Source organism: Muntiacus reevesi, chromosome 12 (genome assembly GCF_963930625.1).
Source record: "Muntiacus reevesi chromosome 12, mMunRee1.1, whole genome shotgun sequence".
NCBI classification, from domain to species: domain Eukaryota; kingdom Metazoa; phylum Chordata; class Mammalia; order Artiodactyla; family Cervidae; genus Muntiacus; species Muntiacus reevesi.
This window is the reverse complement of record NC_089260.1, coordinates 70,044,256-70,187,294: the sequence shown is the minus strand read 5'-3', so window position 1 is coordinate 70,187,294 and position 143,039 is coordinate 70,044,256. Positions and strand designations below refer to the sequence as shown.

Below are 143,039 nucleotides of genomic sequence, written 5' to 3'. Positions count from 1 at the left end.
TCAGTCCTTTCCCCCACCTCCAGCTGCCTGTCCCTGGATTAAACTGCTTCTGCTTATCAACAGTTCTTTTACCTTATTTTAAAATGTATTTATGTTTAATTGAAGGATAATTGATTTACAATATTTTATTGGTTCTGCCATATATCAACATGAATCATCCATAGAATACATATAACTGTTATTTTAAATCAGCATTTTGAATGTCTTATCACCCTGTTGCCTCTTGTGAACACATCTCCATTGGCCTTTTTACTGAAGTAAGCTTTCAAATGAGACCTGAAGCTTCCAGAAGGAAGGGGAGGCAGGTGCAAAGGCCTATGAGTTCACAGGTCACTGCAGGAGCAGGAACCAAGCAGAGTGTAGTCAGAACTGCGGCAGGAGGTGTCCCTGAAAGCTGAGTTCGCCAGTGGCTCCCATCAGTTGGATAATACACTTGCAAAGGCTTAGTTGTCTTGTTCCCGTGCTAGTGTGCCAGTTTGTCCATTATTCAGATCGTGGGCTTCTCCTGGTGGCTCAGCTGTAAAGAATCTGCCTGTAATGCAGGAGCCATTCCTGGGTTGGGAAGATCCCCTGGAGGAGGGCATAGCAACCCACTCCAGTATTCTTGCCTGGAGAACCCATGGGCAGAGGAGCCTGGCGGGCTACAGTCCATAGGGTCAAAAAGAGTTGGACACGACTGAAGTGACTTAGCACACACTCACTAATTATGCAATTTCCTTTACATGATATTAGCCAATTAAAAATCTGAGAGAACAAACTTGTTTCTATAAGCTAAAATGAATATTTTTTACAGACTTGATAAAAGCGAATTGTTAAAATAATAACAATAATAAAGTCAAATTAGGTGTTGGAGGTGTCACTAGTAGTAAAGAACCTGCCTGCCAATGTAGGAGACATAAGAGACATGAGTTCGATCTCTGGGTGGGCAAGATCCTCTGCAGCAGGGCACGCCAGCCCTCTCCAGTATCCTTCCCTGGAGAACCCATGGACAGAGGAGCCTGGCGGGCTACAGTCCATAGGGTCGAAAAGAGTTGGACACGACTGAAGCAACTTAGCACTAGCACTCAAGAGCTTTTTAAAAGACTGGAGAAAATAATTAACTAGGAAGATTTCAAATTCAGATTTCTCTTTAATTGCTTACATTCTCATTTTCTTTTTAGCAAAATTATACCTGGGAATTTTGGGTGATGTAATACATGTGATTTTATATGAGAAAGGTAAGCTACATTTTAATCATTGGAAACTGTCTCAAAGAAAAGATCTTGACCTTTAACAAAAGATAGCTGAATGAATGTTTATTTATGTGTTTAAGGTAAAATAAAATGCTCAATCTTATTTCCAAAAAAAAAAAAAAAAAGAAAGAGAGAGAAGAAATGAGGTGGGAGAGGTAGTGAGAGCTTAGTCTAAGTAAATCTTATTGGTAGATAAGAACCTGGGATAAAATTATAAGTAATAGGAGTGACACTACAGATTTATTTTTAAAGACACCACAATGGCTGAAGGATGAGAACAGATTTGAGAAGAAGGGGAGATGAACAGGAGACCCTGAGCAGGTGACCACCTGGGAGGTGGTGCCCTGGTGGATAGCTGTAGGTACAGACCCTGTCAGAAGCTCAATAAGAGGTGAAAACACGGACAGAATTGGGGAACTCTTACCACCAAGGGCTAGCATTTCCTTTCATGCTTACTCTGTGTCAGGTACGCTTCTGAGCACTTGATAGGTTTTGACTCACCACCACCCTATGAGATAAGGTTGTTGTGGGGATTAATCTTCCGTTTTACAGCTAAGGAAACTGAGCTCCAGAGAAGAAATGGCCAGCTCCAGGGGGACAAACTGGGGTGTTGCTGGGAGGAGATGTTTGGTTTCCCATCTGCCAGCCCCACACCCTTGTGAAGACCTCCATCTCTGGGCATGAAGCTTCCAGAATGCACTTCCCCATCTGAGGTTAGTGTAGTAGGACTGGAGATCAATGACACATCGTGGACTGTGACAGTGTCCACTGCATGTAGGGCCTCAGTGATCCCAGCACTAACCCCTCATGTCAGAGTTGATTGTGTGGGGAACCCCTCTGGGCAGAACCTCTTTGTGAAGGGTTTGAACTTGCCCTGCCGGGCCATGCGGAGCCACTGACAATTCTACAGCCCCCTCTAGACACTGGTGGGACCCTAATAATGGAGACAAAGAGATGTGTATCCTTGATCTCTGAGGCTGGGGAGAGATAGAGTTCATTACCATGTTCAAAATGAACATGCAAGCCCCGTGGACAACTTGTGGGGCTAATTAGTATTAGGAATGAGTTTGGAGGACAAGCTTACATGCGTGTGTTCTTGAAACAATCCCATTGGACACATCCTTGCTTCTGAGTGTTAATTAGAGCTTCTGAACGGCAGCTTGGAATTTAGTGGGAAATAAGTTGACCGAGGTTAATTCAGTGAACAAGAGAGACTATCCCCACCTGAAGACTCATTTGCTTCCAGGATGGGGCAGCTGGACAAGTTCCAAGGGCAGCTCCTGGAGATCTCAGAGTGCATTCTCCAGATTGAGTAATATCCTCACGGTCTCTTTCCAATTAGCAATATGAAAGTTTCCCTCCCATCTCCCAGATCTCTTAGGTTAACTGAAGGACGAAGTGATGAAGTGAAGTTTCAAGATCAATTCTGGAATTTCAGTTCTGGCTTTGAGTAGCTCTAAGACCTCAGGGAAGCTGTACAGTCTCTCTGAGCCTCGGGTTCTCTGGGTGAAAAGGGGAATGGGAGGTGTACGGTGTCATAGAGTTGGAGTGAGGATCAAAGGACCAAGGACTCAGTAGTGGACCTAAAGAAAGTCTCGTCTCAATGGGCCAACTCTTGAGTGTGGCTCCATTACTGTCTTCTGGACCTACCTGCTTTGGAAACTTGCTCCCTCCTAATTCTAATCTACAGCAGAATGAGTAGGCGTGTCTCCAGCGTCCTGGGGCTGGGTCTCTGTGCTGCAGGAATTGGAAGTCTTCCATCTCTCTGCCAGAGGAGGCTCTCCAAGAAGGAAGTACCAGACATCAACAGGAGAGCCAGTGGGATGGTGGTTGGACTTTGCTCTTTGATTTGGTCCAGAAAACTCATAGATGATGAATAAAACCCACCTCTGAACTGTGCCAGGATCTTCTGCAGATCATCACATTTTGCACTTCTGTAGCAGCCAGAGCTCTGCCCACATTTCCCAGGGAAATACTACCATTTCAAGTCACCTGGCTCTGAGCAACTTTCTACTCCCAACAGCACCTGTGCCACTCTACCACCTTCTTGGATGGCTGTCCTGAGACAGCTGGAACCCACTTGGTTGGTCTGCATGAAGAGCAGAGCGCCCTGGAAGAGTTGGAAGTTGATGGGTGCTGGAGTCGGGACTGAGTATGCAGGCACTGAAAACCACTGCCTTACATCTTCTCTGTGGGATCCTTATAACGATGAAATGAAATAATGTATATTAAGGGCTTAGCACAGAGCTTGGCACACAGCATAGAGCTGATAAATGTCAGAAGACAGGATTATGTATTTATAGCATGCACTCTCAGTTTATGTGTACTTGTTATAAATACACTATGTATAATTTAGGTAAACAAATAATTTACATATTTTCAGTGGCTGCAAATAGGACTCTCAATGTCTAGTTAGTAGAAATAAATTATAGAAACATACATATATGCATTATTTCTATGTATAGGTTTAGAGTGCCTGGTTACAAATGATTTAATACTAAGTTGTATGCATGTGATTTCTGGGATACATCTCCTCAAGGGAAGTGTGAAAAAGAATGGAGAGATATATATAACTGAATCTCTTTGCTCTACAGCTGAAACCAACAGAACGTTGTGAATCAACTATGTGCTTAGTCACTCAATCGTGTCCGACTCTTTGCGACCCCATGGACTGCAGCATGCCAGGCTTCCCTGTCCATCACTGTCTCCCAGAGTTTACTCAAACTCATGTCCATTGAATCGGTGATGCCATCCAACCATCTCATCCTCTGTCATCCCCTTCTCCTCCTGCCTCAGCCTTTCCCAGCATCAGGGATCTTTTCCAGTGAGTTGGCTCTTGGCATCAGGTGGGCAAAGTATTAGAGCTTCAGTTTTGGCATCAGTCCTTCTAATGAATATTTAGGGTTGAATTCCTTTAGGATTGACTGGTTTGATTTCTTAGCTGTGCAAGAGACTCTCAAGAGTCTTCTCCAGCACCGCAGCTTGAAGGCATCAATTCTTCGGCACTCAGCCTTCTTTTTGATCCAATGCTGACATCCATACATGACTACTAGAAAAACCATAGCTTAGACTATAAGGACCTTTGTAGGCAAAGCAATGTCTCTGTTTTTTAAAACACTGTCTAGGTTGATCATAACTTTCCTTCCAAGGAGCAAGTGTCTTTTAATTTCATGGCTGCACTCACCATCTGCAGTGATTTTGGAGCCCAAGAAAATAAAGTCTGTTACTGTTTACATTGTTTCCCCATCTATTTGCAATGAAGTGATGGGACTGGATGCCAAGATCCTCATTTTTTGAATGTTGAGTTTTAAGCCCTTCTCTTTCACCTTCATCAAGAGGCTCTTTAGTTCTTCTTTGCTTTCTGCCATAAGGGTGGTGTCATCTGCATATCTGCAATTATTAATTTTATTTTTATTAATTTAAAAATAAAAAATCTTAGCACAGCAAAAAAATAAACCAACTTGACACACCTACCCCATCTCTACCTCAATCCTATCCCCACTTTGACTCCCATTGTCTGCTGTCTATGTATTTGTCAGGAAATGAAGGAAATTCAGCACCCCATCATCAGCTCATCCTAGCCCTTGGCCTCTGTGCATCAGCAAAAAGGACCACGAACAACTATCATTGTCCACACAGAAGCCAGGTGCAGGCAACCCCCGCCCCGGTCCCAGAGCCCCCCTTCCCATTTATTCAGTGCAGAGTAAATACTTGGGAAAACTCACTATGCACATCAGCTTCTATGATAAGCTCTGGACAAACATAGCATAGAAACAACAATGGCAGGAGTTAAACAGATGTGACCCCTGCACCAATCGTGAAGAAGAGTGATGTTATTCAATCAACTCTACAAATAAGTGTATGTGGCCCACTGTGATAGCTCTGCCAGTGCTCTACAGGAAATTGCATCAGGAGTCTGAAAGACAGAGGAGTTTCAAGTTCCTCTGGAGGCGCTTGACATTCCTGTGCCCCTGCTGGCCCAGGCTGGGAGCCAGGATGCCAGAAACTGAAAATGGGGCCACCTGCTCATGAAGCCATGGGAAGACATGGAAGTTTCCAAACCAGGAGTTGCCCATCGTTTTGTTGTTCAAAACAAGACAGCCTTCCTTATCACTTTCTCACTGATCTAAGATTTAGGAGACTGAAGCACCCCCCTGAATCATTAAACAATACCCATGCTCACACCAACTTCCCCCCATCCAAATACAATTCACTCATGGACACTCTGGCCATGTGAACAAATATTAATAAATTATTCCCCCACTCCCAGTTTTCCTTTCATTATGCTTTGAAAAGTGAAATCAAATCCAGAATATGAAACAGCTTATTTAAAGCATAAACTCACCCTTTGACTCTGCATGTTTGAAATAAAAGGAATTTTTTTTTAATCAAAAGGAATTTCTAATTCACTGCGGGGTTCAGTTTGCTGAACTTAATCTGCTTGAAACTCCACTTCTCTAAATGATGTGGGCTGGTGTCTGGTAGAGAATAAAGCAGCCATCTCAGCTTGTCCTGCATCGGTCTTTTGAGAAGTTGCAGGCACTTGGAAAGACATCAGGACTGGAGAAGTCTGCTGAGGCCAGAAAAGGTGTTCGGGTTATGTTTGAAAATACAAGATTATCTAAAGGAAATCTACCCAGGTGAATGGAATGAACTGGTTTCATTCATTCAACTATTCATGCAGTAAATATTTATTGGGCATCAGTTAGGTACCTGACTTTGTTTTGGGTATGGGATGCCTAAGTGTGCTTTTCTTCTAGCTATAGAATACCTAAAAATGACTCATATGTGGCCCTGCCCTCAAGGAAGACTGGGACTGGTGAAAAGCAGATGGGCTGGTAATACAAGACAACACAATGATGAGAGCTACCAAGGAGAAATCTGCCATGTGCAGAGCAAGAGAGGAGAGTAAACAAACCCCTGGTCATCCAGGAGGAACAGGACAGCATTTTAACTGAAACTAGTCTCAACTCTTTCTGTTGCAAGGGGCTTAATCCCAAGTCAACTTGGCTCAAACCAAAGAGAGATTCCATTGACTCAAGTAAACAAGTTGAAATACAAATGATGGCAGAGAATCAGGTATGGATGAATCCAGGAGAGCTAACAGAAGGAAGAGTTACTTCAAAGGCCCTGAGGCAGGTTCTTCTCCATCTCTCAGCTTTGTGTTGCTCACCAGGCTTCCTCCTTGGCTCATTGCCCTGAGTAACAGTAAAATGGCCTTCTGTAGCTGGGAGCCCACATACTATTCATTCAGCAGCTCCAGGGAAGAGAAGAGAAGAGCCTCTTTCCAGCTAGCCAGCGGGCTGACTCTTACTGGCGTGGCCTGAGCCTTCTGCCTGCTTAGGCTTATCCTTTCTTCCAGCAGGTACAGGCAGCCTTGGGCTACCTGCCCATCCCTAGAGTCAGGGAGATGCATCCATCAAACCTTTACAGATTATATTCATTCCAGAACCTTCATTAAGGAACACTGGCAGATGAAGATCCATCAGGACCAAAACAAACAAACAAAAAAACAGAACTCCCTGGCCTCCATGAACTTACAAATGAGAAGAACATATCCAGGCAGATGCAAAAGTGTAAATGCTGGGGAGCAAAATGAGCAAAGAAAGGGGGTGTGGGGCGTGGGGAGGGGGCAGCAGCTGCTACATTAAAAAGGTTGTCTGGGAACTCCCTCCACCCAGAAAGAGACAACGTTGTGCAGAAGCTGGTTATTAAAGACTGAGCTGAGTGAATCTCTGGGGTCAGAGGGGATACAGCAGTGCCAAGAGCCATGCCAAGGCCCTGGGAAGGGATGGACTTGACAGCCTTGAGAGGCAGCACAGACCCCCTAGCTTGCTTGCCCCAGATGAGTGATGGGGAAGAGAGCCCGTCAGAGGAGGGCGGGACGTGAGAGCTCCAAGAACTGAGAAAGCTGTTAGGCCCTCGGCTTCTGTGTCTCGGGCAGTAGGGGCTGCGTGGACTGAACGTGCATGCCAGGAGGTGTCCCCACGAAGGACGGTCGGGCTTCCCTGATCAGAGGACCGAGGAGGCGTCCTGGGCAGAGAGGACAGGAGATGCCCTCCTCAGAGTCCAGGATGAAGTGTGAGTGGACGTGGGGGAGAGACTCCCTCCTGAGCACTCGGAACAAGGACAGACATAAAAGACACCGGCCATCGTGCAGGCAAGAAAAATCAGAGAAAGATCATGCCTGGGTCAGAGCACAGGAGAGAGACTTATTGTGGTTGAGGCTGTCCTCCAGGCCCATCACTGGGCGATGTAGACATTCAAGAGTGCTTCTGCGGAGACGGTGGAATCAATCACTCCCCCTAATCTTCTTCCCGGGAAACTTGCAGATATTAAAATGACCACTCAAGGGGAACGTGATTTGATTTCAGGTTTAATTGAAGGGCATTGTGCAAATGCAGAGATTTAGAGAGAGGGAGGCGGGAAATGCTTCCTGGCGATGGTTTAATTTCCATATCTTTTTCAAAATACAGCAAGCTGCCCGTTAAAAATGTTAGATAAAGGATATTACCATCAATCGTTTCTTTTCCTTCCCAGGAAAGGGCAGATGACATTTGGGATCCCCTCGGCAGATGATAATATTAGTGAACACGGGTGAGGCTGGAAAGTTGTCAAAGCACTATCCACCGGTGATATCATTAGCACAGCAGCCGAAATGTAATGGAAAATGTAATGGACTTGGACTCCACATCCAGTGCAGGGGCTCAGAGTGGTAGGAAATTAGTCCCACCTGGAAGACACTTATGCATTTCAGCAAACACAAAGGGAGCCTCATCAACATGACACATACTGGCCCAGCTTCTCTCATGTGCCAGGATGGTCTTAGAAGCCAGAGGAGACGGACCCAGACAACCATGACAATGATGACCATCACAAGCTCACAAGCTCTGTACTCGTAGAGCATTCCACAGTGTAGCAAAGTGCTTTCTCCTGTGTTAATTCTCTCACTCACAGCAACCCTGTGCAGCGAGGATTAAGCCAGAACTACATGACGCTGGTGTTCTGGTGACTACGACTTGTCTTAAAATTCTGGCCACTCCTTAGTGCCACCTCCTTCTACTGGCTTTCTCAGCTTCTATTCTTGGACTAAGAGCTGGACTATGTACATCTAATTTTCGAAATAGCCTGCAAAGTGCTGTTACTATGCCTGTCTTCAGCTTAGGACACAGAGACTTAGATAAATAAACAGTTTCAAGGTAGCTGCCCAGGTTTGACCCCAGGCAGCATAGTTCAGGAAGCCACACCTAACCACCAGCTCTGTGCCTTGCATCTGAGGTCAAGAGTTGAGTGTGAATATGGTTTTTCATTAGATTATTTTTAATCCTTGCTGAAGTCCTTGAAAATTTTTGTCAGAGCCCCATTCGCGAATGTGTAGACGGAGACTTGGACACAGTAAGCCAACCTTGACATCAGGGCTTCCTCACTTAGGAAGGTGTTAGAAACGGGGTCTGAACCCAGCTCAGCTCCAGTTCACTGAACCTGTACACCCCCATAAGACTTGTCTCCTGCTAAAGGTTCGTCATGGGCTTCCCTGGTGGCTCAGTGGTAAAGACCCCGCCTGCCAACACAGGAGGCATAAGAGACATGGGTTTGATCCCTCAGTGGAGAAGGTCCCCTGTAGGAGGGCATGGCAACCCCCTCCAGTATTCTTGCCTGGAGAATCCCATGGACAGAGGAGTCTGGTGGGCTACAGTCCCACAGAGTCACAGAGTTGGACACGACTGAAGTGACTTAGCACACAAGCGTATGTTCAGCCTGATTCAGCCTGACTCTTCTTCCCCTCTGGGAGAAACTAGCAGGTACATCCCCAAAGGACCCAGTGTGGGGGTCGGGGGAAATTCCGGCCCCTGATTCCCACTGTGGCTCCTTGACTCTCACCAGGACCCCCAGAACCTGAAAGATCCTAGGAGGACTGAGATCATCAGGAGGTTTCCACCTGCCCATGCACAACCAGTCTGACCACAGGACAGCTAAATGGGTCTAGTGTCAGCCGAGGAAAAGACAGCTGACGGGCAGTGTGGAGGGAAGGAACAGCAAGTTAGGGTAAAGTCAACACGGCTTGAACAACCAGTCAGTTCTGTCAGGACGGGGGAATTTATTGGGGTGAAAAGGACACCAGACCGCAGACAGAGCTGGGGCCCCTGACTCCCACCCTGGTCACGCTACTTGTTTGGGCAAGTAACTGAAACTGCTCCCTCGACCATGCACCCCCCCAGGACGAAGGTCAAGAGGCCTCTGAGAGGACAGACACAGGAAAGCCCCTAGCTCTCCATGTTCAGCAAATACTAAATACATGGGCTGTGTCTGAACGCAACCACTGAAGTTCGTTACTTCCTGGGGGAACAAGTATGCAACCAAGTGGCCATTAAGACTCCTCAGTAAAAAAAGAAGGCAAACATATACATGTATTTTTTTTTCTATCCTTGACTGTCCATGTTTGCAGAAGGGCCCTGTAAAAGCCAACTTTGCAGCGGCTTCAGCTGTCTCTGGGTCAGGCGGGTGATGTATGCTCTTGGCTTGTATCTCCTGCTTTGAATCCACAAAGAAGTTCCATGGCCGGAATCCCAGAAGCCACCTGAGAATTCTCCGGGTCCCAGTGGATGAGCTACTGCTAAGAAGGAAATCCCAAAGGGCCCCAAGCTGAGTGCTGGGAGATCGGGACCAAGGGCAGGGTGACTGAGACAGAAAAGTCCCTCTTCCAATAAGTGGCTGTTTGGCTTTGAAAAACCATTTTCCTTTCCCTCTGGGTTTCCCCAGTAAGCGGAAGCCATGGGTGAGAAAATCTGTCCACCAGAGTGATTTATTAGAAGGAGAAATACTGTCTGAGCTCAGAGGAGCCAATCGTGGTCTTAAACATGTTGCATTCAGCATCTCGTCTGATATTTATGACCACCCCGCAGATTGAGGGAGTATCTGCATTTTAGCAACGAACAAACCAGCAAGGAGGTGACACAGCAAGTCTGCTGTCACAGAGAGTGAAGCAGCGGAGACTACCTGGGGGCTGATCCAAAAAGGTCTGGGGTCTGAATGCTCGACCACCTCCTCTTGTTTCTTTAATCAGGACTGTCTCTGAGGGTCAAATCCAGGCTTCCCTGGTGGCTCAGCTGGTAAAGAATCTGCCTGAAATGCAGGAGACCTGGGTTCAATCCCTGGGTTGGGAAGATCCCCTGCAGAAGGGAATGGCTACCCATTCCAATATTCTGTCCTGGAGAATTCTATGGACTGTATAGTCCATGGGGTCGCAAAGAGTCGGTTACGAATAAGCGACTTTCACATGCACATACATACTGAGTGTTAACTTAGATGTATTAGGAGTTGATGTTTCTCAGCAAAACTTGAAGCATAGTCTCTTCAATACTAAATGCAAATTCTTCTACCTTCCAACGATGACAAGTGTCAAACTAACCTTCTGGGAACTGAATTTCTGTGTTTTCATCCAAACCAAGAGGAGTTTGGGAGGCCTGGGAGGACGTGGCACCAGGACCCGGCTCCTGTCTTCTCTCCCTCTCAGAGAATGGCCCCCTAATTCTGGCAAATACCCAGACACCCAAGGTCTGCCCCATGCCTCCTTCATTCCCCCCAAATCCAACAAACCCACCCCCAGAGCTTTCCCACTGGCCTGGGAAGACCCAGCTCCCCACTTCCGCGCTCGTGGGATTTTAGTGATGCTCCCTCAGCAACCGCCCTACCCCTGGTTTGGCCCTAAAAACACAAGCTCCCCTGTCTCCAAGATATTCAGGATGGGGAACACATGTAAATCCATGGCTGATTCATGTCAATGTATGGCAAAAACCACTACAATACTATAAAGTAATTAGCCTCGAACTAATAAAAACAATTGGGGGAAAAAAATAACAAAAACAGAAATATACCTCGGATACTACCGTGCCCTTGCTAAAGCCTGCCAACAGCTCCCTAGAGTTGCAAAGAAAGCAGCCAGCTCCCCGCAGAGCTTCCAGGACTCGCCATAATGAGCCGTCCCCTCTGTCTCCAGCCCTGTCTCACCACGCACGCACCCCTCGGGGCAATGTTGACCGCCCATCTTCCCTCCAAGCCCTGGGCCTTCACCTCCACCCTGGTTCTTTTCCCAAAACAGTCCATCCGCCCTGGTCACATACTTACATTCTTCACCCGCCAGTTCCTGCTTGAACTTCAGGACTCAGCTTGGAACTTCCGTGATGGTCAGAGGGTTAAGAAGCTGCCTGCCAATGCAGGAGACACAGATTCGATCCTACATGCCATGGAGCAACTAATCATGCACCCCAGCTTTTGTGCCTGGCGCTGCAACTACGGAAGCCTGTGCTCTGCAACCAGAGAAGCCACTGCAGTGAGAAGCCCAACTTCTGCAACTAGAGAAAGCCTGCACACAGCAATGAAGATCCAACAGAGCCAAAAATAAATAAGTGGATATAAAAATACACAAAAGACTGTGATCATTCCTTGGGCCCAGTTTTCTCCTTCCAGCACACAGTCCCCATGAAAGGGCAGAGGGTATGTTGGGAGACTTTCTACAGTTTGTTCCTGGTCTTTCTTGCTATTCTTGTTGTTCCAGGAGGTTCAAGTACCCACAAACCATCCCCTCATGGAATCCAGAGGCCAGCGGAAGGACAACAGGCGCCAAGCCATTGGGTAACTTTAAGAAGGCTGACTCTTTTTATGGAGGTAATGATTTGAGAAAGGAGAATGCTGCTCCTTGGCCATAGAGACGCCTGTGACTAATTCTTTCATGACAAGTCTGAAACTGCAAGGTCAGATGGAAAATATCTCTGGCAAACCTTCTGATGCCATGAGGAAGAAGAAACAAGCATTTATCAAAGACCCACTGGGCTTGACCCATGCTGTTTCACTGAAGCCTCTCAAATGCTCCCATTTCATGGATGAAGAAACTGAGGCTCAGGAGGCAAATTCATTGCCCAAGGTGGGTTTAGAGGCTGGTTGCTTAAAGCATCATACCTGTTGGCTTTTCACCAGTGGTACCTCAGCTAGCCTGGGGGTTGGGGAACAAGTGTCCGGAGCAGAGGCCCCCATCCTGACTGTGAGGGGTGGGACCCTGCCTGATTTCTCAGGTCTGGTTTCTTGCCATGCCAGTTGTGAGACTGGTTTTCCTGGGTGCTTTCAGGAAAAAGGTCTTGTTCCCTAAAACAGGAGGTTGGGGTTTTCCGCTCTGTTTATGTGCAAGTCGCTTGCTCTCTTTGGATCCTACTTTCCACATTGCAGTTGAAGGTTTTTGACAATGTTTACGGGAAGCCTCGAATCACCGTGGAGACTGTACAGGGGCTGGAGGTAGTTGAAGGGAGTGGGGTCCTGGCCCGGGGTTGAGGTCCTAACTCCACATTGGCTGGGTTACACGTGGCGATTACATGTGAGAATCCTTATGAAGAAAGATCCACAGACACACATGAATGAGTGCATAAGAGAGGAAAAGAAAAGAAAACCACAAAGCCCGGCGATTATGAAGTATCTGTGGCTCCATCTCTCTCAAGTTCAACACCCTGGGGTTCTGCTGACCGACGGCACGCTCTGCATGTGACTCCAATGTCAAGAGCAGTGACACCACCATCGGCGCTTCCCACGGACTTGTCGAGCCAAAATGTACCAGCATGCAGGGCAGTATTATGGGCTTCCCTGGTGGCTCAGGGGTAAAGAATCCGCCTGCCAATGCAGGAGGCGCAGGTTTGATCCCTGGGTTGAGAAGAAGCCCTGGAGGAAGAGATGGCAACCTGCTCCAGTGTCCTTGCCTGGAGAATTCCTTGGACAGTGGAGCCTAGCGGGCTACCAGTCCGTGGGGTCGCAAAGACTCAACGGCTGAACAACACGCACTTTCTTCTGTTTTGGTTAGTCTTCTCTTTGGCCCTTCCCAGGGTGTGTCACAGTTTGTAAAGCACATTCATGCACAAGGTCATATTGTGGCGTTTGTCAGTTTTACCAAGAATGTGGTTTCAGCGTTTGGGAAGCTCCATTTTAATTGCCCCATGTTCTCACTGACAGCCTCACACCAGCCCCTTTGAGACTCTGAAAATTTCCATTTTCCCTTAAAAAGCCAGCTTGAGCGCCACTAGCTCTGGGAAGCCTCACAGCCTCCCTGTACAGTTTGACCTTTCTTCCTCTGGGGCCCATTGGACTCTGGCCCTGTTGCAACATGTTCCAAGTTTTGTGGCTGTTTAGCTGTTACTCATCTCCCCTCCCATCACAAAAGCAAATGGTTCGGTTAACACCTGAAGGGATACAGAATGAAGGATGGATGAATGCAGGAATGCATGAATGAACGGACCAATAATTAAATGCGTGAGAACCCAGTTTCTTATATTAACCAACTTCCTCGTCCTCCCTGACTCCCTAAGTAGTCAGTGGCACCTTCATGCTCACCATCCAGCAGGTTCATGAGGGCCTGCTCTGTGCCTGGGACCATATCAGGTACGAGGATGCAGTGCTGAGCAGGAAAGACAAGGGCCTCTGCCCTCGTACAGTTTCTACTTTTTATGCACACAGAGCACTTCTCCCAGGGAATGGTCTGTCCCTGCGTTGCTGTGCATCTTTCCAAACCTCCATGGAGACCAGGACTGTGTCTTGTTCACCTTCATACTCTTCAGCACCCAGCTCAACACCTAGTCAAGGTTAATACCTATATATAATATATATAAAATAAGGTTTCTCTGGTGGCTCAGATGGTAAAGAACCTACCTGCAGTGCAGGGACCCGAGTTCAACCCCTGGGTCAGTAAGATCCCCTGGAGAAGGGAATGGTAACCCACTCCAATATTCTCACCTGGAGAATTCAGTGAAGGTTAGGTGCTCAGTAAATGTTTGACAGATGCATGTTGACACCCATCACAAACCAGGTTCTCTGCTTGACCCTATTTCTGGGTCACATCCAGAACTGAGGACTAAACTGTAAACACATTTTCTAACATTCCAGGAATCTCAAGCAGCACTCAAAGCAATGGATCCTTTCATTTTTTAATACTTACATTGTTCACCCTCAAAGACACGGGCTTCAAGAATTCCATTCAATGTGGCTGCATGCGTGTCTGTGTGTGCATGAGGCTGTGGTTTCTGACCATTTCTGACCCTTGTGTCGTGACACGTGTGATGTATGCGGTCTGTGGCAGGGACTCTGTGCTGCCTGGTTCTGGAGGATGAGCTGAGCTGGGGGGCAGAAGCCTGACTTTGCAGCTCACTCCCCCAACAGGCTAGTTGTTTGGCTCAGGCAGCCTTCAGATGGGGGTGTGATGTTGGGGGAGGCAGGTTCCCCTGTCCAAGGGTAATTCCGGGGAAGGGATTCAGCTATGAGCTGAGTGACAGGTCGCACTGAAGGGGTCCTAGACAGCTGGCAATGGAGCCCTCCACCAGCTCAGGAGTGCTGGCTGGAGCACAGAGGTGGATGTACTGTGATGGGCCCACCACTTGGAGTTGAGGGAATCTTGTCATACTTCTTGCCTGACAATTAGGTGACTCCAGGGGTTAGTGGGGCCCTTTCTCAGATGGTGAAATGACTCTCTAAGTCTTGAAAACTCTTGAAACAAAATGAAAACAAAATGAGGATCTCCAAGGAAAACCAGGGAAACTTGAAGCTTTCAGTCTTCAATAATGAGGGTCTCACAGGCATTCACAGCATAACAGAAGTCCAGCCCTCCCATCGAACAGATGGAAAAGTTGAAGCCGGGGAAGAAATACGGCAGAGCTTGGTCAAGGGTACAAGTCTCTCAACTGTCAACTGGGTGCCTTTTCATGTCGGCCTGCTATCTTCTTTTTCTGCCGAGAGTCACTCAAAGCTAAGATCTAGTCCTGGAAACAAGTCAAGCTCAGGCCAGCGAGGCATTTAAAAACCTTCAGGATGTGGTCCTGAAGGACTGAGCCCTCTGATTTGGACAGGATTTCAGCTCTGTCACTCACATTGTGTAACCTAGGAGAGGCCACTCACCTTCTGCATCCTTCTTCTCATCCGTAAAATGGGCTTGGTGATACCTAGCTACATTAAAGAAATGTTGCAAGAATTCCATAAAACACTCTGTGAATAATGTGCTTGGCCTAGAACCCCGCTCACTGGAAGCAACCCCAAAATGACAGCTATCGTCATTATTCTATGTTCTGGTTTGGGCCAGGCACTGAGAAGTTTGGGGCAGGTGAAGAATCTCTCCATTCATGGGACTTATGATAAAGAGCTAAGATTTAGAGTTGGGGATGGATACTTAGAGGTGGATGTCAGGGAGGATATAATTAAGTGACTATATATGAGACAGTAACACAGAGCTTATCTGCGAGAAGAAGGAACTGCGTAGCATTGACTTCAGACTGACATAAAATATACATTTAACATCATTTTATTTCTTATTGGAAATAACTCTTGCTTCACCTGATAGTAGATGAATTGTCATGGATTTGTCAAAGCAGTTCAGCAAGGCAGGCAAACATCCCCATTTTATAGAACAGAGGACATGGTCTCAGAGAAACCAAGGGACTTGCCCAAAGGCCCACAGTTAGACACACTCAGCTTTGTTTCCAATGAATAAAGAACATTTATTGGTATCCTTTAGTTCTTCAAATACTTTTTTTCCACTGAGATGAAATTAACCATTTTATCTAAAGTGTACAAATCAGTGACATTTACTTCGTTCACTGTGTTCTACATTTTTACATTAGTTAGTTTCAAATCATCTTCATCATCTCAAAATAAAACCTCTTTTCTATGAGGCGTTTATCCTCTGTTGCCTTCTCCCCAAGCTCCTGGCAACCAAGAGTCTGCGTTCTATCAGTATGATTTACCTGTTCTAGATATTTCATATAAATGTAATCATAGAATATTTGTTCTTTTGTGATTGGTTAACTTCAGTTAGCTAATGTTGCCCAGTTTCATCCAACTTGTACCATGTATCAGAACTTCATTCCCCTTTATCACTGAATAATATATCTCATTGCATATATAGACCACAGTTTGTTTACCCATTCATCCATTGATGGCATTTGTGTTGTTTCCACCTTTGGGCTATTGTGAATTATACTGCTGTAAACATTAATGTACAAGAATTTGTCCAGTTCTTTTGGCTGTCTATCTAAGTAGTGTTTCAGAGTCACATGCTAACTCCATGCTTATTTTTTTGAGGAACCCCCAAAGCCATTCCACAGTGGCAGAATCATTTTATAGTCCCATCAGCAGTGAGGATTCCGATGTTTCCACATTCATGACAATTCTGGCTCTTTTCCTTTTTTTGCAATTTTAACAGTCATCCTAGCAGATGTAAGTGATATCATGGGTTTTCATTTGCATTTCCCTAATGCCTAACGACGTGGAGTACTTTTTCCTGTGCTTGTTCACCATGTGCTTACCTTCTTGATGCACAAAAGTGTTTTACTGTGATGAAGTCCAATTTCCCTGTTTTCTTCTTTTTTATCTTCAAGCAGAATTTATTTTATATCTTGTTTAAAGTTAATTTTTATTGGAATATGGTTGCTTTGCAACGCTGCATTAGTTTCTGATGTACAGCAAAGTGAATCAGTTACACATACACATACACTCCCCTCTTTTAAAGATACTTTTTTGGCCAAACGGCAAGGCATGGAGGATCTTAGTTCCCTTATGCAGGACTGAACCCAGTGCCCCTTGTATTGGAAGTGCTGAGTGTTAACCACTGGACTGCCAGTGAATTCCCTATAGACACTCTTTCTTGGATTTTCTTCCCTCTGTTTTCTTTTATAACTCATGCCTGTGGTATCATCAGGCTGATATTTAAATCTGGATCCTCTTGCAGAAGACAGAGGTCCCTTGGATCCAATACAGTCCCTCCGGAGGGGTCTTGAGAAGGACTTAGTTTGCACCCAACATGAGCCTGGTCCTGGGGGAGCAGGGGGCTGCTGGTGAGAAAAGCTGTGTGGACAGACGGACGGAGGTGAGGCGGCGCTCTCTGCAGAGTATCCTTCCCTCTCTGCTGGGCTCGGGAGGGGTCCCGGCTCCAGATACTGGAGGGGACCGGTGCAGCACGAAAGCTTTGGAAGGTCCTTGCCCGGACTGGATGGCAAACCTCCAAGAGGAACCTGGCGGGGCGGGAAACTAGGAGCAGTCACTCCGTCACGTGGGGGAGGCCGTGATGCCAGAGGAGAGGGGACAGAGGACACCGGAGGAAGAAGAGGGGGCGCGTCCGGCTGGGGAAGGACGGGGAAAGAAACTGCTTTGCCAAACCCTCAGGCACCAAGTCAGCACTGGCCCTGGGAGAATCAACAAAACAGGACACCGTGGGCTCCAGCCTGTGGCCACCAGGGGCCCCCCAAAAGCGCTTGGAGTGAGGGCTTGCCTTTGATGCCCCTTCGGTCCAATGCAGTGCCTCTGGAGGGGCCATGAGGACTTAATTCGGACCCAACATGAGCCTGGTCCTGAGAGAGCAGGGGGCTGCCCTTTATTCAGACCCAGGCTTGTGTACAAATGTGCCATCTGTCTCTACAGTCAGCTCACTGAAGCCGCCCACTAGCCCTGCTTTACAAGTAAGGAAACTGAGACTCTGAGAGCCAGAATAATTTGCCAAAGGTCACATTACACGAGACCAAGATTTGGATTCTGACATCCTGATCCCGTTTTGGGCTCTTTCTGCCATAACTCAGCTACAGACACGTTCACGAAGTGACTCTAAGTAAATCCGAGAAGTTATTTGGGTGCAGGTGTGGTGTAGAGATGTTTGCTACTCCAAGTGTGGTCTGTGGACTAGCAGTGTCTGCATCCCCTGGGAGCAAGTTAGGAATGCAGAGTCTCAGGCCCTGCTGCAGACTTGCTGACTCAGATTTCTGCATTTTAACAAGAGCCCTCAAGATACCTATGTATCTTAGGCACTTCAGTTTGAGAAACATTTGCAGATGATGTATCATTTCAGATTTTCAAGAAGAATTTTTGCCATTAGAAATAAAAATAATAGTAAAAACCACCATCATACTTCAGTTCTGCATCCTGAACCAACCGCAGAGCTTCCCAAACTTTTAAACTGTCATTTAACCAGAAAAGATTATGATATGCTTTGCTTTTCAGGCAACGAACGGCTGAACTCAAAGCCTTTGGCAAGACAAGATGTTTTGCTGTCCCTATGAGATTAATAGTGTGTTTCTGGTGGTGTATTTATCTAGTTACCATTTCTGCCCTAAGTCATTTCTGCCCCTCTTCTTTCAGTTCTCTCTGGTTTATCTGCATTTCTGACTTAGCTTGACCATAGAGCCACGTTGAATCTTACGCAACATCCCAGTGTTTCTCTTTGGAAATCCCCTATACCCCCACGGCAACCTTGGCTCCTGCCCTTGCCCTGCAGATAAGACTGCTGGGTCCCTCCTGCAATTCTCTGGGCCAACTTATGGTTGCTGGGGAGTGAGCGGGAAGAGATAGTCAGGGAGTTTGGAATCGACATGTACACACCGCTATATTTTAAAAGGATAACAAACAAGGATCTATGGTATAGCACAGGCAGCTCTGCTCAATGTCATGTGGCAACCTAGATGGGAGGGGAGTTTGGGGGAGAATGGATACATATATATGTGTGGGTGAGTCCCTTAGCTGTTCTGAAACTATCACAACATTGTCAATCAGTCAAGACCCTATACAAAATTAAACGTTTAAAATAAATAAAATGAAATGAAAAAAAGAGAAAGAAGCAGATCCAGTATGGAGTCAGATTTGTTCTTCCCTATTACACTACTTCTCCTTGTGGGGCTGCCTTAGGCAGAAACTGATTTGAGCACTTAGAAGGGGGCATGGGTCACGTCCCTCCTGACTGTGTGAAGTGTTCCATGGCAAACCTCGATTAAGCAGCCATAAAACTATTTTTAAAAAACCCAGCTGGAAGGACCGGGCAAACTCACTATTTCCATGCTACTCAAAAATGAGATTGCTTCCTCTTAATCCTAGAGAATATAGCATCTATCTACGAGAGTATGTGTGAGAGAGAGGACAAGAACATGGTAGGCAAGCACCCCAAATTCTCTTTGGTCTTGGAGCCTGTGCGCTTCCTTTTTCTGTTGAGTCATGAGTCTGGGCAAAGGACATGGGCAAATGCATGATCATTCAAAATGTTTCTCAAGTGGCTAATCTGGGCAGGGGTTTGAAAGAGCTGACATGATGCTCCCAGAAATGAGGACAAGGCTGGGTGTCTTCTGAGCACTTCAGGTTCTGCCTCTTAATGACAAGTTCCTTGAATTGAACTGAGTGCAGAGAAGCTGAGAAACAATCCTTCCCAGCTAGGTCCCCTTGGAGATCAGTCCAGGCATGCACAGGTAAGCCAAGTCAAGTCTCAAGTCACTGAGTCACTATCATGCTCCAGTGATGGGCCAGAAAGGGTTGTGTTTGGTTATGCACTTGTGGATTCAATAAATGTTTTATCTAATAAGCTCCTGCACCTGTCAGAAGCTGCTGGGCACAGGGGTAGTTACAAAGAAGTAAACTCAGAAGCTTCACCCTCAAATAACTCAGAAAGAGGACACATTCCAATGATAAATGTAACAGAGTGGGTTCACTCCCAGGTCTCCTGCAGACAGGGCCTTTTGGCTGGAGGCGTTGGAGGTATTCAGGTAAGTTGCAAACTAATCTCTGCTGAAGTTCAGAAGTTCAGGAAAGGAACAGAAAGAAAACAGGCACTGGCTGAATTCCGTTGTGTTCTTGGCATGGGACAAAGGATTTTCACATAGTCTGGTTGGGCTTCACAAGACCCTTGCAAAGGAAGAGGTTTCCCCCCTCGTTCTGCAGATAAGGACACAGAGAAATGTCCTTAGAGAGGTGAAGATGACCAAGCAAGGTCAGAGAACTAGAATGTAGCCAATCAGGGTTTAAAATGTAATTTTCCCAGCACTATCAAAGAACACAAAATGGAAAGGGTTATTGGGTTTGGGGAGGAGGGCTGGGTAACCCATCCTTCAGAAAGTTTGCACTTTATCCTATAGACAAGGTTGCTGCTTGGCAGCTCAGGGTCGCGGTGAGTCTGAAATAGCAGCAAGCAGAAGTGTAGAGCATGAAGTCTAGAGCCAGATGCCTGATAGGCAATGTCATTTCCACCGCACACCAGCTGCATATTGTGGATCCAGAGACTCAACTTCTCTGAGCCTGATTTTCCTCATCTGTAAATGAGAAATATTCACACTAGTTCCCCTCTCCCAGGGCTGCTGGGAGGAATGAGTGGGTGGCATGTTATCCTGTGAGAAGTGGTGCCCAGAAGCACGTAACGTATGTTCACAATTCTAAAGAGAATAGAGCACCTAGCACAGTCTCTGGTGCTTAAAAGGTGCTTCATAAACGATCATTTTTCTAACCTCACGTTTTATATGAAACATCTACGCTACTTGACTGAGCTTTGTCACATTAAGTTAAAGAAGGGAGTATTGGTGAACTACTGATGCTCTCTGGAGGCAGGGGCATAGTTTATGAATTGAGAGGAAAGCCTTTTGGACGATTCAGAAGTTAAGGACCTGGAGAACTCACTTTCTTGACTCAAGATGAGTCTGTGTCTGGCTGTGTGGCCGTGATGCGAGGCCCTGCACGGCCTTTAATAGACTGCCCAAGTTTGTTCTGGGGGCTCCGTTGGTGGCCGGTGTGAAGCTAGTGAAAAGCTTCTTGTTCTAGAATGCTGCTTGAAAAGTATCCCAGTTTTCATGGCAGTCTGAATGTGGATTGGGAAAGAATTCTCCAGACACAGAGTACTGCAGAAAGGTTTATTAAGAACAAAGAGAAGAGATAATGGAGGCACTGAGAGTTCAGTGGGCCGATACCTCCTGACAGACGGGAAAGGACGCTGTTAGATAGCAGGCTTACTCAGGGAGAGCCGAGGCTCTTCATAAGAAAAGGAACTATATACCCGTTTGAATGCAGAGTTCCAAAGAATAGCAAGGAGAGATAAGAAAGCCTTCCTCAGTAATTACTACAAAGAAACAGAGGAAAACAATAGAATGTGAAAGTCTAGAGATCTCCTCAAGAAAATTAGAGATCCCAAGGGAACATTTCATGCAAAGATGGCCTTGATAAAGGACAGAAATGGTATGGACCTAACAGAAGCAGAAGATATTAAGAAGAGGTGGCAAGAATACACAGAACAACTGTACAAAAAAGATCTTCATGACCCAGATAATCACAACGGTGTGATCACCAACCTAGAGTCAGACATCCTGGAATGTGAAGTCAAGTGGGCATTAGGAAGCATCGCTAGGAACAAAGCTAGTGGAGGTGATGGAATTCCAGTTGAGCTATTTCAAATCCTGAAAGATGATGCTGTGGAAGTGCTCCACTCAATATGCCAGCAAATTTGGAAAACATAGCAGTGGCCACAGAACTAGAAAATGTCAGTTTTCATTCCAATCCCAAAGAAAGGTAATCCCAAAGAATGTACAAACTACTGCACAATTTTACTCATCTCACATGCTAGTAAAGTAATGCTCAAAATTCTCCAAGCCTGGCTTCAACAATACATGAACCATGAACTTCCAGATGTTCAAGCTGGATTTAGAAAGCACAGAGGAACCAGAGATCAAATTGCCTGTTGGATCATCGGAAAAGCAAGAAAGTCCCAGAAAAATATCTACTTCTGCTTTATTGACTATGCCAAAGCCTTTGACTGTGTGGACCACAGCAAACTGTGGAAAATTCAAGAGATGGGAATACCAGACCACCTGATCTGCCTCTTGAGAAGTCTGTATGCAGGTCAGGAAGCAACATATAGAATTGGACATGGAATAACAGACTGGTTCCAAATAGGAAAAGAAGTATGTGAAGGCTGTATACTGTGACCCTGCTTATTTAAATTTTATGCAGAGTACATCATGAGAAACACTGGGCTGGAGGAAGCACAAGCTGGAATCAAGATTGCCGGGAGAAATACCAATAACCTCAGATATGTAGATGACACCACCCTTATGGCAGAAAGAACTAAAGAGCCTCTTGATGAAAATGAAAGAAGAGAGTGAAAAATTTGGCTTAAAGCTCAACATTCAGAAAACTAAGATCATGGTATCTGGTCCCATTACTTCATGGCAAATGGATGGGGAAACAATGGAAACAGTGACAGACTTTATTTTGGGGCGCTCCAAAATCACTGCAGCAGGTGACTGCAGCCATGAAATTAAAAGACGCTTGCTCCTTGGAAGAAAAGTTATGACCCATCTAGACAGCATTTTAATCATCATGGACATTATTTTACCAACAAAGGTCCATCTAGTCAAGGTTATGGTTTTTCCAGTAGTCACTTATGGATGTGAGAGTCGGAGTATAAAGAAAGCTGAGCACAGAAGAATTGATTTTTTTGAACCGTGGTGTTGGAGAAGACTCTTATAAGTCCCTTGGACTGCAAACAGATCCAACCAGTCCATCCTAAAGGAAATCAGTCCTGAATATTCATTGGAAGGACTGATGCTGAAGCTGAAACTCCAATACTTTTGCCACCTGATGCAAAGAACTGACTCATTTGAAAAGACCTGATGCTGGAAAAGATTGAAGGCAGGAGGAGAAGGGGACAACAGAGGACAAGATGGCTGGATGGCATCACTGAGTCAATGAACATGAGTTTGAGTAAACCCTGGGAGTTGGTGATAGATAGAGAGGCCTGGCATGCTGCAGTCCATGGGGTCACAAAGAGTTGGACACGACTGAGTGATTGAACAGAACTGAGCCAATTTTTATAACCTCAGGGCTAAGAAAATTCCTGCTAGAGTGTTAACATTAGGTGATGGTTTAGGGTGCTATAGCGTGAATACCGAGGTGGGCATTCTTACCTAATACGGGGTCAGGAAGCTGGCTGGTGATGATCAGGGGGGCTTTTGGCAATGGTTACAAAGCAGCTCTGACAGTTCTGGAGGTGACCTTGGTGCAAGGCCCTGTGCCTGTGACCTTGGGATAGGACTCCACACCAAAGTCACCGCCAAAGCTAGATGTTTCGTTTGGCTTTACCACCAATTCACTGTGTCATCCTGGAGGTGTCCTTTTCCTGTTCATTCTCTTATTTGATCTTCATTTAATAAATGGGAAAGTGATAGAAATTAAGAGACCCATCCCAACTTATTCAGACAACTAAGGATGAAATGGGGATGGGGACCATAAACTGAGGACTCCTGGCTAGATCTGGAGGTCAAGAGAATTCAGCAGTTCCTCGGGCCAGGGGTATTGTACACCCTCCCCTCCCAGGACCAAGACCAGGGCCTTGGGCACCCCCTCCGTTCACCGTGGGTCACCTCTCTGCTCCAACTCTGCAGGGCTGCATCCCCTCCTACCAGGACAAAGTCTCCAGGGGTCTCTGCTGCTGCTGAGGTGAGAGACATCTGGAGCCTGGCCCCAATCCACATCAGTAGCCTGGGAAATTCTGAAGCGTGAATACCCCAGGGAGCAAAGCTTTGACCTCCTGGAAGTGGGAGTCAATGGACACCTTCTTCCTCCTCCCACCTCTCCCCTCCGCAGCAGTCTGTTTCCAGGTGCCTCTTAAGACAGTTCCTGGTGATTAAACAATATGGACTGCAGGCCAGCTCAGGGAGGCGCCCTCCCATGGATCTCCCCTCCTCTGACCCTCCTGCCATTCCTTTCTCCCTCTAGCTTCTCTGGAATTTTCTCAAGCCAAGTAGTCACGCACAGGCTTTTGCTCAGCCCCTGCTCAGCCAGCGGGAATACTCAGAGAAAGTAATTTCACTCTCTTTATTATTAATTAGGAAAGATAAAAGTCTGAAGGGGAGGGAGCGAGAGAGAAAGAAGAAGGGGAGGGGATGGCAAGAAGAGATGGACATTAAAGACGCCTGTGAAGCCTCTTTAGAATGTGAACCACCAGGAACGTGGTTCCAGGTCAGTGCACAGCCTCTGCCTCCAGCTGCCTGGGTCACACCCCTCTTTCATCAATTACAGGCCAGTAGTTGGGCAAGTTGCTGACCCTTCTCTTTCTTTCGTCTGTAAAGCCTCAGTTCTGCTCAGTTCACTCACTCAGTCGTGTCGACTCTTTGTGACCCCATGAACCGCAGCATGCCAGGCCTCCCTGTAAATTACCAACTCCCAGAGTCCACCCAAACTCATGTCCATCGAGTCGGTGATGCCATCCAGCCATCTCATCCTCTGTCGTCCCCTTCTCCTCCTGCCCCTGATACCTTCCAACATCAGGGTCTTTTCCAATGAGTCAACTCTTCGCATGAGGTGGCCAAAGTACTGGAGTTTCAGCTTCAGCGTCAGTCCTTCCAATGAACACCCAGGACTAATCTCTTTTAGGATGAACTGGTTGGATCTCCTTGCAGTCCAAGGGACTCTCAAGAGTCTTCTCCAACACCACAGTTCAAAAGCATCAATTCTTTGGTGCTCAGCTTTCTTCACAGTCCAACTCTCACATCCATACATGACTACTGGAAAAACCATAGCCTTGACTAGACAGACTTTTGTTGGCAAAGTAATGTCTCTGCTTTTTAATATGCTGTCTAGGTTGGTCATAACTTTCCTTAGAAGGAGTAAGTATCTTTTAATTTTATGGCTGCAGTCACCTACTGCAGTGATTCTGGAGCCCAAAAAAATAAAGTCAGTCACTGTTTCCACTGTTTCCCCATCTATTTGCCGTTAAGTGATGGGACCAGATACCATGATCTTAGTTTTCTGAATGTTGAGCTTTAAGTCAACTTTTTCACTCTCCTCTTTCACTTTCATCAAGAGGCTGTTTAGTTCCTCTTCACTTTCTATCATAAGGGTGTCGTTGTCTGCATATCTGAGGTTATTGATATTTCTCCCGGCAATCTTGATTCCAGCTTGTGCTTCTTCCAGCCCAGTGTTTCTCATGATGTACTCTGCATATAAGTTAAATAAGCAGGGTCACAATATACAGCCTTGACATACTCCTTTTCCTGTTTGGAACCAGTCTGTTGTTCCATGTCCAGTTCTAACTGTTGCTTCCTGACCTGCATATAGGTTTCTCAAGAGGCAGGTCAGGTGGTCTGGTATTCCCATCTCTTGAAGAATTTTCCACAGTTTGCTGTGGTCCACACAATCAAAGGTTTTGGTATAGTCAATAAAGCAGAAATAGATGTTTTTCTGGAATTCTCTTGCTTTTTCGATGATTCAGCGTATGTTGGCAATTTAATCTCTGGTTCCTCTGCCTTTTCTAAATCCAGCTTGAACATCTGGAAGTTCATGGTTCAGGTACTGTTGAAGCCTGGCTTGGAGAATTTTGAGCATTACTTTACTAGCATGTGAGATGAGTAAAATTGTGTGGTAGTTTCAGCATTTTTGGGGATTGCCTTTCTTTGGGATTGGAATGAAAACTGACCTTTTCCAGTCCTGTGGCCACTGTTGAGCTTTCCAAATTTGCTGGCATATTGAGTGGAGCACTTCCACAGCATCATCTTTCAGAATTTGAAATAGCTCAACTGGAATTCCATCACCTCCACTAGCTTTGTTCATAGAGATGCTTTCTAAGGCCCACTTGACTTCACTTTCCAGGATGTCTGGCTCTAGGTGAGTGATCACACCGTCGTGATTATCTGGGTCATGAACATCTTTTTTGTACAGTTGTTCTGTGTATTCTTGCCACCTCTTCTTAATATCTTCTGCTTCTGTTAGGTCCATACCATTTCTGTCCTTTATCAAGGCCATCTTTGCATGAAATGTTCCCTTGGGATCTCTAATTTTCTTGAAGAGATCTCTAGTCTTTCCCATTCTGTTGTTTTCCTCTCTATCTTTGCACTGATCACTGAGGAAGGCTTTCTTATTTCTTCTTGTTATTCTTTGGAACTCTGCATTCAAATGGGAATATCTTTCCTTTTCTCCTTTGCTTTTCCATTCTCTTCTTTTCACAGCTATTTGTAAGGCCTCCTCAGACAGCCATTTTGCTTTTTTTGCACAGATGATCATAATTCCTACATTATAGGCTTTCTGCAAATATTAAGTGTTCTGATATTTGCAAAACACCTAGAACAGTGTCTGATACAGTATAAGCATGGCATTTATTAAACATACAAATCAACAAATGTGTCTCCCTTGAATTGGCATGCAGGACTCTAAGGCAATTTGTGAGTTTCTCTGGGCCACAGTTTCCTGAGCAGTAAAACAGAAGGCTTGAGCTAAAATTGAGTGTTTGAGCAGTTCTGACCTTGTATATTTTAAAAATAACCCAGATACTCATGCAAATCCAGTGCCCCTGTGGGGCAGGGATGGTCTTATGATCTTGCGCAGATGGTCTGGAGTTTTATATAAATTATGCCATAATTAATCCTCACAAGGGGCTTCCACATGGCAGAATGGTTAAAAAAAAAAAAAAAACCCACCTGCCAATGCAGGAGATGCAGGTTCAGTCCCTGGGTTAGGAAGATCCCTTGGAGAAGGAAATGGCAACCCACTCAACTATTTTTGCCTGGGAAATCCCATGGACAAAGGAGCCTGGTGGGCTAGAGTCCACGGGGTTGCAAAGAGTTGGATATGACTTACTGACTAAAGAACAACAACCACTTTAAAGACCGTGTCTTCAAATACAGCCCCACAGTGAAGCCCTGGAGGTTAGGCTTCACCATATACTGGGGGCCACAATGGCAGGGCTGGGATTTGAACCCAGGTGGGGCAGCTCCAGAATCCACGCGCTTGGGCCATGCACTGCCGCCTACAGAGAATAGCCATGTGGATCCCAGGGCCCAGAGATTCCCTAATCTGAGCACACTCACACACACACACAATGCTCACAAGAGGTCTATGAGATTGCCGTGAGTTCCCTGCATTTAACAGATGAGAAAGAGAAGGCTCAGAGAGGTTAATTTAACTTGTGCGTGGTTGCAGAGTGAGCTGAGAGGGAGAATGCAAACCTGGATCTGGTTGACTTGAAAGCCCTACCAGGTAACAATCGTCCTTTTCTAGAACTGAACAGCTGCAACTATGGAGATCTGAGCTCTAGTGTTCAAGATGTGAAGAGTGGGCTGGTTGCATCCTGGCAATTTGTAGATGGCTGTACATCTGTACATCCTGTACAATTTGTAGATTTCTACATGCCTGATGGCTCGTGAGAAAGAGGGGGACACCTGCCCGGCAGTCTGGGGGTGACTATGAGATGAAATGGAATGATCTGTGGGATGGAATACAAGGGTCTGGGTAAGGAATGGAGCACAGATTCTGGAGGGAAAGTACCATTTGGATTAGAATTGTCTTGCTTTCTCTCTGTCTCCAAGACCCAATATTGAGTCTAGCCAGAGTGGACACCCAGCACAGGAGTCCATGTGGCTACTTCAGCTTTTTCAATAAACTTGGATAGATGAATGCTTGGTTTGGGTGTTGTAAAGTGCTTTTTTTTTTTTTCTTTTGCAAGATGTTGTCTCTATGTTACTGTAAAACACTTCATATTTTATTAAAGAAATGATTGCATAAAATAAATAAGATATGTGTTCCTTTGTCACCTTCTTAGAAGAATAGCAAAGGCAGAAACTCAGAGTCCCAGACTTTCTTTGTAGGTATGAAGGGGGACAAGGGTGAGGAGTCACTGGAGGTTGGAGGGGTTGGGGGGAGTGAGGAAGAGAGCTGAGCACATCGTCTCTGTCCTCTGGGTCTCATCTCTACTGAAGTCCCAGCGTTTCCCTTCAGTCCAAGCTGATAACATTTGCTATGAATCTATTTTGACATTGTCACACTGTCCCCAGAGAATGGCACTGACAGGCTTTCTTTTCTTTTCGCTTTGGTATCACAGGACCGGACTCATTGCTCATGGGTATCAGAAACATTTCATCTTGACACCAAACCCTGGCATTTACAGATTCCAGGAAACACGCTTCTGCTTCTTGGGGAAGCTCAGACAGGTCCTGGAGTTGGGGCGAGCAGGACATGACAGACCATCTGTTTGGCAGAGATTACTTTATTTAAGAGCAGTGTGGGCTTGGACTCAGATGTTCAGAATGATTGGTGGATGGGTTTACTATTCTATTTAGTGCATGGTTATTTGAGTACTTTTAAAATTTGTTATTTTATTTATTTTTTGGTTGCACAGGCTTCGTTGCAGCTAGGCTTTCTCTAGCTTGGGGCGGGCGAGGGCTACTCTATGTTGGAGTGCACAGACTTCTCGCTGCAGTAGTCTCTCTCGTTGTGAAGCGCAGGCTCAGTAGTTGTGGCATATGGCCAGACCAGGTATTGAACCTGTGTCTCCTGCATCGGCAGACAGATTCTTATCCACTGAGCCACAAAGGAAATCCCTATTTGAGTACCTTTTAAAGCCTGTTGTGTTAGGCACTGGAGAACCAGCCGGGAAAATGGATGATAGTCTCTGTTCTCATCATATAAGAGGAGACTGAGAAAATGAATCACATTTCCAGCAGGGATGATGCCCTAAGAGGTGGACTCAGGGAAGGAAAGCACATCTGAGGAGGTCAGTGTGGTCTGGGGAAGACCACACTCAGTAAATATTTAGGAACACCAGCTCTGAGTCAGGGTCTAGGCGGGCAGTGGGTACAAAACAATGGAGACAGGCATACATCCTGCCCACAAGGAGGTCATATCTGACCAGCGCAAATGGGGAGATGTATATGATGCATAGGGGCCTTCCCAGGCGGCTCAGTGGTAAAGAATCTGCCTGCCAATACAAGAGATGCGAGTTCGATCCTTAGGTGGGGAAGATCCCCTGGTGAAGGAAATGGCAGCCCACTCCAGTATCCTTGCCTGGGAAATCCCATGGAGAGAAGAGCCTGGTGGGCCACAGTCCGTGGGGTCCCATGCCTTAGTGACTGAACAACAGCAAGAACTATAAGATGCCTAGGGCAGTGATTCAGCCATATGTTGGGGGAGTTGGGGACTGATTCAGGGAAGAAAAATATGATCTGAGGCTTGAATATGAGGGGTCAGTGCCAGCTGGACAAGGTGGCACAGAGGGAAGGAAATAGACAAAGAAGTGGAGGCATGAGAGAGCATGGATTAAGATGTAGTGAAAGTCTGAAACTTATGAAACATAAAATACGATGAGAAGAGGAGAGAGGGAGCAGAACTGGGGGTGGAGAGGCGGCCAAAGTGGCCCCGGAAAGCCTGCATGCCATGCTACGGAGCTGTGACCTTTGTCCCATAGATGAGGGGCTCACAGAGGGACACAAGGAAGCCTTCCTCGGAAGCCCCAGGCAGTCCCGAGATGGGGCGATGGTTTGCTTCCTCCCCTTCTCCACCCACCTCTCCTCCTCCTCTTTCTCCTCTCCTTCTGAAGTTGACCCTTGTTGAATACATTGTACAATTATGAGTTTATTCCTCTCATAATTTAATGAGGAAGCGTTTAACAGGAGGCTTCCTGTGTGCTGTTTTGGATCTGTCAGAGGAGAGGCAAGCCTTTCCCAGGGCTGAGGAATCCAGGCATTTCCTTCTTTAGTTTTTCAATACGGTGATAAGGACCCTCTTCCTTCTTATGAACCATACAGTAAAAAGTGATCATTTACAACTCTCTCTCTTTAATATGAATCACCTTATGTTTTGTAAGTCTGGAATTTTAATCTTTGTCTTTGCCGAGAATAACTACCTTGTAAGACAGTATGTATGCCCACACCGTGTTGATTAAAACACCTTTGCTCCACCAGAGCTTGGGTCCCCGTGTCTTTCTCTCTCTCTCTCTCTCTCTCTATATATATATATATATATGTATACACACATATATATATGTGTATACATATGTATATGTATACATATATATACATATGTGTATACACATATATATACATATATGTGTGTATATATATATATATGTATACATATATATATATATATGTGTATATATATATATATATATGTGTATATATATATATAGCTGATTCCCTGGAGCGTGAAAGCTGGCTGCGTAACCCGGGGAATATTAGCCTCTTTCCTTCTTTCACTTTCTCATCGTTGACTCCGGACCACTGGGTTCTGGTCCAATAAAGGACCAGAACTTTTTTTCCCTCGGCCACGCTGCTTGGCCTGTGCAATCTTAGTTCCCTGGCCAGGGCTCAAACCCTCGCCCCTGCAGTGAAAGCATGGAGTCTTAACCACTGGACCGCCAGGGCAGTCCCTGTTCCTCTGTCTTAACAAGAAGAGACTCTTGCAATGACAGACCCTCCTGGAATATTCGTCCCGAAGCTGTCACTACTCAGTACGTGATCCTTATGGCCGGGATGGCAGACATGTCTGGAGAAGGGGATCTGAGTGCACAAACCAGGAGGAGCCCTTACCCCGAATGGGTCCGGCGGGTCCACGACTGGCTGCGTTGCATGGAGGGGACCTAAAACAGCTGTGGCAGGTACAGGGCCCAAGTGGCTGTCCCTGCTCCACCTAGGATGTAGCCCTCCCCCCCCCCCACCACTGGGGTTATTTCAGCCAGAAAATGTTGCTTGCAAGGAATAGAAATAGGCCACAATTAAAAAGTAAGGAGGAAAAAGGAATCCAATGGGAAAATGTGGGTTCATTCATATAATTGAAAGAAAAGCTCAGCAATATTAGGTAATGAAAATAATAAACATATATTGAGCACAGAAAGAGTTTTGCATGCATTAATTACCTTAAACTTTACAACAATGCTAAATACTAATGGACTTGTGGACACAGTGAGGGGAGGAAAGAGTGGGACAAATGGAGATGGTAGTATTGACATATATAAATATGTAAAAATAGAGCAAAATAGATAGCTGGTGAGAAGTTGCTATATAGCACAGGGAGCCTAGCCTGGCACTCCGTGATGACCTAGAGGGGTGGATGTGATGGGTGGGGTGGGGGGAAAGGAGGGACGCTCAAGAAGGAAGCGGTATATGTGTAATTATGGCTGATCTGAGTTGCTGTAGGCAGAAACCAACACAACATTGCAAAACAATTTTCCTCCAGTTTAAAAAAATAAATTTAAAACCACAATGCTAAATACTAAAGAGGACACTAGTATGATGCTAATTTTATACATTAGGAAACTGAAATTCAGAGAGGATCAGTAATGAACTCAAAGTCACTGGGCGAGGCAGCACCAGAGCCATGATTTGAACACACAAAATCTGGTTTCTGCGTCAGTGCTTCTTACTCTACACTAAGAAACAGGAATCAGGAAGGTAAAAACAGAAGGAAATAAAGAATGACATGTCTTCAGAGAAGTGTCACATGTGACTGGCCCAGCTTGGGATGCCTGCCATCTTGTAAATGAGGAAAGGGAGGGTCCCTGGACTGAAAGTCTTCCCGGACTATGTGCAAGAAAGGAATCAGTTCTCAAAACACAGCCAACACTGGATTCCACGTAAGGCTGAAATATGAAGCAACAAATTAGGCAACAAACAAAAAAAGAGCTCTATTACTAAAAGAAAAAACAGTGATCACCAGAACCCTCTTATTTGTACATGAGTAAATAAAAAGTTTTTTAAAAAGCTGAGGCTGTCAGAAACAGACTCAGAGACTTGGAGAATGAACTTATTGTTGCCAGGGGGAAGGATGGGGGAAGGGATAGTTAGGGAGTTTGGGATGGTCGTGTACACACTGCTGTATTTAAAACGTACAACCAACCAGGTCCTACTGTATAGCACAGGGAGCTCTGCTCAATGTTACGTGACAGACTGGATGGGAGTGGGGTCTGGAGGAGAATGGATACACGTATATGTGTGGCTGAGTTGCTTTGCTGTCCACCCAAAACTATCACAACATCGTTAATTGGCTATGTGAAAGTGAAAGTGAAGTCGCTCAGTCGTGTCCAACTCTTTGCAGAACCATGGACTGTAGCCTACCAGGCTCCTCAGTCCGTGGGATTTTCCAGGCAAGAATACTGGAGTGGGTTGCCATTTCCTTCTCCAGGGGATCTTCCCTACCCAGGGATCGAACCCAGGTCTCCCACATTGTAGGCAGACATTTAACCATCTGAGCTACCAGGGAAGAGCCCAGTACAAAATACAAAATTCAAAAAAAAGTTGAAGTTGTCAGTGCTTATTATTATTAGGCTGCTTTTGCATGTAGAAAAATATTTAAGACTGATTTTTTTAAATGTGTTAATGTGAAAATAATTTAGAAATCCATTTTTCCTTAGGTCTTTGAATTCAACTTACAAGTCTCTTTAAACATAGATTATATTTTAACAGGGAGACACGTAGTCTCTTAGTCAATGTTTAAAGAAACCAAAATAGCTTTAAACAATAGGCCAAGATAATAGCTCAATACATTAAATCTCTTCTGATATTTATACCAGTTTGATAAGCAAAAGCCTTCCAAGTATTCAAAACATCTAGTGAAGCAATAAATTTAAAATCAAATTTAAAGACTCTTCAGTTCAGTTCAGTCATTCAGTCGTGTCTGACTCTTTGTGACCCCATGAATCGCAGCACGCCAGGCCTCCCTGTCCATCACCAACTCCCAGAGTTTATTCAGACTCACATCCATCGAGTCGGTGATGCCATCCACCCATCTCATCCTCTGTCATCCCCTTCTCCTCCTGCCCCCACTCCCTCCCAGCATCAGGATCTTTTCAAATGAGTCAACTCTTCGCATGAGGTGGCCAAAGTACTGGAGTTTCAGCTTCAACATCAGTCCTTCCAATGAACACCCAGGACTGATCTCTTTTAGGATGGACTGATTGGATCTCCTTGCAGTCCAAGGGACTCTCAAGAGTCTTCTCCAACACCACAGTTCAAAAGCATCCATTTTTCAGTTCTCAGCTTTCTTCACAGTCCAACTCTCACATCCATACATGACCACTGGAAAAACCATAGCCTTGACCAGACAGACCTTAGTTGGCAAAGTAATGTCTCTGCTTTTTAACATGCTATCTAGGTTGGTTATAACATTCCTTCCAAGGAGTAAGCGACTTAGATTCTAAAATTCTATGGACAGAGGAGCCTGGTGGGCTACAGTTCATGGGGTTGAAAAGGGTAGGAAACGATTGAGTGACTAACACACACACACATGCAGATTCTTCTAAACAATCAAACGTAGCAAATTTTCTTTTTTAAAATTTTCCAATAAAAATTTACATATCTAAATTAAACTGCTACTCACATTTTAAGTGGCATTATCAGGCTAATCTGTCTTTAATATGAGAAAAATACTCTTTTATTATATCACATATTTCAGATACCAAACATCTGCTGATTTGCCCACAAGTATTATTTCTGTGATTTACTTTCCTATCACTCAGTATATTTCTAAACTTTCCCAGGGTGAAAAAACGTTTAGCACTAGGAGAATAAACATCACAAGCAAGTACAATCCTAAACTTAGGAATTTATCAACCAGAGATTTCTGGCTAGAATTCAGGATCTGAGATGTAAGGACAATTTTTTTTCTTCTTGGCATTTGGCATATTCAGTCTTTTTCTGGTTACTATGGCAACAAGCAACTCTGAATCCATACTTTGCACATGGGATTAGCTTCTGCACTTTTGCCCTTGGCCAAAATTGAGTGATCTGTCTCCTTTTAACCCTGCAGCACAAATAGTTAATTGTCCCTAAATACCCACTTCTCTCGGCATACATTCCCAGGATAAAGACTATATTGCCAGCATCCCTTGTAGCTAGGCAGCTGAAAGTGACCTGACTGATGAGATATAAGAAGACATTAGTGTGGGCATACTGTTGGAGATGTCCTGAAAGGTAAAGGACATGCTCTTATCTCTTTCTAAATGCCTAGAATAAAGATCTGATGGCTGGAGCAATAGCAGCCAACTTGGACTGGGAAGTAAACTTAATGATGGATGGTGTACATTCTCATGGAACAACAAGGAAGATGAAGCCTGGGTCCCTGAGACAATAGAATGCCATATCAGCCTTTCTACCAGGACCTGTAAAAAAGAGAAATTAACTTCTACCTGATTCAGTTCAGTTGCTCAGTCAAGTCCTCACTCATTGCAACTCCATGGACTGCAGCAAGCCAGGCTTCCTTGTCCATCACCAACTCCTGGAGCTTGCTCAAAGTCATGTCCATCGCGTCAGTGATGCCATCCAACCATCTTATCCTCCGTCATCCCCTTCTCCTCTTGTCTTCAATCTTTCCCAGCATAAGGGTCTTTTCTAACAAGCCAGATCTTCAGATCAGGTGGCCAAAGTATTAGAGCTTCACGTTCAGCATCAGTCCTTCCACTGAATATTCAAGATTGATTTCCTTTAGGATTGACTGGTTTGATCTCTCCGCAGTCCAAGGGACTCACAAGAGTCTTCTCCAGCACTATAATTCAAAAATATCAATTCTTCGGTCCTCAGCTTTCTTTATCGTCCAATTCTCACATCCAAACATGACTATTGGAAATAACAGCTTTGACTATATGGACCTTTGTTGGCAAAGTAATGTCTCTGCTTTCCAATATGCTGTCTAGATTGGTCATAATTTTTCTTCCAAGGAACAAGCGTCTTTTAATTTCATGGCTGCAGTCACCATCTGCAATGATTTTGGAGCCCAAGAAAATAAAGTCTGTCACTGTTTCCATTGTTTCCCCATCTATTTGCCGTTAAGTGATGAGACTGGATGCTATGATCTTAGTTTTCTGAATGTTGAGTTTTAAGCCAGCTTTTTCACCCTCCTCTTTCACTTTCATCAAGAGGTTCTTTAGTTCTTCTTTGCTTTCTGCCATAAGGGTGGTGTCATCTGCATATCTGAGGTTATTGATATTTCTTCTGGCAATCTTGATTCCAGCTTGTGCTTCATTCAGCCCAGTGTTTCGCATGATTAAGCCATCGTTATTCTGGGTTTTCTGCAGCCAAGTATAATCCTAACTGCTATAGATATTATCATCTGATTTACAGAGATGAAATTCTGAATCTTTCCTTCATCAGTAGAGCTCCTCACCAGTCAGTCCTTTTATTGCCGATTGGAATTATCTGTCTATAGACCACAATCCTAAAGCTCCCTAATGACTTAAATGATTTTACCAAATTGACACCTGGAATTAATAGCAGATGTCACATCTCTTAATACTGATGCCATGGCTCCCAGCACAATCTCAAGGTAGATATATTTGCCTCCAGAATTATTAAATGCAGGTCATTAAGTGCAGGAAGCTAACATTAATTTAAATTTTATGAGTTTGCAGTTCAAAATATGTCAACACTAAAATATCTAGTACATCAATACACACAGAAGTAACATTAGCTAACTTACTATACACCTACTATGTGCATGGCACATTTAGGGTGCCCCTATATTATCCCTATTTTAGGCACAAGCAAGCTGAAGCTAAGTGTTTTGCCCAAGTTTATACATGCAGCTCCACTCTATAAACCGCTGAGTTACAGAGGTGTCATATCTTCTTGCTTTTCATACTGTTCATGGTGTTCCAACTCTATTCACTCTCTGTATTGTTTCAGCCATCAAAAGAGGGAAAAAAAGATGTTTGCAGATTTAGTCTCAAGCAAAGTTAACCTTTTAAACTACAAAAAATACAAAGAAATAATTTCAGGGCCTCTTTTTTTATTTCTCAATAACGTATATGGATCCCAGCTTCATTCTTTTTAAACATGGAGCACTTGTACCCTAAATTTGAATATTCAGTCTAGGTTTCAACTGGGAAAAATAACTTGCTCTCCCCTGAGGGGGAAAATAGGCCAACCCAAAGCTCGAAGGCCACCACCGTGGGCATGTGTTTTATTTTTTCAGTTACTTTGATTGGCGTGTAGCTGCTTTACAATGCTGTGTTGGTTCCCACTGTACAGCCAAATGAGTCAGCCACACATACACATATACACCCGTCCTGCTGGCCTTGCTGCCCATTCCGGTCACTGCACTGCGTCAAGCAGAGTTCCCTGTGCTACATAGTATGTTCCTATTAGTTATCTGTTTTATATACGTATTTTTAAAAAGGAAGAATTACAAGGCTTTCTTCCCCCAGAGAGCCGCTGCTGGCCCGGCAAAGTCCAGATACTGGGCAACTCTTAAACTGCGTGATTTTCTATTCTCATTTATAAAACATCTGCAGGAATGTTAACAAGTACCATATGGATTAGAAAGACACTTAAATTAATAATGGCCATCATTTATTGAATGCTTACTAAGTATCTGGCAGTGAAACAGTAATTTTTTATATATAATCTTTCTCCTTCAAAGAGCTCTGACAGGCAGGAACAATATTCCTATTCTGCAGATGGAAGCTAAAAGACTGAGGAAGTGTGACTCATCTGACAATGCTTCAACATAGAGTCTCGAGCCCTGCCCCCTGCCCCTCTGTGCTGGCTGCTTCCTCCAACAAGCAGGCCTACATGTCACCCTTCTCTGTCTGTTCTTTCACTCATTTTCCCAGGGTAGGGTGCCGGCTTTAAAATGTCATAAAACCACAATACAGAACATTTTTGATCCCTAAAGAGCCCCACAATTCCTTTTCAAGAATGAAGGTGATAACCTTGGGGTCTTAGACAGTTTTCAAATCCAGTAATTGCATTCTGCCTGTTCTGACTTTACTCAGAAGTAAAATCATTGAAATACATCATGGAACAGAAGATTTCCTCTCGCATGGGCCCTTAGAGATCACCTAAGTGCTTTCAAAGCCAGTGCTTTCAATCCTGGGGTGGGTTTGCCCAAAAGGCAGTCCAACGGGAAGCACAAGCATGACAATTTAAACTCCTTTGGTCAGCTCCCTCTCTTCCTATGCTTCTCTCTCTCATTTTTAATCTTTTGGCAGTGCCAAGGGGCACGTGGGATCTCATTTCCCTATCCAGGGATTGAACCTGCACCCTTTGCAGTGGAAGCACAGAATCTTAACTACGGGACCACTTGGGGAGACCCCTGGTGCTTCTCTTTTTAAGTATCTTTCATAATGATAATCAGCCATTGATTGGGTCATGTCCCCAGTATCCAGCCCAGGGCCCAGTGTAGAGCAAACGCTCGCTAAATGGACTAATGCAGATGGCAGACCCAGTTTGGGACCCCTTGGGTCCCCTACAGCACAGTAGGAGAGCATTTGTTAACTCAGCCTCCTGATTGTACAGATGAGAAAACTGGAGTCAGAAGAAGGAAACTGGCAGCAGTCAAGTGGCTTCAAAGTAGCCAAGCCAGGATTTGGAACCAGGACATCTTATCAAAAAAACTGTCCATGACCCCTTCAGGATTTGTGGCTGAGCGGCTAAGTACTATAATGCCTGCCTAGGCCCTGCAGTCATATTAGAGACAGAAGTTATTTTAAAAGGCAGAATCCTGGACCCTACTGCAGGTCTGCTGAATTCCAAACCTCTGGGAATGGATTACGGGAGGCTATGCTTAGTAGAAGCCTCCTGAAGTCGGCCTTGAGCACAATGAAGCTTGGGAAGCAGACACTAATTAGGATCCTAATTAGCCTTTGTTTGGTTCCAGGAGATCACTGGAGACTCAGATAACTGGGGTCTTTCTCCTGTTTGGGGCCAGACAGAAGAACAGCCAACCTGGGGGGTTACCTATAGAGAGTCGTGTGCTTGAACAAATTATCCACTCCAGAATCATTTACTGACAATAGCCACGAACTCAGGGCTCTGTCCTCATCCCTCTTTTCATTTTCCACAATGTCCCCAGGGGATCTCATCCACACCTGGTCTCCATCACCCCCTGTTGCCTGTGAATCTGGCGACACCTGGGTTGTGTAAATCTGTCCTGATAATGCAGCTGCATGAGGCTGTGTGCCCTTCTAAAGCAGACTGCAAACTCTGACACTCCTCCCATCAAGGGGCGGGTCTAGAGTCCCTCCTTAGTGTCTGGACAGGCCTGTGACTGCTCTGAAATAGCGCAGGATGAATGATGCTATGCTATTTCAGAAGTTAGGTCATAAAAGGCATGCGGCTTCTACCTGTCTCTCCTGGGATGCTCCTTCTCAGAACCCAGGGGCTAAAAATGGGGCACTGTAGCAAAAGACAACAAAAGATAAAGAAAAAATACCCTTATGATTCTGATACCCCAAAATATATCTTAATGCTAAAAGGGAACAGAAACTGGATATACCCACTTAGAGCAACAGCTCCTAACAATATACACAACACTCCTCCAGAGAAAACCTCACAGAAATAAACAACATGCCATAAAACCTTCTTATCAAGGAGTGGGTTGAAAATATGTTCCATTGATCCACTTCTGCTATGGCTCAGAGTCACTTGACAAAGCAGCATGCCTATTTACAGCAAAGGAACACCCTGCCCACCAGTCCTGCTAGCTCTTAAAGTGTGGGTACTGCTAGGCCCTACAAAATATGTAGACCCTCCAGATGCTCCACCTGTATTCCTATGGTGGCCCCTACATCCTTTAAAAAAAAAAAATGTGTTTTAATTCCTACTAGTGCCAACATGTATGATATTCACAACCAGCTCAATTTCCTAAAGCAGCCAGCCTCCCTCTCCTTAAGGCCAGGTGGACAGATTTTATTTTTCACTCATGCAATCTGTTGGCCTGGCCACCATTTTTATTCCCTCCATTGGTTTGGGAAAGATTATCATACATATGAAACCTCTTACTAAAGCCACAAAAAACCCTGAAGCGATAGTCAGCAAAGCCTGCCCATACCAAACACTGAAGAATTTATGCTTTTGAACTGTGGTGTTGAAGAAGACTCGAGAGTCCCTTGGACTGTAAGAAGATCTAACCAGTCCATCCTAAAGGAGACCAGTCCTGAGTGTTCATTGGAGGGACTGATGTTGAAGCTGAAACTCCAATACTTTGGCCACCTGATGTGAAGAACTGTCTTGTTTGAAAACACCCTGATGCTGGGAAAGATTGAAAGCAGGAGGAGAAGGCGACAACAGAGGATGAGATGGTTGGATGGAATCACCGACTCAATGGACATGAGTTTAAGTAAACTCGAGGAGTTGGCGATGGACAGGGAGGCCTGGCGTGCTGCGGTTCATGGGGTCGCAAAGAGTCAGACACAACTAAGTGACTGAACTGAACTAAAAACATCTCTAATGAAAAAAAGCAGTACTCCCAAATAAAATGGCCTTAAACATTTGCCTCACGAAGAGATACCTGTGCATTATCCAAACAAAATACTATATGTTCATATCTGATAAGTCTACTAATGGGAGGGATACAGTTGCTAAGGCATGTACGATTCTTTATGACCACATGGACTGTAGCCCACCAGGCTCCTCTAATCTGTGGGATTCTTCAGGCAAGAAAACTGGAGTGGGTTGCCATTTCCTTCTCCAGGGGATCTTCCTGACCCAGGGTTTGAACCCATATCTCCTACATCACAGGCAGATTCTTTAGCACTGAGTCACCTAGGAAGTCTCAAGTCTACTAATAAATCACCTTTATTAAATCACATAAAAACACAAATAAAGGCCCTCAGTGATTCACTCTCCAGCCTAAAAAAAATGGTTATGATCATGGGACACTCCATTAAAAAAAAAAAAACCTGCTATTTATTTTAAAAATCATTATTGGGACTTCCCTGGCAGTCCAGTGGTTAAGACTTCAAACATCAACTGCAGGGGTCATGGGTTCAATTCCTGGCTTGGGAACCAAAATCCCACATGCCACATGGCATGGGCAAAAAAAAAAAAAGAAAGAAAAAATCATTATCTTAATCTGTACTGTGTCTTACATGTACCTGGCTCCAACATGGTCAGGGAGCCACCAAACAGGCCACTTTCATGCTAGGAAAACTAGTTGCTGATCATTAAGGTCACATTCAAAAAAAAAAAAAGGGAAACGTATAGCAATGTAAAAGCCAGGCACAAAAAAAGAAAATGTTGGCAGAGGTCATGGAGAGGACATGACCTCCAGTGAACCCGAAAGCTGGACCCAGGCAATCTGAGGCTCCTCACCCCTCCCCTGTGATACTGTGGGGGTCCCGGGCACAAGGCCTTTCTGTGTCCCCCATTTCTTCAATCATAGGAAACTGCCTTCATTCAGCCTCCATGACCTTCCCTGAGTTTCAATGGGCAGATTCAAGCAGTTGTTAATTAGGGAAGGGAGAGGGTGGGAGACCAAAGAGAAACAGTCAAGAGCAGCCTTGGGGCAAAGTCCTGGTTCCCCATCAAAGGATGCACACAGCAACGTCTTACAGCTAATTTGCAGGTACTGAAACCCCCTCCAGGAGAAGCCCACAAGCATGTGGACTCCAGATCAGTTGAACCTTAAGGTTGACGACGTGGACTCCTACTCACCTCACCACCAATCCAGCAGAAGACTGTCCATGAGCTGATCATGCCTTCTTGGGACAATTAATATAAAACTTCTCACTATCTTCTCCAAGTGGGGATACATGGTTTTGGGGGCGTGAACCTGCTATATTCTCCTTTGCCTGGCAAAGCAATAAAGCTGTCTTTTTCTACTTCATCCAAAACTCTGTCTCTGAGATTTGATCTTGCATTGGTGTACAGAGAAGCTGAGTTTTCGGCATCACTTGTCCTAGGGATGTACACTCTGCCCATCACCCCCACCATGGGATCTGTTTTCAAGGATACAGGCTTGAGAGAACACGTGTGGTTGAGACCCTCGGGATGGTGCACGTCACCGAGCCCCTTTAAGGCTATGAACTCCAATGGAGAAGAAACTGGTAACCCACTCCAGTATCCTTGCCTGGAGAATTCCATGGACAGAGGAGCCTGGCGGGCTACAGTCTATGGGGCCACAACGAGTTGGACACAGCTAAGCAACTAATTAATGATGAACTCCTAAGATTCTGGTGGGTGGGGGCAGAGATCTACTTGTTTCACGCTGCCGGAAATAAGTCTCCTGAGTAAGTGTTCTTCTCTGTTAAACCTGCCACCTACGAATCTGGAGTGCCTTCTTCTCTCTTTGGTCCCTCCTTGTCTTCATGTACAGGGGTGGTTTCAGATTTCACCCCCAAAACTCCTAAAGTGGCAAACCAACAGCCTGCTCGTGATCTCAGTACACCCACTTGTCAGCCCATCACGGCACTGCCCAAACATGTTGAAATAACCAGCCACAGTCAGCCGCCTGCAAAGTGTGGGCTCCCGGAGGACGGGAACTGTGCCGTGTCCACCTCTTCATCCCCAGCACTTTGTATCTGACACTTAGCCCGTGCCCAGTAAGTTTGTGTTGGATGAACTGACTGCTCCTTTTCTCCAGGACTTTTCCATCTCACTGGAAATGCAGCTTAATATGCAAATAAACTGCAAAGGCACAAAGGAATAGCAGAGTCTAAGAAAGACACAGCAAGATATCACGAAGGGAAGGGACTAAAGCTACAGAGGGGATGACAATCCCCCCAGCTTCATGGGGGGGACAGTGAGACCGCAGGGGTCAGGCTGATGGAGAGCTTTCAAGGGCACCGATAGTCGGTATGCAGAGCCTGGTGGTGGGTTTTCTAGAAGGACTGGCAATGTGTGAGAACACAGGTATGACAGGCAAGGTGAGACACTCTATTATATACTACTTGTGATTTTTGTCCTCTGTGTTCCCTTTTCATACCAGGCCTGGGCTGTTTCTTTGCCTCAAAGACTTTTGCCAAAGGGGAAATCAGAAGTAGGAATTCTTTGAAATCTTGTTTCAATCCATTTGCATAGGAAAAAGCAGACAGTGGTGTGCTTCTGAGAGCACTAGGAGAAAAAAACGACAAAAAGGATCTCTGAGGCTGGAGGTCAGCTGGAGGTGTGCAGAGGGGAATCAGTACTCAAGGGCTGGGCCCCGAGGAGGGGTGAGCAGGAAGGTCGACCGCCCCTGGTATAATGGCTTGAAGAGCATCTCCCAAATTCATGTTCCCCTGGGAACTTCCGAATGTGATCTGATTTGGAAATAAGGTCTTTGCACATGTTGTTGCTCAGTCATGTCTGACTCTTTGCAACCCCACAGACTGCTGCGCACCATACTTCCCTGTCCTTCACTATCTCCCAGACTTTGTTCAAACTCATGTCCATTGCATATGTAATTACTTAAATTAAGATGAGGTTATACTGGATCAGTCACATGTGTGTGCTCCATTGATTCAGTTGTGTCTGACTCTCTGTGACGCCATGGACTGCAGTCCACCAGGCTCCTCTCCTCTGCTCATGGAATTTTCCCAGGCAAGAATACTGGAGTGGGTCACCATTTCCTTCTCCAGGGATCTTCCCAACCCAGGGACTGAACCCACATCTCTTGCATCTCCTGCATTGGCAGATGAGTTATTAACCACTGAGCCACCTGGGAAGCCCATAGTGGATTAAGGTGGGGCTCCTAAATCCTGGCGTCCCTATAAGAGGAGAATATACATACAGACATTCACACACAGACTTAAAGAGACACACACAAAACATACCTACAGACTCATACAGATACACACACAGACTCATACAACCATACACAGAGACACACATAGACTCACACACACACACACAGAGACTCATACAGACTCCGCACACACAGCCATAGGAAGACAGAAGCAGAGATCAAAGTGACATTTCCACAAGCCAAGGAAGGTCAAGGACTGCCAGAAGCCACCAGAAGCCAAGAGGCAGGAGACAGATTCTCTCAGGGTTTCCAAAAGGAATCGGTCCCGCTGACACCTTGATTTCAGACTTCTGGCCTCCTGAACTGTGAGAAAATAAATTTCTGCTGTTTTTGGCCACCTAGTTTGTGGTCATTTGTACTGGCAGCCCTAGGAGACTAACACATCCAGGAAGGCTGGACCGCAAGATGGGGTGTGTTTAGGTGCCTTGGTCCCTGATGGGTCAGGCAGCTTAGAAGAGCAGGAGGCTGGGCCGATGCAGCAAATGCAGCTCAGAAGCTGAGCTCCCTCATACCAGGCCTTGGTTAGAACTCTGGACCTTTAAACACCTCCGGGGTTGAAGAGCCCCATGATGGGTATTAGGGATTTCTTTACCAGCCCAGCAACACAGAGATCTATGTTGATTTCAAGGACCAAAAACATGTCAGGACTTCTGAGCTGACTTGTGTTTGCTATATAGGGGTTCATAAAGAGGAAGGATGGAAGACAAGTGAGAAACGTACACTGGGACCATATCAAGGAAGACCTTAATTTCTAGGCTCAGACGTTTGGATTTACTTTCCAAGGCAATGGGAGCACTTGAAGTTTTAAGGGTTGTAAGCTTGGGAGTGACTTAGGGGCATGACTTTCTTGAAGGGGGACTTCAGAAAAATCACTCTGGCTGTAGTTGGCTATAGGTTCTCAAGTGGTTGCCTGTATGTAACAGAACCATGGCCTAAAATGGCTTAAACAAAATAACTGTATTGACTCATACAAAAGAAAAGCTAGAATGTAGGCTTCAGGTACAGTGTGATCTGGTCTATGGATCTATCTATCTTCAATTTGGCTTTCCTCAGGGGCACAAGCCCTGGAGGAGGGCACGGCAACCCACTCCAGTATACTTGCCTGGAGAATCCCACGGACAAAGGAGCCTGGTGGGCTATAGTCCATAGGGTAGCAAAGAGTCAGATATGATTGAAGTGACTTAGCACGCACACACCCATGCAGGGGCATAAGATGTCTTCCCGAGAAACTGAGTTAAAAATACTTTCTTGGGACTTCCCTGGTGGTCCAGTGCCTAGCACTCTGTGCTCTCAATGCAGAGGGCCTGGGTTTGATCTGTGGTCAGGGAACTAGATCCCACATGCCACAGCTAAGAGTTCACGTGCTGCAATTAAAGATCTCGCACACTGCAACTAAGATCTGGCATAGCCAAATAAATAAATCATTAAAAAAAACCAAAACTTTCTTGTTCAGTCCAGTTAGAATAAAGAGAAGCTTCCTAGGACATACTTCTAAGAAATTCTTCCCTGTAAGACCCAAATTCCTGAGCCAAATTCTGCAGAGATTAGGGGAGTCATGACTGGACAAGACTAATCAGCTGCCTTAGCTCTTGGATCTAATACATGTGAGTGGTATAGGGTATGGCTATTTACTATCGCTGACTCAAATGCCTTGAGACTTTCAGGGTTGGGAGGGGACTTAAGAGTCATGGGTCCTACCTTCCCTGCAATGCAAAATCTCCTATACAGGTCTCCATCCACACATTGACTCCTGAGTCAATGCTGCCTGGACAGCCTATTCAGTAGACTAGTTGATCTATAACAGAGTGAGGCCTGCCAATCACATTTCTCTTCTGGAAAAACTAAAACCTGGAGTGGTCGAACAGTGGCCACAATGTGGATGGGCTGGGGTCACAAACATACAGAAAACTTTTGGGGTGAACCCAGGACTTAACAGAGAAAGTCTATGGGCAGGGAGAGAGCAGAGAGAAACAGGAGAGAAGGAGAGAGACAGAAGAGAGCCAGAGCAGAAACGCAGGCTGCCTTCCCCCTTCTAGCGCCTCACTTTCAGCATCAGTCTGTACATCCCTCATCTTTTTTTTTTAAATACCTAAGGAAAAGCTGGGCTAGGTCCTCACAGCCCCAAGAACCCAAAGCAAAGCACTGCCCAAACCAAACACCAAGTGCCCAGCAGCTCTGAACTCACCTCTGACAAGCAAGGCAGCTCTTTCCTTTTCTGCACAATCACCCAGATGGCATCAGAGCCCAACAGGATCTTTCCACTCTGATGTGCCAAGAAAGGGGATCAGGAGAGGATGGAATCAATTTTCTTAACCATTATTACTGAGAGCTTTGCTGTTGCTCTGAAGACATTGTGGGGGTGGATGGGGTGATGGCGAGTTTAAATCGATGTCGGGTCTCTCCCGGGAGCTCGTTGTGCAGACACCCAGTCATGACTGTTACCGGCAGGCCGTGTTGGGAGACACACAGGCTGAGAACCTGGAATGCTCACAGACACACATTCCTGACACACAGCCCCAGATCTGGGCTCCTGGAAACTGGCCAGAGTGTCAGAAGTGCTTTTCATCAAATGTCATGACTGTAGGAAAAAAGGGAGAAGGAGAGAGTCCATCTCAGCTACCTGGTTTAAAAAAAAAAGAAAGAAAGAAAAAACCTTGTAAAAAGAAAGGAAATAGGGTTAGAAAAAGCCTTGGCAGGTTAACCCATCAGAGGCTGGCAAAAGATGTGTCTGATGAGCATCTTTTTATAGCAGTAAGCTGATGATATATGCATGTTTCATCAGAGTCACTTAATAAGAAATTTCCATCTCACTGTGGAGTCATCTAAACGAACTGCCAAGAACCCAGGGCTGCAACTGAGAGCCAAATTTGATTCTTGGCTGCAGAGTGGAACAGCTGGATGATCTAGGGCACTTACTTGCCCAATCTGATCCTCTCTCCTACTAGGAGAAAACAGGATAGTCTTAATGACTGAAGTGTTTTCTATTCTGCAAAGTGCTTTTCTGTACATTATACTATTTGATCCTTGCAATAAATAAACGTTTCTTTATTAATTCAGCCAGCAAGTCTTTATTGAGCACGGAGATGGGCGCTGCAGTCAGCCGGGAGCAGAACACAATGCATTCCCTGCCCCCAGCAAGCTGAATCAAATCAGAAGGGCAAAGTCACCAACTATATAATCAGGAAAGCCAACAGGGCACTGCAGGCAGTTGTCCCTGTGAAGACAGCAAGATGACTGTCGCCGCTCTTGTATTTCTGAGGACTTGGACGCGCATGAAGCTACAAGCCACACTCCCGGTTGCTGAGTCTCAGAGGTCCATGTGAGAAGGTTCCTGTGGCCCGAGGATGCTGCCACTGCCGAGAACAGCAGCTGATGTTGCTGTTCTAGGCAACACCTCTGCTCCCCTCATCCCATACGCTAAAGCATTTCGGGGAATGCCAAGAGCAGTGGATGCCCTGACACGCATCTCAGGAAGAGCGAAGTCCACAGATGCTTCCACGCAGGCCAGAAGGTTCACGTCCACCCATCCCCCTCCCCCAGAACCGAAACAAAAGCCAGTAGGTTCAGGGGAGAGGTCTCAGGTCATGAAATACCCAAAACTTTTCTTGTAAACCCTGGAGGCCAGGAAATGCAGCCAGACGGCAGTGCCCTGGTGCAGACTGGCAGGACTCCTTGAAGAGCTCCTGCAGGTTTGTGTGGATGTTTTCTGTTTCGGCTCCTCTACACCGGTTGCATCTCTGGCCCTTTGTACATCATGATTCCTCTTTTCCTTCCCTTTCTAGTAGAGAATCTTCTCACTTTCTCCCCTGCCCTGTTTAATCATTATCTTTTCTACGGCTCAAAATATCTCTCCTTTTCTCCTTCATGTCCCACTTGTCCAGTGCCAAGACCACATTCTCTAGGGCAGGCCTTCCCCAGCTGTGGGCAGGGACCTGGTGCTGGAGAAGTCCACCATTGGCACAACACACTCGTATTGGGCACTCATCAATATGCTGGGTGGAGTTTTTAGTATTGGGCATATATGCATTCACTTAGTCATCACAGTGACCTTGTGGGACTGATCGAATTTTGCCCATTTTCACAGATGGAGAAACTGAGGCACAGAGGTAGCGAGCTTAGGGATTCTGAAACTAGTCTAATTTCACACATCCAAGGAATGGCAGGCAGTGCAGGCTGGAACCAAGAGTTTGGTCCTGCGGGTCCTGCTCTGGAGCATCCACTACATCTCTTTCTGATGCAGAGCTAAGACTGTTCTCTCCGCTTTCATTGCAGAAGGCTGGCCTCTCCGGCTGGGGCCAGGGGGCACTGAAAGAATTAACCGACTCCCTAGGCCAAGCTGGGCCTTTTTCTTCATAGCATTCCTCAGAAAAGTTGTGAGAGAGGAAAAGCCCCAATAAGGAGTTAAGAGCCGTAAAACTAGATTTTTTTCTTTCTTTCTTTTTTTTTTTTTTTTGGTAGTGCCTCTTAAATCCTGTGTCTAGCACTTAGCCTGTAGGACTGGCATTCCACTACAGAGCAAGACGCCAGCACCGCCCCACTTCCCTATAAAAGAGGAAGGGCCCAAATCCGCCAAGCTGACCCCGAAAGGGGGCCTGGTCCTGGCAGTCGGGCTGGCGAGAGAGCTCGCCCTGCTCTGGATCACGTCGCAGCCCCGGCGGATGGGAGGGAAGAAACCGCGGCGGGCAGCAGGGCCAGGGCGGGGGGCCGGGCCGCGGTGGCCACTCCACGGCTCTCCTCTGGGCGCCCGCCCCGGGGCCTCACCCGCCGCCCCAGCCCCGCTCCAGCCACCCCTGCTCGCAGTCCCCACGCAACTCGCGCGCCCTTAGAGGAAGTAGGTGGCTTGGCCCCGCCGCCGGCAGGCGGATCGGCGCCTTCCCGCTACTGCGCACCCACGCGGGCTCTTCGGAGCGCCGCCGCCTCTTCCGCGGGTCTGAGCCCGCGGCCCGCCTCCCCAGGCCGCGCCTCCCCAGCCTTGCCAGCCCGCCGGCGGCGGCAGTCCCCGCAGATCCCCGCTCGGGGCGGCGATCCAGTCCCCGCGCCGCCTCCAGCGTCTCTCCCGCCGGGCCTCCGCCGAGCCGGCTGCAGTCCACGTGGCTCGGCGCTCTAGGTTCGGCTCGCCGGCAGCCCGGAGCCCGGGGAAAACTGAGCCGAGGCCGGGTGGGAGGGGGGGCGGCCGCCGGGGGAGCCGGGGGCCGCGAGGGGCGGGCGCTGGGCGGAGGAAGGGGAGGGCCGCGCGCGGGAGAGGCACCCGCTCGGCCCCGGCGCGCCCCGGCTCCCGGCTCCTCCCCGGTCGGCCCGCCCGCCTCCCCCTCCCATTCCACCCGGGGGAAGGTGTTCCCGAGACCGCCCCCCTGCTCACCCCGCCTCCCCGCTCCCCCGGCTCCAGCCTCCGCCGGCGGAGCTCCACTATGCCAGACAGTTTCGACACTTTGCAAAGACAAAGACCAGGGCGAGGAGGAAGAGGAGGACGGAGAGGAAGAGGAGGCGGAGAGAGAGGAGGCAGGGGCAATGTGAGCCGGGAACGGGGCGAATGTTCGGGACACCCCCGTTTTCATTCTCCTCCGGATCGCCTCGTCCCGTACCCCCCAACCCCAGAGCCCCGGAAACTTCCGCGTGTCTCCGGCCGCGGTGAGTGAGCGCGCGGAGCCGGGGGTGCGCGGGGGGCTACATCCACCCGAGTTGGGGCTCGGGCAGTTTCGTGTGTGTTCTGCGAGTGGAGCGGGGTGATGGTCCGGACCCGAGGACAGAGGTGGTGGGGAAGGATCTGGGAGTGTGTGACAGGGGCGTGGAAGTGGACTGAAGACCCCGGCGCCGGGAGGGAGGGGGGCACACGCAGGGAGCCCCGCTCCTTAGCAGCGGCGTCGCCGGGGTCTTTGGGAGAGCGAGGAGGTCGGAGCGGAGGGTCGGGCTCAAGGGTGTACAGCCGTTTTCAAAAGAGCTGCTGGGAGCTCTGGGGAGCCTACGCCGGGTCTGGGGCAGCGGTCCCCGGGCTGGCCCCAGTGACACTGCACACGGCGCGCGGAGCTGGCATCTCGCCGATCGGGGCCGCCGAAAGCGAAGTGGCCCGCGGGGTCGCCTGTGGGCCAAGACCCCACGAGGAGACGGGGCCGCGCGACCCTTTAGAGCGGAATCCGCGGTGCGGGGGCGCGCGGAGGCCGCCCAGTGATCCGAGTCGAGCGTCCAAATCCGCTGCGAGCAGGCGCGGATCCGGGAGGTGGCCATCGCCCCCGGGGACACCGCAGGCCCGCGTTGCTCCGGATACCGTGGAGAGGTTGGCACTCGGGGCAGGCCAGCTGGACGTGGCGTGTTGGGCAGAGAGGGACTGGGGTGGGCGAAGGGGAGTTTGACTGGGGTGGTGCCCGTGGCAACTCGAAACTCTTGAGTCAGCCCGGGATCCCGTTAGGCGCCGCAGCTGCCGCGAAATGACCCGACAAAAGTTAGCAACTTGTCTGGCTCTGGGATGTGTGACCTGCGCGGGCCAGGGGCGGCTCCTTGGGCGGGCGCAGGAGCGGGCAGCAGTGCCACTGGGGCAGAGAGCCCAGATGGGGGCACAGCCTGGTTCGGAATCGGGACCGTGGCGCAACTTTGAGCTCCTTCTCTCACTAAGCGAGAGTGTGTTTGAGCTTGACCTTGCGGGAGGCAGCGCGGCTGAACTTGAGATGGGAACGGAGGCTGCTCCCTAGCTGGGCACAGTTATGCCCCAGGGCGCCTACGTTCTATCCCGTGGCTTGGCCTCCCGGGAAGGGTGTTGGGATCTTTGGGGCTCTGCTAGTCCGCCGGAGACCCGAGTCCCACCTCCCTCGTACGCGAGGGTCGCGGACAAAGAGCCTAGAGAGCGTGGGGCTCGGTGGGGGCGCTGGGCCAGAGCGGACTAGAGTCCGCTCGCAAGTGTGCGCGTGGCTGGGGGCTGGGCGGGTCACTGCGTCTCGCCGGCTCTGCGTGTCCCGCAGAGGGAGACAGCCTTGACCCTGAGGGCAGTGACCTCTTGGCTGCGGCCCCGCATCGGTCATCCGCCTGGCTTTCACGTGCCCACCTCCGGGAACCCCTCGCCTCTCCCGACCCATCCCCTTCCCGGGTCCCACGCCACGTGGATTTGCGCCGAGATGTTTCCTCAGGGAGACAGCGAGCACCCACTCCCGCTCTGCGGCTGTGTGTTGGGCGAGCGGTACGCGCTAGCTCCGAAAATAATGTCCGCTGGGGACTGGGTAGGTAGTCCAGCTGTCGCGTCTGGCACACAGTAGGTGCGAAAGGTCTGAAAAGGTCCCTTCCCGGGAAGGCGCTGGCGGAGGCCACGGTGTCTCTTCCCTCTTTCTCCCCACGTTTGCTATTATTGAATTCGCATCCATCTGCCCTGTCCAGCCCTTTTGACTTCTAGACGTACCTTGCGCACCTACTGCGCGCTAGACTCAAAGATGGGCTATTCCTAGAAGATGCGGGAGCGGCCATCAGGGTTTTGTTGGTTTTTTTTTTTCTGTCCCTGGGGAGCTGCGCGACTGCGCTCCTCAGGTTCAGAAAAGGCAAAGTGCACTGCCCCCTGCCGACCACTATGGAAACTGCCGCTTGGCTATGGGGATGGGAAGGGGCGCCGGAAACCGGTGCCAGGGATCGCTCCCTGCACCGTCTAGCACCTTCCGTTACTGACCCCAAACATGGCCTGGCCTTTTTCTGCAATCCTACAGGTAGCTGAAGAGACCAACACAAATTCCCCACGTTAACTTGTCCCGATCTTGTGCCAAGTGGGGGTAAAATGGGGTCATGGCTATTACCTTCCAGATATGTTACACTAAATATTATATGTAATTGTGTGAATGTGTGTGTATAAGTATGTATACATACATATGTTTACACACTATTTTTGTATATATATTCATATGCCTTGACCTCAAGTCTGGGCATGAAAGGAATTTCATCCTATGAAAAATTTATTTTGTGGAATAAATAACAGAATAAGCAGTGGGGGAGCCGTCCTCTGCTTTGAAGAATCCCACCTGGGTGGGGATGTGCTGTCCTGTGTTTTGCAAGGCCCGCATTTGCTCTCCAGGTCTGCCTCCCCCGCGAGCCAGGGCCTGGGCCCCAGCAGTCTTGCCTTGACTTCCCTCCTCTGTTGGAGGTGGGACCAGCACCCCCCTGGAACACTGGACTTAGAGTTAAAAAAAAAAAAAGAAAGTGTTGGGCAGAGGAATTTCTCTAGGGGGGGTGCGCATTCTGCTCCTCCAGGTTCTTATCAGCAGCGGCCTCCTGCTCACCTCATGACTGTTTCCACTTGGAGGCACAGGCGAGGCTCACCAGACCTGAGGTCCTGAAGTCCTAGCACTGGCTATCCGGAGCTCTCTGTGCGCCAGTGTTGGTGGGCTGGGTCCATCTGCGGGCCTGGCGGGGAGGGTTCTGTGCAAGTGGGTGTCTGTCTCCTCTCTCCACCGCCAACCCCAGGAGTATCAGCTGGAGGCCAGCTGTCTGCAGCCCTGTGGGAGCCCCATAGAGGCCCCATAGGGGCCTCTTAATCTTCTGGTCAGTTAACCTTGCCTGAGTCTGTTGCTGACTCAGAGGATTTGTATCTGAACAGGCTTTGCCTTATAGGATCTAAACCTTAACCCTCCCCTGAAATCCCCTCCCACACCACGAAAAACAGCCAAGAAAGCAAAAAATAAAATCCACTTAAAACCTTGCACGGCTTCCTGGTGAGTCCTCCGTGCATGTCTGCACACACCCATCATGGGCCGGTGAAAGAGCTGGCCTGGTCACTAAGAATTATTCTAGCATAAGGTTTCCATGCACTTTGTCCAGTTGTGGAACCCTCTGGATCCTGCCGCACTGACCCCCACCGCACCCCCGCCCTGGCCGAGCAGAGGATCTGGGTGCCCCTACCCCGCCCTAATTTGGATCCAGGAGCCCAGCCTCAGACCCCAGCCAGAGCCTGTGTTCTGGCCTCAGGGCCTGTGAGCAATGACTTGACCACTTGGCACCCAGACAGTTTCAGGCTCAGGGGCTCAGTTTCACTGTGGGAATGAGAGGCTCGGAGCTCTGCTGACATCACCTTGGGGCCCTTTGAGCCTTTTTCTTGTGAAGGCAGCCCCCCTCCCCTGCCCTTTGCTTTTGCCTCCAGCTCCATCCTCAGAACCTTCCAGGCCTCCCTGGCATCACAGACGAGCCTCACCCACCCTATGCCAACTGTGCACCCCCTGCTCTCCATCCTGGAGCCTTGAGAAGCACACCCTCATGGCGAAGTCGATCTTTTATGCCCAAGAGCCCCGCAGGGTCCTGCCTGGTATCAGAAATGGGGTTTTCTTATTTCCTTAAGTTTTGTTGTTGGATTATTTTGATTTCAGTTCAACCAACATTTATTAGGAACTTATTGTGTCCCCGACACCATGCAAGGTGCTGGACGCGTGGTTGATCCTTGTACCCTACATGCAGATGTGAAAGGTTACCCTCCGGTGGGGTTTGCACTAGAGTGGAAGTGTGCATGAGCTGAGGCAGGGTTTTGACAGAGAAGAAAGGATTCTTCTGCCTTGGGGGACCCATGGAAAGATTCATTGAGGATACAACCCATGAGTACCTTGGGGAGTTCTTCTAGGCATAAGTCAGACTGCTGGAGAGCAAAGTTATTTTCTTGAATGTATAGTTATTGTTCAGTTGCTAAGTCATGTCCGACTCTTTGTGGCCCCATGGACTGTAGCCCGCCAGGCTCCTCTGTTCATAGAAGTTCCCAGGCAAGAATACTGGAGTGGGTTGCCATTTCCTCCTCCAGGGGATCTTTCCAGCCCAGGGACTGAACCTGAGTCTCCCGTGCTCCTACTTGGCAGGTAGATTCCTTACCGCTGTGCCACCTGGGAAGCCCTGATACTCTGGATGTATGTGTGCATGTGAAGTCGCTCAGTCATGTCCGACTCTATGACCCCATGGACTGTAGCCCACCAGGCTCCTCCGTCCATGGGCTTTTCCAGGCAAGAATACTGGAGTGGGTTGCCATTTCCTTCTCCAGATACTCTGGATAGTTGATGTGAAATATAAATGAGAGTCTCTCAACAAATGCTAGCTTTTATTCCTGAAAAGGTCTAGATCCAGACCTGTTGGTATAGAAGTGGGTTGTGTGTCATCATGTCCTTTTAACCTATTCAATATTCAAGGAATACTATTTGAATATGCTTATATTAAGATTTTTTTCCCTTCCAAAAATACCTGAGGATGTTTGGACCATTTCATCTGCTTCTATGTGTATGTATACACATATATTTTTTCTTCTCTATGATACATAAAAGCTATCTAACTAGGCCTGATTCTGGAACCCATTTGAGATTATAAAGTACAAACTGAAAATTATTTATAGTCTTTCAGAGTTGAGAAGAAAACGTTAGTTCCAAATTATGTGGAAGAATAAAAAAAAAAGAAGTTGCAAGTGACTTTTGGAAAGTCCCTGTTTGGCTGTACAAAGAAAATACATTCTCTGAATTTCACTAGATACCTTAAAAAAAATCAAACCAATATCGATATCATTGTAATAGATTGTGCTGCATTAAATACACATCCATTTGAATCCACATGGAACCAACAGACCAGAGTGGCTAAAAATTCCCTTCATGCATATTTACTTAGCAGAGGGCTCTTGAGAAAAACCCAACCGAAAAACACAACCAAAGCAAACCTGGCTACTTCTCTGAGAGGGTGGAATGACTCCAAAAGATCATTTCATGTTCAAAAAGCCTAAAACAACTCTGCATGAAAGATGAAAATCCTTCTAATTGGGCATTTACCTTTTCAGAAATAAAAGGCTCAGTAGAAAGAAAAGAAAATGAAAAAAAAAAAAACCCTTCAAAAAACCTTTTTCCTTGGAAGACCAGACTGGAGCCCAAAATAAATCCCCTGAATTGGCCAAATCATGAAGAGCTGCATTCTCTCTCCCCACCCCTGGTCTAGCTCAGAGAACTGCCAGTGTTCTGAAAGCAAACACTCCCTGAAATGCCCACCTCTGCACGCCAACATCTGCAGCTCTGACCTTGTGTGGACCTCAGTCCGTCTCCTGTGTGTGCTCCACTGTGACGCGGGTCCTCCCCATTTTATGGATGTAGTGACTTACTCAAAGTCACACGGTCTTGCTCTCACTCAGATCTTCCGTGTGCCTGGAGCTACCCTCATAGGAAGTCGGTGACTCCTGGGCAAAGGAATAAGCCCACACATCCAACCACCTCGAATCCCCATCACACATTTTCCTCTGCTCACCCTCTGGAACCCCCACCTTCACCCTTTCCACCCTGAACTGTACAGATGAGAAAGCTGAAGGTCAGTCAGGTGACCAAGTTCGTGGAAATGACCTCTAACCTTGGTGGGGCCACCTCCCTGCATTCTGGCCTTTGCTGTTTCCACCTCAACGCCTGCTCCCTCTATCTGCTCGGCTAAGTCTGAGAACAATGACAGAAAATCCCATAAGTTGAATCTGAGCATCCTTATTAGATCTTACAGTCAACTTAGGGAACCAAAACCTCATTTTCATAACAACACAATATGACACAGCCCTACGTAACACAGCACCATGTAACAACCACAACTGCCATTCACAGTTCATGCAAAGAGTGTGTGAGTGCACTGGAACGGAAACAGACTAGGCTGAGAGCCAGCTTTAGTATTATCAGGAAGCCAGAGAGCGCCATCCCAAGGGAAGCCTTAAGGGAGGGGTCAAAGTGGGGTCTGCTGGGGAGACTCAGGTAGGCAGATGACAGTGGAACCTCCAGAGCAGAGCTCTCAACCACTAACTCAGGCATGTCGCTAGATAATTTCCCTACTGTTCAGTTATTTTGCCCATAAATAATTTTCTCCCAGGAGATAGAGTCAGCTAGCGAGTGCATAGAGTCAAAATCATAGAACAATAACATGAACAGAGTTTAGAAGAAAGTCTATGGGAGAGAAGATGCCTGTAGACAGTCTGGGAACAGGGAAGCTTGCCTGCACATTTTAGAGGGTGGGCTCCTAAATGGCCTCCTGATACTCTGGCCTCCTGATGTGAAGAACCAACTCTTTGGAAAAGACCCCGATGCTGGGAAAGATTGAAGGCAGGAGGAGACAGGGACAAGAGAGGATGAGATGGTTGGATGGCATCACCAACTCAATGGGCATGAATTTGAGCAGACTCTGGGAGAGAGTGAAGGACAGGGAAGCCTGGCGTGCTGCAGTCCATGGGGTCGCAAAGTGTCAGACACGACTTGGCGACTGAACACGACATGACATGAGTGGGCTTCCCAGGTGGTGCTAATGGTAAAGAACTGCCTGCCAACGCAGGCCACAGAAGAGATGCGGGTTTGATCCCTGGGTCAGGAAGAGCCCCTGGAGAATCCCATGGACTTCAGAGCCTGGTGGGCTGCAGTCCAATAGCAAAGAGTCGGACATGACCGAAGTGACTTAGCACACACGCGGTCTGGTTGGAGTCTCTGATCTTGCACATGGATCCCAGCACTGCTGACTGCAAGCTCTCATCCTTTGCTCTTCTGCCTAAATTGAATTCAGAGAGCCCACACAGTGCCCAAGGGTTGAAGAAGGACTGGGCAGGAAGGCTTGGTATGAAGTTTGTCACCAGGCATGTAGACCTAACCAGGTTCCTAGACAGTTGTCTCTCGGGCAGTCTGCTGCAAGAAAAAAGAACAGTAGAAGTTGCTGTTGAAACACTAAAAGCTTCCCCTTTTATATATTTACTTTTTTTACAATGTTGTGTTGGTTTCTGCCATATAACAACACAAATAAACCATAATCATACATATATCCGCTCCTTCTTGAGCCTCGCTCCCCTTCCTGCATCCCACCCCTCTAGGTCATCAGAGGGTGCCAGGCTAGGCTCCCTGTGTTATATAGCACCTTCTCACCAGCTGTCCACTTTACACATGATAGTGTATGTTTGTTGATGCTACTTTCTCCACTTGCCCCACTGTCCTCGTCCCCCTGCTGTGTCGACAAGTCCCTTCTCCACGCCTGCGTCTCCATTCCTGCCCTGCAAATAGGTTCATCAGGACCATTTCCCTAGATTCCATATAGATGCATTCACACACGGGTTTGTTTTCCTCTTTCTGACTTACTTCACACTAATAACACCTTCACAATGGAGAAAGTGTTTGCTGTTCTTCTTCCTTGAAAACACCGTTAATCCTACCACCTGGTGGAGAGTTTGATGAATCAAAACTGTTGGTTTGAACCATTAGCTGCCACCAACAAGAATGTCTTAGTGGGGGGTATTCCTGGTTGTTTCTGAAGCATATTCTTGGCAAAAAAAGGAAATTAAAATGAAAAGGAGAGATTAGAAGATAGGCTGTGCAGTACTGCCTAAGGGTAATTTCAAATGAAAGACACACCTCTCAGAATGGTTTGAAAAATCGGTTCCAGCATAAGGGCAGCTTCTATTTTCTGTCTGTAATCTATGACAGGGAACAAACTGAGCTACGCAAAAATCCATCATGAACCACAGGATTATAGAAATTAAACTGATGTCTTCGCTGCAGAAAGTCGGGGGAGCCCTTCCAGGGCCCGAGAGTGGGCTCTTGTCTAATGCTTGGAAATGAATTGTCCGAGGAGACACAGGTACTGACAAAGCAAGAGACTTTATTGGAAAGGGGTGCCCGGGTGGAGAGCAGGAGGGTAAGGGGACCCAGGAGAACTGCTCTGACATGTGGCTCACAGTCTGGGGTTTTATAGTCATGGGGTTAGTTTCCAGGTTGTCTCTGGCCAATCACTCTGACTCACGGTCTTTCCTGGTGGTGCACGCATTGCTCAGCCAATGTGGATGCTGGCAAGAAGGATTCTGGGAGGTGGAAGGACACATGGGGTCTCCTTTTGACCTTTCCCGAACTCTTCCTGTTGGTGGTGGCTCATCAGTTCATGTTCCTTAGCACGGCCTCCAGTTGTAAAATAACTCAGGCAAATGGTTACTGTGATGCCTGGCCAGGGTGAGGGGCTTCAGTCAGTGTGTCTCCCCTAACATGTCCACAATGCCAAACATCCAAACAAGGAGAAAAGATGTGATGGTCCTGGAGGCAGTTCGGAATATCGAAATACTCCTGTGTCCTTGGGAGCCTGCCTCTGGGATGGAGTGAAGGGGCTTCTCTTTTTCTCTGAACATGAGCTGTGTTGTGCGTGAGTCGATTGAATGATAATGTTACAAAGGTTGTACCTTTAAAGAGCATGGAATCAGAAGGAATTGTCAAATCTGAACATTTGCAAAGATCCTTAGCAGTGCCCTTGTTCAACCTTCCTCTACTCCCAGACTTCAATTATTCATTGACTGAGTCATTCATTGATTCATTCAGTGGAAGTACTGGCTCTGCCACTTGCTTGCTGTGCGACCTTCAGCGTGTTTCATAACTTCTCTGTGCCTCCATCACCTCATCTCTAAAACTGTGGACAATAATAGCACCAACCACCTGGTAGGTACTAGATGAGTTAATACTTGGAAGGTGTTTAGAACAGGACCCTGCTGAGTGCCTACTTTATGAGTGCTTGCAGAGTGCACGCTGTGATCATCATCAGCTTTCGAGTTAAGCAATGCCTTGCTCAGCTTCCCCTAAATTGTGTCCTCACTTCGACTCTACCAAGTGGTTAACGCTCCTCTGCTTGAATGTTGCCAGTGATGGCCCTCTGATTTCTGGACACCTCTGCGGATTGGAAAGCTCCTCCTCACACAGAGCCTCCATCCACAGAGGACTTCCTGAAGGAGGCGGTAGGGTGGTGGTGGTGGGGGGTTCTCTGAAGCTGTCTCAATTTAAGGCTGGGAAACTTCTCTGGGCTTAAGAAGCTATGGTGTGGCCCCTGGATACTAGTAGTAGAGAGGGTCCTCCTGAGACTTTGGACATGACATTTTAGATGCTCCCTGCCCTGTATTTCACCATTGAGACAGCTCAGGTGGAGGCCTGACCCATATGATTCCTCAACTCATTAGAAGGCAGATCCAGAGTGAGAAACCAGCCCTGAGTTCCAGGCTGTCACAGCTGACTTGGGCACCTTGAGGTGTCTTAGAGACGAGCTTCCAACGTCCAGAGCACGGGACACAGCAGCAAGCACAGCCCCGGGTGCCAAGGGCTCCTGGGTAACCCCACTGGACAGGCCTCCTCCGTTAGGGACCCCATCGTGTTTTCTCCTAGTCTCCTAGACCACCCTCTTGACCCCCAGTCTCCCTGAGACCTCCCTCTGTGCAAGTCCGTGTTGATTTTTGTGAATTCTGGCATCTTTCTGCCCTTCTCTCCTTCCTTAGTCCCTTTCCTAGGAAATACCACTTCTGGACACTCGACACTCATTTAACCTTCTAAACAGGGCTTTTAGGTCCTTCTTGTTATCAGTATTTTGACAGTTGAGAACGCCGGGGCTCTTGGAAGTGGGCTGCTTGACCCCAGGCCCTCCAGGCGGGGATTATTCCCCTGCCAGCACACCCCCACATGTCCCGTCCACCCCCATGTGACAGCAGCTTCCTTCCACTTCCCTTCGGTTGTTCTGAGAATCAGATAGTGAGTGAAAGTCGGTCAGTCATGTCTGACTCTTTGCAACCCCACAGACTACACAGTCCATGAAATTCTCTAGGCTAGAATACTGGAGTGGGTAGCCTTTCCTTTCTCCAGGGGATCTTCCCAATCCTGGGATCGAACCCAGGTCTCCTGCATTGCAGGCAGATTCTTTACCAGCTGAGCTACCAGGGAAGCCCAAGAATACTGGAGTGGGTAGACTATCCCTTCTCCAGCAGATCTGCTTGACCCAGGAATCGAACCAGGGTCTCCTGCATTGCAGGCGGATTCTGTACCAGCTGAGCTATCAGGGAAACCTGGGAATCAGATAAGAGGCCAAAAAGAATGAAGCCCCTCCTTCACCAAACGATACTTCAAAGGACTATAAATAGGACACTTACTGGTGATACTCGGTCACATTCACCATGGACAGGACAGACGCTGCATGATGCCAGCGTGTCCTCCAGCCCAAGGTTTTCACGGTCAGCACTGGTTTTCTTCCCTGCCTCCCTCTCACTCTCTCTCCATTCTTTTTCTTTCTTTCCCCTCATCCACTGTCTTGCCCCAGAGTACATAGTTCAGCCTCCTTCTTTTGGCCATGGTTGCCTAGAAAACAAACACATGCCTATATCACTATTTCTCCCAGTTCTGACAGACCCAACAGTGCCCAGCAGGCCCCAGGGAGGCTACCCAGCCTCCCATCTCCCTCTCTGCAGGCAAAATCAGGTTACCCAACAAGAAAGTCCATGAGGGCAACTCCCAACCTGGAAGCCATGGGGGGCAGAGAGGTCAGTGAAGGCTGGGGTTGGGCGAGAGAACAGGTCCACTGTTGGTTAGCTGTGGAGTGTGGGGCAAATGTCTACCATGCCTGAGCCTCAGTCTCCCCACCAGTACTCTGGCTGAGAGTTGAGATAAATCAGGCAGGAGAGGGTGGGGGAAAGGCCCAGAGAACAGATGATCTTCGAGCTGGAAGATGGGAGAGCCAGGGCCTGGGGGACCCCAAAGTGGGACCCACATTTGCAGCCAAGGGCATCTCCCCAGCCATGTGATCAGTAGAAGGAGAAAGAGAGGAAAACATCAAGGCACCTGCTTGGTGGGTCCCAACCACTCTGCCCTCTTCCAGCCATGATCAAGGTGTCTTTTCCTGTGAGTGGAAAGAGATTTAGGCAGACCCACATTTTAGGTGAACCAGTGGGCTGAGGTTTGCAGAGGCCTGAGCATCTCCTGGGTAGTCCACGAGGGAGTGTTTGTGTTGCTCTGGTGTGCGAAGAAGTGGTGACTGTATCTCTTTGGGGTTCAAGAGCTGATTGTACTCAGATGCTGAGAAATTAGAAAGTGAAAGCCACTTGGAGATTTCTGGTCTGGTTGCGGAGGTGACTGGGGGGCGGGGCGTGGATGACCACAGGGAGCATGGCAATCAGACAGACCAGGGGACCATGCTGTCCCTCCCGTCCCAGACCTGTGGGATTTGAGGTGTAGGAGGACACCCTTCTGGAGCCCCGCCAGGTTAGAAGGTGAAGAGGAAGCCTGGGGCTCAAGACGGCCCTGACTTTGAATCACATCTCTGCTGATTTCTAACTGTGTGGCTGTGGGCAGATACCTAACTCTTTCAGAGCCTCAGTTTCCACATCCGTGAAGTGGGGATAGGACTATCACCCTCAAGAGGCTGGCTGCGCAGATTGAATGAAATCACACACGTGGAATGTGACTGTGGTGCTGGCCTTGTTGTCCAAATGCATTCCATGGTAGCTGTTGTTATGATATTATCTCCCTTGGCAGAGAAACAGGAACTCAGCATTCAGGCACTGGATTCAGAAATTCACTCCTTCTCAGGACTCCAGCATGTGGAACCCTTTCAGAGAGGGACGGTGCATGCTAGCTTTCCCAGCCTGGTGAACATACCTGCTTCTTGCCTGAGTTCTGACTGGCTTCATCAGCCCACACGCCAAGAGCAGGGAGGTGCAGTGAAACCCTGGAGAGGGCCAAGCTGCTGAACTCAGCTTCCTTTCACTTTCGGTATTAGCTCTGTCATCTCTGGTTTGCACACTCAGAATTTCTGCCTTCATACCCCACTTTCGGTCCTGCTCTGGACATTCTAGCACTTACACCAGGCTTTTCTAGGGCATCTCACCGTTTACCCTTGCTCTTCTGCGTCATCTGTTCCCTTTGCAAGCTGATCTAGCCAGTCTCAGTTCTTTATCTCGTCCTCCATTATCATTGAATGCTGGTCAGGAATTCAGATTAAGAAACCACCCACTTACCCCGTGCCCTCTGTCTGCCCGAGTCCTCTTCCCCACAGTGGGAGAACCTGCAAGTGTACTGCCGTCCCCATCAGGGCCGAGCAGGGTGCTTTCACAGTGCAGAAGAAGCTTAGTAAACGCTGACTGAAGGGAACTGTGTTAGTCTTGGTCTTAAATGGAGTCCACCTAGGAATTAGTTTATCATTCAGGCTCCACTCTTTACGTTGACCGTGAGCAAGTTACTTCATCTCTGCAAGCCTCCACTTATTCATCTGCAAATCGACTGCAGATAATAATAGTACATCACAGGAGCATTATGAGGAACAACCGAACTTTTGAGTACAAAGGGCTTAGTTTGGCAGAATCTTCATAAACATTTAAAACTGGTACCTGCTACTATCACGACTGCTAGTTTTACCTTATAATTTTTATTAAAGCAACTTCATGTCGTTTCTTATTCTCTTGCTTTGCAGTTCAGCCCTGTAAAGCATGGAAGGAGGCACAGTTTCCATTTTACTAGTAAGTAAACTATGACTCAGAGAAAGGCTGCTTTTCTAAACTCACACAGCTAGACTTTATGTGGCTGGCCTCCTCTGCTTGGCATACCTAGCAGCCAGCCACACTGTTTTGGAACATGATATGACTATGGGCCTCTGAGAAAAGATTCCTGTAATTTAAAAGCACAGCAGTATTTTTTTTTTTCACCTAGGCCCAGTGTTAATAATTATTCAGATGATCTTTTTTTTTTTTTTTTTGACTTGGAGGAGAAAGGCTATGCTTTATTAAGCAAACTGCTATGTTCCAGGTGTGATGGAGAGTTTCATATCCTGTTCCCTGCTCTATCCTAAGAAGAAACAGAATTGGAGAACACGATCTCTTATAAGATGTATTGCATTCTGTTGCACAGAGAAAGGAATTTCAGGTGGTAGATGCACTAACAGGGATAAAGAAGGAATGATTTATGAATCCAGATTAGGAGAACTGAGAACTCACTGATTCGTTTGACTGGAATTTGTCCATCTGTGTACCAGCTGGAATTTGTGGACCTTTTTCTTGCCTCAGGTCTCCTGGTTTAAGCCCAGCAGTTTACCATTAAGGACCTGGTTGGTAGCTAGTGACTGCCAGTTCACTGGCAGAGAAGTAAGGGGGCAGGCCCTGAGCCTGGAGTCAGAAGCCTTTGACCCATGTTCCCACGGCCCTAGTCTCAGCCGTGTGATCCATGGGCCCACCTCTCTGGGCCTCAGTTTCTTCATTTGTACCTTGGAGAGTCACATGAGGTTTTCTGGGCCCTTTCAAAAAATGAGGATTACATCTGATCTGTCTTCCTATGTAGTCCCTGTGTATGAACACATTTCACCATTTTTAAGAATTGAGTTAGAAACAATTGTGGAAGCCTTGGGAACGTAGGGAGAATATAAGAAGATGCAGGGCAGGAGGGCATAGGGAAGAACGTTGTGATGTGGCATTTTAGAAGAGATTTTTAAGGCTTCCCTGGTGGCTCAGTGGTAAAGAATCCGCCTGCCAATGCAGGAGACACGGGGTCAATCCCTGATCTGGGAAGATCCCACATACCACAGAGCTAGGAAGCCCGTGCACCACAACAGTTAAAGCCTGCGAGCCCTAGAGCCCACGCTCTGCAACAGGAGAAAACACTGCTGTGGGAAGCTTGTGCACGGCAACTCGAGAGCAGCCCCCATTCACCATGACTAGAGAAAAACCTGCCACCAACGAAGACTCAGCAAAGCCAAAAATATACATAAAATCATTCAAAACAAGAGATTTTAAAGAAAGTGAAGTCACTCAGTAGTGTCCGACTCTTTGTGACCCCATGGACTCACCAGGCTCCTCCATCCATGGAATTACATCCATGGAATTTTCTAGGCAAGAGTACTGGAGTGGGTTGTCATTTCCTTCTCCAGGGGATCTTCCTGACCCAGTGATCGAACCCAGGTCTCCTGCATTGCAGGCAGATACTTTACCATCTGAGCCACCAAGGATCAGTCAAAAACAGAAATCAGGGAGAGTCAAAGTAGCTTATGAGGCTGCTTCTCCTGGGGCCAGCAGGTAAGGTAGTGGGGTCCTCTACTCCTCTGTGTGATCAGTGCCTTGGGTCCTGTTAGAGCAGCTGAGAAACCCAGGCTCTGGAAGGTGGTTGACACTCAGGGGCACAGATCCTGTTTTTAAAGGCCCCGTGGTTGCAAGCTTGCTAGTTGGGGTTGGAATCCAATGCACTTGCCAAGATATTGTGTATCATTCCCTGTGCTATACAGTAGCTCCTTGTTGGTTATCTATTTTATATACAGAAGTGTGTATATTTTAATCTCAAACTCCTGATTTATCTGTCCCCCCGTTTCCCCTTTTGTAAACATAAGCTTGTTTTCTGTTTGTGAGTCTATTTCTGTTTTGTAAATAAGTTCATTTTTTTAAGATGCCACATATAACTAATATCATGTGATATTTATCTCTGTCTGACTGACTTTCACTTAGTATGAGAATCTCTAGGTCCATTCATATTGCTGCAAATGGCTTTATTTCATTCTTTTCTTTAGGACTGAGTAGTATTCTGTTATATATATAGATATATCTATCTATCTATCTATCTATATATATCTCACATCTTTAGGGCTGAGTAGTATTCTGTTATATATATATATATATACATACATCTCACATCTTCTTTGTCCCTTCACTTGTGATGGACGCTTAGGTTGCCTCCATGTCTTGGCTGTTGTGGATAATGATGCACACTCACTCACTCATTCATTACTGAGTGCCCTCCCGCCGCCCCCGGGTGCCTCTTTTACCCATAGAGTGTCCAGTGGGGCTGGGGAAATCTGGTGATAGGTAAAGTCAGTAAAATACTGTCCTTTCCACCACCCCTAAGGGTTCGGTCTCGAGAACAATGGGCGATAGAATGGAGGTGGTGGCTTGTGCTTGGTGAGTTCTTGTTAAACGAAAGAATGAAGCAGGGGAGATCAGCAGCGGAAACCATGGAGTCCCTGTGAGGTCCCTAACCCATTTGGGGGGTAAGGACAGGAGGGTGTCAAAGCAGACGTCTTGGAAGTGCAGTCCATGAGTCGCGTTGCTCATCCTCTGACTCAGGAGACAGTAACTGCGCTTCTCCGGGGGGAAGCTGGGCGGTGGCCTGCAGAGGGGCGTGTAGGACCGCGGCCTCACGCGCGCCCCGCGGAATTACGGGGCTGCGACCGAGGCCCTGCAGGGGCGCAGGGAATGCTGGGAATGTGTCATGTCAGCAGAGATGTCCCTGGGAGGTGTGCTGACGCTGACCCCGCAGGGTGAGTAGGGCGTGGGTGGGGATGGTGTGAGTCAGCAACGGGAGGGAGGAAGGTGTGAGCTGCAGCGTACAAGGACCCCTCTGGCGCTGGAGGAGGCGGCGGACACCATTTGGAGGCTGGGAACAGTGAGCCTCCCTCCGCCTCCATTCCTCCAGAAAACTGCGGCTGAAAAAAAAGTTTAATTCCCGGAACTTCCCTTAGCTGCTCTGGTCACTCTGTGTTTCTCCTGTATAAACATCCTGCCTACACCAGGACCTCCAGACAGAGTCTGTTTATCATCAAAACCAGATGCCTGTAGACAAATCTGAGTCAGTTGGTCACTGAATCCTGTTGATTTTATGTGTAAAATAGTTCTTGAATCTCCTCTTCCGCGTCTCGCCCACAGCCCAGGCCTATCCCTGGCCCTCATCGTCTCTTGAGAAAGCTGACTCCAGACAGCACAGACTGACTTTTCTTTCTGACATAAAAATCACGTGATCTCATTGCCAGCAGTGTGACGATAACTTGGTGGTTCTATCAGCTAGCTTTCTCTGTGTAACAAACAGTCCCAAACCTTAGCACCTTCAACAATAAACGTTTATTATTTTTCCTGATGCTGTGGGTAAGTAGACTGGGTGTTTCTTTTGGACTGGGCGACTTGGCTGGTGCTCAGCTGCCGTGATAGTCTCACCTGCAAGGCTGGGGGCTCAGCTGGGAGGGCTGGAGCTTCTCCCTGTGTTGGCTGGTTTCATTCTCCAGGGGCTAGCTCAGGTGTGCTCTTGTGACTGCAGAATCCCAGCAGCAAGCGAGAGGAAGTCCTCTGCCTGAGCATTCTTAAGGCTTTCTTTGTGTCGAGTGTTTTCATTGGCTTATGGCTCAGAAGCAAGCCACGTGGCCAAGTTCAGACTCCGAGGGTGAAGAAATGGTTTTCACTCTGCGGTGGGAGAGGTAGGAGAGGTAGGAGAGGTAGCAGAGCCCCGCCACAGCGGGTATGCTGCAAGGTGATGTGAGTAACAGGGGACTCTCACCGAAATCCTCTCTCCCAGGAGCTGAGAAGGGTTTGGAACCAGACAGGATGGGTGTGTCCTGTCAGTCTCTTCTCTGCCACTTACTGCTTTTCTCATGCCGGGCAGCTTCACTCATGTCAGCTCTCCAAGCTTCAGCTGCCCATCGGTGTTATGGGAGTAATCAATCTGGGCACCTTGGATTTCAAGAGAGTATCAGCTAAGAAAACCCATGGTCTGCATGTTGCAGTACTTGACACTGCAACTCAACTGAGAAAGAACTCAACTGAGGGTCTCTGTTCCCGTTCTCAGACGAGGTCTTCGAAAGCCCTTTCCTGTCCAACCTCGGGCTGGTTTATCCTATCTTTGATCTCACAATTTTCACCTTCACATCTTACCTATTTCTTTATCTTTGTCCTGAAAGACATTTCCCCCGAGGCTTTTCTTTTGCCAGACAGCATCTTGCTTGTACCCTGATCAAGGAGCAGCTAAAAATACCATCTCCTCTTCAGATTTGTCTTTCAGACTGAGTTTGCTATTTCTTCCCCAGATATCATCCACACCCTCATATCAAAGTGCCCTGTATTGTTTATTTGTTTCCTCCACCAAGCTGAGCTCTTGAGGGGAATGAACTATACTTTACTCACCTTTCTGTCTCTGGCACTTGACTCTGAGCATGAAACAGAATAGGGGTTTATTTACAAAATATTTGATGTATAAATCATTGGCTGGGTGAATGGGGAAGTGGGTGAATGCCTTTTAATCATGTTGAGTCATCTTCAAAAGGCAGTGAGTGAAATGTCAAAGCTGACAAACTTTTCTCCTCTTCACTTCCAGCTGGTACTGTTTTCAAATTCAACCTTTCTGATGTGGAAATGCCAGTAGAAGTGATTAGCGTCTCCAGGGGCTGTGGAGAGCAGACGCTCTGAGCTTTGTGTCCAGGACGGTCGTCTGAAGAGCAGAGATGGACACTCCCTCAGTCCATCGAGGTAATGACTGACTAATGCCAGTGAGAAACTCTTTCCTGTTTCCACTGTGGCTTACGTCAGGTTGTGGGGAGAAGGTGGAGGTGGGGGAGATTTCCCCTGTTTCTTGATCTCTTTGCAGCTTGGGTATTCCATAAAAAGGGAGGTCTTTCTCCCTCAAGGAGAAACGTGCGCCTCTTAGGGTATCAAGCAACCTCTCTCTTTTTTGGAGGTCTTTGTGCTCTCTTTAAAACTGGGAAATCCTTCTAGGACAAGTGCCTGTCATCCCAAAGAAGTGCTGCAGTGACAGTCTGGTACAGTGACAGTCTGGTGTGTCCTGGCGTGAACGCTCAGCCAGCAGACCCTGTGACCCACAGGACAAGTCCTTCCCGGTCATGTTTTATAAATAAAGTTTTATTGGCACTCATCCATCAGGGCCATCTGTGGTATGTCACATACCACAGAGAAAGTGTGGCAACCATTGCGACAGAGAAAGTGTGGCCCCAAAGGTTGAAATACTTACAGACCGGTCCTTAAGAAAAAAAAAAAAAAAAAAAAAAAAAAATGTGTCAGCTCCTGGTCTAGAGTTGAGCTGTCCACATATATCCACTCCATCTATGACTATTTAAATTTTAATGAATGAAAATTAAATAAAGTTAAACCCAGAGCATTCTTTTCAATTAAAAACTGTTTGTTTTTTTTCAGTTAGTTTATTTTTGTATTATTGCAAATTTACAGGTAAGCTGCAAGAATAGTCAGAAAATCATGGGTACCCTTTACCCAGTTCTCTCAAGTGTTAGCATTTTATATATTTCTGAAATCACAGCTTTATTATAAACCCAGTACAGCTGAGTCAGAAGCTTAGCATTGATTTGCTGCTAACATTGATTTGTATTTCACAACACTGACCTTTTTTGACACGTTCAAGCCAATTGTTTTCCAGAATACCCCTCGGTTTGTGTTTGTCTGATGTGTCCTTGTGATTCGATTGAGACCATGTGCTCTTGCCAAGAATCTCATAGAACTGACGCCAGGTCCTCAGGGCCCCCTGTTAGCAGGATGATGCTGGTCTGTCTCAGAGCTGGTGATGTCACTTTGTCACCTGGTTGGGGTGGGTTCTGTGAGGTGTCTCCATGTGAAGTTACCATTTCATTTTTGAATTATCAAGTATCTTATGGGGAGCGTCTCTAAGACTCTGTAAATATTCTTTTACTACTTAATCTGCCACGCAAGCATCTATTGATGGTTCTTGCCTGCATCAGTTTATTATCAGCATGGTTACCAAAGAGCAATTTTTCTCATCTCATTGTTTCTTTTTCATTGGTTAGTTGGTTTTCCACCATAGAAAAGAACATTCCTCCTTCCTTTCCTTCTTTATGTGGGTTGTGAACTGGCAGATTTTAACTGTACTTAATAAATTTTAATCCTTTGTTATTATCAGTTCTTTTGATATTTTAAAGTTGTCCCAGATGTATCCAGTGAGGGATGACTGCTGCATCTTTTTAACATCTCCCTGTTGGTTTTTGAGCACTCTCTTACTTGTTGGTGCAACACAATATTCTAGCCTCATTTTGTGCTTCCTCTGCCCAGCCTCAGAGTTAGCATTTTTCAGGGAATCCTGGCGCCTTTCCGTGCAGGATGTTATTTAGGAGTGCCATCTGGTCACAAGGCATGTCCTTTACTACTGGGGTAGCATTGCCTCCAGGCCCTCTGGGCAGATGGAGCTGGGCAATGTGAAATGTGTGTGGTGTGTGTGTGTGTGCGCATGGCTGTACACACATCCATCTTTTTAGACATATGCATACATCTTCACATCCACCCACATCACATATACCTGTTTCTATGTGTACATATACACACCATCTAGATTATCTCTAACTCACACATGTGGGTGTGTGCTCAGTCACTCTGTCGCCTCCGACTCTGTGACCCTATGGACTGCAACCTGCCAGACTTCTCTTTCCATGTGATTTTCCAGGTAAGAATACTAGAGTGGGTTGCAATTTCCTCCTGCAGAGGATCTTCTCAACCCAGGGATCGAACCCATGTGTCTTGCTTTGGCAGATGGATTCTTTACTGCTGCGCCACCTGAGAAGCCCATTTCTAACTCAACCTATTTCTATGTTAAAACCGCCTTATGTGCACACTGATGATGCTAGAATATTCTTCACACACATCTAAATGTTGGAGTCACCCCACCCCTGCTGTCAGCAGCACCGCCCACCATATTTACTAAACTATGGATCAGATCCTGTCCAGACCCCTTTCTGGCTATGACTGCTCACAAAATCCCAGTGGCCCAAGTTCAGAGGAGGAAGCAAGATCTGAAGAATTCCTTAACTTGTGCAAAGTGATGCAGCCAGCAAATGTGGCATGCTTGCAGAGAGTGCCTGTCTGCAGGCTGACATTTGATCAGATGGCCCTGGGAGACAGAACAGTCTCAGAAGGAAGAAAAAGAGCAAAAGGTGAGGGGAGCATTTGTCCCTGTGGATCGGGGGGCCTCAGGCCCTTGCAGCAGCAAGAATGCCAAACCACGCTGGTGGACACTGTCTCCTTTGCTTCACACCCCAGGAGCTGTGCTTATGACTACATCGCTGATAAAGCCATGTCACATGTAACAGGATGTGCGGCGATGCACGTGGTGGAAATGTGCGTCCGTGTGTGATTGCTGCGCCTGTGTGCTTCCTGTGTGCCTGTGTGCTTCCTGGGGGGTGGCTTGTGGCTGCTGTCCTAGGCCTGCAGAGACCTTGATCTGGTTGAAGGTGTGATTATAGAACTGGGCCTCTCTGGGGAACGGGCATTTCCTCTCGTACTGGGGTTTTCTGGGGGGAAGCTACTTAAGCACAGAGGCCTTAACGTAAATACATTTGTGTTTCCAGCTCTCAGCAGAATATATGCAGAATATGCAGTGGATCCATGCTAGTTTTATTTGTGCTTCAACCAAATCAGAACTGAGTCAGAGAGCTCTCAGATCTCTTGATGCACCAGGCCCTGTTCTAGTCAGGCAGAGACCCAGAGAGTTCATGAGCTGGCAAACGGTGGGGAAAGCAGGAGATTGGCCTTGAGCAGAAAGAAATAGATCTGTGAGTGGCAGGGCTGGGGGCAGGCAGAGGGAGCCCCGGGAGGATCACAGCGTAGACATGGTGGGCCAGGAAGGTGACTCAGATGTTTAAGGAACTGAGTCCCACTGCAGAGAGAAGAACAGTGAAGGGGGGCAGTGAGCCAGGACTGCTGACCCAAGGACAGGCGAGGGGGCTCAGTTGCTCACCCCCAGGGGCTGTGGCCTCCCCCCACCCCCAGATCCAGGCCCATTTCCTGCCATGAGTCCTTTCAGGCCTGAAGAGTCACATGTGTGCATTCTCCCCCCTCAGAACTCAAGCATTTCCTCTCCCAAAATATATGTCATCAGCCAGCCCGCAGACAAACTGCAGGCCAAGACACTCTGCTAGATAAGAGCATAGCCTGGCAGTCGTTAGGGGGATGGAAGCGGACAGCAGGAAAGGCTGGTGGAATTTCTGTTGCTGATAACCTCTAAGAAAACAGCACTCATTACAGAAGCCAGGGCTGTGTCCCAGGAAGGTAGGAGCCCTCTTTGAGTGTCTGAGATGCTGTCAGGTGGAAAAGGATTAGCTTGTCCTGAGCGAGTGTGAGGAGGGAACCCAAGTGGAAAGAGTGAAATGAACAAATTTCCGTTCACTGAATGTTTTTCCTTCTCACTCCCTCATTTGCTCATTCATTCAGCGAGCACATCTGGGTGCCTGGCGCTGAGCCAAACACTGGAGGGTTAACGGAATAAGACAAGGGCTGTATCTTCAACATGTTAGTGATTTAGTGGGTCCCCACTGCAGGCACAGGGAACTCTGCTCAGTGTCAGGTGGCAGCCTGGATGGGAGGGGAGTTTGGGGCAGAATGGATACCTGTGTATGTATGGCCGAGTCCCTCTGCTGTCCACTTGAAATTATCACACCATTGTTAATCAGCTGCTGTTTTTGTTTAGTCGCTAAGTCGTATCTGACTCTTCTGCGACACCATGGATTGTAGCCCGCCAGGCCCCTCTGTCCATGGGATTTCCCACGCAAGAATAACTGGCGTGGGTTAACATTTCCTTCCTCAGGGCATCTTCCTGACCCAGGGATTGAATCTATGTCTCCTACATTGGTGGGCAGATTTTTTACCCCTGAGCCACCGGGGAAGCTCCGTTAGTCAGCTATACTCCAATATAAAATAAAAGCTTTTTAAAACAAATAATAATTTATTGGAAGAAACAGATGAGCAAATCAGTGATATGTAGACATGCAGTTCTGAGTTCTGTGAGGCTGGAAGCTAATAAAATTTAGAAGTTCTCTTTAAGAAAAGAATACAAGGCTAGGAAATTAAAAGACAAGCCCTAGATTAATGGGGACCCTCTGAGGGGCCCTGGTCCTCAGGCTTCCTTGGTCTGGCCCAGGCCTCCAGTGGGGGAGGTGAAAGGGCCCGAGGGTTTGTTTTCTCCAGGAGGCTGGATGAACACTTGGCAGAAAGGCCTGCAGCAGGATTCTGGTGTCCGTGGAGTAAGGCCCCCACATACGAACCTTCAAGTTGGGAACTTTCAGAGATGCAGACGTGTGAATGCAAGTTAGTAAATCATGAAAAGGAGTCCATGTGTCTGACTGCATTGTCACTGTCACCGAGGTGCCTCTTGGTCTTTTGTGTACCTCACTGTGCAGTACTGTATAGAGAACAGTAGTTTTATCTCAAGCTCAGGATGTCCAGAAGCAAGCGCAGAAGCTGTGGCAATGTACCTGTACTGTAGTTTTCAAGGTGTTGTAAGATTTAAAAAATATATATATTTTATTTTTTGTTTTGTTTGTTTCTATGTCTTATCTGTGTGAAAAGTTCTATAAGCCTGTTACAGTGCAGTACTAGATAGCAGATTGCGTTATTTGGGTGCCTAAGCTAACTTGGTTGGACTTTCGACTTACAAACGTGCTCTTTTTTTAATTCTTATTTTAATCTTGAAATATGTGTTTTTATTTTTGTTTTTTAATTAATTATTTTAATTGGAGGCTAATTACTTTACAAATGTGCTCTTAAAGTGGAACTTGTTCACAGGTAGGGAACTTGCTGCACAGTAGGGCAGCCTCGTCTTCTGGGCCCCTTGAGCCTTTGTTCTTGGGCTAAAGACTTTTTTTCTTAGTTAATGCTGTCGGGATTTTCACAGGTGCTGTCCTTAGAGTTCTGACCGTGTGATCCCACTTCCAGGACGATGTTCTGTGGAATTGCCTGGGCTTAGGGGTGTAAGCGCTGGTGGGGTGTGTGTGAGCACTTACAGAGGGCTGACCAGGCCTCATAGGCTCACCTGACAGCCCCGAATACTGACAACTTTACCGCCACAGCCACTCCAAAAGCCGGCTGCTGACCATCTCCCTGCCCTACTGATGACGGAACCAAGGCACAGGGTGGTTAAGTAAGTTGCTCACAGATGCGCAGCTAACAAGTGGAGGAGTTGGGCTTTCAAGGTACCTCGTCTGCCTCCAGGGCTCTGGCCCCTGCTCTATTGGGTCTCCTCGATCCTTGCTGCCTAACTCTTTTATAGCAACATTATGGAAACATCCCAAGTGTCCAGCATTGGCGAGTGACTAAAGGACATCCATAGAATGGGATATTACATACTTGATCCTTACAGAGAGTTCTTTTTTTAAAATGTATTTACTTTTAATTGGAAAACAATTGCTTCACAATGTTCTGTTGGTTTATCTTGCACACCAGCATGAATCAGCCACAGGTGTGCACATGTCCCCTCCCTCTGGAGCCCCCCTAATGCCTCCCACCTCATCCCCCCTGTGTAGGTCACACAGAAAATTCTTACCAGCACGTTGAAACGCTTTGATTAAGTGCAACAGTGGACCCACGGCCGACGGTGTCTCAGGGCATGAACCCCCTCTCAGCCTCTGTACCCTCTCCTGGATGGTCATAATGGCTCATTGGTTCACACACCCATCCGACAGGCTTTAACCCAGTCCGTTATGTGCCTGGTACTGGGCGTGTGACGATGACAAACTCAAAAGCGGGCCCTGCTGTCCTGCCGCTCATTTACTGTCTGGTTTCTCTTTGAATGAATTTTGATTGGAGTCTAGTGGCTTTGCAGAGCTCTGTTAGTTTCTGCTGCCCGGCAGAGTGAGTCAGCCACACACGTACACGTGTCCCCTTCTTTTCTGGATTTCCTTCCCGTTTAGGTCGCCACAAAGCACTGAATAGAGTTTCCTGTGCTCTACAACAGGTTCTGGGTTACCTATTTTATTCGCAGATAAGCCCATTGTCTCTCACATCTCCGGTATTGGCAGGTGGGTTCTTTACCACTAACACCCCCTGGGAAGCTGGTTTTATGCTCAGTAGTGTATATATGGGGCTTCCCTGGTGGCTCAGTGGTAAAGGATCCATCTGCAATGCAGGACACCCAGGTTCAACCCCTAGGTCAGGAAGATCCCCTGGAGGAGGAAATGGCAACCCACTCCAGTATTCTTGTCTAGAGAATCCCCTGGACAGAGGAGCCCGGCGGGCTACAGTCCATGGGGTCGCAGAGTCGGACAGGACTGAAGCAGCTGAACATGCGTGCGCGCAGTGTGTACGTGTCAGTCCACATCTTTCAGTTCATCCCAACCCACTTTCTCCCCTTGGTGTCCATATGTTTGTTCTCTCTGTCGTATATTAACACGTATATGTGGAATCTGGAAAAATGGTACAGGTGACCGACCCTATTTGCAAAGCAGAAATATCGTCTGGCTTCTGACTGCGAGGTCTGCCTGGGCTTTCTCCCTCCCTGTGACCCTGGATGTATTTTCCTAGGACTCTGATTGCCCCTCAGCCCTCAGATCCAGCCCCCCTCTGCACCTATTGCCTCATTTCTGAAATGGACCAGGGACCCACAGACCTCCTGGACTTCAGAGTGTAGGCTCTTCACAGTCGTCAGCAGCCACACCTCACATCATTACCACCTTCTAGAAAAGGCCAAGCTCCTGACAGCTGTAGGGAGTGCTCTCCTCCCTGGATGTTCAAACATCCAGCCCCTGTGGACAGCCAGGCTGGAAGGGAGGAAGCAGGGGCCCTGGATTCCAAAGAGAAAGCTTCAGGATGGCTCTCCCATTGCCAACCTTGCATCCTTAACCTGCTGAGCTTTGTTCTCTTGATTAATGGGGCCAGTCCCACCCACCAGGGGAGATGGACCCCAACAGGCAGGCTGTGGCAGGTTCAAGGCCTGGAGTGGGACCTGCCTGGCAGCACCCACGTCTGTCCGTCTCCAGCTTTTGGGCAGGCATCTTGCTTTTCTGCGGTTCAGATCCCTGATCTGTAAGAAATGGGGTGGTCACAGTACCCACCTACAAGGGGTTGTGAGAATTGAATGAGATGATGACTCGGAAAGCTGGGCGTGGTGCCTGGCCCGCAGGCAATGCTGGATAAGTCACAGCCCTGTTATGAGTGTTATTACGTTATAGCTGTGTTGCTGGGATGTGGGTGAGCTGTGAGGGTGGCAGGGGAAGGTGTCTGGTTACAGCACGGACCCCCGGGGTAGCTGCTGCAGTCAGGCCCAGAGGCCTTAACAACACTAGCGTCACAGGAGGAGGGCATCCACATCCAAAGCACGGCGTTTGTTGTTGTTATTGTTCAGTTGCTCAGTCGTGTCTGACTCTGCGACCCCATGGACTGCAGCACGCCAGGCTTCCCTGTCCTTCACCGTCTCCCAGAGCTTGCTCAAACTCATGTCCGTCGAGTCGGTGATGCCATCCAACCATCTCATCCTCTACCGTCCCCTTCTCCTTCTGCCTTCAATCTTTCCTAGCGTTAGAGTCTTTTCCAATGAGTCTGTTCTTCACATCAAGTGGCCAAAGTTTTAGAGTTTCAGCTTCAGCATATTCAGAATATTCCAAAGAATATTCAGGACTGATTTCCTTTAGGATTGACTGGTTGGATCTCCTTACAGTTCAAGGGACTCAAGAGTCTTTTCCAACACCACAGTTCAAAAGCATCAACTCTTCGACATTCAGCCTTCTTTACAGTCCAACTCTCACATCCATACATGACTCTTGGAAAAACCATAGCTTTGTCTGCAAAATAATGTCCTTTTAGAAGCCAAGCCCCCAGACTGAGTTATTCTCCAAAAAACAATTTTTATTCTATTCATACCTGGCTGATAAGCATTTGGGCGTTTACCAATAACCTTTGCTCCTGAAGGGCATCGAGTTGTGCCTTTCCTTCTTTCACTGACCATTTCCCTTATGGCCTAGGGACCAAGTCCAAATTCCACCACAGGACAGACAAGGCCACCATGAGCTGGTGCTCTGCCAAGATCCTCAGCCTTATCACTACACTCTGGCCCTTGTAGTTCTTATTATGATTACAAGATACACGTCAGCAATGACCATCAGGGAACTTAGGGAAAAACAAAAACAAACAAGGTTGTTGGCTCACGAGTTCTGGAGGTAAATGGCATGCCCAGGGCCACACAGGGAGATGGGGGCATGCATAGACCTGGGCTTCTGCTTTTATTGGGGCCAGGGTTGGTGGGGGGAAGGGCTAGTGTTTTGCAAGGTCGCTCTTCTTTGGCAAATCTGAAACAAAAGAGAGGGAATTAAAGCAAGCGTGGGTAGGGAAAAGCAAGGGCACTCAGAAAGTTCAGTTATCTAGATCACCCAGACTTTGTAGAAAGAGGAACTTAATGGGTGGGGCCAGGTGACTCTAGGTGTGTATTTGTGGCAGTGTGTTTACGACATGGATGTCTAAACAATTTAAAGCTTAATGTCAGGCACTTACATTGCAATCAAAAGAGCTAATTGTCAGGCATTTACAACTACACAGATAAAATAAAGAATCTGCCTGCCAATGCAGGAGATGCAAGAGATGCAGGTTCAGTCCCTAGGTCGGGAAGATCCCCTGGAGAATAGAATGGCAACCCACTCCAGTATTCGTGCCTGGAAAACCCCAAGGACGGTGGAGACTGAAGGGCTACAGTCTCTGGGGTCATAAAGAGTGAGACGCGACTGAGCACGGTACACAGTACCATGGCGAGAGGTACAGATAGAGATACAGAGGCTTCCTATGTTCTCATTGCCCTAAACAGCTTTCATACTAAGTGGAACAGCTTTGCTGTCTCCAGAACTTGGAATATGTGATGTTTATCTGCTCTGCCCTCCACCTAGAATACCCTTCTTTTATCTTCCTGCTTCAATCATCCTTCCTTCAAAACTCAATTCAAGCACCGCTTCTCCTGAGAATCTTTCCTCCCTGCGTCCTATACATTCCCCAAAACATCCCGTGTGTGTGTGTGGCTGTGTATGTGTGTGTGTCTGACTTTCATCCTGCTGACTCCACTACTTACCTGGCCTGTGTGTGTGTCTGTTTGCCCTGCTGGCCCAGGAGCTCCATAAGGAACAGGATTGTATGATTCATCCTTCGTGGGGACTTCTTGAGAAGCCTTCTGGGCCAGGTGCAGCTCTGCATCTCCAGCTCAAGCATGAGCTGCTGAAAGCGGGCATGGTTTGTCCACTTGTCTCAGCCACACAGAGTCAGCCCTGGTTGTTGGTTTGATCAGCACGATGTCCAGCTCACTGACCTCTCTGCTGAGCTGGACACGAGCCTGCACCCCGCTGGGAATCATTTCTTTCTCCTTGGACACCCCTTGGGGCATCACTCAGCTTGCCACACTTGCTCCGCCTCCAACTTTCGGAGACCTGGAAATGGGGGAATCCCATGTCTAGAGGCTCTGGCTCTTTAATGTTGGAACTGTCCGCCTTCTCTGTTGCTCACAGCTCGGCCTGCCTGCCTTCAGCACACCTGCTATTTATAGATCTACATGCTCAGCCTAAATTAAGCAAGCACACCCTGCCAGGATACCACAACCCTTTCAGATTTGGATCATGAGAAAGAGGAAGAAAGACAAGGGAGGGACCCAGAGCCAGCCTGTATGAAATGCACTTGGCCAAAATGTCCCATGCACTCTGCAGGGAAGAGGCACATCGGCTTGTGGCTCAGCAGCCTTCACATAAACACTTTGTCACAGGCACTAAAAATATAAAATATTTATATTTTAAAAATATAAAAATATCGACCATCAGAAGAGGAGAAGGGCTGAAGGGCAGGCCTCTGGGGCGGGGGAGTGCTTAGATGTTTGCAATTGGTTTCCTGTACTTTGAAACCTCAGCACATAGACAGTCACTTAACTGAAACCTCCTTGAGGGCAGGGGCCAGCTCCTTCCCCATTGAGCCCCCAGTATCTGGGTCAAGGAGGGGTTACTCGGTGAGTGTTTCTGGACTTGTCCTGAACAGCTGTCATCCCGTATAGTTGTGTAATGGCCTGTGACTCAGTCATCTCTGTGGCGGCATATTTCTGTATGATGTATGTCACTGTATGTCGTCATCATCATCATTGTAAACAGCCCCGCACTGAACATCTTTGTGCCTTTAGCATTTCATTTCGTTTGGACTGTGTCCTTGGGCTAAGTTCCCAGGAGAGAGGTCCTGAGAATGTTTTCAGGGTTCCTGTCACGTATTACCAGTTGTGACTTTGTCATGAAACAAAGGAAGGCAGACCAGGAGACGGGAGCTGGGAGACAATTCCTGCTGGAACTGGGAGTGGGACCTGTACAAAGGCTGGAGGTGGTAACAGTAAGATCTTGTGAGGGTGAGTGGGTGCTGCTCTCAGTTGGGTCCAATGTCCCTCCCCCCATGCACACACACAAATAGACACTCTGTCACACACTCCTACACATAGGAAGAGGCATGTTGGCTATCACAGCAGCTGGGTGTGGGGGGGTGGGGGGGGCAGGAGGGTCTTCTGATGTTCCATAAATAGGGACCTGGGATTCTTTGCGTCCTGCAACGTGGCCAGTCGTGAGCTGGGCAGGAAATGCCAAGATGCACTCTTCAAAAACCCCGAGGGGCAGTTGGTAGTATAGCAGCTGTACTTAAACCGTTGGTTTTGAAGGCCTCTTTACAGAGTCTTAAATGTTACTGATGGTCTCAAATAGCTTTTGTGTCTTCTGTCTCTTAAGGAGACATTCTTTACATATTTATCGCTTTATTTAAAATTAGCGATAATAGGTCTATTGCCTGATAATATAAGTATAATGAAAAACAGCTACTTTCCCAAACGAAACAGAAATTTAGAGAGAAGTAGTGTTGGCTTCCTAATCTCCATGTCTGGCTCAAAGAAAAGCAGCTGGGTTCTCAGTCTGCCGTCGCCTCGGTCTGAGCTGGAATCCCATGCTGCCTGTCTCTGGGAAACAGAGGCAAAAGTCAGTTCCTGAGAGAGTGAGAATGAAAAAGTGAGTGATGTCTTGCTGTGAAAATGGTTTTGCCCTCATGGACACCCTGGCGGCCCTGGGACATAATTGGCAGAGCACAAGTACATGGCTGAGAATCTGGCTTTTCGAGCAGGCTGCTAAGAGGGGAGGAGGTCACCTTCCAGGTTCACCTGCACCTTAGGCAAGATAGGCGACTTCTGTGCCTCGCGTCCAGCCTCTGTAAATGGGGTGGTAGTACCTACTCCTCAGGATTATTAAATGATCGAATATATATAACAGTCAAAGAACAGTGCTTGGTGCTTATTAAATGCATGTATCCACATATACATATGTGCATACATGCTATATGTGTATGCATATGTGTATACATGTCATACTCTATATGAACACTATATACATCTATATGTATTTGTATACATGTCATACCATGTACATACTACATATGTGCATGTGTGTATACATATCATACAACATACATACACTATGTGTATATACGTATATACTGAATAAAAAACAATTTTTAAGTCAGCACAGCAAGAGTCACCCATTTCACTTCATTTCTAAGAATTTGACTCTTAAACAGAGCCAATCTTTTTTTAATTAGTTTTCGTTCGAGTGTAGTGGCTTTACACGGCTCTGTTAGTCTCCGCTGTGCAGAAAGGGAATCAGCTACGCGCACGCGCACATCCTTCCCCTTCCGGTCCCCGTAGAGCTCTGAGTAGAGTTCCCGGAGCTGTGCAATAGGCTCTCAGGTATCTACTTTGCACCTAGTAGTGTGTATATGTCTCCCAACCTCCCGATTCGTCCCCCAGCCCAGCGCCACATCTTAAGGAAGCGTTTCTGTCCCCTCCACCGGGTGGGGGCGCCGAAGGGACCGTCACGTTGTGCTCAGGGTCTGTCTCCTGGAGCATGGCCAGACGCTTGCTCGGCTGTGGGGCTGTGTCTGTCCCCCTCGTGCTCCCTGGAGCCCCGATCAAGGGCCTGGGGACAACTCCAGACCGTCCTTCTCACTTTCCCTGCCTCCCTTTGCTGGTGAATTTTCTGTCTTCATTTAGCCGCCTGACTGAGAACATCTGGCCACTGGGGCAGATATCAAAGTGGGGGGCCCAGGTGCCTGGCCCCAGAGAGTCCCCAAAACCCCAGGCGGCTCCTCGGGGCTCACGGGTTGCTCTGTCAGCAACGCGGCTCACAGGGGGAGTGTTTTCCTGAAATGCTTTTTGTCTAGAAGCTCTCAGTGTGAGCTTTGCCAAGGCACATGCATTCCCTTAGCCTTTGAAAATACACATCGGTTCAAAGAGAGGGAAAAAAAAAAAAGGTCAGCATGAAATATCCAGCCACAGCATTCAAGCACAGGAAGAAGGAATTTGGGTGGAGGGCCTTTTAATAAAGTGCTGGTTGCTGCTCTTCCTCTTTCTGTTTTCATTAATTCTACTAACAAATATTGACTGGATGCCTCCTTGTACCAGGCAGGGTTCAGAAAGCCAGGGCTGCTTCAGTCAGTCCCTTGGGAAATGTAATAATACATGACTTCTGATAAAAGACAAAGGTAAAGGATTCAAAGATTTGTAGGAAGATGGGAAGTGCTATGAGAGAGAGAAGCAAGGGGAGGAGAGGGTTTGAGGGGGCCGCCGGTGGAGGTGATGGGGTGGCCACACTGAGAGCAGACAGGTGAGCTGAGATCTGGAGGCCTTGAGGACCGCCATGGCCAAGCCCTAGGCCAGGAGGAGTGTGACTGGTGAGCCTGACCAGCAGAGGACTCAGGGGGCCCTGCGGACTGAGTGAGGGGCCCGGATGACCGCGGAGGAAGGGGAGGGCAGATTATAGGGGTTTCACCTTGGACTTTGGGTGATCCTTGTCTCAGTGGACTTCAGTGACTTCCTGTGGTTAATTCCCTCCTCCTGTAATTAGTCTGCCTCCCCTCCTCTGGGAATCCAGCCCTGAGCCCTTGACTGGGCTTGGAGCCCCTCCTCTGGATGTCCGAGGTCGTCCACGTTGGCCCCTAGTCTTGCATCCTCCAGCTCAGATATAAATTAATCTGCCTACCAGATTAAGGCCCATTAGCTGGGTGTTTCAATTTTCTGTCCACTAAGTGGGCGGAGGCTGGTCTTGGATTTCATGACCTCCTACCCTTGTTCAGGAGCACCACCCCCAACCTCTAAGCCCCTAGGGACTTTCTCAAATTCCATCTGTCCTCTAGGACCCTTTTCATCCTGTCCCCAGTTGGACCCTGACCTCTCCCCTTCCTCAGAACTCGCTCAGATGCTCTTGCGCCCCTCCCAGGCACTCCGCAGTTCTGCCTGGCATTTGCCTGTCACATTCCCCCACAAGATGCTAAATTCCACGAGGCAGGGAATGGCAGCCTGAACTCTGTGTGTGTCACCTTCGCTGTGGCTGGAGACGGCTGGAGAGGGGGACCCACCTCTGCAAGGCTTGCCCCCACAGCCTTCAGTGACCGACTGTGCGGTGCCTCTGTGCCCCCCGCGTGCCCCCATCCCCCAGCTCAGCGTTGTAGCGCCCACACGTCCTTGCCTGGCCAACCCTCTGCCCGGAGTGCCCTTCCCCTATTTCTTTTTAAAATATTTGTTTACTTGCTTATTAATATTTGGCTGTGCCGCGTCCTAGTTGCAGCGTGCAAACACCAAATTGAGGCATGTGAGATCCAGTTCCCCGGCCAGGGATGGAACTCAGGAACCCTGCACTAAAAGCCCAGATTCTTAGCCACTGGACCATTAGGGAAGTCCCTTCTCATATTTCTTTACCCATCAGGTCCCCTACCAGCCCTTACTAACTCAACAAAAGGGCCAGCTCCTTGGGAAACGGTCCTCCATTCTCCTTGATGTTCCCTCCCCTTTAGCCGGCCCCTCCCCTCTTGGTGGCTATTTTCACCTCCCACGTGGAGAGGAGGCTCTGATGTGCAGAAGGATTCACACGGCCCTGCCCTCGGAGCCCTTGGAGGTCTGGAGCAGGGCAGAGAGCTCTTTCTGTAAAGGGCTGGAGATAGTAAACATTTTCGTTTTTGTGGGCTGGATCGACTGTGTTGTGACTGCTCAGATATGCCATGGCCACGCAGAAGTGGCCACAGGCAGTACAGAGATGAACAGGAATAGTTGTGTTCCAGTAAAACGTCATTTACCAAAACAGGCGGCCGGCCAGATTGGGCCCACTGGTGGCCATTCACAGAATCCTGGTCTTGACTCAGCCTTGGCTGCAGAGGAAAACAGCTTGACCAGCACACGCGCATCCTGTTTGCTGTTGCCATGGGCCCCCCGTTGCTGGGCAGGAGCTCTTCCTGAGCACAGGGTTTGCACCCAGTGTCGCACCCTCCGTGACCGGCACGTGCCTGTCACAGGGCCAGCTGCCAGGACACAGGACGGGTCAGCGAGCCGTGACATTCCTGCACGTCCTGAGCCTAGCAAGCCAGGCTGAACCCTGCCCCTTCCCTCCCAGCACCAAATGCTGGGAGGGGCCGCTCGTGGGCTCTGGGACCCCTGGGCGGGTCACTGAATCCCCTCCTCCCGGTGCATCTTTGCTGCAGTGGTTTTAAGGGGGTGCGGATCATGCCATCCCCTCGAGGTGGCACTGGGAGGATTCGGCTCAGCCCTCCCCGATCCCTGACAGCCTAGGAATGCCTCCTCCCTGGCCGCAGCCCACAGACTTCTGAGACACCCAGTCTTAACCGCAGAGCTGTGATGGGGGCTGGGGGCACCTGGAACTTCCTGTCTGCTCTTAGTCCCTGAAAAGGAGGCATTGAGGGGTGAGACCCCCCAGGAGGTAAGCAGTTCCCGTCCTGCACTGGAATGTTCTGGGATCTGAGTGGCTTGAGTCCTGACATATACTTAGGCAGGAGCACACACCTTGTGTGCTTCAAGTACGACTCACACACTATTCACTATTCACACAAAATATTTAATTGTCATAACTGCCTGTACTATGGATATTATTATCCTGACATTGTACAAGGCTTTCTGCATCATAGAGGTTGAACCACACAGGAGCAGAGCTCGAATTTGAACCCAGTGCTCTGACACCGAGCTTTGGCTCATAACCCCTCATGCAAACTGACATGCAAGAGAAAGCATACAGAACTGGAGGGAAGCAGAGTGGATTGAATTCACCCACCACCCCCTTTCTCGAGCTGGGACATGGTTGCACAGAGAACTGAAGTAACTTGCCTGAGATGATGCAGCATTGGTGATAGAGGCAATATTTGAATCCGACGTTTGATTTCCAGTCCAATACTTTATCCACCAAACCCAAACCTCTCCTTTGACTTGGGACTTGTAGAAAAATACAACCCAGAGTACTACAGACTCTCACCTTATCCTTTATTAAGAAGCAACCCCTTCTCCAGGCAGTGGCAATATGGATGTGCACTTTAGTTAACATGGGTGGGTGTCTGGGCCTGGATCCGGCCAGATCCGGGCTCAAGAATCAGTATCTGATTGTTGTTGTTCAGTCCTTTAGTCGTGTCCGACTCTCTGCGACCCCATGGACTGCAGCATGCCAGGCTTCTGTCCTTTGCCAACTCCTCCCAGAACTTGCTCAAACTCATGTCCATCAAGACAGTGATGTCATCCAACCATCTCATCCTCCATCATCCCCTTCTCCTCCTGCCTTCAACCGTTTCCAGCATCAGGGTCTTTTCTAATGAGTTGGCTCTTCAAATAAGGCAGCCAAAGTATTGGAGCTTCAGCTTCAGCATCAGTCCTTCCAATGAATACTCAGGATTGATTTCCTTCAGGATGGACTGGCTGGATCTCCTTGAAGTCCAAGGGACTCTGAAGAGTCTTCTTCAACATCACAGTTCAAAATCATAAATTCTTCACCACTAAGTCTTCTTTATGGTCCAACTTTGACATTCGTACGTGACTACTGGAAAAACTATATTTTTGACTAGATGCACCTCTTTTGGCAAAGTAATGTCTCTGCTTTATAATACGCTGTCTAGGTTTGTCTTAACTTTTCTTCCTAGGAGCAAATGTCTTTTAATTTCATGGCCGCAGTCACCATCTGCAGTGATTTTGGAGCCCAAGAAAATAGTCTGTCACTGTTTCCATTGCTTCCCCATCTATTTGCCTTGAAGTGATGGGACCGGATGCCATGATCTTAGTTTTCTGAATGTTAAGTTTTAAGCCAGCTTTTTTACTCTCCCCTTTCACCTTCATCAAGAGGCTCTTTAGTTCGTCTTTGCTTTCTGCCATAAGGGTGGTGTCATCTGCGTATCCGAGGTTATTGATATCTCTCCTGTACTCTGATAGGCTGGAGCAAATCTCTGACTCTCTGGTTTCTCATCTGGCAACCGGTGCTCCAAAGCCCCACATGGATGAGTTGTTCTGAGAACTAAGTGCAATGACGTATGTGAGTTTCATGCCGTTCTGGAGTCCTTGGTCCTCAGCAAGTGCGCCCTCTGGTCCCCCATCCTCATCTGCTCCGTGCTCCTCCCTCCCTCATCACCTCTACAACAGGGAGCTGCGTGCACCCCTCCCATTTCGCTCTGCTGCAGAACTTCTCCCATCATTCCTCCCGTGAGTGGCCGCTCTGACCTCGGCTTGGGCAGTACTGCAAACCCAGAAAACCATGCTGAGCTATTTCCACCCCAGGGGCCGTGACAGCTCCTTTTTTTGTTCCTGCCCTGTAATTGCAGGGTTTTACAGTGGTTTCTCTGTTGCCTGCAAGTCCCAGGATTCGCCCTGTTTCTCTCTAACAAGTAATTGTATCTCAGGAACCCGCAGCAATTAGGCCCCCAGCCCCTGGGTGGAAGCCCTCTTTGTGTGGAGACAGATGTCTGGATGGAAAGGAAGACGTTAGCTTGTTGAAGCGAACTCTGTGATTAGACCAAGCCTTTCATGAAAGCCTCTGCATGAATTTGCTGGCTCCGGATGCCTGGCGAGCCTTGAAGTCATCATCCACTCTTTCCAGCTTCCTTCCCCTTGATCTTGGACAATCTTCAGGAGCCCAGACCCTGGGTGCTGGCTAGGGAATGAGTAATGAAGAGGGAACAGCAGAGGGTGAGGGTCTCTGGTGCCCAGGGCTGGCAAGTCGTCGTGTCTGCAAAGGCAGTGGACTGTTCAGCTTAGGGACTTGTCAGAATGCACGTTACTCAGGGCGCAGACCTGCCTTCCAAGGTAAGGCTGCCTTTAGAAGAACTAAAGGAAGTTGGAGGGTCACCTTGCCTGCAAAACGGTAATGTCAGCTGGAGGTGGCAGTGTTGCCTGGTGGTTAAAGTGCTGTCCTGGGCACACTGCTGGGCTTGTGTCCTGGTTCTACCACTTTCAGGCAGAGTGGTCCGTCCTTGCAGGGCCCCCTTTGAGGTAGATGCTGGTTTTAGCATCACTGCCCCTTCTTTACACAGAGAGGGAAAAAGGTACAGAGAGGTTGAGAGACTTGCCCAGGGGTGCCCAGCAAAGATTTGGCAGCACCAGATTCAGACTCGGGGAGGTTGGCCCGGGAGTTCATGTGCTTAGCCGTTAGGCTTCCCTGCCCCTCAGCGTGGAGGGAGCAACAGCCGTGCACCTGCATGGCTGTCACCGTGAGCTGAGGCACGCCCGGGGCAGGGCGGGCCCGTCGGTCCTCTGACCTCTCAGCTCCGCCACTGCGGTGTCTGAAGGACAGCGCAACCCCCCAGGAAGGGCTGCACCACACCCTCCCCAGGAAGCTGGGCGGCTCTCCACCGTTCTGGTCCAAAGGCTGGAGGCCCCAGAGCGGGTGCAACTGAGCAGGGTGGGGGTGGGGCCCAGGCCCATCTGTTTGGAATTAGATGGGAACTGAGCACAGTTGGCCAGAAGGCAGCCACACTGAGCCAACGAACGGTTTGGAAACACTCCGCTCATGTCTCAGAGTTGACTCTCCTCTTGTGATTCTGTCCCGGTCTCTTTACTACAGCACTCCCAGACAAAAATGCTGGAGTGAGTGGCCATTTCCTTCTCCAAGGGATCTTCCCCCCCCAGGGATAGAGCCTGTCTCCTGCATTGCAGGCGGATTCCTTACCTAATGGGCCGTCAGGACTGGGGACAGATCCAGGGATGCTCTTTCCTTGACTTGGGGTGGGGGCGCCTTAGAAGTGGGGGAGGCAGTGTGCTGGTGAGCACCGTGAGGCTAGAGAGGGACCTTACTCCAGGGAGGACAAAAGTCACAACAAAAACGACAGTATTGATCCTGTGCTTACAATGTACCAGAGGCTTAGCATTTGACCCCTAGGATCAGCATCAGATTTGCCTCCAGCTCATAGATGGAACCTGGTCTTCGCGGGTTAACTAACACAACCTCCACAGCTGCTAAGTAACTATGCTGAGAGTGGAACCCAGGCCTCTGGATGCCAGCACTGGGCTTCTGGGCCAGCTGTGGCGTGGGGTGAAGTCCTCCAGGGGTCAGAGCAGAAGCCTGAGTCCCAGGCCTTGTCTCTTACCAGCTGTGTGGCCTCAGGCGAGTTGATTGACCTCTCTGAGCCTCAGACCTTCTGCTGTGGCATACATGACCCTGTAGTATGTTCCCACAGGACAGTGCAAGGAGCTTCACCCATATGGAGCCTTGATGGAGCTTTGAAAGATGAGGAAGGACTTCTCTGTATTCCTGGGTGAAAATGACGCTGTCCGAGGTTTTCGGTTGGGATTGGAGAGAGGTTCTGGGGGCTGGGTGGGGCCCTAGGGAGCCTCAGAATCCAGGGATGGTGTGTCCAAGCCCTCCTTCCTGGGAGCCAGGTCCACCCTGGCTGGCCTGCATTCTCATAGACCTTTGCTGACATCGTATATTGCATCCTATTTTTCTTTCTCTTCTTTGGGTCTCAGCTTTTGGAAATGAAATCCCAAATCCTGGGAGATTTTCTCAGTAAATACAGCCTCAGGAGATCGCTAGGTCAGGGACCCGGGGCCAAGCATTGGGTGGCTGGAGAAGGTTTTGAACGCACCACCAGTTTTTAGGGTTGGGGAGCATTCGTAGTTCTAGTTCATTATCATAAAAGTAGCCATGATCATTGAAGAGAATCCTGAAAAGAGAAGAAAATGTGAAAAAAAAAAAAAAAATCCCACAGAACCACCCCATCAGGAAAGTACCTATTTTAGCATTTCAGATAATTCTTTTTCACTGTATATGTTTCGGTTCCTCTTGTGTTAAAACTGTCATCTGATTCTAATACTGTTTCCATTGTCTTTTAACAATTTAAGAGTGTAGCAAATGTTTCCTCTCGTTTTAAATTCTTCATGAGCATTATTAAAGATGCAGAATTTTCCACAGCATAACAGATATTTGCATGGACTATGGTGCACTTAGTAATTTCCATAAGGTGGAGCATGTTGGAGCTCTGTGGCATTTTATTAATAAAAATAACATGATGATGGATAAATAAAATGTGATATATATATATATATATATAATATGTGGTGTATACATACACACACACATAGTGGAATATTACTTAGCCATTAAAAAATGAAACCTTGCCACCTAAAGTGGGTGGACTTAAAAGGCATTATGCTAAGTGAAATAAGTCAGACAGAAAGATAAAAACTGTATGATTTCACTTATGTGGAATCTAAAAACAGGAAACAAATGAACATAATGAAACAGAGGCAGAGATATTAAAACAGAACAAACTAGCAGTTGCCAAGAAGAAGGAGGGAAGGGAGAAAAGAAATAGGTGAAGGAGATTAAGAGGTTCAAACTTCTAGTTGCAAAGTAAATGTCACAGGTATGAAATATTCAGTGTGGGGAATATAGTCACTAACTATATCTTTGTATTGTGACATAGCAAAACTAGACTTATCATGGTGATCGTTTTGAAATATAAAGAAAAATGTCTCTATGTTTTGCATCAGAAAGTAACATGGCACTGTAGGTCAATTACACTTCAAAAATAATAAAAAATTGCACTTCAGAAAAGAGATCAGATTTGTGGTTACCAGAGATGGGAAGGTAAGGGAGAGAGACTTGAATGAAAGAAAGAGGTAAAAACTTCCAGTTATAAGATAAATTAGTCCTAGGGATGTAATGCACAACATGATAAATATAACTAACACTCATTGTGTTCCTGCTCAGTTGTATCTGACTCTTTGCAACCCTATCGGCTTTAGCCCGCCAGGCTCCTCTGTCCGTGGGAGTTCAGGGAAGAGGGGGCATCTTCCTGACCCAAGGATCAAACCCTCATCGCCTGCATCTTCTGCATTGCAGGCAGACCCTTCACCGCTGGGCCACCGGGGAAGCCGTCATTAACACTGCTGTATATTATATGTAAGCATGTTAAGTCGTTCAAGTCATGTCTGACTCTTTGTGATCCTTATGGACAGTAGCCCACCAGGCTCCTCTGTCCGTGGAATTTTTCAAACAGGAGTATTGGAGTGGGTGCCATGCCCTCCTCCAGGGAATCTTCCTGACCCAGGTATCGAACCTGCCTCTCCTTATGTCTCCTGCCTTGGCAGGTGGGTTCTTTACCACTAGCACCACCCGGGAAGCCCATATATTATATACTGATATAAAAAATGTTAAGAGGCGCAATCCTAAAAGTTCTCATCACAAAGTTTTATTGTTTCTTTTAATTTTGTGTCTATATGAGAGGATCTGTGTTCATTAAACTTGTTGTCATTTCGTGGTGTGTGTAAGTCAAACCATGATGTTGTATACCTTAAACTTATACAGTGCTTTTTGTCAGTTACATCTCAATGAGATTGAAAGAAAAAAAATAACATTATGGTAAACCTCTCTGGGTACAAAACTGTCCGCCTGCCGAGTCGTTTCTGAGAGCGGGTTCCTAGCCGGGGACCCCAGGGGCAGAAGCTGAGCACTTGGTGAGGCTTTTGATGCTGCACGTGAAAGTCCTCTTGTTGGAGACTGGTGAGCAGCGCGGGCAGGAACCGTGCCTCTGCTGCAGGGGGCTCGCTCTGCTACTGAAATAATCTTAAACCACCTGTACCCGACTCAGAGGAGAGGTACCAGCTGGACCAGACTCAGCGTCTCTTTCTGATGAATTCGAAGCATCGCTAGGAGTCCTGATGAGCTCATTTAAGGAGTTTCATGGACAGAGGAGCCTGGAGGGCTACCGTCCATGGGGTCTAAAAGAGTCAGATACACTGAGCAACTGACACTTTCTTTCTCTTTCATTCACAAAGCAGGGCAGCTATAGGGGCACACAACGCCCCCGGCCTTCTCCACCCGTCCTTCGTTCTTTGTTCTCTATCGATGGCCTCCAGACGTTTGACCATTACTCATTTACTTCTCTGATGACTCTCTTTCACCTAGAACTTACGCTCTCTTCATCCGTTTTACTCCTTGCTGTAGGACTTTCCAGGTGACTCAGTGGTAAGGAATCTGCCTGCCAGTGCAGGAGATGTGGGCTCAATCCCTGGATCGAGATGATCCCCTGGAGGAGGAAATGGCTACCCACTTTAGTATTTTTGCCTGGGAAATCTCATGGACAGAGCAGCTTGGCAGGCTACAGTCCATGGGATAAATTTTGCAAATTCTTTGTCCGATTTGCAAAGAATTGAACTTGACTGAGCAACTGAGCACCCACATGGCCCTACCACCTGATCCATTGCCTGCATGCAGCAGGCGCTCAGTAAATATGTATTGGATGAACAGGGGAAACTGGTAATTTCAGATAAAAGGTCCCTAAAACATGATTATTTGTAGTAACAAGACTTGACCACATTGATTTATTGAATTAAACATGCCTAGCATGTGATTCTGGGCCCTTCCTGGGTTACCCTACGAGGTGGCTCTGCTTTAATCCCATGTATTTTCTGCCGCCTACCCCCTTGGCATTACAACAGAAACACTTCCCCATGTTTTAAAAAATTCTTCGTGAACCAGGATTTTTCTTCCATGCATGAGAGCATTCCAGATAGACTCCTGAACACTTTGGATAGCTGGGAGCGGAACCGCTGGGGCACAGAGGATGCCTGCGTGTAACTTTTGCCACAGTACTGCCAGCTGGTGTCTGAGGACCACTGCCGAGTTTTCACCTTCCCATCCACAGGGCATGAGTTCCCACATCCACCCACCAACACTGGGCATCACAGTGCCTGCTAACTTTTTGCCAGGCTAATGGGTGTCAAGTGATGTCTCATTCTGTTTTTACTGGCATTTCTCTGATTTCTACCGAGGCCCCAGGCTCCTGGGCCTGCCCTGCCCTCAGACTGGCTCCTCTCCCACTCTGCACTCACCCTCTCTTCTGTGTGTGTTTCTGGACTCAGGACAGACATCTGTCCCTTCGGCAGGCTCTGGGTCCCAACCTCCCCTCTCTGCTCCCCAGCCGCCCTTACAGAATGCAGGCTACGGTCGTGTTTATAGACCCAGTTCTGGAGTCTCATATCACTGGGTTCAAAGCCTGCTGCAACACCTATAAATGCTGTGCAACTTTGACCAAGGACCTTAACCTCTCTGAGCTTCAGAGTCCTCACCAGCAAATGAGGAAGAGTTTTCTTGAGAATTCGCTGAGATGATTTATGCAGAGCGTTTGGCGTCTAGTATGGGCTGAGTTCATGGTGGCTGTTGAGAATCAGAGCCCACGCCATCCTGTGTCCTGGAGAAGGAAATGGCAACCCATGGAGAATCCTCATGGACTGAGGGCCTGGTGGGCTACAGCGCATGGAGTCGCAAAGAGTCGGACACCACTGAGCACATCCTGCCTTCTCATTGTCTGTTTGCCAGACTGGCCTCCCCAGCCTGGGACGACTTGCGGGCGGGGCTGCCTTTGCTGCCTTTTTTATATTTTCAGCTCCTGATGGGCAAATCATCAGGATTTGATGGAAGGAATTGTGTCAGCGCTCTGGAGGAGATTGAAGCATCAGATGGTGGGTTGGTCTAGAAGCTTTTGTGAAGTCCCTTCTAACCCTGACATTCTATGATCAGCAAATTACCAGGAAACACTTCTTGGGGGCCCTTTCTAAGGTTTCTCAGCGGGGCTTTATTACACACTGCAGGTAACTATAGCAGGCTGCGGTGGCGGCAGGGAGCTCCCTGTGGCCTGATGGCTGGCTGGTGTGTTCTGGAGGTGATCATCTTTCCGCTGGCCTGGGGATCGGAATCCTGGCAGAGGCAGGGCCTCCCCTTTCCGCAGCACAGGGGAGGCAGCCCTGGAGGTCACAGCCTCAAGCTGGTGGCCCTCCACTCTCTACCCCAGGGGATGGCTGGGGAGCATTAGTGAGGAGGAAAGATGTCAGAAAAGTCACCAAAAGCAGGAGCAGAGGAAACCTTCAGGACCTTTCATCCAGGAGTCCTAGTCATAGTGACCATGTGGGTGATACGGAGACAGTGGGGATGAATAAGGCCTGTGACAAGCTGGGAAACCGAGCAAGTTCTGACCAAAGGTCGTGGCAGGTGCGCACTGCAGGGAATTGTTGCTCTGGGGAATGGGGGATCAGGCTTCCATAATTTTCTCCTCCTTTATCGAAAGAAGCTAGAGGGCCAGATTTTTATGATAAGCTTTCTGATTTTTTTAAGTTATAGCTAATTCAGTTTTTTCAATGACTGTGCGGCACAGGGGCCTTCCCTGGTGGCTCAGGGATAAAGAATCTGCCTATGTGCAATAGACACTGGAGACTTGGGTTCGATCCCTGGGTCGGGAAGATCCTCTGTGGGAAGAACTGGCAACCCACTCCAGTATTCTTGCCTAGAAAATCCCATGGACAGAGCTTGACGGGCTACAGTCCATGGGGTCACAAAAGAGTTGGACACAACTGAGTTACTGAGCGTGTAACACACACACATATGGCACAGACAAAATACCTTTGTGAGGCTGACGTTTCCACACCCTCTGTTTTAGCACATTTTACAGATTGGGAAACTGAGGCTCAGAATCAAGGTTCCTGGGTAGATAAATCATGGTCCGACATCCCAGTGGGCTTTCCCAGTGGCTAAGTGGTAAAGAATCTGCCTGTAACACAGGAGACCTGGATTCAGTCCCTGGGTAAGGAAGATCCTCTGGAGAAGGGAATGGCAACCCACTCCAGTATTTTTGCCTGGAGAATTCCATGGACAGAGGAGCCTGGCGGGCTACAGTAGGTGGGCAGAGGGGGTGGGTCACAAAGAGTCAGACATGACTGAGCAACACGACTGAGCCCATCCCAATGGGCTCCTAACTTCTCCTTGTTCCGAGGCAGGAACTGAAGCCCAGAGAGGGAAAGGCACCAGTTCTAAGTCACACAGCCGGTAATGGCAGAGTCTGGGGGTAAGACCAGGGCTTCTAGGCCTCCTCCTTGGGACTGTTCAGCGACTGTGTTGTCGTAAACGACCCTGGAATGGTTTCCATAAAAGCTGGACCAAGAATGCAACAAAGAGCAAATTCTGACCCATCACCAATCGGCAGGAAACAGCTGGTGTGCAGTGGTTAGGGAGGCCAGGGCACTCCTGCCTCCAGGAGAGCCCTTTGTGAACTAGTTCAGCTCTTGCTGAACTAATGCTTTCGGCTCTGATGGTGCAGAGACCAGCTCTGGCCTCGTTCTGAAGGGTCCCTCCAGCCGAATGCCTGGGCAGCCTGACTGCCCTTGAACTGGTGTCCTTAGAGTCTGCCTGTGAAATCTCAGGCGTTCTGGGGGATGTTTCCTCCCCTTTGTGGTCAGCCACATGGCTTAGAGAAGTGAACCTGACCTCGGAGTTGATCATGAGCAGTTCCAGGTCCCCATGATGCGGCTGTGACCCTGGGCTGCCCATGTTCATCACTGTTGCTCTGCCGCTATCACAGAGTTATTGTCAATATAATCAAGTGGATAGGTGTAAACTGACAAAGAAAAAGCTGGAGAAATGTAAACTCTTTGCCCTTCTATTCCTTTTCAACAAAGGGTGACATCTGAGCTGGGAAAGGAAGGATAAGAGTCAGCCCAGTCAGTAAGTGCAAAGGCCCTGAGGCAGATTGAACTTGGTGAGTGCAAGTGCAGTTGTGGAGTTAGCCAGAGGAGAGCAGAGAGGGCAGGGAAGAACCGTGTTGGGGCGAGGCAGGCGGAGGTGGCCAGGGGCTCCAGGAGCAGGTGTGATCCCTGGAGGGGGCGGGGGGCAGCTGCCTGGCCTTTTATGGGAGGTGCTCTCCCCTGATAAAATAGCAAGGATCCCACCCCCGAGACAGGTCCTTCTAGCAAGGTCAAGACTGTGGGTGGGGCAACAAGAGATCCAGGAAATGAGGAAGATGGGTGGGGGGAGGAGGCTGGATCACCCCAAGAGACATCAAGGAAGGGAGGGTGAGTGATCCAGACTGTGAGGTGTGAGGAGGGTGGGCTGGACAGTGAGAGAGAGATGGATTTTGCTGATTGGATGGGCAGAGGCCAGTGTGGACACTAGCGGTGCCGACTCCCTTTCTATGAAACTGGCTGAGCCACAGGATACAAGAGACAGCCCCAAGCCCTGGACTAGGAAGGCACAGTCTTAGCCGGCAGACCCAAGTGATGTCTGGACCTAGAATGCAGGCTCTTGCACCCCCCACAACCTCATTCCTTCCAGCCTCGCGCATACGCTCAAGAGGTCAGGGCCCCAGGAGGGCCCCTCACTGCCCAGGGAACACAGAAGTCTGAGGAGTCTCCAGGGACCCTTTCTGCTCATGTTATAGGCAGGCGGCTTGTATATTTACCACCCCAAAGAGGGCACTCAGCGGAGGGGAGGGAGCCACCTGAAGGAGCCTGGGCATCTGTTAGAAGGGAGAAACGGGACAAGGCAGAGCTCCTCCTGGTCTCGCCCACTGACTCCCCTCCCACAACAAGGAGGGCAGTTCCACTCTGAGCATCATGCTCCTAGGAGATGCTGAGCCAGTGCGTAGACTCTGGTCCACTCTGGGTGAGTCTGCAAGCCCCAAATCACAGTTGGAGGTTTTCCTAAGTGTGTGCCTTGTGGGGCGGGAGGAACTAGAGGTCAGGGTTAGGTCAGATGTCATCATCTTCGAGATTCTGATAGGTTTGAAATGACGTCTCTTTGCTGTTTGAATCATTCTAATTAGTGAAACGTGAAAGTGTTAGTTTCAACAATCTCCTTATACCCAGTGCTGTACCTAAGATACAAATTTCCTGTTAAAGAATTTTAATTGTTCACGTGAAAACTCAGACTGGTTTGGCAAAAGGCAGATCCATTTGGTTCTCTGAATTTGAACAGGCTGAATGGTTTTGTTCTCTCCTCCTAGCTCACTTCCGACCCACTCCCGGCTTGGTTAGCCTTGGGACGCATGGCAGAAATGAGACTTGGGAACTGGACTGTCCCTGAGTTGACTCATAGCTGGCTTGTGACCTGGGAAAAACCCTTCACCTTCTGCAAGTCAGTGGGATTTCCTAAGAATGGAAAGGATGATATATCACCATCAAGGTCTGTAGAAAGAGGAGGGGTGAAACCTTAGGATCGTTTGTCACTGTTGGCGAAGGCTCCAGACTCTGCCAAGACTCGCTGTGTGACCTTGGACAAGTGACTTCACCTGTCTGTGCTTGCCTAAATATGGGGTGATGATAAGGTACCTGATACTCGACTGTTTGGAAAATTGAATAGCTTTATCCACATAAAGTGTTTTACACAGTAAAACATTCACTAAAATGTTCTATTGTAAACAATGCTGAGCACACAGTGGGTGCTCATTGAAGACAGTCACTCTCCTATGTTATTAGATGCTCCAGAACAATTCCATCATGTTAATCTTTGCCACTTTCGCAAGGACTGCAGATTTCCTGCATGTCTACCTCCCCATACACCACTAATGAAAGTTCCAAGCCCAGATAACCTTGCTTTTCTGTCCCTTAGCAAGCTTTGGCTTGATGAGAATTTTTAAACTGTGTTTGTCGACCTTTTAAAACCCCTGAGATGAGTATTTACTGCCCAAATGTGCAAGTATGTCAGAAAGATTTAATTTGGTCCTGGATATTAAGGCTGCAGATTTAAAGAGGGAAATGACAAGGATTTCCTTTCTTTGCCCTCTGTCTGCTTGTGGCAACAAACGCTTTGGTTTATCACTCGAAATCCTATTTGAAAAGGTCAGTGTTTATTTGTGTGAAGTACAGTGTGAGGACTCAGGAAGGAAGAATAGGAGGTGGGCGTCCTCAGATTTCTACTGCAGGCTCTGTCTGTAACATGATGGATTTTGCCCCGTGTCCCTGTGCTGCTCCCAGCTGGGGTCGGCGCCCCGGGCAGAGGAGGACCGCCGAGGCCAGGCACGTGCTACTGTCAGTGATGAAGCCCAGGTACCTGTCCCCAACGTGCCCACAGCCTTCAGTCCACTCTCTCATGGTTCCTGCCATTCCCATTTTCCAGAGAAGGAGACTGAGGCTCCAGATGCTCTCAGCGCTGGCTTCAGGTTGCCCGGCCAGTGAGCAACAGGACCTGTAGCTTTCTTTGGATGGCCAGGAGCACCCCACCCAAAAGCCTGTACTCCGCCCCGACTGCTCTCCCCAGCAGGTCCTCCCCACGCTTCCTGCGCCCTGTCCATCTGATGTGGGGTGACACGAAGGGGGGCAGATTTATGGCCCTTGTGGAAATGCTTATCAGCCTCATGTCTGCCGGGCGCCTTCAAGGAAACTCTTTGGAAAGTGGAGCTGATGTTCCGAGGGCCACTAATGGGTTTACTCACGAGCCTTGATCACTGGCTTTGAAATATGATCACTGGCTTTGAAATATTCGGTGTGAAAGATGGACGTGGTCTGGGAAACCCCAGTGGGACAGAGATGCACTGGTTTCCCAAGGACAGAGCTCAACCAGAGGAGGTGACAAGGTTAGGGTCATGAAGAGTTGCTCATCTTTGCTAATTTGCTGGGTGACAAGCCTCTGCTTCCCCCGCCCTGGGAGAGGGGAACCACATGATCAGGCCCTACTTCCTCGTCCTGTAAAATCATCCCTTGGCTCAAAGTGCTGGGCTTCAAGGGGAGTTCGCCCGACTCATTCCTGCCTTACAACCTTGCACGGACTCTCCCCTCCACCTGCTGTCCCCTCTCCTCACCCCTGCCTTTGCACGGCCGGCTCGTTCAGGAGCTCAGCTTGGATTTCACCCCAGGGCCAGCTTCCCTGTCCCCCACTGTCATGCCATCCCCTTGACTTGGCTGCCCAAGTGTTTCCCGTGCTCCACTCTGTGTGATGACCGAGCTGCGAGAGGAGAAGGCTGTTTCCTCATTCACCGTGGGGTCACCATCACCATTCTGCTGCTCTCTATAAAGCCAGGAGTTTGGACCAGGTGATGGACCGGGGAGCCTCCCTGCTCTGGAAAACAAGTTCTTGGAACTTCAGAGCACTTCACGTTGAGGCTTTCCCTTCCTGACGTCAGACCAGCCTCACCCAGGGGGGCCCAGGTCTCTCCCAGCAGAGCCTGAGGCAGGGACTTGGTACATGTGGGTTACTGAGGAGGCAGGGAGGGAAGACAGAGGCTGGCCAGGGAGGTGTCTCAGGATGGAATCAAGCTTCAGCCTGGCCCCAGGGGACCCCAGAGCATACAGGGCACCCACCAAGGGCTAGGTCCACGTGGAGGCAAAGAGGGGTCACCTTCGAGCAGCTCTGTTTCCCTCTGTCATAGACTGGGGGCCGGGGTGGTCTCCTCCCTGGCTGGGCAGCTCCTGTCTGGCCAGGACAGTCCTTTGGAGGAAGAGGCAGCTGCCAGCAGCCAATAGAGACAGCAGCGACCCAGGAAAGGCTCTCTGGGCTGGGCGCCAAGAGGAGCCACTCTCCAGGGACCCAGCCCCGTCCACCTGCCTGACCCTCGATGAGGAAATTCAAACCCGAGACCTGCACCTCTGGGTGAAGTGACTCCAAGGATCACTGGGAGTCATTTGCTACCTGAGGAAGGGCTTCTAGTTACCAACCTTTGCCCCTACAGGCACTCAGGTTTCCTGTCTGTCCTCCAGGACAGCCCCAGGGAGGAAAGAAGTAATGGTTTCTCCTTTCTTAACGTCCCTACTATGTGCCAGGAATGGTTCTGGACACTTTAAGGGTATGATCTCAAAATCTACCTCTCCCATCAACCCTGAGAGGTGGGGCTGACAGCGCAGGTAGCAGCATTGTAAATCAACTATGTGCGTGTGCTAAGTCGCTTCAGTCGTGTCTGTCTTTGCAGCCCCATGGACTATAACCTGCCAGGCTCCTCTGTCCATGGGATTCTCCAGGCAAGAATACTGGAGTGGGTTGCCATTTCTTTCTCCCAGGGCTCTTCCCAACCCAGGGATCGAGACCGCCTCTCTTATGTCTCCTGCGTTGGCAGGAGGATTCTTTACCACTAGGGCTTCAATGAAAAGAAGTCCTCCTTTCATATGGTTTCCATGGAGCGTCGGAGGTAGCCTGGCAGTGACTCCCTCCTGCCGGCCGGGGCGACTGCGGTTTGGACACTAATGGACACAGGTCGTTCATTATTGATGGGCAGAGACCAGCGAGCTCAGGTCAGGGGGAGAGAAAGCGGCCCTGGGGGTTTTGAGCATTCATAAGGTTGTTTTCATCCCCACCCCCAGGAGGGACAGCACTTTGCACACCTCACAGGTGACGGGAGCTGGTGGAGCATGAGGCTGGAGCTGCTGCAAGCCTGCAGGCTTATGTGTAATAATAACACTATAGGATGTCATCATTGTTGTTTAGGGAGGGCCCTCCCTGCTCCTTCACATTTAGGAAAAACAACTAAATAGCAATGACGCCTCCTGATTCCTCAGATTCAAGTTCTCTCCCCCTTCCCAAAACACCCAGCTGTCTGCTGCCGGTTAGAAAGTTCAGGGATCAGACCCCGTCCCCGCCTCCACGTGTGATCTGGGATTTGCCACCAGTTCACCCACAAGTGCCACCTGCCTGTGTCTGTCTTCTGGTTAGAGAAGGGCTTCGACCCCACAGGCTTCCAGCCCCGCTCCGACCCCGCCAGGCTTTGCCTGACAATCCTGTCTCCTACTGTGTCCCATGGGAAGCTGTAGGTTAACCCACGTGTGAAGCGTCTTAAACTCAGAGCAGGGCGCACAGTGGTCTCGGGTCCGAGCACACCCTCCTGTCTGCGCTCTAGAGCAGGAAGCCGGCTTAGCGATCAGGCAGCGCGGAGCTTTCATGTTGGGTGTGGAACAGGAAGCCTGCACCCTCAGGTCCCCCGACTCCCCCACCCCGGGACTCTGAAGGTGACTGCTGTCACTCTGCTCTCCACGGCTCTGTCGCTTCTCACCAGCGCTCAGCACTCACTCTGTCTGAGCTGAGCACGAGGCAGGCGCTCTCCTTAGATCTTCACACCCTCTCTGTAAGACTGAGTGTGGTTTTTTTTCTCTTTTGGCCATTTTTCAGATGAAGATACAGAGGCTCAGAGAGGTTAAGGGACTCCCCCGAGATCACACAGCCGGTAAGTGGCAGAGTTGGACTTTGAACCCAGCTCTCTTTGGCACCAGAATCTGTGCTCTTAATCGCCTTGTTTTCTGTGCCTTAAGCTGTTCAATCGTCCTCTTCCACCTGAGTGTGGGAGACCTGTGGCTTGGTGACTATTTTATTTCTTCCTGTGCTTCCTACAGCATCCAGAACACAATAGGCTCTCCATACCTACATGGCGTTTAGAAGGCAAGCCTTTCTAATCCCACTTGGTTGTACAGTGTTCAGGTAATGGGGTGTGTATCTAATCACTGAACTGTCCTGATTAACTACTTCCACTTTTTGCCACGTTCAAATACATCAGTATCTCCAGTGTTCTAGCCTGGAGAACCGCATGGACAGAGGAGCCTAGGGAGCTACAGTTTCCATGGGGTCACAAAGGGTCAGACAGGACTGAGTATCTAAGACACACAAGTTCATCAATATCTCCAACAGACACAAATAAGAAATGCGTTATACCCCCTATTGTAAAGACCAGATAACCCTATGTGTGGACTGTATTCATAGACTGTTTTGAAGATGAGTGGGTCTTTTTGTTGTGATTCCAGAAGTAGGAACGTCCCCCAGGGTGGGACGGAGGGCAGGACTTTGAGGAGCCGCCTGCTCCTCCCCCTGCATCTAAACGGGCTCCCGCTGTGTACTGATGCTCTCCCCCACCTTCCTCCTGCAGCCTCGCCTTGGCTCTGACTACGTCCACTTTGCCTTGGTCCTCCTGCTTCTCACATCTCTTCTCTTCCCTCTCCTCTTTCTCATCTTTGAAACCAGTCTCTTCCTTTTCAGAAGATTTCCTAGAACTCATCTTTGAAAACCCCTTGAATATGAACAAGCCCCATTTAGTAACATGACCACACGCAGACTACCTGATTTGGTCTCCAAACTCCTCAAAGAGAAATCCTGGAGTGGGGGTGGAAGTGGGTGTGACGTTCATAGGCCACCAGTGTGGACTTTGGGTGTGGTCTATTAACGGTTTTGGTTTTTGAACCTCTTTAGAGGTAAAGAGAAGGCCCAGCAGCTGGGCCGGAGGTCCCCCCACCAGCCATGTGGCCCGGAAAAACTGAGTTTCAGTAGCTCATTTCTGCCTGGGTGAGATTCAGTTTAAAGAAAACATGAAAACCACAGTTGATGTCCTTGTCCAGAAGTCTGGAAAGCTGGTTCTAAGCCTGGTTCTGCCACATCACCTGGTGTGGACTTTGCTAAGTCCCTAGTCTTCATGGGGGCCTCAGTTTGCCCGTCTGTACAGTGGGTTATGGACCAAGTACAGCTAAGACTGACTCCCGGCGGTGGTTTTTCAGCTGCGGCATCGGTGAGCCTTTGATGATGTTTTTGCAGATTCCTGGGTTGACAGGAAGAGCCACGGGGCAGAGGACTGAGGGAGAGGTGGCGTGTGATCAAAACAGTGCTGTACCCTGATCAGGACAGACCCAGAGCCAGATGCACACGTGGATTCAGGGATGAGCCTCCCGTGACTGACTGGGGCCATCCCACTCCAGGGAGGTCAGTCAGAGGCTCAGACCAGACCCGTGGGCCCCGCAGCGGGCCCGGTGCCTCCGCACAGGCAGTGTACCTGCGTCATGTTCCGGCCACAGAGGGACTCAGCAGGCAGCTCTCACACCTGCAGACCACACCTCTGCGCACCGTACAGATACACAGTGCGGTTTTGTAGTATTTGGGGGTTTGCTGCTTTTGCAAAAACCAAAGGAAGTGTGTAGGCTGGGCTCTGACTTCCCCTCCCTGAGGATGGCCGATCTGCTTGGGCAGGGACCAGCAGAGCTGAGCGAGGCCCGGAAACCTCCAGACACAAGGTCCAGGGGTCAGAGGGCACCTGCTCCCACCCCTTGGGTGCTGTGGCCGGCCGTTCACGGGTCAGGCCGACTGAGTTGTCTTTGGAATCGTCCCATTTGCCGTATGAGGACACCAATGCTGGGAAGTGACCGAGAGCCCTCACCCACACTGTGCACACAACTGAATGAACCTCTGCTCCCTGAGATTGGACCACTTCTCACCCTGCCATCGGTCCACATGGATCTGTTGAGGCCCCAGTATGGTTCTCAGCAGGGTTGACTCAGCAGTGAGGGATGCTGGTGAAGTTCCTGCCCCCCTGGTTGGTGGGGAGACAGATAGACAAAGAAAGAAGAAACTTGGCGTACAATGGAGTGTCCTTTTGTGATTAAAGCTGTAAGGGAAAATGCAGCTGAACAAAAGGGTTAGTGACAAGAGTGACCCCTAGAGTGATCCTGTCTTAAGGCAGTCAGAGAAAACCTCTTCAAGGAGAGCAGCTGGCAGAAGCATGCATGCAGTGAGGGAGTGAGCCCCGGGGGCTCCACCCTAAGACAGTCTAGGTGAGAGAAGAGCATGTGCGAAGGCCCTGGGCAAGGCATGTGCTTACTATACCTCGCACCCTTGGCATCTGATGGTCTGTGTGTTTGCCTCCCCACCTTCCCAGCAACAGCTCCTGATCATCTCCGTTATTCCCTCCATCCGTCACCTCCACATGTCTAGGGGTATGGCAGGGACTAGCCATTGCATGGTAGGAAAAATCAGACAGAACTGAATGGGGCTGAGAGCAGGTGCGACTCTAACAAGAAATTGCTGGTATCATTCCTTCATCTTCTTTGCACAGTTCACTCTTGGGTGGCTTCCCTAGTGGTTCAGTCAGTAAAGAATCCGCCTGCCATGCAGGAGACATGGGTTCAGTCCCTGGGTCGGGAGGATCCCCTGGAGGAGGGCACGGCAAGCCACTCCAGTATTCTTGCCTGGAGAATCCCCATGGCAGAGGAGCCTGGTGGGCTACGGTCCATGAGTCTGACACCACTGAGCTACTAAGCACAGCGCAGTGCCCTTGGGTGACACTTGGAATAGTTTCACATTCTTGCTTTGTGTTTATTCTCATAATGCGTGTTTAAACCAAGACTGAGTTTTCAGCATGCTGTGATGCACTAGTTTAAGCTCATCTTTCCAAGCAGGGCAGGAACCTGGATTCTAAAACCACAGGAACAGAGCAAGAAAGTAGGCTGGGGCTGCACCGCTGACCTCAAGCTGAGCGCAGGAGAGGAGGTTCCAGTGCCCTGAGCAGGGCCTGGGGTGGGGGTGGGGGCATGGGCCTGGCCATTAGCGGGCTGTGATCTTGAGCAGACCCCGTCCCCTTGGGGCTCCATTTGTTTCCTGTGCACCCTTGGTACTGATGCTTGTCCAGCTCCTTCCAGAGCAGCTCACAGCCTGGGTGTGCCAGAAGGGACATGCTTTGGGAATGAGGGATGCCAGCTTCTAATCTTCCTGCTGCCACCACGTTGACCACCTTGGACAGGTCACATCCTCTCCTAGAACCTTCGTGTCTGCACCTGGGGGGCAGAAAAAGTGGAAAGGCCTGATTCTCCCTGTGATCTTCCGTGATCTCAAAATGCCCCAAGCCTTTGCCTCCAAGGCAGGCAGCAGCCCAGCCCATGGACAGAGCCTTCTAGCAGCGCCCCTTTGATTCGGTAGACCTGGAGCTCTCAGCCGAGAGGTGCCCAGTGAAGAGGGCACGACCTTGGCCATCCTGCCTCAGGCATTCAGATTAGAGCTTCAGATAGTCCTCACCTCCCCCTGATCTGAGACCTGGGGCTGCAGAGCCAGAAATTCATTTACCAGAGCAGAGGAATATGTCTGTTTCTTCAGGGCCCAAAAGGACTTATTAAGTCTTCCATGAACTGAATTTCATTCAGCTGGAAAAAGAATAATCAGAGAGCAGTTCCGCCTGGTTACTTGAACGTTTCTCATAAGAAAGGGTCAAAAAGCATCTGTACCGTGAGGCTCAGTCTGCCCTGCTTCCTCCCCAGGGAGCAGGCAGCCTGGTGATTGACCAGCAAGCCCATCCACATCATTGGGCCATCCACCTGTCCATCTACCCATAACAGGCCCCCACGAGGGGCCAGGGCCAAAGGCACCAGAGACACAGTCTGTGCATTCAGAGCAGTTACGGCTCAGTCTGACAGTTTTCTACATCTGGTCGAACTCTAGAGAGTCTGTGACTGAGTTCACTCTTAAGGTCACAAAAATGTGAACATTCAGAAACTTTCACTTTTCTATGTTTTCTGTTTTCCCCAATGTTAACTCCAGATTCATTGGCTCAAAACATTCTTTGTTTGCTAACTAAAGCTAATGTCTGTCTCCCCTTTAATCAGTGCAAATTTTCTTCTTGTCCATTTCATTCCATCCAGTACATCCCAGCCTCATGTGAATTCTGGGGAAAAGGAGAGGCGAGGGAACCAGGGAAGTTCCTGGGAAAGTGGTGCTGGAGACATGAAATTCACCAACCAGGAGGGGACAGGAAACAGCCACTCCATCAACAAGGAATTTTGGCTGATAACAAAATACTTTAAGATATGGAAAGTAAACTCTGGGGTTTGATTTATTCTACTTACAAGCTAATGGGTGTAAGGTCTGGGGTTTGATTTATTTCACTTATGAGCTAATAAACTAAGTTGTTAGTGTTTCGGGGATGCTGGCAAAACAGAAGAGTCCTATGTCAGAGATGAGAGACTTGTGAAGTGGGAGAGACCCTACTCCTTTCATGCCTGGAGCCTCAGCTCAGGGTGAGTTCTTCTGTACAGTCAAAGCTATGGCTTTTCCAGTAGTCATGTATAGATGTGAGAGTTGGATCTTAAAGAAGGTTGAGCACTGAAGAACTGATGCTTTCAAATTGTGTTGGAGAAGACTCTGGAGAGTCCCTTGGACTGCAAGGAGATCTGACCAGTCAATCCTACAGGAAATCAGTCCTGAATACTCATTGGAAGGACTGATGCTAAAGCTGAAACTCCAATGCTTTGGCCACCTGATGCATAGAACTGACTCCTTGGAAAAGACCCTGATGCTGGGAAAGATTGAGGGCAGGAAGAGAAGAGGACGACAGAGGATGAGATGGTTGGATGGCATCACCAACTCAATGGACATGAATTTGAACAAACTGGGAGACGGTGAAGGACAGAGGAGCCTGGCGTGTTGCAGTCCACAACTTAGCGACTGAACAATAACAACATAACTTAGTCAATACTTTCAGAGGTTGAGTTCAGGAAACAAAAAGGAGTGAAAGTTCTTGGTACCATTTCCTAGGTCATGGATTATCAGTAGGCACTTATTCTTTATGCCTGCTCATCTACCTGTAAAATAGGAAGGAAATAAGCACCTAGGCATATATGATGAATCAGAAGACCATGTACTTATTATTTGCATTAATGTGAGAAAGCAAACTCACCCTGATAATTCAGCCTTCTAGGTTTTGGATTATTCCTTTCTTAACTGAGATTAAAACTGTTTGAGTTGCAGCTCTAGTTCACAGCACACATGCAGACACCTGTGTGGAATTCACCTGCCAGGATCTTCCCTGATAAAGATGCTGGTCATTCACTGGGAGAGGGGAGGACATGAAGGTGAAAAGGGTCAGGTTCCCAGAGAGCAAAAGAATAGAGCAAGAGAGAAAACAGCTGAGGCAGCCCCTCTTCAGATCTTGCACCAGTGGATGAAAAAAAAAAAAAAGCATCATCAACAGTCCATCTAAGAAAGAAATGGAAAATTTTATTTGAGCCAACCTGAGGATCACATGTTGGCTTAAAACTCAACATTCAAAAAACTAAGATCATGGCATCTGGTCCCATCACTTCATGGCAAATAGATGGGAACTAGTGACAGACTAGTGACAAATAGTGACAGACTTTATTTTGGGGCTCCAAAATCACTGCAGGTGGTGATTACAGCCGTGAAATTAAAAGACACTTGCTCCTTGGAAGAAAAGCTAGGACCAACCTAGATAGCATATTAAAAGCAGAGATATTACTTTGCTGACAAAAGTCCATCTAGTCAAAACTATGGTTTTTCCAGTAGTCATGTATGGATGTGAGAGTTGGACCATAAAGAAAGCTGAGAGCTGAAGAATTGATGCTTTTGAACTGTGGTGTTGGAGAAGACTCTTGAGAGTCCCTTAGACTGCAAGGAGATCCAATCGGTCCATCCTAAAGGAAATCAGTCGTGAATATTCATTGGAAGGACTGATGCTGAAGCTGAAACTCTGATACTTTGGCCACCTGATGCAAAGAACTGACGCTTCTTCAACACAACTGAAGCGACTTAGCACCGCACAAAGATTATAACCCAGGAGACAGTCTTTCGGAAAGCTTGGAGGACTATTCCTCATGTTAGAAATCAGAGCACAGTTATGCACATTTTGGAGACAAAAAGTTCTATGTCAGATGACATGTTATGGACAGTTTACACAATCCAGATCTACACATCCAAGGCAAGCAATGGGTTATGTGGGTCTTCGTGAACCTTCACAAGATTAAGAAGAAAGTTTATCTCCTGAGGAATGTGGTGGCCCTTGATGAGATGAAGGAGGAATCTTCTAAGGAAGTGGAAGAAAGTGAAAGTGTTGCTCAGTCGTGTCCGACTCTTCGAACCCATGGAATGTAGACCACCAGACTCCTCTGTCCATAGGATTCTCCAGGCAAGAATCCTGGAGTGGGTTGCCATTTCCTTCGCCAGAGGATCTTCCCAACCCAGGGATTGAACTCAGGTCTCCCACATTGCAGGCAGATTCCTTACCATCTGAGCCATCAGGAACACCCATCTTCTAAACAGGTCTGGTCAATACAGATGCACAACACACACACTAAAATGAAAGTGTTAGTCGGGCTTCCCTGGTGGCTCAGACGGTGAAGACTCCGCCTGCAATGCAGGAGACCTGGATTCGCTCCCTGAGCTAGGAAGATTCCCTGGAGAAGGGAATGGTAGTCTGGTTAATAGGGACGCACAACACACCCTAAAATGGAAGGAGGAGACCACACGGACAAAGATAACCTTTGTGTTTAAATTTTTCTTGTCTTGCTATAAAACATGGGCTTGATTTCGTTATCCATCACTCTTATCCTGTACTGTGTATCTGGGGAGGGCTGTAGTTACCCCAGTGTCCCTCCCACAAACTCCAGTGGCCCCTGTGTCAGCTCAGGATACTCAGACACAAGGATGTGCATTGCCCCATGGCTGGGTGAGGTCACCCAGCTGGCAGAGTAGAAGCGATGGGACTCTCGGATGGAGACCCTGCCTGGTGTCAGGTACGCTCCGCCAGACCCCGAGACATGCCTGAACCCACCAGCCCGGCCAGTCTCTGAGACCCCAGGGCAGCAGTCAGTCTCTTTAAAGCCCGCCTTTCACCACAGCATTTCAGGAAAAGATGAAAGGAAGTCTGTGCTTTAAAGCAAATTAGGCAGAACGAGAGGGTTTCAAAGTGCCACGCTCCCCAAGTGGGAGGCTCTTTGATGGGCAACAGGGGACAGACCCTGCAGTCTCCCGCCCTCGGCCAGGGAGCTGGGGCAGAACGGCTTTGTCCCCAAGCACCTGTGGCCACAAGGGGCGTATTCACCATCTGGGGCGGGTCAATGTAGCTCACTCTTTCCTGCCTTCCTGCTTGACTTGCCTCCCCCATTGTGTGGAGGATGGGTAGTAGCTGTGAACACTTTGTAGGGAGGGGTGGGAGTGGGAATAGGGCTGAGTGGGGGTGTGACCTTCCAGGCGGCATGGATGCACCCACGGCAGGGGTGTTGGGCTCCAGCTAGGACTCCAGCCGTGAGAGCAGCTCAGGCTGTGGGGCAGACCCTTAGGTGCAGAGCTCAGGATCTTGATCCTAGATCACCTTTTCGTGTCCCTCTGACCACATGTACAGACCTGGGCCAAATGGCTTAACCTCCCTGAGCCTCCATTTTTCTCATCTGTAAAATGGGCATATTAATAGACTTAGTGAGTTCACAGGAAGAAAGCTCTTAGACCAGTCCTTAGAGGTACGCTTAGCACAGTCAGGACACAAGGTATGTCTGCTCTTAACACTCGATGCAGAGGAGGAGTCGGATAGGCTCCTGGCCTCTGTGGAGCTCACAGCTCCTCTCTGTCTCATTCCCAAGGCATGGGTTTTTACGGTTCTGATTTTGCATACAAAGGATCAGTGTAGTCAGGGTGGCTGGTCACAAAGCTCATCATGCTTCGGAACTTCAGTCCTCCGTCCTCAGAACTTCAGTCCTCCGTCCTCTTTCTGCTTCCCTCACAGGAAACAGAAGCTAGCTCGAGTTCTGTCTCCATCCCCTGCTTGCTGGATGGCTGACCATGACCACGTGCTTTAACCGCCTGAGCCCCTATGGTCAAATAAGGCCTTGGACAATGAGCACTTATTATTAATAGATGGCATTCATTAATTACAGACGGCGAGATGCAAGGCCGAGGGGCCAAAGCTCCAGCAGCGGGAGAGGACCACCTCGCTGTGGGCACCCCTCACATCCCCCAAGGGGGATTAAGATGCAGGGCAGGGCCTCCTGCGGGCACGGCAGCCTCAGGACGGCCTTGACCCTTGGTTGAATCTCAGGCTCATCCCTGGCCAGGTGCCCTTGAACAAGAGCCCTCACCTTTGACCTTGGCGGAGATAGCATCACCCCCTCACGGCCTGGGAGGAGCGCCCAGCTCGGTGCCTGACGCATAGCTGTGGGTGTTAGAGACAGGTCCCCTGCCCCCTTCCCCGACACACACATCAGCGCTGGTTTCTCCGGGACTCCCCAGCTGTGGGTACAAATGGGGAATACTCACTCGGGGATCCCCACCTCCCGTGGCTCCAAGCCTCCCTGCTGCTCCCGGCACTGAGGACTCCTGCCACGTCCTCCACGTGTGCAGGTCGTTCCTGTCTCTGTGCTCCTGCCTGGCTCGCTGGGCCTCTGCTGCCCACAAGCTACCTGACCTCAGCCGCCCAGGAGCTCACTGGGGCCCCCATCCTTGCGCATCTGCTCAGACACCCTTGCTCTCAGTCCCCCCAGTGGACAGCTGCACAGCCCCTCATCAAGAGGGCAAGATGTCCCTCCTTCCCCAAGTTCGGGGCTAGGGAGGGGGCCCCGAGTGGGTGACTTGGGCCCAGAGCGCTGCGGGCTTGAATACACAGAGCGGCCCCTCTTCTCTTCCCAGACGGGGCTCGGCCAGGGGAAGGGAGCTGGGCCAGTTCTATCCCAATCACCCCACTGGACAACATGACAGTCTTCCGACTGCTGACTTCCAGGGATGGTTTGTGCCCAACACGTGCTTCCCTGGGGCCCCTGCCCACCCTAGGGCACAGGTGGGTGCTGGGCTCCTCGCCACTTTGGCCGCTGGGTTTATCCAGCAATCTGAGCCCCCATTCTGGATGTCACCAGAGATCAGCCCCCCTAACACCCCTCCAGGAACTGATTGGATGCCCTTTGTTAATCATCGGAGTTCAGATCTCCCCTTGAAGTCAGGGGGCCTGGCAGGAAGTCAGGGAACCCCCAGCTCTTCAGAACCAAGGGCAGACCCCAGAGGTGAGGGTGTGGTGGGGAAAGACATTCTGAATCGTCTTTCCTTTGTCGTGACTTCTCTGCCACCCAAATCAGGAAATCCCTCTTTCTTCTGGGACCTGGTGTCTGCCCTGTTGTCTCAGGGCAACTCCTGAGGTTCCCGACCACGTTACACACTTTGGATATTGTGTGGATGCCTTTGGACTCCAATTTGATCATCCCTCAGTCTACACACATAAGGAGATTTGTGGATTTAAATTCCCTTTTGTGCAGCTCAAAGCATGAAAATTGATCCAGCTCCTTCTCATATGACCCTAATCCTGGTTAATCATGTTTCTCACGGGTGCTTCTCCAAACCGCCAGCTCTGAAGTCCAGCTGGTGTGTCCAGGAACCTCTGCTTTCTCCTCCAGCTCCCCAGCACAGGAGCAGGCAAGAGGTTTTAGGGTGAGGAGAGGATTTACAAATCCTAGAGAGAGTCCCCCCAACCTGCTGCACTTCTTGGGTGTGGGGGAAATGGGCAAACAGAGAAGTCATTGCAGGAAGGAGTGGGGGAAAGTGAAGTCCCCCAAAACGGGCTTCCCAGTGCCCCAGGATGGAGGCAGGGCTGCTCTCCTCCAGGGACTGTGGTGCGCACACCCTCCGGTCCAGGCTCCTTGTGCTGGTTGTGTTGATGCCATCTGCTGCTCATAGACCATCTCTGGCTCCCCACTGCCTTCATCCCAAAGTCCACATTCCTACAGACTTCCGTCACCGGGCCTCCACCTACCACAGTCACTCCTAAGGGCACCCTATTTTCCAGAACTGTGCCCCCCATCACCACCACCTCCACCAACTCACTGTTTGGGAGACACCTGGCTTCCACCACCTCTCCCATCGCCTCCATCAGCCCCAGGCCCCTGCTGTGTTCAAGGTTCAACTCCCTGCCCACCTCCTCCACAGAAGCTGTGTCCCTTCTCCCTTTGGTGGTTACTAACCCGCCACTTCCAAATCCCTGGGGCCCTTGGCATTCCCTCCTTAGCGATGCTGGTCCCTCATGGGCAGCCTCACTATCTAGCAGTGAAGAGAGACACGGCGGTGCTCACTGAGGTGTTACAGGTGCCCTCTCGTGCCCAGGTGAGAAGCAGTGCCACCCAGGAGGGCAGCATTGAAGAGACCTTGGGAATCAGCCCCAGCCCGCCACGGCCATGTGACCCCAACTCTGCCTTGAACCAAGGAGGTGATAATGCTACTTTCCCCAGAGGACTCGGGACTGCCTCCTTCACACCCGGGCTCGTCCCTAAGAAGCCATGTGGCCTTGAAGGGTGTCCACCCCGGAGATCCTCGAGGTGCCTTGAAGGTGTCCAGCAAAGAAAGCATCAGATACTGACACAGTTGGATGGGTGGGTTGCGAGAATAGATGGGGAGACAGGACAAAGGTACCACTACCTGTGGCCAGCAGATCTGGTTAGAGATGTTCTATGACCCTTGTCTTCAGTCGCTCAGTCATGTCTGACTCTTTGCAACCCCATGGATTGCAGCACGCCAGGCTTCCCTGTCCTTCACCATCTCCCGGAGCTTGCTCAAACTCAATTCTATTGAGTCAATGGTGCCATCCAACCATCTCATCCTCTATGGCCCCCTTCTCCTCCTGTGTTCAGTCTTTCCCAGCATCAGGGTCTCTTCCAATGAGTTGGTTATTTGCATCAGGTGGCAAAAGTATTGGAGTGTCAGCTTCAGCATCAGTTCTTCCAATGAGTATTCAGGGTTGATTTCCCTTAGGATGGACTGGTCTGATCTCCTCCAGTCTAAGGGACTCTCAAGAGTCTCCTCCAACACCACAGCTCGAAAGTCTTAGTCCGCAGGAAAAACAATGAGGATTGTGTCTGATACCTGGATATTTAAGTCCAGCAGAAGTCAGAGAATTGACGAGTGGGAGACAGCCGGTGACTTGTTCACAGATGGGCCTCAGGAGTGGGTGGAGTCGCGTCTCAGGCGCCACCCAGAGCAGTCAAGGGCTGAAGGGCCCTTGGTCTGTGACTCACCTGTGATCCAGCGGCTGGTGGGTGTGACCCCGGAGCCTGGAGGCAGGGCTTGTTAGGGTGCCCCCTGGTGGGACCTAGAGTGCGGTGAGCCTGGAGCCTGCATGGCACCCACAGGGCTGGCCGCCCCTGTGCTGTCCCTGCCCCAGGCCGTCTCAATGGCCGGAGGAGGACAGGGAGGCTTCTTGATGGTGAGTCTCGGGCAGCGTTGGGAGCAGGGCTGGGAGGATTCCAGAGGGAGCCTGAGCCAACTCTTCATGAAAAGCCCTCCGAGCTGCTGCGACTGTTCTTGGAGCAGCTGTTTCTCTGGGGAGACAAGGACTGGGGAAGCGGGGCTCCCTGCGGACCACACCCCCAGGGGTGATCTTTGCAGGATGCACACGGCCCATTCACAGTGGACCATCTGGGGAAGGTGTGGCCAGGCTGATTCTTGGGTGCGGTGTGGTCCCTGGGGATGAAAACCATGGGGTGTTTCTAATCCTGGGGCTGAGGAGGCCTGAGACCCACAAACAGTCACTGCATGAAGAGGGCCGCTGACAGGAGCCAGAGGCCACCAGGTCTTGACTGCCCCCATGGGGGTCGGGAGGGACCAGAGCCCTAAGTATCTGGTCTCAGCCACCATTCTCCTTCCAGTCTCCTGTCTGTGCCCGCACAGCCCAAAGCCGACCAGTGTGGGAACTCATGGTTGAGGCCACAGGGCAACCCTGGGCACAGAGCAGGGTGCCAGGAGAGGAGGGAAGGAAAGTCGAGGTGCCCAGCTCACCACCCGAGCCCCCAGAAGGCCAGGCCGCACACCTTCGGCCCTCCCGGGAATGCAGGGACGGCCGGGCAGGGGTGGTGCTGTGTGCGGGAGGTGCCCTGTGGGCGCCCCAACCCGAGGGGCTTAGGCAAGTGGGCACCTTCCTGAGCCTGACCTCCCCTCTGCTTCAAACCCCGAAGAGACTTCCCCTGGCTCCAGTATGGTATGTGGTTCCAGCCCTTGCCTGACCCGTCCCCACCCCCAGCCCCATCTTGCGTCTTCCTCTCTGCGTTTCTGCTCGACTTGACCACCTCTCTTTCAGTTCCTTCCAGCCCACCTGCTTTCCTGACAGGCCTCTGCACCTGCAGCTTCCTTCACCCGGAGGCCCCTATCCTCTCTGCCCAATTACTGACCCATCCTGCGGTCATCTGGCCATTAGCACTTTCTTAGGGGGCCCGCTGACTCACCCCCAGCTCTCTCTTCGGTCACACGAAGGAAAGGGTAACAGCTGGTTCTCCAGAGGAAAAAATCCAATACAATAGATGTGTGTGTATATTGAGAGGTTAAATTTTCGGAATTGGCTCATGCCACGGGGCGGGGAGGGGGCGGGGCGGGGGCGGGGCGGGGGCGGGGCGGGGGCGGGAGGGGGCGGGCCTTCCCTGGTGGCTCAGTGATAAAGAGCCCGCCTGCCAAAGCAGGAGATGCGGGTTTGATCCCTGGGCTGGGAAGATCCCCTGGAGAGGTAAATAGCGACCCACTCCAGTATTCTTGCTGGGAAATCCCACAGACAGTGGAGCCTGGCGGGTTATAATCCATGGGGTCAAGAAGAGTCAGACACTACTTAGCGACTGAAAAACAGCAACAGCATGCAACTCGGGGCTGGCAGACTCAAAATCTGGGTGGCAGACCTACAGCCTGGAGACTCAGGCGGGAGTGGGTGATGCAGTTGCGGTTGACGTTGCAGCTGTAAGTGTGAACTCTGTACGGCCAGCTGGCGGGCTGGCAAGTCAGGCAGGATTTTTGTGTTACTTATCATCACAGCCTGTTTGCCTCTCCCTGAGGCCATCTCTCAGGCCTCACCTCACCCAAGCGGGGCTGCTCTTGGATGATGTTTTCTGGGGCAATCTGGGCCTGGCTGCCGTCAAGGCTGGTCCTTCTTGAGCCGGGGGAGAGAGAGACACACACAGAGCTAGGCCAGGTCCAGGCTGGGCCACACGAGCCTGGCTGCCAACTTTGTGTGTGACTCAGAGGGTGGGGCTGGCCTGGAGATGCTGACCAGGGAGGAAGCAAAAGCTGGGGGAGGAGCGGTCACATCTGCCCTCTGCCAGGCCCTGCACTGGCTGCACGAAGATCCTCATGTCACTGCTGTGGCGTGTCACTGTCAGTCTCCCTCAGCTCGGACGTCACGGGGGGCTCCGGGTGGTGCCCCCACCTGCTGTGCTCCCCCTCGCCCAGTACCCCAGCTCCTTGGGATTCTGTCCCTTGACAGCTGTGGGCCTCTGTTCCCGCCTCTGAAAGATGGAGCTGGTACCCAGCCCCAGAGCTGTGACTGTCCAGTACTGTGGGTACACAGGGTCTGCAAAGGGCCTCCATAAGCAGGTGATGTCCCCTGATGACCGATTAATCAGCGCCTTAGGTGGCCCCCTCAGCCCCTGCTGGCTTCTTCCCCTGTCCATCCCAGCCCATGATGCCCTCTACCCTCCTGACCCCGGCAAGTATGGAAACAGTCACGCCAGGGTAGCTGCGTGAAAGAGCAGGTTCCTTCTAAGGATTCAAGCGACCTTGGAGTCAGGCGCTGGCTCCCCTCTTGGCTCTGCACTTTGCCATGTGCCGTTGGATGCGTTGCTTCCCCTTTCTGAGCTCAGTCCCCGCCGTCTGTTCGGTGAAGTGGGCAGAAAAGAGAGGGCCGGGTGGGGGTGTTAGATGGTGCTCCTTGCAGGAAATCAGAAGCCGCTGGAGGATGTCAGAAGTCAAGCCCAGCATTCAGGGAGTGCTCGCTGTGTGCTGGGCGCAGATCCCTGAGTTTTGCCTGCACTGACCGGAGCCTTTCTCAGCCCAGCCCCGTGAGGCGTGTGTGAAGTGTGAAGTGAAATGAAAGTCGCTCAGTCGTGTCCGACTCTTTGTGACCCCATGGTCACATGGAGCCTGTAACCCGCCAGGCCCCTCTGTCCATGGGATTCTCCAGGCCAGAATACTGGAGTGGGTAGCCTTTCCCTTCTCCAGGGGATCTTCTTCGCCCAGGGATCGAACTCAGGTCTCCCACGTTGCAGGTGGACTCTTTACTAGCTGGGCCACAAGGGGAGCCCATGAGGTGGGCACCGCCTTATCCCCAGGTGATGATGAAGCTTCACTGAGACAGAAGCTTCAGGAGGATTTGGCTCAGAGGATCTGGGGCTTAGACAGTCATTGGAAAGGTGACGGGGGCCGTGCCCTCAGGTACATCCCTCCTGATGGTGAAGGCTGGAGCCCGGAGAGCAGGAAGCTACAAGAAGCCAGCACAGGGATTCCCTGGTGCTCCTGTGATTAAGAATCCACCTGCCAGTGCAGGGAATACGGGTTCGGTCCCTGCTCTTGGAGGATCCCACATACCGAGGGGCAGCTAAGCCCACGCACCAGAACTCCTGAGCCCGCTGCCTGGAGCCCCTGCCCTGCAACAAGAGAAGCCACACAAAGGGAAACGTGTGCACCACGACAAAAAGTAACCCCTGCTCGCCACAACTAGAGAAAGCCTGAGCACAGCGAGGAAGACCCAGCACGGCCAAAAATAAGATAAAATTAAAAAATAACTCTTAAAAAATAAAAAGATGCCAGCACAGAGTGTGGGGATGCCCTGCAAACTGGGAGGTGGAGGGAGGCAGAGGGGTTGGTCCACAGAGCAGCCGCCGCCCCCGCAGGAAGGAGGACAACCCTATGTCCATGCTGACTATCCTTCCATTATTGCAGAGCCCTCCAATCAGGGGAAGCTGGGAAAAGTTGCTTCTAACCTTCCAGCCCTCGCGATGCAGAGGAGAGAGCAGAGACAGAATCCCTAGTCCAGTAGACGCTAGCCGGCAGGGGCCGTGCAAGCAGGAAGCCCTCAAGTTGCACACAGGTTGATGCTCCAACAGTTAACCCTTTGAAAAGAGAAGGGCCCTGTGAATGACAGATACCCACTACGCTCTAGCCCATGCATTGCTCTGGGACCCTCCTCCCTGCAGATCCTCAGAGGTCCTGCCCAGTAGAGCAGGAAGAAGTGAAGGGCTGGTTGTCCCATCCCTTGACGCATGGAAGCAGCTAATGAAGTGAGTAGGAATCATCATTTTCCTCATTCTCCTGGTTTGTTCTTTCATGCCTAATTTCATTCAGTCTTTTAAATAATCCCGCCAGTAAGGTAAGTCCGGGAATCTGCTGGACTTTTACAAACGAGGAGCCTGAAACTTAGCGAGGGAAGAGAACTGACATTTATAAGGTGCCCCCAAACCAAGCTGCTCACTTTTGTGCAAATACCTTTGTTCCACAGCAGCCCTGCCTTCGGGCATTACGAGTCCCACAGTGTGGGCTTCCCGGTGGCTCAGGGGTAAAGAATCAGCCTGCAATGCAAGAGATGCGGGTTTGATCCTTATGTCAGGAAATTGCCCTGGAGGAGGAAATGGCAGCCCACTCTAGTATTCTTACCTCGAGAATCCCATGGACAGAGGAGCCTGGCAGGCTACAGCCCATGGGGTCACAAAGAGTCGGACGTGACTGAGACCACTGCACACAGTCCCAGTCTGTGGATTCAGAAACCGAGTGTCAGAGGGCTGCCGTGCCTTACCCCTGAGAGCAAAACTGGGAATAGGAAGAGCTGGGACTTGAACCCAGGTATGTGTGGGCCACTGTTCTTTTCCAACAACCACTGGCCATGGCCCATTGTCACAGAACCAGCACAGAGGGTTCACAAGTGTCCAGTGACCAGCGGCTCCAGAAGACCAGCAGAGAGAAGCAGCCCAGTGCTGAGCAGTCTCAAGAGGTGAGGAGTGGAAAATAGTAATAATGAAACGAAATAAAAATGGAGTACAGGACTCCCAGGTCAGCGAAAATGAAGGGGCCAAGAAGCAAAGCAACAGAAACCTCAGGAAGAGGACCATTATTCTGCACCTTTTTTATTCCTTTTGAGGCATTTGCCAGAATTTAAGTTGCATGGAACCAGAGCCTAAGGAAACAAGCTGAAGACAGCAGCTGAGAGATTGAAAAGCTAGACTGAGCTTTCGATAGTCTCACAGTGTGGGGGAGACAGAAGCTGGAAGTGGGAGGGTGCACGGAAGAGGCATGCCTACCAAACTCACAGCCCTCCCAGCTTTCCTCTAAGAAGGACTGTGCCCTGGGCTTCCTTGTGGCTCAGTGCAGAAGACTCTGGGTGGATCCCTGGTCCTGGAAGAGCCCACAGGCTGCAGAGCAACTAAGCCCATGTGCTCAGCCACTCAGTCGTGTCTGACTCTTCATGATCCCCTACACTGTAGCCCGCCAGGCTCCTCCGTCCATGGGATTTTCCAGGCAAGAATACTGGAGTGGGTGGCCATTTCCTTCTCCAAGGTACCTTCCCAACCCGGGGATCGAACCTGGGTCTCCTGAACAGCAGGCAGACTCTTTACCATTGGAGCCTCCAGGGGAGCCCACAACTAGAGAAGAGCCTATCAAAGCAAAGCATAGGCCTGGCATAGCCATACATAAATAAATAACATATGAGAGAAAAAAGAAGGACTATTCTTTATAAATGGGCTTCCCTGGTGGTTTAGATGGTAAAGCGTCTGCCTACAATGCAGGAGACCTGGGTTCAATCCCTGGGTTGGGAAGATCCCCTGGGAAGGAAATGGCAACCCACTCCAGTACTCTTACCTAGAAAATTCCATGGACAGAGGAGCCTGGTAGGCTAGTCCATGGGGTCACATTCCTTATAAGTAAGAGCAAGCCAGGAATAACGAGTCATCATGAAGACTGTGCAGCCTGGTTGTCTGGTCACCAACGGGCAGGGCGAGAGTGCCTGTGTTCTGCCCGCCTCCAGGGGCAAACAGATTCCTTCCTGTCTAAGCCACCTTATCCTCAGCTGCTACACTTCCAGCCCGTGCTCTGTCCACTGTTAACCAGGCACTCTGGAAGGCAGAACCAAATGACCAAAGAGAGATAAGGAGAGAAAACAGACAACAGAAATAGACCCTTGTCTCCTCCAAATGTCACGAGGGCAAGACATGGTTTTAAAGTAACCATGATGGATCATTGCAGGCAGATAGATGACAAGGTACAAATTTTCACCCGAGAACTGGAACTTATTTAAAATATTACTCAGGTGGCAACTCTAAAACTTAAAAAATAAGATAACTGAACTAAATGTAGTATATAATTTAAACAGAGTGGACACAGCAGAAGAGAGGGTGGACAAGGTAGTATCCATCTCAGGAAGTCAGAAAGATGACAGATTTGAAACCCACAGAAACGGCAGGAAAGGAAATGAGGACAATGAGGGCAGGTCCTGATGAAGTAGAACAATTAACCAAACAGTCACAAACCCAATCTGCCCATTCATTTGGTTTGCCAAGTATTGGAAGCAGTTCTTCTCTTAGTGGCTGGTAATCACCACTATCTCCCTATTGTTGGGGGTAGGGGCGCGGGGAGGAGGGTAGCTTCATTAGGGACCCTCCTTCGGGGAATCCTTTCTGAGTTCTTGAAGGGGCACTGACTTGTGTCAACTTTGAGGGGTGACCCTGTTGGACCGTGACATGCACCTTCTCTGCGCGTCCCCCAGTGAAATTGATCAGTCATGTCCAACTCTTCACGATGCTATAGACTGTAGCCCACCAGGCTCCTCTGTCCTTGGGAGTCTCTAGCCAAGAGTACTGGAGTGGGTTGCATTTCCTTCTCCAGGGGATCTTCCCAAGCCGGGGATGGAATCTGGGCCTCCCGCATTGCAGGCAGACTCTACCCTGTGAGCCGCCGTTCAGAACTATCCATCCTTTGCGGCTCCTCTGTGCCCCTCTGTGTGTCCCCCAGAAGTCCTGTCCATGGCTGAATGCTGCAGACAGAACTGGGAGCTGGGTCCTCCTCCCCTTCCTTCTCCTCGTCCTCCTTGTTACGGGAGGCGTGGCCAGCCTTCCTCGCTGTGCTCTTGGCTCAGGGAGATCTTTGGCCCGTGGCGTCTTGGCCTTGGTCCCATCTCAGGGGCCCGGGCTGGCGTTCCCCGTGTGTTGCAGGCTGCCTTACTTAATAGAGAACAGAAAGTCACGCATTCTTTGTTTCTTCCCTGGAGCAGGGGAGAAGGTGGGGGGGGGGGGCAGGGAGGGCTGTTTCTACTTTTCCACGGCGGTTTTGTTCCAGGGCTTTTGAGGGTACTGATTGGTACCAGCCTGGAAGGGTCTGCTGGTAGGTGGGTTTGGAACCAGCACCCTGGCCTCGGAGATGCAGCTTCCAGGAGGTACCAGATGAATGGATAGGAGGAGGGTGTCCTGGTCCCCCGTGCCTCTGCAGCCCGGCCTTGCCCTCTGTCCCAACACTCACTGTTCCCTCTCTCCAGCAGGGTAGAATGTTAATACCTCTCATGAAGCTGGGACGTTGTAAGGGACATAGCTTCTCATTCACAGTTGTATTTGATCAACATGGTTCAGTAATTATCTGTTTCAGTGAACTCGTCTCTGCCCTTGGCATCAGGATAGAGTCCAAAAGAGCATCATGGGCTCTGCTCATTACAAAGACAAATGTAATGAGACCTTCTGAGTCAGACCCTCCAGTGAGTCTCCATGTTGCTCAGAGACACTCAGTCTTGATCCTGGCTTCTGAATTCCGCACACCCTCCACCCTACCCACATGCACGCCCCTCTCGGATCCAAGGTCACCAGCATCCTCCCTGCCAAAGGTGCTGGGGCCTGGCAGGTACCTGGGAAGTTCCCACTTTAGAATCTTTCATGATGGCTTCCTGCCACCCAGCCCAAAGCCTGGACAGCACAGGGCCCCGGCAAATACGCATCGAGTGAATCAGTTGAATGGCTAGATCGTGCGCGGTTGATAGCCTCAAGAAGTGGGCAGAATCTGTGTTGTCAGCTCCGTTTTCCAGCTGAAGGGGTGGTTCAGAGAGGGTCGGGCACTCGTTCACAGTCACACAGCAAATGGGATTGAGAGCCTGGTGAGAGCTGGAGTCTTCAGACTCAGCCTGTGCGTTCTGGCTCAGCTCTCTCCTCTGACTCAGTGGCTCTTTCCCTTCATCCACGTCTACATCCCTGTAGGTTCCTGACATCAGGGCCACACCAAGGAGTGGGACTGAGTGTCCATCCTCATGGAGCGCCCAGCTCAGGGAAGAGACAGACTAGCACACAGCACAGGCAGAGAGGAGCCGGGATGCCCGGAAGCCAGGAGAAGCCCCTACTCAGGCCAGGCGTGGGCAGACCTCCCTCCCGGAGTCAAGGCAGCCAAGCAGGGTGCGGTGGGTTTTCTGGATGGTGTGGGGACGGCCAGGCTGGGTGCCCAGAGGCCAGAACAACTGTGACCTGTGGGTCAGTCATGTTGCTTCAAGTTACAAGCAGTCTGCTTTACACAATAAAGGGGATTTATTCTCTGATGTCACTGAAAAGTCAAGGCCCAGGGAGGGCAGCAGGCAAGATCAAGTAGGGACTCAACACCAATCACCTCTTCCAGTGAGGGAGTTAAGTGTCTGGAACAACTCCAGATCTCACATCCAAGCAGCAAACTGGCCAAAGCCAAAGAACGTCTCTCTCCCCGCTCCCCTGCAAAAGCCAGGAGTTTCGCTCCAGATGAATTAGGCTGCGTGCCCATCCCTGGACCAATTACTGCAGTAGGAGGGGTGGGAATCCTCTACCTGCCAAGTTAGATCAGAGCCTGCCCTTGAGGATAAGCAGGTTACTCTGACTTAGATGCCAGAGCTGGTTGCTGGACAGAGGAGCAGGGGGCGGCTGGAAGGGACGGCTCTGGACACCATTAGGCTCTCCATACAAGTCACGCTGTCACAAGTACCGAGTGGAGCAGGAGGCAGATGGAGAGATCTTGCCCCCCGGGGTTGAGGCCTCGAGGAAGCAGTAGAAGCAGCACAGCTTGTCCCCTGACTGTCTCCAGGACCGCACTGTGGATTTAATCTGATTTTTGAACTGCCCCTCTTTCTACCAGAAAATAATCAATCTCCCTTTCACTGTCACTTCCCTGGGGAAAAAGAAAAAAAAAAAAAAATCCAGCTGGTTGACAGCCTACACGTTGAGGATGGGGAAGGTAATTGATCAGACAGATAGAGATGGGGCATATGCTCAGCAAGGACGAACGGGAGGCAGGTTCAAGTGCAGAGGTGTGACCACAGCTGTGCTCTGTGGGAGCCCGAAAACCAGGGAGGTGTGGGAACTTGGATTACGGGCCTCCGAGGAGTCCCGGTGTGCTTTCTCTGAATAAGTGGCTCCCAGCTTTCTCTGTACCCCTCCAGCTATGGTCATCTGGGGCCCAATCAGCGGACAGGGTGTCCATCCAAGCCACACTCCTCCAGGTGCATGGACTCAGAAGGCCTGGGATCCAGACTCGGATCTCACTTCTTCCTCTCCCCATGACCTTGGGCAAAGCCACTTAATCTCTTTGAATCTCAGTTTCTTCTTTGGACAACTTGGGAGACCCCTATGTGGGTGGCCATACACTTTGTTAGTTGAGGAAATAGATATGCATGAATGCACCATCCTCTCTGGCTCTTAGTGGCTCATCCAAGAATATCCATTCATACATAGAAAATGGTAAAGGAAAGTTTGTGTGCATAGTCATGTCTGACTCTTTGTGACCCTGTAGACGAAGAGCCCCGTTCCTGCTGGGCTCCTCTTGTCCATGGAATTTTCCAGGCAAGAATACTGGAGTGGGTTGCCATTTCCTTCTCCAGAGGATCTTCCCGACCCAGGGATCGAACCTGAATTTCTTGTGTCTTCCACCTTGGCAGGCAAGTTCTTTACTAGCTGAGCCACTGGGGACAGAAAGTTCAGCAATTGCTTAATGAATACCAGAAACTCAGCAGAGAGCATTTTGTCTTATCTTCATGGCCATCCCATAAGTGGAGGTATTATTGTTCCATTTTGCAGAAGGGAAAACTTAGGATCAGGAAGGTTGATTAAATTGCCCCAAACCATTCCGATGGTAAACCAGTACTTGAACCTTGCTCAGGTAGAAGCCTGGGCTACCCTCTAAGAGTGGCATTTTGGTTGTTGTTGATCTTCAGAGTCCAAGAAAGCATGAAGGAGAGAGAAAGTAGCTTGTGCTCAGCAAGCTTGTGTGCCCAGCACTGTACGTGCGTTTTAAACTCATTTCACAAACTTTGGTCGAGTGCTTCAATGTACTAGGTTCTGGTTGCAGGAAAGATGCGGGGGCACACCTTCCGAGTCTCTGGGCAACCTTGCACAATGGGCATTAACATCCCTTTGTACACATGCACTCACTGAAGCTCAAAAGGTTAAAAAATTGTCCACCTGCCATGTTGGTGGTGTCGCAACAGAGCAGGGAGGAAGTGAAGAGAGGAAAGTTTTTTTATAAGAAGGGGATAGACGTTCATCCTGTTTTCTTCCTCTTTCTCTGTGTAGATGACAGACAACCCTCAGTGCCTTCCTCAAGCCAGCTGCTTCCCCACCACATCTCTGGTGACAGCGTGGGCAAGACCCGGTTCTAATTAAGGATTGTCACGCACCATCCTGTCTAGAAGGCATTGGCAGAAACAGCTTCCCTCTGTCCCGCACCACGGCCCTTCCTGCGACGTCTTCACCTCCGAGGGACCCTGGGCTGTCACAAGGATTAATTACACCGCCACCCCCTTGGATGGGAAAGGAAATCATGGTTATTAAGTTTTGATTAAAGCTTCATCAAGAGACATTATCGGGTGTTTGAAGATTGCTGATGAAACAGGCCACTTTATTTCCTGAAAAGACAAATTGCATGCCAGCAGAGCCAACCCACCACGAGTGGTCCACTTAGCCTTTGAGCATCGCGAGTGATGTCCGGCACAGGCTGCTGGCCATCAACCTGCAGAAGTGGCCGTCGGGAGGCTCTGAAGCTCCCTGGCTGCCCCTGTCTTGTCCTGCCCTGCCACTGAGCCTCTATCTCTGGGTTCTTTCTTGGGAGTTCTTCCCCAACTAGGTGTGGTTTCCTCCAGCCCATCCCTGGGCTCCCCCCCACCTCAGGAAAGCAGAAACGGCGACCATGAGGAAAAGAACTCTCAAAGTGCTCACGTTCCTTGTCCTCTTCATCTTCCTCACCTCCTTCTTCCTGAACTACTCTCACACCATGCTGGCCACCACCTGGTTCCCCAAGCAGATGGTCCATGAGCTCTCGGAGAACTTCAAGAAGCTCATGAAGTATTCCAACAGGCCCTGTACCTGTACTCGCTGCATTGGGCAGCGCAGGGTCTCCTCTTGGTTCGACGAGCGATTCAACCGGTCCATGCAGCCGCTACTGACCGCCAAGAATGCACTCCTGGAGGAAGATACCTACAACTGGTGGCTGGTGAGAACCGGAGCTGTGGGCGGGTCTGGGGGGAGGCGGGGTGGGGAGCTTCTGACGGCCAAATGCTCAGTCCCTGGCGTGCACCTGGGGCCCTGCCAGGCGCTTGGTGGGATTCGGAATATCAGTCATTCATTCATCCAGCATCTACGTATTGAGAATCCACTCTATATAAACCAGAGCCGAGGGTTCTGTAGGAGTTTCCGGTGTCTGCCATCACAGGTGACGTAGAAGGTGGCTTGAAGCTATAGACGTGCGTTCCCTCTTGTTTCTAGAGGCAGTGTCTGGGATCAAGGTTGAGATCAGCCTGATCAAGTCTGAGATCAGCAGGGCTGGTTCCCCTGGAGGCTCTGAGACACTCCATCCCCCGCCTCTCTCCCTGCTTCTGAGAGTCACTGGTCACTTCGAATTCCTTGACTTGTAGACACATCCCTCCAGTCTCTGCCTCCATCTTCACACGGCTCCCTTCTCTGTGTCTTAAGCACCTCTCTTCCTTCCTCTGTAAGGATACCTGTCACTGAGTTTAGGGCCCACTCCGTATTCAAGAGGACCTCATCTCGAATTCCTTAACTACATCTGCAAAGATTGTTTTTCCAAATAAAGTCCCATTCACAGGTTCCAGGGGTCAGGACTTGGACATATATTTTTAGAAGCCACTATTTAACTATTATTGAGAAGCAAAAAAGAGAATCCTCTTCTCATGGAGTTATATTCTGGCAGAGAGAGATGGATAACAAACAAGTAAGATAGGCTCGGCTAGAAGTGCTTAGAGGAGGAACAAAGGGGTTTGTGATAGGGAGGAGCTTGGGGCAGAAGCCTCTATAAATGGGGTCAATGGGAAGGTCTCTGAGGAGCCAGGACTCGAGTGGAGACTAAAGGCAGAGAGGACACAGGCCATGGAAGGATCTGGGGAAAGTGCAGTAGGTCACAGGGACAGCAGGTGCAGAGCCCTGGGGCTGCGTCAGCTTGGTGTCTTGGGCGGGGGAAGGTGATAGAGGAGCTCTGGGTGGCCGTGAGCAGGGGTTGCTGCCTCTAGAGGAGGTCTGGGAAGCAGGCAAGATTCAAAGCGAAGAGTGTGGCTTTTGTGTCTAAGTGCAGCAGAAAACTTCACGTGTTTTAATCAGGAGAGGTCCATGATCTGATCTAGTTGTTTGAAAGGTCACTCTAGTTGTCAAATGCAAAATGGATTGAAGGAGAGTGAGAAATACCCAGTCATTCAAGATTTATTGAGCATCTAGTAGATGCCAATGTATTTAGACGGAAAGAAGAGCTTTCCCTTTTTAGGGATGGTGGGAGAGAAGGGAAAATGGACAATTACAAGACAGAGTGATGGATGGTAGGCACCCAGGATCCCTGGGTTTTGCTCTTAATTTCCTATACTTTATCAAGAATGATTTTGAGGAACTTCATCTTGCTGAGTTCCGGATTGAAGTAATAATAGTCCCCTCATCCAGTTTCTCTACAACACTGCAAACATTAGGTTTTAACATTTTTATTTATTTGTGCTGCTTTAAATGAGCATGGGATAATGAATTCACATTTTTGTTCATCACATGGGAAGGCTGAATATTTTCCCACATGGCTGCTAACATTTTATCAGTTTTTTTAGTCCCTACCCCAGTGCTTGTCTGCAGTCTTTCTTTGCTGGAGTTTAGCCTCTGGTGGCCACTTGGTAGGGATTTTGCAGGGGAGGAGGGGAGTCGAGAAGGGGCCTCACCAATAGAAATCAACAGAAAGGATCAGGGCTTTCGAGCTTCTGGGTTCCTTGACAACACACAGACCACATGTTTTGAATAGTCGGGACACCACATCTGACAAGCACTCCTGTCCCTCCAGGCAGAGACACAGAATACTGAAAACAAAACCATCCTGAGAGCTCCCTGGAGGCACCGTAGCACTGCCTAAAGGCCCCCAGGCATCCAGGACAGATCCAGATTTAGGAGGCTGAACACAGAGACCTGCCTTTCAAATGTGACAAGCCTGGCAGGAAATGCCCTGCAGGCTGGTGGGCTGGCAGGGGGCCACGGAAGGTGTTTGTGAGTCAGAGGGGCTGGGCCTAGACCCGCTCCTCCCCGTCCGGTCTGCGGCCTCTTCTCCTCTGTCTCCAGGTCGAGGTGAAGGACTTGACAGGTCACCCGCCGTCAGTACAAAGCCAGGCTTGGAGCTCTGCCATCTGCCCCCAGGCACCGTCGTTAACGCCTTCTTGCCCACTGTGGCCTCTCCAGACCCACATGGGAGCTAGGACAGGGAGGCCAGACCAGAGATGGAGGCTTCAGGGGCTGGAAGCTGACAGCCAGGTGCCTTGGGGATCACACAACCCCCCATGTCCTTCACATCAGGGTCACGCTGGCTGTCTCAGCTTCTGCCCGTAAGACCGAGCCCCACCAACAGCAGCAGGCACTGGCTGAGTCCTGAGTGTAGACAGGGAAATAGACTACAGTACTTGGGAACTAGTCAGGAGGGTGCAGGGGAGGGGGCGACTTTGAACCTCTGCCCCACTCTCTCCTTGTGCTTGTCAGCAGCCCTCTGGGACTTCGCGTTGTCATTTACAGAAGACAGAAATCAGGAGGTCCTTTCCCAGGGAGGACAGGGACGCAGCGGGGTGTGACTGGCCTCAGCTCCCCAAGCCAGTGAGGGGACGCTTTAGGGTTCTCATCCCCAGAAACGCGGCTAGACCCCAGCCCGCTGCCTCCGGTTCTACCCGCTCTGCCCTCCCATGGTGGCCTGGATCTTTCCATCTCTGGACCTCAGTCTGTCAATGAAGGTGGGGAACAGAGCCAAGATTCCTGGAGTGTGAGCTGGGGCCCCAGGGCATGACTCCTGGTGATATGGGGGCGGGGCCTTTAAGAGCATCGTGTCAGGCACGGGTCGGAGGAAGTCATCCCTGCTTTAATTCTCTTTCCATCTTTGAAATTGCAAGGGTTACATGTGCATCCTTGTTTCGTGATGCAGCCTTTTAGCACCTGCCTGTCTCAGTTCTATTAATAGTGAAGACAGGGCGGCTTGCCTGGGCAAGCAGCAGGATGGAGCTGGAAGTGAATAAGGTGATTTTGTTTTCATCATATTGGGTAATTACTTTTTTACTTCTGCCAAGTAACTCTTGCTTTCACGTATGGCAGAGATATGAGATTCCCTTTTAAAATAAACTTAATCTTTAAAAGCAGTCAATCCTAAGGGAAATCAACCCTGATCATTCCTTGGAAGGACTGATGCTGAAACTACAATACTTTGGCCACCGGATGAGAAGAACCAACCCATTGAAAAAGACCCTGATGCTGGGGAAGATCGAAGGCAGGAGGAGAAGGGGGTGACAGAGGACGAGATGGTTGGATGGCATCACTGACTCAATAGACATGAGTTTGGGCAAGCTCCAGGACATGGTGAAGGACAGAGAAGCCTGGCGTGCTACAGTCCATGGGGTCCCAAAGAGTTGGACATGACTGAGTGGCTGAACAACAATAACATTTTGAAATGAATCAAGGAGTGAATAGGTGAATAGGTGGATGGGACGAGAGGCTGTCCTCCTAACACGGGTATCCTGCCTGCTCTGAACCTTCAAACTCCGGGTCCCCTGAGACAAAGCAGACAGGTGTGTAATGTAGTAGCCGTTCAGTGACTACTGCTGAGTGCTGGATTAAAGGACGCCATGTGACTCCTCAACCCAGCGTCCAGCGTCATGCTCCCCGAGGTAGTGACACAACGGGGGACTCTCTGTGGTCTCGGGTGCATCCTCGTGATGTCCGGGCCCTTCTTGTGTGGGCGTTCTTGGAGGAGGTTCCTGATGGGGAGTTTGCCTGCGGTCTTCAATCCCCAGGGTTGTCAGAGTATGGTCCTCACTATACCAGCAGCAGCATCGTCTGAGAGCCTGTAAGAAGTGCTGGACCTGGCGCACAGATCTTGCATGTTAGCATGTTAGTTGAGGCTTCTACCCCAACATTCCAGGTGATTGTGTCTTCAGGAGCCTGGAGCTGCCCCAGAAGGTCCTATAGGAGCAAGTGTTTAATCTGGATGTGGTTTTTGTCTTCTTGTGATAGAATAGACATCGCATGAGCTCCCCAGATGGGCAAGTGGTAAAGAATCCACTTGCCAGTGCAGGAGACTCAAGAGACCTGGGTTTGATCCCTGGGTCGGGAAGATCCCCTGGAAGAGGGCATGGCAACCCACTCCAGTATTCTTGCTTGGAGAATCCCATGGACAGAGGAGACTGGTGGGCGACTGTCCGTGGCATCACCAAGAGTCAGACACGACTGAGTGACTAAACCGTCACCACGTACACACGGTATTTATCATCCTAACTCTTTGTAAGTGTACAATTCAGTGACAGTAAATGCATTCGTGACGTTGGGTAGCTATCACCACTACCCATGCCTGGCACTTTCATCACCCCCAGTGAAACCCCATACCCATCAAATAATAACAACCCCCTACCGTCCCTCTCATCCCCCAGGCAACCACCATTCTACTTTCTGTCTTGATGGATCTGGCGACTCTAGTATCTCCTGTAAGTGGAATGGTACAACATGTCCTTCTGTGTCTAGCAAGTAAGTCAGTGAAATAACACTTGGCATAAAGTGAAGTAGCTCAGTTGTGTCCGACTCTTTGCGACCCCATGGACAGTGGCCTACAAATTCATCCTTTGGTATTATATATCAAAATGTCCCTTTTCTTTTTTTTTTTTTTTTTATAACTGAGGGATGTTCCACATTTTGTTTATTCATTCGTCTGTCGATGGACCCTTAAGTTATTTCCACCTTTGGTCTGTTGTGAGCAATGCTGCTCTGAACACAAGTGAACTTGTTCAGGACCCTGATTTCAGGTTTCTTTCTCTGTTTTCTTGGTCACGGCTTGTGGGACCTTGAATTCCCCGACCAGGGATTGAACCTGGACCCTCAGCAGTGCAAGCGCGGAGTCCTAACCCCTGAATCACCAGGGAGGCCCCTGATCAGTTCTTTTCAATACTTAGCGGTGGAACCACCGAGAGACCGCCAAGCAGTTTGCCACCGTGGCTGCACCATTTCACGTTCCCACCAGCAAGGCACGAGGCTCCAGGTCCTCCAGGTCCTCACCAACGTTTGTTAGTTTCCCTTTTTTTCTCGTGATTACCATCCTGTGTGATGTTTACAATAAGGGTGTGCCTGGGGTCCTGACGTCACTGCCCGCGGCTCCCCAGGCATGTGCCGTGTCTTAGGCTGGAGGAGATGCCAGGTGGCTTTACCCACGGGACCATCTGGGTCTCCCACTGCGCCTCCTGTTGTGGATGCTGACTCTTCCCATGCCAGGTGGGGACCAGGCGCCCGGGGACCTCCCCACACAATCCCCTGGTCACTGATCTCCTAGACAGTGGCCAGAGCAACAGCTAACCTCACCTTTCTTTCCTGCAGCCCCTCCCCTGTCCTTGGGACTGGTGAGACAGGTGGGACTCACCCCACCGCCACCTCCTCCTATCCAACCCCAGGGACTGGGCTTTCTATAGGGTTCAGGAGGTTTCTCTCTTTCTCTCTCTCAGGGGTCTTTCCGAGGTTCCAGGGCTCTGAGACAGGGGTGGTGTTGGGGAGAGGCGTTAAGGTGGGCCTTATAAAAGCCTGGCTTCAAATTCCCCTTTGGATTCGGGACACGTGCTCAGCAGACTCAGACCCTCCTTCCTTGTCCACCTGTGAATTGACAGCTCTGTGGCCTGGTGACACAGGAGATGTGATGCTTCTTAGCAGATCTCTCCAGGTTTCACTCTGAGTGGAGGGTGGTCTGTGTCAGCAGGTGGTCACTGTGCAGTGTGGCCCCCAGAGGCGGTGGGTGGACATGGGCGGGCAGAGGGGGCCTCAGTAAGGCAGCCCACTCGCCCCACTTTCATCACTGAGAGTCCCGCTTCCAGTGCTAGCGCTCAGCTGTGTCTGACCTCGCGGACGGCAGCCCGCCAGGCTCCTCTGTCCCTGGGATTCTCCAGGCAAGACCACTGGAGTGGGTGGCCATGTCCTCCTCCAGGGGATCTTCCTGGGTCAGGGGTCTAACCCGCGTCTCCTGCATTGGCAGATGGATTGTTTACCACTGAGCTACCTGGGAAGTCAGGGAAACTCCTTAACTCTGGGCCAACCAGGTGGCTGGTTGCCCTCAGGATAAACTCAGTGTTTGCCTGCGCCTGGGGGTCAGGCAGTCCCCAGGGTAGTTGACCTTGGGTGTGAATGTGAAAATAATTTGTTAAGCAGAGGATAGACTGCTTGATGCATCTGGCGAAGCGCTGATTCTTGGGTCTGACAGAGCCCAGAGGTCCTGGGCTGAGGTTGCCGAGGGGTAGGACAGGGAGGGGAGGCGGGCATGGAGGGTCACCCGACCTTCCTTCCATGCACCTCACTCATACCGCCTGGGCTCAAGAGGCCAGAGCTGTACCTCGTTCATGAAAGTGAAAGTGTCAGTCGCTGAGTTGTATCCAACTCTTTGTGACTCTATGGACCATAGCCTCTGTCCTTGGGATTCTCCAGGCAAGACCACTGGAGTGGGTGGCCATTCCCTTCTCCAGGGGATCGTCCTGACCCAGGGATCGAACGTGGGTCTGCTGCGTCGCAGGCAGATTCTTTACCCACCAAGGACAGCAGGTGCTCAGGAAGCATTTGTAGACTGGATGAATGATCTCTGGCCTTCCCGTCTCCCCGAGTGGATGCTGTGGGGGAGGTGGAGCTGTGTCTCCAGATGCCACGGGAGGAGCCAGGTCACCAGCCCCGAGGGGCTCAGGCTGCAGCCACTGGGACCAGTGGTGGCCCAGCCCGGCTGACTTGCGTCCCGCGTCCTCTGCCCCCAGAGGCTCCAACGGGAGAAGCAGCCGAATAACCTGAACGACACCATCAAGGAGCTGTTCCAGGTGGTGCCCGGGGACGTGGACCCCCTGCTGGAGAAGGGCTCTGTGGGCTGCCGGCGCTGCGCCGTCGTGGGCAACTCGGGCAACCTGAGGGAGTCCTGGTACGGACCTCAGATAGACAGTCACGACTTTGTGCTCAGGTGAGTGAGGCCCCTCGCCCCCTAGCCCACCCCGCCGCCCCCACCTGGGCCCCTGGAGCTGCAGAGGGCGTCATGGCTGTGGGTCAGGAGGTCAGGACTCCAGTCGGGGAGCCCAGACTTCCCCAGGGCCTCAGTTTCCCCGTGTGCATTGCAGAATGGGGATGGATCAGCAAGGCCTCTCTGAACCCAAAGAGGACACCGTGCAGCGAAGCACTCAGTGGGCTGGGAACTCGGCCTGGAGTGGCCTGACTGGAGGACAAGACTAACTTGAGACTCTTGTTTCATCTTTACAGTCCGCCCCTGCTTGGCCATCTAGGCCATAATATAACTCATGCTTCTAATGCAAAATAGGTTTCCCTGTCTCCAAGTAAAATGAATGTTCCAGGAAGATGCCCACGTCTCTCCTGTGTTTCTCGTCACCCCCACACCAGGCACCGATCCAGGGCTCCAGTGCCCAGTGTGAGAAACTCAGGCAGCCATCCCCAGCCGCCTTCTAGAACTGCCCCCATTTCTGTGGACTCTGACGTTATGTCTTTAGACCACTCACCTGGTCTCGGGGAGCCTCAGTGTACTGGCGTCCGGTTGGAATATCTATGGTGAGGGGGAAAGAGTCAGGTTTAGGGTGGACAGGCCCTGAGTTCAAGGTCGCCACTGGGTCGCTCTCGTGTTCTGGGATGAATTCTTTACACATACCAGTTATCGTTAAAGGTCAACGAGGTACATCACTGCACCGGGACAGAGTTAGCTGCTGGTGGTGGGGATGGTTAGGCTCATCTGAAATCATAAATGAGAAAAAAGTAGTGAAGACTGGCTGACCTGGCCCTCACTGTGCCCATTTTACAGATGAGGAAGTTGGGGCCCAGCGAAGGGAGACACAGCACAGCCTCTCTGAGCTAAAGCTGACCCTCCGAGTCTCTCCCTCCCCGCAGGATGAACAAGGCCCCCACTGCAGGGTTTGAGGCCGACGTCGGGAGGAAGACCACCCACCACCTCGTGTACCCCGAGAGCTTCAGGGAGCTGGCGGAGAACGTCAGCATGGTGCTGGTCCCCTTCAAGACTGTCGACCTGGAGTGGGTGATCAGCGCCACCACCACGGGCACCATCTCCCAGTAAGGCCCCTCGGGGCGTCTGCGTGGGGGGCGGTGGTCACTGCCGGGGGATCCACTGCTCCTTCTTGCTGAGTGAGGGCCTCTGAGCCCTCTGCCACGCTGTTCCACCCACTGCAGCCACGCTCATGCTGTTCTGCTGGCGCGGCTTGCCTCCCCAAGCCGCATCCTATTCGGCACAGCCCCGCCCCCAGGCTGCCCCTGGCTCTTCCTGGTGCCCCTCCTCCCCTCGCCCCCATGCCACAGCCCAACAGACCTCCCCAGTTTGCTTCCCCCAAGTGAAAAGTGAGAGTGTCAGTCGCTCAGTCGTGTCTGACTCTTTGCAACCCCGTGGACTGTAGCCCGCCAGGCTCCTCTGTCCGTGGGATTCTCCAGGCAAGAGGGCTGGAGTGGGCTGCCCTTGCTTCCCCAAACACCCTGCGAGTCCCCCAGGAGGTGGACCCTGCTGGAGAGAGCCTGGCAGTGTCGGTTCTGCGTGCTGAATTTTCTCATCTCTGTGCTGCTCCCCGATTATGACAGCTCCCCCGCACCCCCGCCTGCCTCTCACACTGTCAAAACAGCCCCAGCCGGGCTGGGGGGTGGCTAGGGAGACTGGATGAGGAGCCTATCGGCTCTGGTGTGAGTCACCACTCCTGCCTGGAGCATCGAGGAGTCAGTTCACATCTGATTTGTTCCGGCCGCTTGGCACGCATCTCACTGAGTTCACACTAGCCCTTCTCGTGACCCCCGTCCTCCAGGGAGACCCAGAGGCTTGGCCTCCACACAGAGCCAGGCTCACACCTCGTCCCCTTCCTGCCTGAAAGGAACGGGGCTTAGTGCCCAGATGGCCGAGAGCCTCCTTGTCCGAGGCCTCCTTAGGAAACCCTAGGGACTCGGGGTGCAGGGCAGTGAGGGAAGCGGGCTTGGACAGAGGAGGGGCTGGGTCACCAGGGCTCAGCTTCGGCCTCTACACAGTTCAGTTCAGCTCAGTCCTGTCCAACTCTTTGCGACCCCGTGAATCGCAGCACGCCAGGCCCCCCTGTCCATCACAAACTCCCGGAGTTTACTCAAACTCATGCCCATCGAGTCGGTGATGCCATCCAGCCATCTCATCATCAGTCGTCCCCTTCTCCTCCTGCCCCTAGTCCCTGCCAGCATCAGGGTCTTTTCCAATGAGTCAACTCTTCGCATGAAGTGGCGGAAGTATTGGAGTTTCAGCTTCAGCATCAGTCCTTCCTCTGCACAAGGCCCTCTAATTAGCCACGATCGCCCTCTGCTGTCCACAATGGGCTACTGCAGGAGGTGGAGCCCCTTGGTGAATGAGTGCTTCTCCTGGTGGTCCACCTGCCTCTCCAGCCCTCCCCTCCCCAGCCTATGCCCAGGCAGCCGGCCCCTCCCCATACTAACCACCTGCCTTGTCCTCCTGCAGTACCTACGTTCCTGTCCCCACCAAGATCAAAGTGAAAAAGAATAAGGTGAGTCAAGGTGCAGGTGCCTTGCCCTCTGAGCTCAGCCTCGCTTTGAAGTCTCCGCCTGATGACAGAGAGAGCCATCTCCCCGCTCTGCCAGCATCTGGCTGCAGAGAGCCCCCTGGGCCCCCAGCAGTGGCAGCAGGGGGTGGGCCCCCACTTCGAGGGTGGAGAGATGAACCCTGGAGAGTTTCCCTAAGCCTGGACCCTGGACCAGCCCTTGTCACCAGTGCAGACCCTCAGGCTGCCCCAGATCTGCTGAATCAGAAGCTCTGGGTTTTTACAAGCCCCCCAAGGATGCTGACGCTGTTTGAGAACCACTGCCCGTACAGTGTGAGCATCTCAAAGCCAGTCCTCGCCTCCCGTCTCTCTGTATCGCCGCGTTCTCCAGTAGGCCCTGATGTGGGGTTGGCTAAGACGTGGGCAGAGGGATGGTGGAAGTGAAGTGTTGCGTGGAGATGAAGAGGTCAGGTTCAGAGAGGCCAGGTAACTTGCCCAGAGACACACAGCTTGTTCACTGATGCTGTGTGTGGATGTTCTCCCGGGGGCGGCTGTGTGACGTTCAGCATGTTCCTTAGTGTCTCTGAGCCTCGATTTCCCCACCTATGACACGAGTAGAGGGACAGCTGGTACGTGAGGTCATTTTCGGGACTGAAGGTCATTCAGGCCCATGTCAGGCCGGTGTCTTCCTGCAGTGTGACAGGAGTGTCCTTGTCCGCAGCCCATGCTGTTCCCTTGGATCCTTCTCCTGCAGCCTCATGTCCTGCTCCTGGCCTCCTTGACTGTCGTTCAGATGCCACCTTCTCACCCCAGCGCTTCCTCACTTTTCTCTGCTTTCTTTCCCTCTGTGGTCTCATCATTCTTTTCCAGCATCCTCTGTGTATCCGTGATTCAGGTTCAGTTCAGTTCAGCTCAGTCACTCAGTCATGTCTGACTCTTTGCGACCCCCTTGGACTGCAGCACACCAGGCCTCCCTGTCCATCACCAACTCCCGGAGTTTACTCAAACTCATGTCCATTGAGTTGATGATGCCATCCCACCATCTCATCCTCTGTCGTCCCCTTCTCCTCCTGCCTTCAGTCTTTCCCAGCATCAGGGTCTTTTCCAAGGAGTCAGTTCTTTGCATCAGGTGGCCAAAATATTGGAGCTTCAGCTTCAACATCAGTCCTTCCAATGAATATTCAGGACTGATTTCCTCTAAGATTGACTGGTTTGATCTTTTCACAGTCCAAGGAACTCTCAGGAGTCTTCTCCAACACAGTTCGAGTTCAAAAGCATCAATTCTTTGGCGCTCAGCTTTCTTTATGGTCCAACTCTTACATCCGTACATGACTACTGGAAAAAACATAGCTTTGACATACGGACCTTTGTTGGCAAAGTAATCTCTGCTTTATAAAATGTGGTCTAGGTTTGTCATAGCTTTTCTTCCAAAGAGCAAGCGTCTTTTAATTTCATGCCTGCATTCACCATCTGCAGTGACTTTGGAACCCAAAAAAATAAAGTCTCTCACTGTTTCCATTGTTTCCCCCTCTATTTGCCATGAAGTGATGGGACCAGATGCCATGATCTTGGTTTTTTGAATGTTGAGTTTTAAGCCAACTTTTTCACTCTCCTCTTTCACCTTCCTCAAGAGTCTCTTTAGTTCTTCTTTGCTTTCTGCCCTAAGGGTGGTGTCTTCTGCATATCTGAGGTTATCGACATTTTCCCCTGCAATCTTGATTCCAGCTTGCGCTTCATCCAGCCCGGCATTTCATGATTTAGGTTAGGGTCCATATTTTCCACTAGATCGTACCCCACCCCAGCCCCCCGTGTAAGGATATGAGCTCCGGGCACTGCTGTGTCCCCTGTGGACCCAAGAGCTTGCAGCACCTGACACGTGCCTGGGGTCCTCCTCCAGCCCCCTCACCCTGGGCCGCATCCTTCCCTCTGCAGATCCTGATTTACCACCCAGCCTTCATCAAGTACGTCTTCGACAGCTGGCTGCAGGGCCACGGGCGGTACCCGTCCACCGGCATCCTCTCGGTTATCTTCTCACTGCACGTCTGTGATGAGGTAGGACACACCCCATCCCCGTCCCCCCGCTGCCCCGTTTTCTCCAGGGGGCGGTGAGGGCGCCTGCGGTCAAGACCTCCATCCCCACCCCCAGGCCTCTTCTGGGAGCTCAGGTCCTGTCTCCACGGTGGGGCTTGCAGTGCCTCCTCCACAGCACCCTCCAGGGAAGAGCCGTGTTCTCTTGGTGTGGGAGCTTCCGGGCAGGGCCAGGCCCAGCAGGTAGAAGCTCAGACTTGGGGGCAGAATAAGGGAGCAGATTGTAAAGGGGGAGCTGTCTGGGGCCTCGGTTTCCATCTCGTTTGCTCCTTAGAATCCTCTGTGCAGCTAAATTCCAGCCCCCAGGCCACAGCCCAGCCCACTTCCACCAGAACTGCTGGCAGTGGGGACCAGAGACCCAGGGGCTCCCCCAGGGACCCAGGGGTTCCCCTGCTCACCAAGGCTGAGAACCAGTGATCTTGCCGAGAGTGCCTTTCCCCATTGTGGACTCGCCTCACCGCCTGCCAGGCTGTGCCCATGTTCCCATCGGCAATCTAGGGTGCTCACTGCCTGTGGGCAGTGAATCAGAAGGGGGACCACAGTCCCCCCCCAGCTTCCTCCCTGGCCCTGGTTCAGGCAGGACCCTCCCATGTCCCTTCTTGCCACCGGCAGTCCATCCTTGCCCCCTGCCCCAGCAGGCTCATAGCTGGGAATCGCAGGTAGGAGTTGAGGGGGTAGCAAAGTCCACCCACTGTCTCTAACTCATGTGTTCGGCCACCATCTCCCCCCATCCTTCAGCCAGAAACCCGGGTGTCCCTACCAGAAACCGCATCTGCCTCTTGACACCCCCTGCAGTCTGCTGGTCACAGGGCCCGTGGGCTTCTGCCTCAGAGTGCCCTTCCCTCCGCCCTGGGTGGCCGTGTCTACTGGCATTTCCTGAAAAGGCTGCAGTCAGCACGGAGCTGTGTCCTGGTGCAGCGGGCCCCACCCCTGGGCTATGTCTGCCACGCTGCATCCCGCATGGCCGACCCCCGGACTCTGCATCCCACATGTCCTCTCCCTGAAAGCCTCTTCCCCAGCCCCCTGGGCTTCCCAGGTGATACTAGTGGTAAAGAACCCACCTGCCAGTGAAGGAGATGTAAGAGACATGGGTTCCGATCCCTGGGTTGGGAAGATTCCCTGGAGGAGGGCATGGCAGCCCACTCCAGGATTCCTGCCTGGAGAGTCCTATGGACAAAGAAGCCTGGTGGGCTAGGATCCAGGGTCACAAAGAGTCGGACATGACTGAAGCGACTTAGCATGTCAGACCCTTCCTGGTTATCTTCTACTCATTTTCCAAGACCCAGTTCAAAGGTCACCTTGTGGGACAAGCTCTCTGCCCCATCCCGTCTCCTCGCCCTCCTCGGTGTGGGGAGGCGGGGGAGGGGGCGGGGGGAAGCCCCGCGTCAGCCCCTCTTGCCGGCTCAGTCGCTGGCTGTCATAAGTTAGCGGCTCAAGGGGACTGTTACTCACATCTTTTTGTCGTCACCTCCTTTTGAATATGGGCAGCACTGTGACTTGTTTCTAAAAGATAGGATGTGAAAAGTACTTAACATTTGACCCTTTACAGGCTAAGTTTGCTGATCTCTGGACAGAACAAAAGCAAACAAATAACCATCTTTTAAACTTCCTACCTTATTTGATCATGAAATATATTATTTTGTGTTAACACTTGTTTCTCTAAGAAGCACATTAATTAAAAATACTTTTATGGAGAGTTTCAAGGAAAGAAAAGTTAGTATTTAAGTTGCATAATGTACAAGTAAAACTTTCTCACACCTTTTGTCTTTTACCCCAGTTTAAATGTGTTAAATGGCAATATGATCCTATATAGAAGCTAGAGAGAGAGAAAACATCCTGGAATCATATAACCAAAAATATATATTTTTGTCTAAGTAAACATTTTTTTTCCCCCTAAAACAGTACTCATCCTGGCAAGGGCATGTTGATAAAGATATGTTTATATATTGATTAAAAAAAAAAAAGAAGCTCCGAGGGCTGAGACCTAACTCCCTCATCCCTAATTTCTCCAGCATCCCCCTGAACTCTGACGGGTTTAATGCACACTCGACACAGATAAAGGCTCAGTAAATGCTTGTCGCATGTAAGAAGCCTGCGCCCCCCCCACCAGACAGTGAGGGCCCCTGGACCAGATGAATATTAGCCTAGGGGAAGAAAAGGGTCAGTACCTTTTCTTGGAGGATCACACCCACCTCACCATGGTCGTCACTCTTGGCCCCATTTCCCAGATGAGGAAAGTGAGGCTCAAAGAAGTGGTTTGGCACTCACAGGGTATCCCAGCAGGCGGCAGAACTGGGGCCTGGGGTGGACTGCTGGCCTTCGAAGCTCTGCTCTTCAGTCCTTGGAGAAGAGGTTGTACCTCCCCGGAAGTGGACCCAGCAGGCACAGACAAGCAATAGGCTTCCATTACGCCTTCTGGCCTTGGACTTGCCTTTTACCCAACTTGCCTTTGCTACACCAAGCTCCCGGGAGTTCCGGGCTCCTGGAGGCTGTTTCCCCCACTGACCGGTCCTCACCTTTGCTCTGCCCTCGGCAGGTGGACTTGTATGGCTTCGGGGCGGACAGCAAAGGGAACTGGCACCACTACTGGGAGAACAACCCGTCGGCGGGGGCTTTTCGGAAGACCGGGGTACACGATGGGGACTTCGAGTCCAACGTGACGGCCACCTTGGCATCCATCAACAAAATCCGGATCTTCAAGGGGAGATGACGCTGCGAAGGGTTGAGGACAGGTGCACCATGTGTGACTCCGCATCCAGCCCCGGCTTCCCACCGGAGCCGTTCTTCTCCAGGAACTTCGAGGGCCAGCCTCAGGGGTGTGCCCAGGTGCCCCTCGCAGCCTCTTGCACCCCAACATTTGGCAGCATCTACTCAGCAAGGTCGCAGACCCCAGCCAGGGCTGCAGAGCAAGTCTCAGAACCAGTCTCGGGAGGGGAGAACCCCCTCCTCGCTGCTGTTCCGGGCTGGGGGAGGTGAGGAGACTCTGGAGAGATCCTATCCGAGGATTCCCATGTTCTAGAGGAGAGAATGGTCTCCCAGGGGGAAGCACAGAGGCTACGCCCCCAAGGGGTACGGGGCCAACACTCTGATTCTCGCTGGGAAGTTTCTGGGTGAAGATGACCTCCAGGACAGCCACCCCACCTCCCCTTTCTGCCCAAAGATCACTGAACCATGGCCAGGAGGGGTCCCCGCCCTGAAAGTCTTCAGCGACTCTAAATGCCCGGGAGATGTCTTCTTCCCAAGCTGACGTCTCCTCCAGCAATTGACCTCTGTGGTTATCATGAGGGCTGAGCGCGGGTCTAAGTGCTTCCACGTGCCTTGGTACTGGGGGGAGAAACACATGCCTTGACTGAAATGTGGCAAAAGCCCCAACTTGGGGAAGGGGACCCCAGCAGTACGCTCCCATTGGTCTGTAGCTGGGGACAGTGTTCTAGTTTCCAGAGCCGGTGTCTGAGCTGCAAGAAAGCTCAGTTGGAACTAGGCTCCACCCAGAGGCACCTCAGCCATGGACCTTACATTCTTATTTTCATAGACTGTTGGGTTTGGTGCCTGAAACCTTCCAGAGCTTCGCGGCGGGCGGGGGGTGGGGGCACCAGCCCATAGTTCCCACCAGGGTCAGATCCCCCCTGGCCACCAGTGTGAGGACATCCTAGGAACGTGACTGTCAGAGGGGAGAAGTCATACCTCATCTTTCACGCCCCAGCTGCTCTTTCTTCCTCATCAGCCTTCCTGATTATTTATTGTTTTGTCTTTTAAATTCAACTGACATCATCTGCACTTTTGTGACTTGGGTGTGGTCGCTTCTGCAGGTGGCTGGGGTGTAGGCGCTCAAAGCCAGATTTGTAGAAACCTTCAGACGTGGGGTACTGGGGTGTTCAGGGCTTGAGGGCTTGCTGGTGGGCAGACCCTGGGGTGTTGGGCTGGTAGGCTTACCGGTTGCTATGTATCTCCTTCTCTTCCAGCCCCACTATCTTCTTCCTCACTGTGGGCTTAGATTCAGTCTCGGGCTAAGAATCTCCAAACCAAGTGGTACTGTCTTGGGGCTGGGTGGAAATAGACTCAAAGTCCCAGGCAGCGCTTGTGGTAAAGAACCTACCTGCAAATGAAGGTGACCTAAGAGATGTGGGTTTGATCCCTGGGTTGGGAAGATTCCCCTGGAGGAGGAAATGGCAACCCACTCCAGTCTTCTTGCCTAGAGAATCCCATGGACAGAGGAGCCTGGCGGGCTACAGTCCATAGGGTTGCAAAGAGTCGGCCACGACTGAAGCTATTTAGCACACACGCACTGACATTTAATAAAAAAAAAGAAATCTTTTGCTGTCCAGGGCATTCTCTGAAGGGCCTTGGGTGCCTTGAGAAGGTGTGACCGTGGCCTGGAGGAGGATGAAGGATGCTACTCTCAGAGGCCAGGGGTCCCACCCCACCGCACCCTGCAGCCCTCTGGCAAGCCCTGCCCTCTGCCTCTGAATCTCCCTCTGCCAACGGGGAGGGTCCACAGCGGCTATCGGTCATTCACAAGTGTCCCTAGAAGTCACACACCCTGCTGGCTCTTCCCCTGAGTGTTTGCCTGGGGAGAGGGTCCAGTTTTTCTTTGATTCTCAAAGATTCAGAATCCAGAAAGTCTTTAAAAAAAAAAAAAAAAAAAGCAAGCAAACAAAAAAACTGTTCCAGCATTAAAATCCTCCAAAACCGAAGACCCTCTTGACTGACAAACGCTTGTCAATTGCTGTGAGGTCATGATTCCCAGCATAAATCCTCAGAGGCTAGAGGTCACGGCAGTCCTTGAGGAGGGGAGCTCTGCCAGCGGGTGTGGGTTGGCTGACTCGTGGCCGCCTGGTCTCCGCCCCATGTCTCCAGCCACCAGGCTGTTCACTGTGACATGCCTTGCAGCCCTCGGGTCCCCTTCTGCAGGTGAGCAAAGCAAGGCCAGAGAAGGGAAGTGACCGCACAAGTGAACCAGCTGTAAAATAGATTTCAGGCTGAAAAAGGGTGTTATTGGCTCCCCATTAGACCACCTAGAGGTGGGCTTCCCCAGCCCCTCCGTAGTCGGTGTGAGTTTCTGAGTACAAGCCTCTCACCACCCGGCTTTGTTCTCAGGCTGCCATGGGGCCCGAGGCAAGCTGCGACCTCTGCCTTCTCACGCCCTCCTTCCAGTGGAGGAGATAGCATCATCACGTTTTTCCCACAGCTGGGGCAGATATGGCTTTGTGGCTGTCTCCTGGACTTACCAACGGCCACCTAAGCAAATCCAGCCAGCCACTGTGGCCAGGATTAACACACCATTGCCTTAAACCAGGGAGGCCCATACCCAGGGTTAACGGTGGCCGAGACCTGGACAATAGTGTTTCCACGGGGGTTTGGCCATCAGCCGGAGGATGAGAAGCACCCACAAGGGGAGGCTCTCCCTGTGGCCCAGCATACTAGCCCAGGCTCTGCCCATCCCACAGACAGAGCTCCTTGGAGACTAGCCCCAGGCAAGGGTTAGAGGCATTCCTGCTGCTGCGGTCAGTGCTGAGCCTGAAGCTAAACAGGCCAAGCTAATGAGGGAGAAAAGACGTCAGCAACACCCCAGCCTTGTGGCTCCCGCAGGGAAACCAGTGCCCTCTGGTGCTGGAGCAAAGCCTATCCATATCCAGGGGATATGCAGCCATATCCCCTGGAGCCTCTGGCCTCACCCACGGGAAGGGGAAGAAAGGAGGGCGGGAGGGTAGTGATCTGGGGTAGAGAAGAAAGTTCTTGAGCGGATGCGTTTGGAAACCCCAGCTCCATCACCTATTGTCCAGAAAACCACCTGGGCTGGGCTTGGTGGGAGAAGCCAGATCTGAGGAAATAGGACGTAAAAGGGAGAAGCCAGGCAATGAGGGGTGGGCAGGTGATTCCTATGGTGGGTAGGGCTGGGGAGCAGGTTCAGAGGGGACCCCCCAGACTCGGCGGTGGCCAGAAGGGCCAGCGAGAGGCCAAACCTACCTCGATGCAAACTGGGCCTCTGGGTCCAAGGTGGAATAGAATCACAGAGAATGCTGAGAACTCTGAGGTTTGCTTTAACTGTTTTCTTCAAGGCAGCCTGAACCCAAAGAAAAAGTGGAAAACTGAAAACAGCTCGCCCTCCCTCACGTGGTTGTGGTCGGAAGTGCTTTCTGCAGGGAAGCCCGAGATGACTGGACTCCGGCCACGTGCCATCAGGACCGGCGACTGTTCTCGCCCTTCCAAAGAGGCGGGGGCTGTCACTGCGTCCATCAGGGACATCTGGTCTGTGGCAGGGCTGGCCACAGGCCATTGGCTGGTCATCCTCTTGTGGGGTCTGGGCTAATGTGTTTGGAGCCCCCCTGGGGGCTGTGGGGGGTACGGGACACCTCTGCACAGAAGAGTGTGAGGAGCAGCTGCCAGGCAAGGTGGCACCTCACAGTCTGTCCTTACCCAAAGCAATGCATTTCCTCCAAGCCTGCCTCCAGCCTCCCGTTTCCCTCCCAGCCCATCAGAGATCTGTACTTATATTGAACTTGACCTTGTTGCTCAGCTTCTGATCTGCCATCGTCGCCCACCCGCCCAAGATCCTGGTCCAGACACCAGCTTTAATCCGGGTCTGTGTCAGGAGCCCCCACTGGGTCCCGGTAGCATGGACGTGGTGCACCGTCACACTAGCCCTTAACCCAGTTTGTGTCAAAGCCAAAGTTCCCTGAGCACTAGTCCTCTCTTCGCAGTCCTGTTGGTGGGTTGGTTGGTGGTGTTTTAAAGTCCGCTTTCCTCGTCCGCCCCTCCTTGCCTGGCTCCCGTGTTTTGCAGCTGAGTGTTCATCTGGATGCTTTTTTGAATGAAGTTGGCAAGAGTCTGCCTTCCACAGCCTCTGCTCTATTTTTTATTTTTAATTTATTGTTGAATATTTCCAATGATCCAAATCAAAATGAATAAAAGAGCTATTTTATCGTTCAGGTGTGTCTGTTGTTTTTCTGTAAGGGCCGTGTCTTGGTGCGGCCTCTCAAAGTCTCCATGCAAGAGACGCTTTGAATCTTAAAAGACACCTCCGGGGTTAGTGTCCACCCTGACCAGGTACCCAGAGGCTCAGGACATGGAGAGCTAACCTCTCCTCAGACGCAACTGTACCTTCTCCCTGCTGTGGGACTAACGCCAGTCACCCAAGCTCTCTGAACCTCATGTATTCAATGGGCACCACTGCAGGAGCCGTCAGAGGGGCTGTGAGGTCTAGAATAAATGCATCCTAGGAGGCTGGAGGGGACACGTGTCCGCTCAGTGCACTGAGCATTTGCTGAATGAATTAGCCTGATGTGGGCAGAGTTAGTGTCCCTCCTTCCCAAGAAGACGGGCACATCCATGTATAGGTCCAAGTATGATCCAGAGTGGGCACAGATCTCCCAGTTTTTAGAGTAATTCCAGCAATCCAATCACGGGACTACAGAATGGAAAGTTGGTGTAAATAATGCGACTTCCCAGTTGGTACAGCACTTTACAGTTTGCACACCTCCTCCCTAGGGGTGATCTTGACTTTCTCAACAGCCCTGCAGGACTGGCGAATGGCTGCAGGCAGTTGAGGGCAGAGGTGAGGTTCAGGCCAAGACTTCCTTCCCTCTCCAGATCTGGGGCTCCTGTTCTCTTCAGTGACACCTCCCCAGGCTCTTGACAAGTTTGTGGTGACCTGATGGCAGCTTTCGGGGGCAGGGCGGTGCAGAAAGTAACAGGCGCTCGGGAGTCAGGCTGCCTGGGGTCCTACATTAGCTGTGTGAGCGTGGGCAAGTTGCTTAACCTCTCTGCGCATATCTCCTTATGAATAAAGCTGGGATGGGGCTTCCCAGGTGGTGCTGGTGGTAAAGAATCTGCCTGCCAATTCAGGAGATGCAAGAAACTTGGGTTTGATCCCTGGATCAGGAAGATCCCCTCGTGGAGGAAATGGTCACCCACTCCAGATTCTTGGCTGGGAGGTTCCATGGACAGAGGAACCTGGCAGGCTACAGGCTCTATGTGACCATGGGGTCACAAAGAGTCGGACAAGACTTAGAGACCAGACAATGTTGGGGTGTTGGAGTAGCACCCGTGTAAACATGTGAGTGAAAGTGAAAGTGATAGTCGCTCAGTCATGTCCGACTCTTTGTGACCCTGCAGGCTATGGACCGCCAGGGTCTGCTGTCCATGGGATTCTCCAGGCAAGAGTACTGGAGTGGGTTGCTATTCCCTTCTCCAAGGGATCTTCCAGACCCAGGGATGGAACCCAGGTCTCCCGCATGGCAGAGAGATTCTTTACCATCTGAGCCACCTGGGAAGCTGTAGACACGTATTGAGAGTTAAATGAATTATACCATATCTGGGCCCTGCTCTTATCAACTGTTGGCTGAAAAAATTACTGACCCTCCATCAGAGACCCATCTTCCCCTAGATTTGTTCCTGGTTGGTGTCACATTAGACCTCTGCAGAAGGGAATGGCTACCCACTCCAGTATTCTTGCCTGGAGGATTCCAAGGACAGAGGAGTCTGGCAGAGCTACAGTCCACAGGGTCGCAAAGAGGCAGACTCGACTGAGCGACTAACACGCCCGCAGTATCCACACTGTGGAATAGATAGGATAGCCTTCTATCCCAGTAGAGCTGTAATGTGGACAGGCGGCCACAAGGTGGCGGCGACACACGAAGTCAGCCCCCACCGGCTGAGCTCCCCGCCCCCTTGACCCAGGCGGGAGCTGCCAGCAGGGGATGGAATCAGCCAGGATCCTCCACAGGTGGCCCCGAGGATGCAAAGGCATTTCTTTGGGACCCTTCAGGCACCCGCTGGGTACAAGCCAAAACCAGCTTGCTCTACCCCGCTGACCCTTCCCACAAACGCCAGTCCCCCAGGATTTGGCTGTGGGGCCACCCGACAAAATACACCCAGCCACACCCTTCAGGCTGCTCCAAACACACGCTTGACTGTTTCACAAAGGGTTAACGGAATAAGAAAAGAAGAACAAAATTTTCCCATTTGCAGCAACATGGATGTACTTGGAGGGCGTGATGCTGAGCGAAATAAGTCACACAGAGACATGCCGCATGGCACCACTCACAGCGGAATCTAAAAAATACAGCAAGCTAGGGAATATAACACAAAGAAACGGAACAAACCAGGCTACGTGCAGGGGAATGGGGCGAGGGCTATATAGCGCTGGAAAAGTAGGAGGCGCAAACCGCTGGGTGAAGACAGGCTCAGGGATGTATTGCACAGCATGAGGAATACAGATACTATCTTGTAACAACTGTAAATGGAAAGTAACCTCTAAAAATTGCATAAAAGTTATCTTAACATTTAAAAAACAATGAAAAATTTTGAAAGTAGGTAAAAACAAGCCAACCAAAAGAGAGGATGGGCTTCTAATTTCTTTTTACTTTCTATCATAAAGATCTGCACACATACACAAGGATTGACAGGAGAGAGTGTGTGAGCATCAGTGTTTCCTACACCCCCCCCCCTCATTTTTTCTTTCTCTTCCTTATTCATTGTCACTGTTCATGGCCCCCTGTATTTAGGGATTCACCTCAGGCTTTGCTCTGTCCTTGCGCATGAGCGAGTGGGTTTCTAGGAACGTGCCCGTCACATCCGTCTGCCGTGTCACTCGCCAAGCGGAGGTGTCCCTGGCCCTCTGGCGCCCCGTCCTCCAGTTGCCTTTGGAAGATGCTTTGTTTACACCAGGCCTCACTAAAGTCAAGTCACCAAAGTCTATCCCTTCCTAAGTGAGGAGGTCGTGTGAGGTCCAGGAAGCTGGAGAAGAAAGCCCCGCCCTGGTCCGTGGGTCCCGCTGTGTCCACTGGGGAAGGGCCGGCCTCTCCTTCTGCTTTGTTCACTGACTCAGCACTCACCAAACACCGCCGGGGCTCAGGCACTGGCAGCCCTCCCTCAACAGCATCCCTCCACGGGACAAGGATGATGGTGCGTTTTCCCCTCTCACCCCCTCCCTTTGACACCCACCACTGGGCCTCTCCAAACTCTGGAGCCCTGGAGGACACAGTGATGTTCCTTCCGCATGTCAGAGTCACAGCCCTTTGGTCATCTTCAACTGAAACATCAGGGCCTCATTGGAATCAGCAAATTCCAGGTAACCTGCTTCTCAGAGACACTGGGCGCCTTGCCACGCTTCTATTTGTGGGCATAGGGAAGGATTCAGAGACTGGCTAGGCAATTCCAGTCCCTCTGCTATGACCTAAATTGTCTGCCTCAAAACCCACATGTTGAAGCCTTCACCCCAGTGTGATGAGATTCAGAAACAAAGCCTTTGGGAGGTGACTGGGTTCATTCCAGGTCATGAGGGTGGGGCCACATAGTGGGATTAGTGCCTTTATAAGAAGAGACATGCCTTCAAAGGTGTCTCAGTGGTAAAAAATCTGCCTGCCAATGCAGGACACATGGGTTCGATCCCTGGGTCAGAAAGATACTCTGGAGAAAGAAATGGTGACCCACTCCAGTATTCTTGCCTGGACAGAGAATTCCATGGACAGAGAAGCCTGGTGGGCTACAGTTTATGGGACTGCAAAGAATCAGACACAACTTAGAGACTGAACATCAGCAACAACAAAAAAGAGACCTAGAAGGAAGGCAGCCCAGCAAAACCACATCCCCACTGGACCCGAGGGAGCTGATCCCCCGCCCAGCCTCTCCCCATCTCCAGACCTCCACAGGGCTCACTGTGCAGGCTGTCATGGCTGCTGCAGGCGGGATGCTGCAGTCAGGGATGGAAAAGTCAGCTCAACTGGACGAAACAAATAAGGGAATTGCATGTTTTGCTCCAATTCAAAGCCACATTCTCCAGTTCGGCTTGACTCAAAGTACAGCAAGCAAGGGATTTTGACTGGCTCCTTAAGCAATCTCTCCATAAACCCAGAGCCCAGGACAGAAAGGTGGGCTTGAAGCACTAAGAACTCAGCCACTTGGAATCAGGGACCTGGGCCTTGTCAGGCTCCAGACCATGGAGGCTACGGATCTGGGCGGAAGCCTGCAAGCCAAGGGAGCAGATTGGTAAGAAGCACACATCATCGATTTGCTGTCTGCCACGAATGGGGGAGAGGCTGCAGCAGGACGGTGGGTACCAGTGACAGGAAAAGGAGAAGGTGCCATGTGGCACCCGCAGCAAAGGAAAGTGTGGGGAGTGGGGGTGTGTGAAGTCCAGAACCATCACCGAAGCCAACAGAGATGTGGTCCTAACCCTGGAAGCTGCTGCTGGGAGCTGGACGAGAGCAGCCACAGGCTGGGGTGATGGCAGCATCCTCAGGAGCCTCCAGGCACTTCCCACGAGTCAGGGAACAAGCCAGCTTCTGTGCAGGGCTGGGGGTCCGCCCGGGTGCCACACACCCGGCACACTGCCTGGCAAGTGGAGGACCATAGCAGGCGGTCCTGATAACCATCAGTTCAGAGCATCCTTTCCCAGTCCCGGAGAAGCCGTGCTTACATATAACCTGTTATTGCAGACTGTCGAGTGCCCTGAGGGTGCCTTCCGCCCCACCACAATGGGCAAGCTCAGCTTCTTGTGGGAAGGACCAACCAGCTCGGAGAACTCCTTCCCCTCCAAGTTTTAAAACATTTGGACAGGCTTTCTCAAAACTTTGTCCAAAACAGGGAGCTAGAGTTGGTATAGATTTGTGGACTGCTGGAAGCTTCCTTTCCTTTGTAAGTCCTCCAAGAAGGATCCTTGGCTGAATCACAGGCACCCACAGGTCCTGGGTGTCAAAGACCTGGATCAGACAGGGACCTTTTCTGTAAAGTGGGAACTGTGATTTCTGATGTTAGATATGTGTGTGTTAGTCATGCAGTTGTGACGGACTCTGTGGCCCTATGGACCATAGCCTTCCAGGTTCCTCTGTCCATGAGATTCTCCAGGCAAGAATACTGGGGTGGGTTGCCATGGTCTCCTCCAGGGGATCTTCCCGGCTCAGGAATCGGACCCACATCTCTGGTGTCTCTTGCATTGGTGGGCAGATTCTTTATCAACAGCATCACCTGGGAAGCCCAATGTTTTATATATATATGTCATTTGATAATTATGTACCAAGAGCCACTGGGGGCTGGGGATGGACAAGACGGTTTCCCTGACGTCAGAAGTTCACAGTCTTATGCCAGGACGACAGTAACACCAGGAAACATGGGAGATTCTTAATGATGATCATAATTCCCTTTCATACGCTGTCATCATGGGTTAAGGGCTTTGCCTAGTTAGTCTCATTTAATCTGGCAGCAATCCTGCCAAGAGGCACTGTTTCTGGAAGAAGACAGTTTAACAAGGAAACTGAGATTCCGGGAGATGAAGTCACCTGCCCGCGAAGGAGCGGGGAGAGAGCCAGGACTCCAAAAGCAAGGTGCTGAGATCCCCACAAGAGTGTGCAGACAGGGAACTGTCTGCTCTGCTCCAAAATGAAGCACTTTGGAGATGCGCTCCCCCAACAGACTGGTTTGCCCTGACCTGCACTTCGGAGATGCGCTCCCCCAACAGACTGGTTTGCCCTGACCTGGGAGCTGCCCACATTCCACGGTGACCTTGGTCAAGAGCCGGACCCGAACACAGAGACACTGGCCACCAGAGGGCGCAGTGGAATCGCCTTCAGCCAGATTGTCAACACAGGGTTTGCAAACGATGAGAAAACATACACACCCAGGTCAGGATTTCAAACGACTTGGCATTGATTAGTTGGGACAAATTCTGGACAGAAGATACAAGGACACTAAAAACAAAAGCCCAGTTGCCACTCTTGAAGAGCCAGGAGCAAAAGCAAGTTGCCATGCATGCCTCCCCCTCCCCCCACACAGCACCACCTAAGCGGGGGGGGGGGGGGGGGGGGGCAAACCACCCCTCCTCCAGCCTGACCCCTGGACACACTCCTGCCCTCACCTCATGTAAGGAACCAGCTTGCCCCTCCCCAGGGAGCGAGCCGGCAAGCGAGGGAATCTGCTGTTCTTGCTTCCCTCCCTGCTGCAGTAGTGGCCCCAATATAGCTTTGCCTGGAAAGAAAAAAAAGACTTGGCATTGAGAATTATCAGGTCCACACCCTCCAGATAAGGACATTGAGATCTCTGTCACTTGGCCAAGAGAATTGGGTCAAGAGGAAAAGGCTGGACGCAGTTGGAAAAGGTCAAAACCCCAACAAGTGTGGACTGGCTAAAAAGCTTTAAATGAT

The 143,039-nt window shown here is 50.0% G+C and overlaps 1 protein-coding gene across 2 annotated transcripts; it reads left to right on the top strand.

The window, feature by feature from the left end:
- The first annotated feature begins 46,965 nt into the window (after window positions 1–46,965).
- On the top strand, window positions 46,966–136,827 carry ST3GAL1 (ST3 beta-galactoside alpha-2,3-sialyltransferase 1). 2 transcript variants are annotated; one of them, XM_065902624.1, is made up of 10 exons: window positions 46,966–47,355; window positions 47,635–47,876; window positions 65,072–65,223; window positions 95,655–95,709; window positions 117,359–118,274; window positions 125,062–125,258; window positions 126,188–126,367; window positions 127,773–127,818; window positions 129,745–129,864; window positions 132,437–136,827. In XM_065902624.1, the coding sequence occupies exons 5-10, from the start codon at window positions 117,972–117,974 to the stop codon at window positions 132,608–132,610; spliced, it is 1,020 nt and encodes a 339-aa protein (XP_065758696.1). In that variant the 5' UTR covers window positions 46,966–47,355; window positions 47,635–47,876; window positions 65,072–65,223; window positions 95,655–95,709; window positions 117,359–117,971; the 3' UTR covers window positions 132,611–136,827. The 2 variants fall into 2 exon arrangements, with proteins under 2 accessions (XP_065758696.1, XP_065758697.1); XM_065902625.1 differs by lacking the exon at window positions 95,655–95,709.
- Window positions 136,828–143,039: the final 6,212 nt, after the last annotated feature.

What these genes read in the sequence shown, in the direction of transcription:
- ST3GAL1 (XM_065902625.1), top strand. Translation starts at nt 117,972, where the DNA reads ATGAGGAAAAGAACTCTCAAAGTGCTCACGTTCCTTGTCCTCTTCATC. An exon ending in AGTCACGACTTTGTGCTCAG is followed by an intron (nt 125,259 to 126,187) that starts GTGAGTGAGGCC and finishes CCCTCCCCGCAG; the next exon opens with GATGAACAAGGCCCCCACTG. An exon ending in CACTGCACGTCTGTGATGAG is followed by an intron (nt 129,865 to 132,436) that starts GTAGGACACACC and finishes TGCCCTCGGCAG; the next exon opens with GTGGACTTGTATGGCTTCGG.